This window comes from Pseudopipra pipra, chromosome 2, assembly GCF_036250125.1.
Source record: "Pseudopipra pipra isolate bDixPip1 chromosome 2, bDixPip1.hap1, whole genome shotgun sequence".
NCBI lineage: Eukaryota > Metazoa > Chordata > Aves > Passeriformes > Pipridae > Pseudopipra > Pseudopipra pipra.
In genome coordinates this window covers 29022880-29167058 of record NC_087550.1, presented here as the reverse complement: position 1 = coordinate 29167058, position 144179 = coordinate 29022880, and the positions used below count along the sequence as shown (strand labels likewise).

At 41.5% G+C, this 144179-nt stretch overlaps 4 protein-coding genes across 5 annotated transcripts; 2 read left to right on the top strand and 2 right to left on the bottom strand.

Moving 5' to 3' along the window:
- Nucleotides 1-7280: 7280 nt before the first annotated feature.
- LOC135409348 (trypsin I-P1-like) lies at nucleotides 7281-10747 on the bottom strand. Its single transcript, XM_064644738.1, has 5 exons — nucleotides 10544-10747; nucleotides 9699-9867; nucleotides 8839-9092; nucleotides 7949-8085; nucleotides 7281-7538 (listed from the first exon to the last, which is right to left on the bottom strand). Exons 1-5 carry the CDS (start codon nucleotides 10581-10583, stop codon nucleotides 7389-7391), a joined length of 750 nt encoding a protein of 249 aa, XP_064500808.1. The 5' UTR covers nucleotides 10584-10747; the 3' UTR covers nucleotides 7281-7388.
- Nucleotides 10748-15659: 4912 nt separating this feature from the next.
- On the top strand, nucleotides 15660-43759 carry LOC135409351 (M1-specific T cell receptor beta chain-like). The gene is made up of 7 exons (XM_064644742.1): nucleotides 15660-16031; nucleotides 16478-16772; nucleotides 34195-34244; nucleotides 38525-38860; nucleotides 39266-39283; nucleotides 40370-40476; nucleotides 42206-43759. Exons 1-7 carry the CDS (start codon nucleotides 15896-15898, stop codon nucleotides 42230-42232), a joined length of 969 nt encoding a protein of 322 aa, XP_064500812.1. The 5' UTR covers nucleotides 15660-15895; the 3' UTR covers nucleotides 42233-43759.
- LOC135409350 (trypsin I-P1-like) lies at nucleotides 18208-21645 on the bottom strand. The gene is made up of 5 exons (XM_064644741.1): nucleotides 21460-21645; nucleotides 20626-20794; nucleotides 19766-20019; nucleotides 18876-19012; nucleotides 18208-18465 (listed from the first exon to the last, which is right to left on the bottom strand). The coding sequence occupies exons 1-5, from the start codon at nucleotides 21497-21499 to the stop codon at nucleotides 18316-18318; spliced, it is 750 nt and encodes a 249-aa protein (XP_064500811.1). The 5' UTR covers nucleotides 21500-21645; the 3' UTR covers nucleotides 18208-18315.
- A 26928-nt stretch (nucleotides 43760-70687) lies between the features above and the next one.
- On the top strand, nucleotides 70688-140796 carry LOC135409347 (ephrin type-B receptor 5). 2 transcript variants are annotated; one of them, XM_064644737.1, is made up of 17 exons: nucleotides 70688-70996; nucleotides 89784-90002; nucleotides 100257-100321; nucleotides 103018-103714; nucleotides 116134-116289; nucleotides 118384-118722; nucleotides 129454-129578; nucleotides 130639-130801; nucleotides 131608-131722; nucleotides 134457-134512; nucleotides 134628-134747; nucleotides 135139-135386; nucleotides 136309-136524; nucleotides 137317-137466; nucleotides 137615-137808; nucleotides 139046-139201; nucleotides 140255-140796. In XM_064644737.1, exons 2-17 carry the CDS (start codon nucleotides 89909-89911, stop codon nucleotides 140361-140363), a joined length of 3003 nt encoding a protein of 1000 aa, XP_064500807.1. In that variant the 5' UTR covers nucleotides 70688-70996; nucleotides 89784-89908; the 3' UTR covers nucleotides 140364-140796. The 2 variants fall into 2 exon arrangements, with proteins under 2 accessions (XP_064500807.1, XP_064500806.1); XM_064644736.1 differs by lacking the exon at nucleotides 70688-70996 and adding an exon at nucleotides 71068-71473.
- Nucleotides 140797-144179: the final 3383 nt, after the last annotated feature.

The window sequence follows — 144179 nt, the reverse complement described above, 5'->3', positions numbered from 1 at the left end:
CTGTCCTGGAAAAGCTCCCTTCCAGCTTCTTGTGCATCTCCTGGCTGGCAGAGCAGGAGAAAATGCAAAGTCCTTGATTTAGGGTAAGCACTGCTCAGCAACAACTAAAACTCTGTTATCAACATTATTCTCATCCTGAATCTAAAACACAGCACCATATCACAGTCTCCCCCTGTTGATCCTGTCTCCTGCTTAGCACTTGCATACAATTTTCCTCATGACTTTCAATGAACTTTCTTCTTCGCAGGAACACTGAGTTGGGTGACACAGAGAAGGCTAGTGCCTTCTCCTTCCCAGCATTATGAACAGAAGTACCACCAGGAATCCTAGTCCATTTCACTTGAGTCTCCTTCCCTGTCCTCAGGTAGAGCTCCAGGCACAGGAAGGAGGAGGAGGAGGAGGGAAAGGTGTTGCCAGCAGGGCTTGTCATAGTGAAGACCTCTGTCATTTATTCCCTGTGTTCCTTTCACCCTTGCCAGTCTCCCAGACGTTCCTCCCTGTGCTCGTCAGGCTCTCCAGCTATCCTTTGCAGATTTCCCCCCATGCAGGAAAGGCCACAGGGAGGTTTTTCAGAGCAGAAACACCTGAGGGCACAGGGGAGAGGATGCCAGCGGCCTGGATCTCGTCAGCTGGTGAGCAGAGCAGCAGAGAAGTGTCACTGGCAGAGCAAGAGTGAAGGAAATGTCACTGTACAGCTGCTTTCATTGGCTGTATCCCAGTGGCACCCTCCACACCTCACTGAAGGACAAGCTCAGTCCTGCCAGGAAAGCAAACCACCCTGGACACCTGGATTCACAGGGCAGAGGGGGAATGACACAGATGGTCTCAGTCCTTGAGCAGTCCTCAAATTTGCCCGATGAAGTGTGCTCCCATCACACAGCTGGGTGGGAAGAGGGGCGGTGGGGCAGGAACTGAACCAGCCATGTCTGGGGAGGACAGGAAAAACTAATGGGAAAATTCTAGGGACCAGTGGGTGTCCTTTATACCTCATTCTTTCATCACTCAAGGCCTTCAGAAGGAGAAGGGAGCTCTCAGCATTCCTCTGCCTTGCACACTCAGACTGCCAGGCAACCTCAGCATAGTTCTGTTCATACAACCCCCTTCTTGCCTCTCCACCACCCCCACCACCCCCACCGCCCAGCCCACTGCATCACTGAAGGGTTTACGCTTCCCTGTGATGCTTTGCGTCGTTCCTCAGTGTTCCCAGCCAGCCAATCCTTTCTCACCTTTCTTGTCCTGCCCCACCCCAATATGTCTCATCCTCACTCAGTGCTACTCTTCACATATCTCTGCACAGCTACAGAAGGCAGGTTGCTGACAGGAGAGGGGCTTTTCCCCTATGGTTTCCTGCTGTTTCTTTGTGGCCATGATGGCCCCTGTGGGTAAGTGAACTCAACTCACTTCTGAGCACCTGCATCAATCCCACTGCTGCTCTCCCAGCTGGGTACTCAGTTGCTGGCAGTGTTTCATTCCACAAAGTGTTGCGGATGAGCAATGAACGAGATGGGAAGGAATCCTCAAATCTCCTGCAATGGCAGTCTATTTTTAATTTTTTGTGCAGTCCCCTTTTTTTTGGACACAAATTTCCCAGGAATGTGTCTTGCCTATTGGAGAGAGATTGGGAAGTCACTTGCTGATCTTAGGAGCTGTTCCAGGCCTTGTGCTGCTCCCTAGTTCCTTCTCACCCTCTTCTCTACCAACTCACAGTGCCTAGTTCACATTTTTCCATTTTTTCCTTCTCCTAATGCTACTCCTTTACCTATCCAGTGTTGGCTCTGGAACAGTCCGCAGACACGGTGATACAAGAAGGCCACCCTGTGACTCTGAGATGTTCTAAGAAGAAAGACTCCAGCACAACTATGTACTGGTACATGCTGCCTTCACGGAAGGACTCCAGGCTGACCCCAGTGGCTTCTGCAGTGCAAGGTGGTAATCCAGCTATTGAGAAGGATCTTGAGAGCCATTTCAAGGCCAGTAAGATACAAGGAGACAGTATGACCCTCTTGATAGAGCATGCCTTTCTCAATGATTCTGGCATCTATTACTGTGCGGAGAGTGAAACACAGTGGCTAGGCTGATGAGGCAGCTGAGCACAAACCTCTCCCTGCACAAACAGGACCTGCTTTCCTCCTTCTGGGTGCTGCACAAGCAGGGAGATTGCTTCCAAGTCTTTACCTCCTCTGCTTCCTAGCCTTCCCTTCTTCCTCTTCTCAGATGCTGAGAGTTTATTCTCACTTTCAAACAAAAAGGATGCTTGCGTGAGAAGTTCCTGGTGCACCTTCAGATAAAGGCAAGGCCAGGCCAGGCAGGTGTCAAAGTAGCCAGTTCCAAGTGGGAGCTGCCCACATGCTCCTCTGTTGCAACAACTGCTCTCTGGTTGTTATGTAGCCAAGGTTTGTGGTTTGTGTGCAGCACAGCACAGGCCTGGGCCTACTCCCATTAACTGTTATGTGCATCACTAACTCCTCCATGTACAGTGCTCTCTGGGTCAGGATCAATGCCTTCCACCCCTTGATCCACACACCGTTTACCTTTCCCAAAGACTGTCTTAGCAAGCTGTGCAGCTAACTGAAATTTTCCAACAGGACAGAGTGTTCTATTCATCCATGACTTGGATGAACAGGTGGAGAGTCTCCTCATCAAGTTGGTTGATGACACAAAGCTGGGAGAAGTGGCTGAGACACTGGAGTGCTGTGCAGCCCTTCAGAAGGACCTTGACAAGTTGGAGAGATGGGCAGGGAGGAACCATCTGAAACTGAACAAAGGCAAATGCAGGGTCCTGCACCTGGGGACAAATAACTCCAAGTTACTTCCCAGTACAGCCTGAGGGCCGATGTGCTGGAAAGCAGCTCTGTGGAGAAGGACCTAGGGGTCCTGGTGGACAACAAGCTGTCCATGAGGCAGCAGTGTGTCCTCGTGGCCAAGCAGGCCAATGGTATCCTGGGGTGAATGAGGAAGTGCATTGCCAGCAGGTTGAGGGAGGTGATCCTGCCCCTCTCCTCAGCCCTGATGAGGCACATCTGGAGGGCTGTGTCCAGTTCTGGGCTCCTCAGTACAAGGGAGACATGGAGCTCCTGGAGCAGGTCCAGTGGAGGGATCTGAAGACAATTAAAGGGCTGGAGCCTGTCTCTCATGAGGAAAGGCTCGGGAAACTGGGCCAGACTGCCCTCAAGTAGAGTAGAGGCAACTGAGAGAGGACCTCCTCCAGAGATATAAGTATCTGAAGGGAGGGTGTCAAGAGGATGGAGTCAGGCTCTTCTCTGTGGTGCTGAGTGATAGGATGAGAGGCAATGGGTGGAAACTGATGCCCTGGAAGTTCCACCTGACCACGAGGAAGAACTTCTTTGTTGTGAGGGTGACCGAGCACTACAACCGGTTGCCCAAAGAGTTTGTGGAGTCTCCCTCCCTGGAGATATTCAGGAACCACCTGGACAAAATCCGGTTCAACGTGCTCCGAGGAAGACCCTGCCTGAGCAGGGAGGGTGGGACCTGATTCACCCACTGTGGTCCTTCCCAACCTTACCCATTCTGTGATTCTGTGATCCTTTCTGTCATACATAACATGCACCAGTGTGCGGCACAGGCCAGCAGCAGGCATTCCAGAAGGTTCCCACACTGCAGATTCCCATGCTAACATACAGGCTTCTTGAGACCTAAATACAAGGCCCAACAGAGCAGACATGTCTGTTTGAGATCCCTAACTCCTTGAATACCATGTGCTCTGCAAGGCTCCCTATGCTCTGCCCTGTCACCTGCACTCCTCAGGGAATCCCATGGGAAATGGAGTCCCTTTCCACGTACAAAGCCAGTCGAGTCTCCTCTCAACTGAAGTGCTGGGGGTGTTGCAAGGGTGTGCGGTTCCTTCCGGCTGCCTGCATAATGTAGCCCACCCCCTTTGTTCTTTTCTCCCTTTCTTTCTTTGGAGGAATCTGGGATCTTTCCTAAATCTTCTGTAGGCAGCTGGTGGAAATGAATGCAATGGGACATACTTAGACCTGCAACAGTGGGGTTGGGAGCTGGAGGCATTGCTGGTCCCTTCAGCTGAAAGGGCACAGGGGAACTTCTTCACTGAAAAGTCCATGAAAAACTTACACTGCCCAGCATTGCTGGCCGGCAGCACAGCATGGATATGCAGAGTCTCGGTCAGACCTCTGTACACCAACCCAGTGTACACAAACTATCAGCCTCTCTTCCTGCTGGCAGTGATTTCCCACTGCCTTGGGATGGTGAACAAGGCTCTGTGTCAAGAAGAAGACATTATTTTCTCCAGCTTTGTCCGTTCTTGTCCTGTTGGATAAGGAGTGCAGGAGAGCATCAATTCTTCTCTGGCATGGAGAAGGAAAGACTGTACCAGCATATCCCCTGGGGCACACCCTTCTCTTCAGAAATCTCTCTGGGGTGCAGTCTCTCAAGAGGTAGTCCCAGGGCAGAGCCAAAGACAGCATTTTCTCTCCTGGAGATCCCCCTTTGGAGTAAGAGAAGAACAGTTAAAGAACTACTCTCTGTCATGCAACAACAGACACCAGGATGACAGGTCAGCACTTTTTCCATACCTGGGCAACATGTCAGGCCTGACTGGGATCAGCAAAGATTCCACTCTGCAGCTTGCCGGCTTGGGAGTCTGTGTGTCTGAGCGTGTCTAGAGAGGAGAAAAGCTGTGGGCACAGACACAAACATGCATTCCTGAGGTCCCTTTCTCTTCCCTTCATTTGGTGCCTCTTTGTGCATCCCTGTGCCATGACCACACTCAGGCTGCCACACAGCCCCATCATGCTCCTGTGATAACACTTAACTCCACCTACTCATGCGCACACACACACACACACACACACACACACAGAGCAGGAAGTCAGTGGAGCAGAGTACATGCACCTCAGGACTGCGTGCAGGTGTCATTCCCACTGTTCCCAGGCAGACAACTGCCTTCTCACACTTCTGACTCCCTCCCACTCCCCTGCCCACCCACAAACACATGTATCTCTTCCTCTCAGCCTTTCCTCTGTACACAGCTCTGTGTCTGTGCTGTCACCAGGGGCAGGTTGCTGGAAGGAGGTGGCCTTTTTCAATGGATTTCCACTGGTTCCTTGTGGCCATCCTGGCTCCTCTGGGTAAGTGAGCTTCCCTTCCTCTTGAACATCTGCACTGGAGCCACTGCTGCTGCTTCAGCGGTGTGCCCAGTTGCTGGCAGTGTCCTTTCACCAAGGTGTCCAGGGGGAGGATGGACAATGAACAAGGCGAACTTTTCCTCTACCTCCTAAATCGGAAAACTCTGTAGGCCCACAAATTTGGTTTTTTCTGTCCCATTTTAATGCTTCAACTGAGAGTCCTGAAGCCATTATTTTTCAAAACAGATTTACATTTGGTTTTGAAACGGGTTTGTTTGATTGTTAGTTTGTTTTCTCCTATGTGTCTTTCTCAGAGAAACAGGACACTGTCTCACAGCTTTCTTACACCCAGATGCCATTGCATCCCATGACATTCTTCAAGGATGTATTTTTGTGTCCTCTTCAAGGCATTTCACTTCCCACATTTCTTCCCTTCTCTTTCCAGGTGGGGCTGTTCAGCAATCACCAGATACTGTCATCCAAGTGGGAGACCCTGTGATTCTGAACTGCTCCGGAATGTTGAGTGGAGTCAGTTCCATGTACTGGTACAAGTTGCCCACAGGGAAGGATGCCTCTCTGCAGTTGGTTGTATACTCAGTGGAAGGTAGCAAAGCAGATATTGAGAAGGAATTCTTAAATCACATCCAGAGTAATGGGACTAAGAACAAACGTTTATCTATGAAGATAGATCATGCCCTACTCAATGACTCAGGCACATATTTCTGTGCTGAAAAAGATTCACAGTGACTCAAAAGCTGGAGCAGCATAGCACAAACCTTTGCGTGCAAACAGGGATCTGGCATTAGTGCACAGGGAGCCCTGTATTTGACAGTAACCCATTTTCTTCACTTGCCATCCAGCTCTTTAGGAAAAGATTGGTATTGTCTCTCTGTCTTCCATGAGGTCTCTAACTTCTTTCCTCTTCCTTCCCATCTCTGAATCACTTTTTGACTCTCCTTTCTTCTTGTATTCCCTGCCTCACCTTATTTCTCTGTCATTCACAGACTGCTTCTCATGCTTTTCCCTGAATGTGTTTCTGTCTGTCCTGCCAACCTTTCTTCTCTGTCTTCTCACACCTGTTCCCCTCCTATTTCCTTCATCCTCATCCATTTCTTCTTCTTTTCAGTCTACTACACAAATTCCTGGGGAAGCACAATGTGGAAGAGTTCACACAGCCTTTTCCTTCCCCCCAGCTGGAAGGACAAGGCCGACTTGTCCCCTGGTCCCACTGGTCTCCAGGGAATGCGCACGTTGCTGTGAACCAGGGTCCCCAAGTCATACCACAACCCTGTGACCTGAACACTCTGATGTATGTGATGTAGGCCAAGTCTTCACAGTGTGTGGGGACAGAGCATGGGACTGTAGGGAAAGAGCCCCAGGCTGCAGCAGAAACTCATGGCTAGCATCACTCCCTGAGCCTTTCTTCCTGCCCTCCTGCAGTCTTCCTTTCCGGTCTTGCTTTTAGCTTTCCTTCTTTCCTAGATTTCTGCCTTTTTTCCTTCTTTCTCCCCTGCCTTTTTCCTTGCCTTCCTCCTTTTCTGGCATGTCTTCTGCCTTCCCTCCTGACCTTAACTCCCTCCCTCTTGCTGCTTTCCTGCCTTCCCTCCTCACTTCCCATCTTCCTCTCTCCTGAACTTCTTTCCTTCTTGTGATGTGGGATGGCAAGGCCTCGTTCTGGGGCTCTGCAAGCACAGAATGAGACAACCCAATCAGTCTCCTGGCAAGGACCAGCTCTTCCACATGGGAGATCCAAAGTCTCTGCTTCAATGCCCTGCCTCCTGCTGACCTCCTCACAAAACACCACTCTCTTCCCTCTCCCATTCCTCCCTGCCCTGGTATAAGCAGGCTCAAAGAAAGGATGCCATGCTGCAGCTCGTTGGGTTTTCAGTGGAAGGAAGGAAAAAGGCAGAGTTGGAGGATGAATTTCAGAATGACTTCAAGAGCTGTGGGACTATGGGCTCTTCCTTTTCTTTTTCAAAAGGACAGAAAAGATGTTCTGCTCCAGAAATGCCTACAAGTAACTGACTAAGCTTAAAGATGTGTCTGCAAAGTGTTCCAAGATGCTACCACTTGAGAGGCACTACAACTATTAACTACTTTGCCCAGAGTGACGTTCACTGCCTCTGTCCTCCTTATTGCAGCCGAGGGAAGTTCCCAGAGAAACAGTGCACAAAGTAGGGGTGCCTGAAAGTCTTTATTAATTTTTCATGGTGTTTGTTTGTCCAGACCCAAAAGAGAGGAAAGGATGATGAGAAAAATCAGGTCACATTGAGTGAGAGGGTCTCAGTTGGCGGCTATAGTGGATTGGATCCAGGAGACGTAATTGCAAACCTTGGTGTAAACTCCAGGGTAGCCTTTCTGGGCACATCCAATGCCCCAGGAAACAATGCCCTGGAGCTCTCCATTGCAGACCACGGGACCGCCGGAATCTCCCTGTGCACACAAAGGATATGGATAGTCAGCCAATGGCATCAGCCTGAGCAATGAGCCAGAGATCCGTGAAATCCCTGACATTTAAGGAACCTCTGTCAGGCTTACTCTAGACAGAAATTCTGCAAAGGTAGAAGGTAGTTCTACATTTCTGATGAGCACTCTCCCCCTGATGCTAGCATGCCTGACTTGAGCTCCAAGGGCACCACAGCTAAGGATGAAGAAGCTGCCTGGTTTTGCTGGATGTCGTCCTTGTCAGATGCTTAGGATATGTGTGCCCTAAACCTCTGCTGTCATTCAAAAATTCAGATGTGCCAGGGCAGGGAGTAGAGCTGATTGTGTGACATGAAGGCCTCTTTGTCTGGGAAAAGGCAGGAGAGAAGCAAATGGGACAGGAGAGGCAGAGGATTTACCTGGCAGGAATCTTTTCCTCCCTCCAGGAATCCTACACACATCATGTTGCTTGTAATCTGACCAGGGTAGGCGTTCTGGCAGTCAGTGGCAGACAGCACCGGAGCCTGCAGGCACTGCAGCTCATCTGGATAGTTACCTACAAGAAAACAAGGAGAGATGGTTGATGACATTGCTGAGTTCCTTTCATGGCCCAGAGAAGTTCTTTTTTAACAGGCAAGTAGTCACTGGACATCCTATTCCAGCAGTTGTCCCTCTTCATCTGAACAGTAACCCCAGCATGGATTCCTTCTGTTTAGATGGAACAGACTCTACCCATGGGCCCACCATTCTACACTGCAGCCACCTTAATTTCTCTGGTACCTAGAAAATCATCAGCTGGCAAGTGTGGAGCCACTCCTGTGGCACATATGCTGGAAGCCGGCTAAGTCTCAGGACGACAATCCTCTCCTCTGGTGCAGGTTTAGATGTCATCAGTGGATTAGATATCAGTCACTATCCACCAGTGGAAGAGAGAGAAGGTGTCTAGGAGGAATTGTCCTTGTTCTCAGAGAACTGACAACTCTGTTGACAATCGTTACGTTGCTAGTGCTTGGCATGGCACAGCTGAGAGCACCGGGCCACAAAATTAATGGCTCTGTGAACATGCTGGTAAACAGTGCATGGGTGGCTTCAGTGATCCCGTGTTCATAGCACAGAATGAGAGGAAGGACCTTGCAAAGGCTTGCATCACTGCATTCAAACAGTTACTGTCCTTCCCTGACCCATCACTCCAAAAGCCCTGTTGCACAGCACTTCTCTGTGCTTTACCTGCCCTGTTTGGAATTAATGGTGAGGTCTTTGAGAGTCTGGCAGGCTCCCAGGGGGCTGCACATTCCCACAGAGTACTCACTGCCACTGCTGAGTGTGTTGCCCCAGCCGGAGATCAGGCAAGTGGTGCCGGCGGCCACACAGCTGGTGGGCAGAGGAACCGTTTGGATAGCCTTGCTGAGCTGGGCTGGGGTGGCAAGCTTGATGAGCATGATGTCATTGTTCAGGGTATAGGCACTGTAGCCAGAGTGGCGGATGACTTTAGCCGAGTTAACAAACTGCTGTGTTGATTCTGTCAGGGCCAGGTTAGTTTTCCCAAGCTGCACTTGGATGCGACTGCAAAAAAGAGAAGGCACGGCATGTACTTTTCTGCTACCCTTGTACAACTTAAGAGAAACCTCTCTGTCACTTGATGCCCTTGCTTCAACATCGCTGCCCCAGTAGCTCTTTTGGGTGGGTTCTCTTTCTTGTCCTGCATAAGCCGAGGGAATCCACACTGAGATCTTTACCCACTCCCAGTAGGGGTGGTGGATTTCTGTAGGGTTATGTAGAGATGGCAGTGGAATATATTGCAGTGATTTATAGAAACATTCTGGAAAAAGGCAAACCGCCATCAACCGGACCTCATTCCTCTTCCTGTTCTGCAGTGACCCTGCTTTAGCTGGATTCATGGAATGGACAAGAAATCATAGCCCATAACTTGTTTCTCGATTATTCCATTGTCATTTCAGAAAGTGCTCTGCGTTGACAGAAACATTTGCAGAAGGAAAAAACCCTTTTGGGTGCCTCAGCCCACCTTCCTGAATGAGCCACCCATCCCTTGGCTGTCTCAGGTCAGAACAGAGCCACTTCCCTATTTGTATCTCATAACTCTGAATTCCTGCTAGAAGTGAGCTGGAAGACAGAAGTCAGCTGGAGAAGAACGTAAATTTTTCCACTCACTATTTGTAGCAGTGAGCAGCTGACAGGACCCACTGGCTGCTGATGAGGGAACCTCCACAGAAGTGATATCCGGAATTCAGGGACACCTGATAGGGAACAGAGTTCTCTGCACAGGTGTAGCCTCCCACGATCTTGTCGTCATCATCCTCAGCGATGGTGGGGAAGGCAACTGGGAGATAAGAAGTGCCACATGTCAACACCTGGCCTAAGGTACCTTGTGCACCCCACTTGGAGGTTGCGCTTCTATAAAACTCAGGGTAGCAGTGGTGAGCAAGTGCAATGGACATTCACTTGTGGCACCCTCCAATAAGGTGATCAGGCTTAGTCTGGTGTCTCCCAAGTCCACAACTAAAGCATGTCCAGCTACTCCCTGAGTGAACAGAAGAACATAGAAATTTGCTTGATGGATCGGAGGAAAGGTGTGTCTTCCCCAGGATCCTGTCTGCAGAAATGGTCAAGAGTGGACTGAACACAAAAGTACAAAACAAGTCCGCGGCGCCATTTCCTTGGAGCAAGCGCCCACCTAGAGTCTAAAATTTTACAGCTGCTTTAGGGCTTCCTGGGCCAGAACTGTTATCTGTGTGTTTCTTAAGAGAGAGGGAGTCTTTTCCTTGAGCTATGGACACATTCCTGTGTTGCTGGGTCAGGAACTCCTATGAAGGTGTTCATTCCTCATGTTTTGACACAAGCAATTGCGAACAGAAGACAGAAGTTGCAGGACTCTGCCTTGAAACTTCTGCAAGTTGAAACGAGGTGTGGCTTTCCCACAACAGGCTACCTTGCCATTTTGCTCAGAAATCAGCTTCCTTTTACATTACAGAAATAGAAGTAAAAAATATACTCACCAGCCGCCCCAACAAAGGCGAGAAACAGCAGGCACTTCATGGTCTTGATTCAGCCTCAAGCCCAGACAGGCTGACTGGAAGCAGGAGCTGCTAGAAATACATTTTTGGATATGGCCTTATCTCTAGTCCAAGGTTTTCTCCAGACAAAAAGTACACAGTGGAAAATTTGAAGATCCAAACGTGGGCATTAACAGGCCCTAGTAGAAAGTACAAATAATATATCTGTTAATCATAAACCTCTCTTAAGACAGAGAGCTATTTTAAGTCATTCCAGAGGGCAGCCTTCAATTTAAAAATACAGTTTGGCTTTGGCAGATGCCTAGTTGTTTGTCTGCCTCATTCTTAAACTCAGCACCTGTTGAGAAGAAGTCTCAAACCCCTTTGAAATTCCTCTATGCTGATGATGTCTTTCTTAGAAACGCATGTTTTCACCAGAAGCTGAATTTTGTAGGTAGTGGACAGAAAGATACAATGCATTTATTTGGGGAGATGGGGGAAAGCCAACAAACCACTGGTTAACTCTGTTAAGTTTGTCCCTTTCCTTGAATAGTGTCTGTGTGTTTTGCCATATAGAAAACAGTGATTTCCTAAATAAAATTCCTCACAAGTAATTTCCAAAGGGAGTATGACGAAAACTATTTTGTGTCGTCCACCCCTTCCCAAGTTATATACTTCAAATGTGGGAATGCTTACCTTTCCTAATTTCTTGCTCCTAATCTCTAAGAAAATACCTGCCAAAGCACCAAGGCCTGCTTTTTATTCATCTTTGGAATGTTCTACAGAGACTCATTTTTGCCACAGAAGAATTTCAGGATAATGCTGATGTTTACAAATGTAGTGTATATGAAAAAGAATACTGGGAACACAAGTAGCAAGTTTTTCTGAAATCCTTCTTGGGAAGGTGGAGGATTTCTGTCATGATGCAAAGTTTGCTAAAGCTTAATGCATTTGATGAAAAATCCTTTTCATTTTCCAGACAGCTGCCAACTTCATCATGTTAGCTCCTGAAAGACATGGAAAACTCTCATGAGACATTAAAAAGAAGCCATATTTTTCGAGATGCTTGAATAGCAGGAGAGACTACATAGGAATACTCTTTCTATTCCATCCCATTCCATGATCCATGTTTTGAGAGCCCTGGAGGACTGACACCCAAAGTGGCACTGTCCAGATGAAGTTTTCCTTTAGGCTGATGCACATGTCCAAGGCCAGCAACTTCTCCAAGGGGCTGCATGGATTTTGTTGACCTTTAAACTGGTGTCACTGCCTAGCTTTCTTAGAAGCATGTTTTATTTTGGGAAAGAAGTAAGGATTAGAAGCTTTCTGTGGTAAAGCAAAAGGTCCATAATAGCCCTATTTGTGGAAAGATTACCAAAGCTATCCAATGCCATCATAGCTAAGCAGAACAAGAAGAATTTCTAGTCTACAAGAATGTATAATCTGATCTCCCTGTGGATTTATAATTTCTTTATCCTAAATATGCCACTGGCATTAAGACGGGCTGTAATCAGATACACTGTTAAACATTCCATATTGTATGATTTTATAGGGTCTTTGAAAGAATACACTCAAGGTTGTACATCTGCTGCTGCAAACAAATCTCGGTTCATGCAGTGATGCTGCCACAGAAAGCTGGTGGCTTCAGGGGCACAGGAAGGAGGAGGATTGGTGAATTGAGGGCAGCTGTACTAAGTTATCAATGGACAAGCAATGGTAGTTTGCATTTCTAGAACTCTATCTTCCTACTTCAAGTATTTCAGTCAGCTGTGTCAACACTGGACTCAGATAAAGGAAAACCATTTGCCCAGGCTGATGAAAGATCCCGGGAAAGAGAAACCTGGTGAGACCATGGTCTGACAGAGATAAAGCTTCCTGTGAACAGAAATCAGAGGAGCTTCTGAGGTTAGTCCTTTTACATCTCGCAGAGCTTGGTCATGAGGACACCATTGCTTCTCTCTTCTCAAGTTTCTCGTGTGTAGGAGCAGCTGCTACATTCTCCAAAGCTCTCCACATCTGAGCAAACCTGCTCTTGCAGCCTCTTGTTGTATTCTTTCTTCAAGTGTTCCTCTTTCACCTATGGCCTCTAATGCTTTTCTTCTAATTCTATCCATGCCAGAAACATGGATTCTAGAGAGAATCCATGTCCTAGAGAGAAAGAAGACACAGCACATGACAGTGGCCTGAGGAGCAAGGGGAAGAATGGTTTGTTTGTGTCTGTTTCTCTCCAAGAATCAGGGAGAAACATGCAAAGCTTGGGGGTTGGGGCTGGTTCAAAACACTTCCTCCTCTTTTAGGGAAGCTGTGAAGTCCTTCCCACAGGTTTTTGTGGGAAAGGTTGCAAAAGATTTACATGGCCTCAAAAAGAGCAGGGACACATTTGTGGAAGAAAAATTCATGGAGGGCTATGACATCTGATCTGATCTCTCTCATCCTCAGGAATGACTTGGTGCTGGACAGTTCCCTGCTACTGTAGCCCAGTAAGAGACCAAAGATTATCATAGATCTCTCTGGACTGTCACCCGTCTGCCAGTGTGTCACTCATGACCCAGAGAAGGACAGGCAGAGTTGCTTAAGCCCTGCATAAGTTTGGAGAGTTACCCAAATGCATCCCTTCATTTTCTGGAGCATAAAAGGTCTCCTGGGAGCATCTCGGCCCCTTTTGGGCAGGATGGGAGGGTCTAATCTGATAAAGGTGTGTGTTAGAAGATGGGTTTATCTCACAGTGTTGTTGGGTAGTTCAGGCAGAGATGGAAGTAGGGACAGCACTTAATGATGGAACACTTGCCCTAGTGGTTCCAAGTTCTGGAAGGGGTTTTCTTGGGGTGTAAAATACCTGTATTTCCTGGGCAACATAAAGGGTCCTCAGAGCACTGTTTTCCATTGCCTCCTCCATCACCTCCTCCAACACTTCCTCTTTCTCTGCTTCTGCTGTGTTCTTCCACAACCTTTTTCTTTTACCTTCTCTTTCTCTTCTTTTTCTTCTCTGCCATCATTTGCCACCCCCTCCTGTCCCCTCCTCTGTCACCTTCACTTATTCTGCAACCTTCTTCCTCCTCTTCCATCACCCTCTTCTGACACTTCCTTCTGCTGCCTTATTCCACCACATTCTCGATTGCCTCCTCCCCTCTTCTTCCTCCACCATCTTCCTTTGCATTCTTTTGAAGTCTTATTCTGCTGCCACCTCTTCTTCCACTGCCTCCTTCCTCTACCCTCTTCTGCATCTTTCTTCTGTCAACTTCTCCATTGCCTTCTCCCTCTCTTCTTCCACCACATTCATCTGCCACATTCTTCTGTTGCTTTCTATGCATTTTCCTCCTTTTCCTCCTCCAATGCCTTCTTTCACCACCTCCTCCATCACCTCCTTCATTTCTGCTGCCACATTTTTGACCACCTTCTTCTACCACCTTCTTCCATCACCTCTGTCACCTCTGCCTTTTCTTTTCACCACCTTCTTCCATCTTCTCCTCCTTCTCTTCTTACACCACTTTCTTCCACCATCTCTTTTATCACCTCTGTCATTGCCTTCTCCATCCCCTCACTTTCTCTTCTTCCAATTCATTCTGCTGCTGCCTTATTCCATCACCCCCCCTTTCTCGTTTTCTGCCACTTTCTACCACCACCTCCTCTATCACTTCCTCCGTTGCCTCCTCTTTCTCTTTTTCACCTGCCTTCTTCCACCACTCTGTCACTTATTCATTCTTTTCTTCCACAGCCTTCTTCCACCACCCTTCTGCCACCTTCTTCCATTGCCTCCTCCTTCTTCTGTCACTTTCTCCATAGCCTCCTTTTCTTCTTTCACCACCTTCTTCCACCACCTTCTTTTGCACCTTCCTTATTCCCTTCTTCTACCACTCCTTCTCTTCTTCTGCCACTTTCCTCTGTCACCTCCATCATGGTCTCCTCCTTTTCTTCCACCTCCTTCTTCCAGTGTTGTCTTCTGTCACTTCTTCACATTCTCCATTACCTCCTCCTTCTCTAATGCCAGCACCTTCTTCCGTTGCCTTCTTTCACCGACTCAGTCACCTCCTCCTTTTCTTCCTCTGTCCTACACCTCTGCTGCCTTCTTCCTTCCCATCCATTCCATGATCCATGTTTTGAGAGCCCTGGAGGACTGACACCCAAAGTGGCACTGTCCAGATGGAAGTTTTCCTTTAGGCTAAAGCACATGTCCAAGGCCATCAACTTCTCCAAGGGGCTGCATGGATTTTGTTGGTATCACTGCCCAGCTTTCTTAGAAGCATGTTTTATCCTGTGAAAGAAGTAAGGAATAGAACATTCCTGTGAAAATGGGAAAGGTCCATAATAGGACTAAGCATGGCAAAAATTACCAAAGCAATCCAGTGCCATCATAACTAAGCAGAACAGGAAGAATTTCTAGTCTACAAGAGTGTGTTATTTGAGCCCTCTGTGGATTTATAATTCCTTTGTCCAAAACATGCCATTGGCATTGAGACAGACCAATAGTTTCAGGCAATATTGTAGGATGACTCAGAGGTCATCCCACAAACAAAGTGTCTTAAAGCAGCCCTTCAGGCCTTGGTCCTAGTGGGATGTGGAGAAGAGCAGGATATAGGTGAAACTCATGGGTTGAGATATAAACATCATCATCATCACAACAACAACAATAAAAACAACAACAATAATAATAGTAACAACAGTAATGAAAGGGAAAATGGAGAGAGGAATAATACTCAACAAACCCAAGTGACACACAATACAGTCATTCACTACACACTGACCAATACCCAGCCTGGCCCTGAGCAGCAATCGGTGTCTTCTGGCCAACTCTCTACAGTTTATATACTGAGCATGATGGTTTGCAGTGTGAAATATCCTTTTGGCCAGTTTGGGTCCGCTGTCCTGGAAAAGCTCCCTTCCAGCTTCTTGTGCATCTCCTGGCTGGCAGAGCAGGAGAAAATGCAAAGTCCTTGATTTAGGGTAAGCACTGCTCAGCAACAACTAAAACTCTGTTATCAACAATATTCTCATCCTGAATCTAAAACACAGCACCATATCACAGTCTCCCCCTGTTGATCCTGTCTCCTGCTTAGCACATGCATACAATTTGCCCTTTCTCTTCCCTTCATTTGGTGCCTCTTTGTGCATCCCTGTGCCATGACCACACTCAGGCTGCCACACAGCCCCATCATGCTCCTGTGATAACACTTAACTCCACCTACTCATGCACACACACACACACACACACACACACACACACAGAGCAGGAAGTCAGTGGAGCAGAGTACATGCACCTCAGGACTGCGTGCAGGTGTCATTCCCACTGTTCCCAGGCAGACAACTGCCTTCTCACACTTCTGACTCCCTCCCACTCCCCTGCCCACCCACAAACACATGTATCTCTTCCTCTCAACCTTTCCTCTGTACACAGCTCTGTGTCTGTGCTGCCACCAGGGACAGGTTGCTGGAAGGAGGTGGCCTTTTTCAATGGATTTCCACTGGTTCCTTGTGGCCATCCTGGCTCCTCTGGGTAAGTGAGCTTCCCTTCCTCTTGAACATCTGCACTGGAGCCACTGCTGCTGCTTCAGCGGTGTGCCCAGTTGCTGGCAGTGTCCTTTCACCAAGGTGTCCAGGGGGAAGATGGGCAATGAACAAGGTGAACTTTTCCTCTACCTCTTAAATTGGAAAACTTTGTCGGCCCACAAATTTGTTTTTTTCTGTCCCATTTTAATGCTTCAACTGAGAGTCCTGAAGCCATTTTTTTTCTAAACAGATTTACATTTGGTTTTGAAGCTGGTTTGTTTGATTGTTAGTTTGTTTGTTTTCCCCTATGTGTCTTTTTCAGAGAAACAGGACACTGTCCCGCAGCTTTCTTACACCCAGATGCCACTGCATCCTATGACATACTTCAGGGATGTATTTTTGTGTCCTCTTCAAGGCATTTCACTTCCCACATTTCTTCCCTTCTCTTTCCAGGTGGGGCTGTTCAGCAATCACCAGATACAGTCATCCAAGTGGGAGACCCTGTGATTCTGAACTGCTCCGGAACGTTGAGTGGAGTCAGTTACCTGTACTGGTACAAGTTGCCCACAGGGAAGGATGCCTCTCTGCAGTTGGTTGTGTACTCAGTGGAAGGTGGCAAGGCAGATATTGAGAAGGAATTCTTAAATCACATCCAGAGTAATGGGACTAAGAACAAACGTTTATCTATGAAGATAGATCATGCCCTACTCAATGACTCAGGCACATATTTCTGTGCTGAACAAGATTCACAGTGACTCAAAAGCTGCAGCAACATAGCACAAACCTTTGCGTGCAAACAGGGATCTGGCATTAGTGCACAGGGAGCCCTGTATTTGACAGTAACCCATTTTCTTCACTTGCCATCCAGCTCTTTAGGAAAGGAGTGGTATTGTCTCTCTGTCTTCCATGAGGTCTCTAACTTCTTTCCTCTTCCTTCCCATCTCTGAATCACTTTTTGACTCTCCTTTCTTCTTGTATTCCCTGCCTCACCTTATTTCTCTGTCATTCACAGACTGCTTCTCATGCTTTTCCCTGAATGTGTTTCTGTCTGTCCTGCCAACCTTTCTTCTCTGTCTTCTCACACCTGTTCCCCTCCTATTCCCTTCATCCTCATCCATTTCTTCTTCTTTTCAGTCTGCTACACAAATTTCTGGGGAAGCACAATGTGGAAGAGTTCACACAGCCTTTTCCTTCCCCCCAACTGGAAGGACAAGGCCAACTGGTCCCCTGGTCCCACTGGTCTCCAGGGAATGCGCACGTTGCTGTGAACCAGGGTCCCCAAGTCACACCACAACCCTGTGACCTGAACACTCTGATGTATGTGATGTAGGCCAAGTCTTCACAGTGTGTGGGGACAGAGCATGGGACTGTAGGGAAAGAGCCCCAGGCTGCAGCAGAAACTCATGGCTAGCATCACTCCCTGAGCCTTTCTTCCTGTCCTCCTGCAGTCTTCCTTTCCTGTCTTGCTTTTAGCTTTCCTTCTTTCCTAGATTTCTGCCTTTTTTCCTTCTTTCTCCCCTGCCTTTTTCCTTGCCTTCCTCCTTTTCTGGCATGTCTTCTGCCTTCCCTCCTGACCTTAACTCCCTCCCTCTTGCTGCTTTCCTGCCTTCCCTCCTCACTTCCCATCTTCCTCTCTCCTGAACTTCTTTCCTTCTTGTGATGTGGGATGGCAAGGCCTCGTTCTGGGGCTCTGCAAGCACAGAATGAGACAACCCAATCAGTCTCCTGGCAAGGACCAGCTCTTCCACATGGGAGATCCAAAGTCTCTGCTTCAATGCCCTGCCTCCTGCTGACCTCCTCACAAAACACCACCCTCTTCCCTCTCCCATTCCTCCCTGCCCTGGTATAAGCAGGCTCAAAGAAAGGATGCCATGCTGCAGCTCGTTGGGTTTTCAGTGGAAGGAGGGAAAAAGGCAGAGTTGGAGGATGAATTTCAGCATGACTTCAAGAGCTGTGGGACTATGGGCTCTTCCTTTTCTTTTTCAAAAGGACAGAAAAGATGTTCTGCTCCAGAAATGCCTACAAGTAACTGACTAAGCTTAAAGATGTGTCTGCAAAGTGTTCCAAGATGCTACCACTTGAGAGGCACTACAACTATTAACTACTTTGCCCAGAGTGACGTTCACTGCCTCTGTCCTCCTTATTGCAGCCGAGGGAAGTTCCCACAGAAACAGTGCACAAAGTAGGGGTGCCTGAAAGTCTTTATTAATTTTTCATGGTGTTTGTTTGTCCAGACCCAAAAGAGAGGAAAGGATGATGAGAAAAATCAGGTCACATTGAGTGAGAGGGTCTCAGTTGGCGGCTATAGTGGATTGGATCCAGGAGACGTAATTGCAAACCTTGGTGTAAACTCCGGGGTAGCCTTTCTGGGCACATCCAATGCCCCAGGAAACAATGCCCTGGAGCTCTCCGTTGCAGACCACGGGACCGCCGGAATCTCCCTGTGCACACAAAGGATATGGATAGTCAGCCAATGGCATCAGCCTGAGCAATGAGCCAGAGATCCGTGAAATCCCTGACATTTAAGGAACCTCTGTCAGGCTTACTCTAGACAGAAATTCTGCAAAGGTAGAAGGTAGTTCTACATTTCTGATGAGCACTCTCCCCCTGATGCTAGCATGCCTGACTTGAGCTCCAAGGGCACCACAGCTAAGGATGAAGAAGCTGCCTGGTTTTGCTGGATGTCGTCCTTGTCAGATGCTTAGGATATGTGTGCCCTAAACCTCTGCTGTCATTCAAAAATTCAGATGTGCCAGGGCAGGGAGTAGAGCTGATTGTGTGACATGAAGGCCTCTTTGTCTGGGAAAAGGCAGGAGAGAAGCAAATGGGACAGGAGAGGCAGAGGATTTACCTGGCAGGAATCTTTTCCTCCCTCCAGGAATCCTACACACATCATGTTGCTTGTAATCTGACCAGGGTAGGCGTTCTGGCAGTCAGTGGCAGACAGCACCGGAGCCTGCAGGCACTGCAGCTCATCTGGATAGTTACCTACAAGAAAACAAGGAGAGATGGTTGATGACATTGCTGAGTTCCTTTCATGGCCCAGAGAAGTTCTTTTTTAACAGGTAAGTAGTCACTGGACATCCTATTCCAGCAGTTGTCCCTCTTCATCTGAACAGTAACCACAGCATGGATTCTTTCTGTTTAGATGGAACAGACTCTACCCATGGGCCCACCATTCTACACTGCAGCCACCATAATTTCTCTGGTACCTAGAAAATCATCAGCTGGCAAGTGTGGAGCCACTCTTGTGGCACATATGCTGGAAGCAGGCTAAGTCTCAGGACGACAATCCTCTCCTCTGGTGCAGGTTTAGATGTCATCAGTGGATTAGATATCAGTCACTATCCACCAGTGGAAGAGAGAGAAGGTGTCTAGGAGGAATTGCCCTTGTTCTCAGAGAACTGACAACTCTGTTGACAATCGTTACGTTGCTAGTGCTTGGCACAGCACAGCTGAGAGCACCGGGCCACAAAATTAATGGCTCTGTGAACATGCTGGTAAACAGTGCATGGGTGGCTTCAGTGATCCCGTGTTCATAGCACAGAATGAGAGGAAGGACCTTGCAAAGGCTTGCATCACTGCATTCAAACAGTTACTGTCCTTCCCTGACCCATCACTCCAAAAGCCCTGTTGCACAGCACTTCTCTGTGCTTCACCTGCCCTGTTTGGAATTAATGGTGAGGTCTTTGAGAGTGTCGCAGGCCCCCAGGGGGCTGCACATTCCCACAGAGTACTCACTGCCACTGCTGAGTGTGTTGCCCCAGCCGGAGATCAGGCAAGTGGTGCCGGCGGCCACACAGCTGGTGGGCAGAGGAACCGTTTGGATAGCCTTGCTGAGCTGGGCTGGGGTGGCAAGCTTGATGAGCATGATGTCATTGTTCAGGGTATAGGCGCTGTAGCCAGAGTGGCGGATGACTTTAGCCGAGTTAACAAACTGCTGTGTTGATTCTGTCAGGGCCAGGTTAGTTTTCCCAAGCTGCACTTGGATGCGACTGCAAAAAAGAGAAGGCACGGCATGTACTTTTCTGCTACCCTTGTACAGCTTAAGAGAAACCTCTCTGTCACTTGATGCCCTTGCTTCAACATCGCTGCCCCAGTAGCTCTATTGGGTGGGTTCTGTTTCTTGTCCTGCATAAGCCGAGGGAATCCACACTGAGATCTTTACCCACTCCCAGTAGGGGTGGTGGATTTCTGTAGGGTTATGTATAGATGGCAGTGGAATATATTGCAGTGATTTATAGAAACATTCTGGAAAAAGGCAAACCGCCATCAGCCGGACCTCATTCCTCTTCCTGTTCTGCAGTGACCCTGCTCTAGCTGGATTCATGGAATGGACCAGAAATCATAGCCCATAACTTGTTTCTCGATTATTCCATTGTCATTTCAGAAAGTGCTCTGCGTTGACAGAAACATTTGCAGAAGGAAAAAACCCTTTTGGGTGCCTCAGCCCACCTTCCTGAATGAGCCACCCATCCCTTGGCTGTCTCAGGTCAGAACAGAGCCACTTCCCTATTTGTATCTCATAACTCTGAATTCCTGCTAGAAGTGAGCTGGAAGACAGAAGTCAGTTGGAGAAGAACGTAAATTTTTCCACTCACTATTTGTAGCAGTGAGCAGCTGACAGGACCCACTGGCTGCTGATGAGGGAACCTCCACAGAAGTGATATCCGGAATTCAGGGACACCTGATAGGGAACAGAGTTCTCTGCACAGGTGTAGCCTCCCACGATCTTGTCATCATCATCCTCAGCGATGGTGGGGAAGGCAACTGGGAGATAAGAAGTGCCACATGTCAACACCTGGCCTAAGGTACCTTGTGCACCCCACTTGGAGGTTGCGCTAAGGGTAGCAGTGGTGAGCAAGTGCAATGGACATTCACTTGTGGCACCCTCTGATAAGGTGATCAGACTTAGTCTGGTGTCTCCCAAGTCCACAACAAAAGCATGTCCAGCTACTCCCTGAGTGAACAGAAGAACATAGAAATTTGCTTGATGGATCGGAGGAAAGGTGTGTCTTCCCCGGGATCCTGTCTGCAGAAATGGTCAAGAGTGGACTGAACACAAAAGTACAAAACAAGTCCGCGGCGCCATTTCCTTGGAGCAAGCACCCACCTAGAGTCTAAAATTTTACAGCTGCTTTAGGGCTTCCTGGGCCAGAACTGTTATCTGTGTGTTTCTTAAGAGAGAGGGAGTCTTTTTCTTGAGCTATGGACACATTCCTGTGTTGCTGGGTCAGGAACCCCTATGAAGGTGTTCATTCCCCATGTTTTGACACAAGCAATTGCGAACAGAAGACAGAAGTTGCAGGACTCTGCCTTGAAACTTCTACAAGTTGAAACGAGGTGTGGCTTTCCCACAACAGGCTACCTTGCCATTTTGCTCAGAAATCAGCTTCCTTTTACATTACAGAAATAGAAGTAAAAAATATACTCACCAGCCGCCCCAACAAAGGCGAGAAACAGCAGGCACTTCATGGTCTTGATTCAACCTCAAGCCCAGACAGGTTGACTGGAAGCAGGAGCCGCTAGAAATACATTTTTGGATATGGCCTTATCTCTAGTCCAAGGTTTTCTCCAGACAAAAAGTACACAGTGGAAAATTTGAAGATCCAAACGTGGGCATTAACAGGCCCTAGTAGAAAGTACAAATAATATATCTGTTAATCATAAATCTCTCTTAAGACAGAGAGCTATTTTAAGTTATTCCAGAGGGCAGCCTTCAATTTAAAAATACAGTTTGGCTTTGGCAGATGCCTAGTTGTTTGTCTGCCTCATTCTTAAACTCAGCACCTGTTGAGAAGAAGTCTCAAACCCCTTTGAGATTCCTCTGTGCTGATGATGTCTTTCTTAGAAATGCATGTTTAGACCAGAAGCTGAATTTTGTAGGTAGTGGACAGAAAGATACAATGCATTTATTTGGGGAGATGGGGGAAAGCCAACAAACCACTGGTTAACTCTGTTAAGTTTGTCCCTTTCCTTGAATAGTGTCTGTGTGTTTTGCCATATAGAAAACAGTGATTTCCTAAATAAAATTCCTCACAAGTAATTTCCAAAGGGAGTATGATGAAAACTATTTTGTGTCGTCCATCAATTCCCCAATTAAATACTTCAAATATGGGAATGCTCACCTTTCCTAATTTCTCGCTCCTAATCGCTAAGAAAATACCTGCCAAAGCACCAAGGCCTGCTTTTTATTCATCTTTGGAATGTTCTACAGAGACTCATTTTTGCCACAGAAGAATTTCAGGATAATGCTGATGTTTACAAATGTAGTGTATATGAAAAAGAATACTGGGAACACAAGTAGTGAGCTCTTCTGAAATCCTTCTTGGGAAGGTGGAGGATTTCTGTCATGATGCAAAGTTTGCTAAAGCTTAATGCATTTGGTGAAAAATCCTTTTCATTTTCCAGGCAGCTGCCAACTTCATCATGTTAGCTCCTAAAATACGTGGGATACTCTCAAGAGACATTAAACAGAAACTGGATTTTTTGAGATGCTTGAATAGCAGGAGAGACTACTACTACTCCATTCCATGATCCATGTTTTGAGAGCCCTGGAGGACTGACACCCAAAGTGGCACTGTCCAGATGAAGTTTTCCTTTAGGCTAAAGCACATGTCCAAGGCCAGCAACTTCTCCAAGGGGCTGCATGGATTTTGTTGACCTTTAAACTGGTGTCACTGCCTAGCTTTCTTAGAAGCATGTTTTATTTTGGGAAAGAAGCAAGGATTAGAAGCTTTCCGTGGTAAAGCAAAAGGTCCATATTAGCCCTATTTGTGGAAAGATTACCAAAGCTATCCAATGCCATCATAGCTAAGCAGAACAAGAAGAATTTCTAGTCTACAAGAATGTATAATCTAATCTCCCTGTGGATTTATAATTTCTTTTTCCAAAACATGCCACTGGCATTAAGACAGGCTGTAATCAGATACACTGCTGAACATTCCATGGTCCTATTGTAAGTTTTTTATAGGGTCTTTGAAAGAATACACTCAAGGCTGTACATCTGCTGCTGCAAACGAATCTCTCGGTTCATGCAGTGATGCTGCCACAGAAAGCTGGTGTCTTCAGGGGCAGAGGAAGGAGGAGGATTGGTGAATTGAGGGCAGCTCAGTACTAGGTATTATCAATGGACAAGCAACAGCAGTTTACATTTCTAGAACTCTGTCTTCCTACTTCAAGTATTTCAATCAGCTGTGTCAACGCTGGACTCAGATAAAGGAAATCCATTTGCCCAGGCTGATGAAAGATCCCGGGAAAGAGAAACCTGGTGAGACCATGGTCTGACAGAGATAAAGCTTCCTGTGAACAGAAATCAGAGGAGCTTCTGAGGTTAGTCCTTTTACATCTCGCAGAGCTTGGTGATGGAGGCACCATTGGTTCTCTCTCTTCCCAAATGTCCTGTGCCTGTGAGGTGCTTCTGGAAAAGCACACCTGAGACCTAGGAACACCAGCTTCTCAGAAGCTGGGGGACAGGAGAGTGGTGAAGCTCTGTGCATCTTCTAGTCTTTGCATCTGTAATTGATATTCAGAGAAAGGCTGCTGGCTTACAATGTTCCTATGCAGGAGTCTTCCAAGTGGGTAGCATGCACCCCTGGGCGTGAGCAAGATGATGCACTGAAGCATGGGAAGGGTGCATTAGAACTGTAGTGTTATATGTATATAATTATCAACTACGAAATATACATGTACTGGAGGTGCTTGTTTAAAAATATTTTACTGATGGGGTGCACAATGAAACGTGTTTGGAGACCACTGTTCTACTACTTTCAACAAATACCTACAGATACCTTAAATTTGGTTTCTTACATTCTGCTGTAACAGTGTCCAACAGTGTCTATTTCTGCATCGCCTTCATGTCATCACTAATTTCTTCGCTACCCTGCAGTAATTCTGGTTTTTACTAATTTTTGGGGCTGTGAAGAAGGAAAGTTATGACTTCTTTCAGAGTGTCTAAGCTCACAACTAGGAAAGGGTACTAGATGACTGTGGCCAAAGGCACTGAGGGAACATCAAAGTAAGAAGAGAGCATGGTGCTGGGAAGAAGGTAGGAAAATCATAAGAACAGGGTTCTCCACCTGGAGCCAAATGTGGACATAAAGCATCCACCTCTGAGGCAGGAAACAGACTGTGTCCCAGGAATTTTCAGCAAATGGCTGGATCAGAAAGGAAGGGTCCTGAAAGGACATAGCAGATGGGGGAGATGAGATTTGAAAGTATTTCTTAAATCCATTTTACCCAGCACATGATCTGTAAGAGAGCAGCATGAAGAACCTTCCCTGAATGGTCTGCGTACCCCAAGCTTGTGTGAACTGGGCCACTATTGGGCAATTTTACCATCTCCAAACCTAGAAGCTGCCTCTTTGCTGTAAGAATGCAGGATGGAAAGTTTGGGAAACAAAAAGGAAGGCAAAGAAGAACCAGGAAAAGTGTAAAGGTGATGAGGTGAAAAGTCAGAAGGTCTGAAAAACTTGGGAAGAAGTTTAGAAGTGGTAACCAGCAAAGCTGACACAGTGAAATAGAATGGATGAGGAAGAGGAACTTGCACCAAGCAAGCAGACACAGCTGCTTCCATTAGAAATGGAATTAGAATGGATTGGTTGGGGATGAGAGGTGGGAAAGGAGCAGCATGGGTCTGGCTGGGCAAGGGATCTGTGATGACAAGCCTGAAGAGGAAGGATTTCTCTCAGAATTGTCTGCAAAGAGTTGGCCCTGGAGAAACTTTCTGTACTGGTAGAGGCTACTGAAAGAAATTGGCCTGAGATGCCTTAAATCCACTATGACTAAAGAGACATCTGATGCTCATAGTCACCATTGACCCAGATATAGTCCTAGTCCTGGCCATAAGCACTAAGCCAATATGTATCTCTGAAAATGGGTTGCCAGTGCCTTCTTTGTATTGCAACAGGCATTTTTCTCTTATCATTTGGAACAGGAGAGCCAGCCTTTGCTTGATGGTCCGTTCCATGACACTAGTTTCCAAATCCAGCACAGATCCCTGCTAAGCCAGTACTTACTGTTTCCAGTTTATATTAAACACCCTTCAGTAGAAATCTTTTCCTTGTTCCTTTGGTTCTCTTCCATGCAGTCAGGGTACCTCTGCCCTTTCCTCGTTGTCACATCTCTTCTATGATCTCTTTTTCCATTAAGGAGGAGATGAGGTTCACTGGTAGGCTGGGCTGAATATGGTGGCCTGAGAGGAGGCTGCCATGGCTCCATGTCCCCTGGCCCAGCCAGTAGCAAGGCTGAGAATATATCCTGAGTAGACACACATATATACAAAGCATATACATGTACACAAAACCAAATACACAGATCAACAGAGATGCACTCACCCCACCCACAAACAGAATCAGCACTAATCACCTTATCTTTCATCCCCCTCTGGCTGGGGTGTATAGTGGGAAATAAGGATTCTAGGTAAGGATTCAGTAGCAAGAAATAGATGTATATGTATGTACAATGTGCAAATTTTCTGTAGGTTTCCATATTTGGACATTGAGTCCAGTAGATGCCCCTGGATCCCAGTCACCACATGTGCCAGCACCCGGACCCGTGAGCCCCCAAGTCCTGCAGTTGCTGGTATGCACATGCACACACAAACCTCCCATACAGCCCCCTCTCCAGGAGATGCCTGGGACTCCCCTGCTCCACCTGCCACTGCTCTTGCCATTAGAGACATACACCTGGAACTCAGGTCACCTCACTCACTTTACAGATTGTCTGGCTTTGTGTTCACTAGTGATCATGCACTCACACACTGTCCCTCACCCCTGCTGCCAGCATGATGAACAAATGGTACCTCTTACTGGTCGGTGGCCCTAATCCAGCTTCTGGTGCTTAAGTTCTCTCACTCTGGTCTCTCCACTGTGGTAATAGACAGTCCCACCCTCAAGTAAATACTTAGAAATGGGACTTAATAAGACATGGACATGCTGAGCTAAGCAGGTACAAAGCATAGCCAGACAAGCATATTCACCAGCATCCTGCTTACCTGCGTGACCCCTTTCCCTGCATTTGTTCTTCCTCAAATACAGTAGTTCTGCGTCTTACTTGGGAAGTCTGAACATACTTGCCTTTATCTTGGTACATTTTGTTTTCCCTTGTTTCTTCTTTAATCTTAAAAGAAAATAGATTGAAAGAATTAAATGTTTGGAAATGAAAAAAAAAAAGGGCTGTAAATCTTGCTGCTCTTCAGAAAGCAGCAACATGTTAGGCAATTCCAGAGACACACACTAGAGGTCCTGAGTTGTATCCTCCAAATACTTTCTTTTTTTGGAGAGTCTGCAATCATCTGTTGTTTCCTGAGACAAAAAAAGTTATTCTAAGTAAAAATCTTCATCTGCTAACTGATGTACTGACTCTGAAAACAGCATAAACATTAAAAGAAAAATGTAAAAGATATGGCAGGTAATTAAAAACAAATCTATATGGTCTACAATTCCTTGAAAAATCACTGAAACTGTAATATATCCAGCACAGGGCTCAGTCTCACTGGAGAACAGGTAATTTATCCTGAGAAAACCCACAGTGGCAAGAACTGGCAAGGACTGCACAGGAGCAATGGTCGAACCCCTACTTCACAGATGCTAAGTGTCCGTGATACTGGAGATCATACAAAACTTTCATACATGACATAAAATGTATTTTCTTTCCCATCTGGGAAGAACTATAGCTTCTTGGGCAATTTCTGTTAACACCTTAAAAAAGCAGGATTAAAAAAGTGAGACAGGGAACATTCACTACCAAATTTTTGAGATTCACACTGCTCTGAATCCTCGTGTGATGCTAGGAACTCGACCTTAGGCCCCGAAAAAGTACAGTACTGCCAGGATCACAGGCAGAACATGCCTCTTCTACAATTAAATAGAGGTAAAGGGAAGATATAAATCTCTCTAGAGTTTCAGGCAAGTATGAGAGGGGGGATATCAATAAAGTGCGAAGGATTACTAAAGATCATTGGAATTAAATCTGTGTGTAAAACACTGATTTCTTGTGAAAAGACTAAAGTAAAACTCAAGAGTCACATGAATACTTAGTTTTGCTTTTAATAATTTACTAAAGAAAGTATGAAAGTTGGACAGTCCTTTCTCTCTTCTCTGCCCAAGGTTGACAGAAAAATCAGAGGAAGGGGAGGGGTATCAGTCTCTCTCTCTTAACTCTAGGCTCACAGTGAGCAGGAACACTTTGTCCTGGGACAGCTGAAGGGCCATGCTGACTGTTTTGGTTGCTCTTTTACCTGGTAAGAGACCACAGATCCACCTGCAGCACAGCTCTCATCCAGGCCATGCCGGGCTGTTGTTAGGTAAAGGACCCTTCTAGTTACCATCTGTACTCCTACTCCTCAGTTTGTCTTTTTCTCTCTCACTAATACAGGTGTTGTGATCGGATACATCATCATTGCACAGCGGCCAGAAGAAATCTTTCAGAGAGTTGGAGACACTGTGAACATCTCCTGCAACCAGAAAAACAGTGACCTTGCCTTTATGTTCTGGTACCAGCAGCCTCCAAGAAATGGTCTGAAGTTAATAGTCAGTACTACTTCATTGAGGGAGAAATTTTATGAGGATGGTTATAGTGAGGCCAAATTTGAGATAAGCAGAAAGTATACTTACACTGTGATGACAATCAAGAATGTGACATCCAAGGATGTAGCCACGTATTTCTGTGCTGCGAGTGATCACACGGTACAGAGAGAAGGTTGAGCACTAAGATAAAATCCCCACCCTGACTGAGAGAGAGATGAAGTCTCTGAAAAATGTGAGGCAGTTAGGAGAGGGGCAGAGGAAGAGCAGAAAAAAAGACAAGGAAGATGTTGGAGAAATAGACCCAGAACACTTTGGAGGGGAGAGAGACAAAGCAGTGCAGTAACCTTTAGCTTCAAAGACAAAAAGCCTTCAGAAATACAAACCTATAGATCAACATTAAGAATTGAGGCACTGCTGATGTGGTTAGTGAAAGGCGGCATGTATTTCTTAAAATTAGTGCTGCAGTAGCACACTCATGTTCTGAGCCAATAGTTCCTCACAGATACCGCCATAGCACAAAGGAAAGAGTACAAAGGAGATGGAGGATTCAAAGTTCTTCCACATACTGATGATGCACACAAAACTGAGGTACCCAAACAGAAATTGATTGATGTGGGAGGAGAGCCAAGCCCCTAATTATGGACATCGGAGGATGTCAGCGGTGCCAGTGGGGGAAAATGTACCCAGGGGACCAAGCATACCTCCCATTGTGGAAGGGACAGCCCTTTGGCATCTTTAAAAGCAACAGTGTGCACTGCAGCATTTTATTCACCTGCTTCACAAACTGCTTAAGTGCAGGATCCCTCCCTTCCTTGCATACAGTTCTGAGCTGGACCAAGGCATCTGTTCATGGCAAAACCTCACTGGCAGAGAAAAGAAACCACAGAAAGCTGCCATCACGTGGTGCTCGTCTTGAGAGGAACAGCTGAAGGCAGAAATTTCCTCCCATTGTGCTTCTCTCTCCATTGCTTGCAGAGACAAACTTTTGATGAACTAGTTGCTCTTCTGTAATGGACCTGGGAAAACTGAAGGCAGGGTTTTATTACAGTTCTCTTACCTGTCACTCTCTGTCCATGCTCCTATTTTTATTGCATAACCTGGAACTTACCTCTTCTTCAAAGGGAGGGAAATGGCACATGAAAGAACAAAAGGTATTTTTAAGGAAGTATGGCTATACACTTATGTGCTTTAGGTTTCTGTTTTTAGGCTGTGGCTTTGACATCTGCATACCATTGATGAAAACCCAATTGTCTCATAGGCTCCTGTGGAGGGCATTGCATATCAAGCATTTAATTAAAACAGATAGCAAGTGTACTGTGCTGCTCATTGATATGGCAAAGCTGGGTATGCTGAAGTGAAACACACTGCATGATTATAGAAAAAAAAAAAAAAAGAGATGATAAGAGCTGGTGAAAGCAAGGGGCTAGAACCAGATCTGAGCACGTCCTGTAAAAGAGCCTCATGCTCCATTTCACCAGCACTGCTAGGAGACTTTTGTACTGCCGGGATGGATCTCTCAATTTCATGCCAGGATCCTAGACTCCTGATCAACCATGCTACAGAAATGTTACTTTGCTTCCAGGCTCTCCTCTGAAAGCAAGTAACCTGTTCTGGGCCAAGAAAATCCAGACCCATGACAGAAACTCATGCTCGTTGTAGTCTCACCCTACACACAGAGGAGGCTCTGAAGAGGTTAAATCTAGTTGCATGCCAGACTTACTCCAGTCCTCCAAAAACATTTCTGAAAGCCTCAGCTTCATATACCACCCCGTGCACACCCTTGTAGTCAATATTCTTCTGACTTCAGGAGCTGCTCAGCAAACGTAACACACAGTTCCTTGCTCCCAGGGAGCACTTGTCCGCTCCTCAGAGCACCCTCAGATCCATGATCTCCTCACTGTTCATATCAGGCTGCAGACATACAGCAAAAAAGCACTGAGAACACATTGTCTTTCACATAGCAGAGACAAACTGAGCTCCTTATCCTCTTCAGCCTCTGATCTTTTTGTAGAGATCATCTTTACACAAGTATGAAACATATTCACACTATTGCTGTCTGAAATTATTACTAGTGATTAAAATGCCCTGTGAAAGTTTTTTGGAAAATAGTTCATGCTGGAATCACGAAGGAATATAAACACTATGGTGGTGACTTTGGGTGATTTTTCTTTTAGATCCTTTTTTAAAATACTCTTTTACTAAACTACCAGTTCCTGAAAACCATGTTATAGTCTTAGCTCAGACCTTTTTCATAAGCACTGCAAACCAACTTTTTCAACTCTGGTAATGTAACAAAGGAAGGATCCCTTTCTCAACTCTTGAGCACTTTTAATTTAGCATGGCAAATGCAGTTTTAAGGCCTTGGCATAACAAATTTATCAGTGACCTTCAACATACAGCAGTTTAATGAGCTGCCTATTGACTGATCACAGCTGTGCAACTTCCAGGCAGTAGCAGAAAACCACAAAGATCTCTGTGTTCATTGCTATCTTGAAGTTCTGCGGTCACAGTTCCCTCTTCCAGCTCTAAGGTACAATTTGCTCCTATGCAGTACTTTTGTCAGCTTGAAATGGCTCTGCACAAAAAGCAACTATTCTAATAAGTTTCTTGTGAAACAGCTACTTTCCTCCTCATCCCACTCTCTGTAATCATATTTATTCAGATTATTAATTTCAGAAATTATTATTATTTATTTCAGTGCAAACATGCCCTGAAAAAAGGGCATTGCTTAACTTTAGGGGTTTGTGGTCAAAAGCCCTGATTGTTTATGAAAATCTTCCTAGTGTCTCTAGAAGAAATCTGTAAATCTCCTGTAGTCTCTGTAGTAGGGGCTGCTTCTTTGTAGCTGCTGCTTCTGTAAACTCTAAAGAACTGAAGACTGGTGTAAGTGATGCAATCACTGTGTTCTTGTGAAATTCTCCCAGTAAAATGAAAAATTGTTAGAAAGTATCTCCCTAGATGTCTCTTTCTTACATATTCTTGTCTTTCCTTGTCTGAAGCCTTACGCAGCATGGCCCACGAGCCTCTTATGAAAGACATGGAAATGAAAATCAAGGAACTGTCTTTCCTTTCTTTCCTCACTCTCACTCATTTGAATTCATGGCCTGGAAGGCCTTTGCTTTTGGAAGGTTACAGAGGAACATTAAAGTGGGACAAGGCTGGTCTCTGCTGGCATGTCTTGGAAATTGCCTAATGAACATGACCTGAGGAGCTGTTAGCACCACATACTCCTTCAAAACTAATAGACAGGTGATTTCCTTCTTTTTAAATCACGGACACATATGAGATAGAGTCTGTTAGTGACAGTGAGGACACTAATGGAGCAGTAGACTGGACATGAAGACAGAATGGGTTTAGACCCTGAATAAATAGTGTTGAGATGAGAGGCAGACTAAGAGCGAGGCAGGCAAATAATATCCCACTATTAGAGTTATTATTTAAGCAGTGACAGACAAATACAATCCTAAATATATTTTTTTAAAGAATTCAACATAAACAGACAAATACCTTTGTCACTTCCATAATTAGTGACTTAAGTACCCATTTTCCTGTGATAGAAGAGAGAATAACCTAGGGGCATTCCAAGATGACTAGTCCAATACCTTGCCTTCCATAGTCCTATGTCTTGGTCCTAAATGTTTCAGCTTAGTCTATGTTTTTTGTTCCTTTCCCTGGGACGCTGACAACTGTTCCCAGCTGAACAGGCTGTATCAGAAATTACGGGTTTTTCTGTGATATCTGAAAAGATCAGAAAATAATTTGTGATTTTCCTAGTAGAATAATCTTGTTTTGAATTATTGTGTCCTGTAAATAGGCTTTACAGTCTATTTTTTTGTATCAGAGAGACTCAAGTGAAGCTATTAAAGAGCAATATGAACAACGTTTACTACAACTATGTGTTAACGTTTTGTGTGAGAAGATTGGGCCATTTCTGTGTTAGGGAGGGAGACAAAAGTAGCCGGTTAACTGTCACCATCAGTTCCCACACCCTTCAGACAGTCTGCAAAATTAAGGCTCACTCTTACACCCAGACGAAGCCTTTTCAGAGGAAGAATCACAGGCCCTGGGAGAAGCTCGTGCTTCTGCTTCCTGTATAAGGGCAATTAGAGGAACACAAGTTTAAGAGCTCAGCATCCTAGTTCTCTCCCTTTCAGAGCAGCTGTGACAAGTGCAGCACAGGCCACAGAGGATGCTCTCAATCAAGACCAGGCTACAAACAAAAACACCAACCTCTAGTAAGCAAACCACTCTCATTGCAGAGCAGTTATTGTGGGTCTGAAGTCTCTTTGTCCCCCTGGGGCAAGAAGAGAGCAAGAGTGGAAAGGAAAGCAGCATGAACATTGTCATGATGTTACCAAGTGAAAAATAACTGCATTTAAAACAAATCAATAAAAGAAAATAAAGTATTACCTTTTTGACTATAAGAAAAAAGTTGGGATTTTAAATTTAGGGATAAAGGATACACTAAGAGGTAATGGGACTATCACACGGAAACAGCAGTGGCAAAGGAAGGATATGGCCTGTGGTTCTGTCATGGTTTAACCCCAGCCAGCAACTAAGCACCACACAGCTGGTTGCTCACTCCCCCACCATCAGGACCAGGAAGAGAATTGGAAAAGTAGAAGTAAAAAATTCGTGGTTTGAGATAAAGCGAGTTTAATAGGTAAAGCAAAAGCCGTGCACACAAGGAAAACAAAAGAAGGCATTCATTCATCACTTCCCATGGTCAAGGAGGTGTTCAGTCATTCCCAGGACAGCAGGACTCCGCCATGCATAACCATGACTTGGGACAACAAAGGCCATCACTCCAATCATCCCCCTCTTCCTTCTTATTCTTCCCCCACCTCACTTTATATACTCAGCATGACACCCTATGATATGGAATATCCCTTGGATCAGCTGGAGTCAGCTGTCCCCACTGTCTCTCCTCCCAGCTTCCCATGCACTCCCAGCCTCCTTGACAGAGTGGCAATATAAGAAGCAGAAAAGGACTTGAATTTTGTGTTTGCACTGCTCAGCAACAACAAAAACATTTCCATCTTATCAACAGTGCTTCTGGCACAAATCCAAAGCACAACCCCGCACTAGCCACCATGAAAAAATTTAACTCCACCTCAGTTAAAACCAGCACTAGTTCTTATGGCAATCTTTCATGGTGACTGATTGACAAAAATGAGAGGGCGGAGTCATGGGTGGGATTGTTTTTGTACGAGGTTGTATCGTTGTGGGGACAGGGGTACACGATGATACATTCCCCAGGAGGCCTTTACAAAAACCTATATGCGCATAAGCCTTGTGGAAGAGCGTGTTGAGGCAGCAGCAGAGAATTCTGCAGCAGAGCGGGCATGTTCTGCCTTGGTTTTTCTTGACAGACCTAGTATGCTAGGACTTTCATCATGTGAGAACTGAGCCTGCCCTCTCTGGGAAGCAAGCTAAGAAATTCTGAGATATTGAAATAATTTTCAGCAAGCCAAATTGACTGCAGGTGCACCTAAAGCTTTTCAGAGTATGCAAAGCAGAAATTAGTACTTTTTTCTGATACGCCAATGTTTGCAATAGATGACAAAATGGTTCTTTATTAATGTGATGCAAGTGCTAGAAAAGGAATTCTGTCATGTAGCAGAGACACTATATGAAGCGTATTGGAGTTTTCTCTCTTAAATAAGCCTCCAGTGTCCACTGACTGATTCATGCCTGTGAGAACAAAGGTTTTCTCTAATCCTTCTCCACACTGTCTCACATCAGTTCTTCCTAAAGGGTATCAAGGGTTTGTCTGAGACCAGTCAACTGATTATTCTGGACTCTCTTTCTGTGGATTATTTTAACATATGAGAAAATTGAATGGGATCCTGAAAGTCTATTCAAGATGATTGACCTGTCATGGAAGGAAAAACAAATGTATTTGCTTTAGCTCAGTACCAAAGGCAAACCACCTACATTTGACTATGAAAACCACAAAACAAGTATTATTTGATTATTAACTCCACAAGGCACAGAAAGGAAGCCTTCACAATGCTCAGAGCACAAAATGGAGAGTGAGGGAGCTCTGGTTGTAGAGGAATTCTGTTTCTAGTCAATGACAACCTTTGGGTACGTCTGCATGTTTTTGAGATCTGCAAAATGAGAATAGCAGGTAATATCAATGGCGTAACATGGAGATCTGAGAAAGGTTGCAAAAATAACTTGAGATGAAATGTAGACAATAAGTATCAAAAAACTCTGGCAAATGCTTTTATGAATGCTACAGATTATACAGTAGAATTCAAGATGGTTTTCTGTCAAACCCCTTCAGACAGAAATTGAGTGACCTTTGGGATTTCAAATAAAGTAATGATTAACTATAAGCTTCTGCTTATAGTGAGTCAACTGCAGTGCATCCCTTTTCTTAGCTTATGATACAGCGCTTTGTCACTGTGAATAATAATAAGTTGTTTTTCGGCGATGGCACAAAACTTACAGTAATAGGTAAGAAATTTTTGTTTTCTCTTTCAATTTCTTAATTTTCCGTCAAATCCCTTCATCCAGAGATTGAGTAACCTTTGGAATTCCAAATACACTCATGATCGCTTAAGTTTCTGCTTGTAGTAACTCAGCTGCAGTGCTTCCCTTTTCTTAGCTTACGATACAACAGTTTGTCACTGTGAATTACGGTAATATGATTTTTGGCGATGGCACGAAACTTACAGTAATAGGTAAGAAATTTTTGTTTTCTCTTTCAATTCACTTCTCTTTAGAGAACTTCATCATTGTTCTCCCTTTCATTATTAAACTGGTGTGCTCCTTATGTGCTGGTAAACCAGTTTACTTTGGAGAAGAGACTAAGTTTAGTACTCTAGGTAAGGACACAAGTTTCATTTTGGATAACTAAATTAACGCGTGTCAGTGAATAAAAAGCTGTCCATATAAAGAATTAGGATAAGGAAGGGGTTAAAAAATGCGTGATTATCATAAAAAAATTGCCTTAATAAATCGACATATGCAAAAATCCTTATTTCCCCAAAAGTATAACTATTATCTGTAATGCTAGTTCTCCTGGGGCTACAGATGACTAAGGAAAAGTCAGTGAAAAGCTATCTGTCTGTCTAGAAAGAACTGGCTTACAGTTACACTTTGAACAGTTCTAGAAAACAAAATCAAGACTATACAAGTTTAAATTACTTTGGATCTTTTCAGGGTAAACTAAAGCATGTGTTATCTCAGCTAACCATGAAAAACAAATGTTCTAACATTTTTGGTTGATAAAACAGAAGGCACAAATAAATACTTGACTTTATAATAAGCAATACTAAGAGCTCTCTGCAGCTGTTTAATTCCTTGTTGTCATAGAAAGTAACTCTCCACAGCACAGCAAGTTTCTTTCCCCTAAACAGGCTCATCAGGGTGGTGATAAAAGATCATTAAGGACAATGGTCTTTCTTTTTCAGAATAGATGATAAACAGCCACTGAAAACCACAGAAACAGAATATATGTTTCATTTCAAATAGAAGGAGCTCTCAGGGAATGTTTCTTTCTGGGCCACATTTATGGATTTGGATTTTCCAATCCAGAGGAAAACAAGGTTACTTCTAAGACTGATAGCTGATGGTGATCTCTTCTTCTCATTGTACTGCTCCTGGAGACTTTTGTACCACATTGTGCCACTACGGAATAAATTGATTACAAGTGATAAAAATCAGTTTCTATAGGAAAAAACTCAGTGATCAGATCATTTTTCAAAATCCAATGTGTATCTGAGGTGCCTGAACTGATGAAAATGAATACACCTATCCCTCATTGATCATAGACAATTATGCGGCTAACTTGAAAAATCATCACTAAGAGAACAGAAAGAATAAAAGCAGAGACTTCTTTCCTGGGAAGGAGAAAGGGAGGCGTGTTTAGGATCTGCTACAATTGGGAGAGTGGACCAGGATCCTGTGCTATACATTAAAAGTATTTTGCAAGTGAAAAAAAAGGCATTTATTTTACAAATGAAGGGTATTCATGATGTTGAAAAAAAATGAGGAAATTAAGGAAATGAGGCTGTTTAGTTGAGAATAAGTAAATTATTCTTTTTGCATATGGAAAATATTTTTTAATATTACACCTAGATAAAGGGATAAATATCCTCTAAAGAAATGGTGAAAGCGTCAACAACCGATTCACCGAAGCCCAAAGCTAAAGGACTCTGGATGCAGTATTTCTGATATTGACCTCAGCTGGTTAAACTCTCAGATGTGGTGGTGTTCCCTTACAGACCTTTGTTTTTAGGGACCATAGATTGCTGTACTTTGTGTTTCTTCTTTTGCTGGTACCACATGAGGGGAGGATTAGTCCGCAGGTTTGACTAAGAGGACTGAGAGTAGGGGAGAGGTTTTTCTGCAGCCACAAAACAGTGTGAATAATGAAAGACTGTACTTTGGCAGTGGGACAAAACTCACAGTCATAGGTAAGTCAGAAGTCAGATCTCTGTGATATGTGTGATACTGGTTTAGGGTACAAGAACACTCTTAATTAAAAGCAGAATAATGATCTATAATAATTTTTCATACGGCCATGAGAACAGGATTAATGCTTTATTGATTGCTTCTTAAAATGAGATACACTATTATGGATGTGTAGGATTTGCAGGCAAATTTTTGAGATCTTTGTGTCTGTAGCCTTTGTCTTTCATTTCTGGGAGCATCAAAGGAAAAAATAATTCTGTTTCCTGCCATTCTCCAAGAAAACATTAGAGAGGTTGAGAATGAAAAATGCTTCTTCGATCTGCAGGTTTTTGCAGTTCATCTATGTAACAATCCAAAGCAATGCTTCAGAGGTAGAGTTCGGATTCTCCTGTGTGCTGAATTAGGCAGGAAAAGAGTAACATTGCTGGCACTTTGCTTGCCTCTCCATAGATGGTTGGCAGGCTGCCTAACATTGCTTTGGGACATATCAAGGCATTTTGGAATCACAGGGCAAAGTAACCTTTCCCGTCTGATAGCAAACTGTAGAAATACACGCTGGTACCTGTTCCTTTAAACAGTACCATTTTAAGGAACTAGGTGTCTGACAGGAAAAGCATAACGGCACTGAGAGTTACAGCCTGATTGTGTGCAGCCGTGTAACTGGGCTACTTACCTTTGGAGCTGGCACTGTGCTCAGAGTTATAGGTAAGTAGCTGTGATTAACCCAAATACTCAATGTGGAGGACACTTGAAAATTTCCCTTGTATTAATGATATGCAGCATATACACAGATGATTTTAAAATGAGAGTAGGAGTGAAAGAGAACAAGGAATTATGAAACTGACCTTGCCATGATGGGAATGGAGGAACTGCAGTGCTTTTTCTCTTAGGTGGATGAAAACTGTGTGACTGGGAATGCATGAGTTTTATGCATGGAAGTGATTAAGCTTTGTGCCAGTGTCTACCATGAACAGTGTGGAAGATGAGAACACAATGGGCTGTTGATAACACTTTTTTCTGGTTGCCTTTGTTCTTGCTTTTATGAGTCCCCTTATTCCATGTAAAACATGCTCATTTTCTGGCTTTCTTTGTCTTTCCAGTAGTTTTATCATTCTTTCTCTCTGCCTTTTTCACCTACTTTCCTCTTTGTCTTTTATTGGTCTGTTCAATCTCTCTTATTTTTTCTTTTATGTCCTCCTGTTGTTTCCATCTCTTCACTCATTAGCCATGTAGGCTATAAGTCAATGAACTTGTCGGAGATACTTTTAGGATAGGAAGAAAAGTTATAAAGCCAAGTGCTAAATGGGGGCAATAAAAGTGATCAACCTCACATCCACTGAAAGCAAAGCAGAGCAGTGCCAAATCTTCTACGGAATTATCTCTGTTAATATCTAGGTACAATTAAGGCTAACATTTGAAAGCAAATACTGGTACTTAGGAGTCAAGATCTATGAAGATATAAATTTCTACTAATTCTGCTAACTCTCTTACTCTACAAAGGAGAGAATGACCAGGAAGGACATCTAAAATTTAGGGTGCCTTCACACTGAAAGAACAGCAATAGTTTTCTCTTTGGCTCCATAGTTCTCTCTGCCTTTCTGTTTCCACAAGCATTCTGCAGACCTGTTGGGTTTATCATACTAGATGAGTAAAAAAGGCACTCTACTCAGTATATGGGGGAAAAAATGGCTTTTAGCATCAGTGACTAGCTTCTGAGTAACTTCTCATTGCTGCCTTGTACATCCTTTTGACTAAAATCTGTTCCCATTAGCCTTACATGTAGGTATTAAACACTATAGGACGGGAGACAACTTTTGGTTTGTAGTGTATAGAATCTGGCATCATTTTGTGAAGATGTGTAGTCTAGGATGAGGGCTTCTCATACCTAGGATAACCTAAACAAAAAATTTCATGAAGAGATATTTATTAGTCTTAAAATAGGATGACAAGTTAAGACCCAAAGCAAAACTTGTCCCAGGCTGATTCATATTACCTACCTCAAACGTTCACTTCAGACAGTGAGAAAGATTAGCTCTTTCCTTTCAAGTCACCTCTTAGATAGGGGGTCCAAGTAGGGTACCACATGACAGTATAATTCTGAACACTGCAATGACCATCATGTCTTAACTACACCTTCAGGAATGTAGCTCAGTCCCTTGAAGATGCTTGTACCTTAGAACAGACTCCCTTATCTATTAATACAATACTACAAATACAGGCCTTACACCATAACTGGGTACTCTTCTGCCCACCTCTTTGCTCAGCTTCTTTCCAACTCTCTTATTCTTCTGATAGAGGTAATACTAGAAATTCAAATACTCATGCATTTCTGTAGCCAGACCTTTTATATTTCTGTGTATTAAAGGAAAACAAATGTTTTCAGTTTCCTGGTGTCCAATATCTAATAGATATTAGTTCTCTGATAGACAGTTGTTAAAGGGCCAGGTATATCAGGAGTAACATAACACAAACACAGTACAATTTTAAGGAGTTTCTGATTGAATAGAGTAATGGAGGCTCTGGGCCATATTGCTTTCTGTTTCAGAGAAGAATAAGGAAATCATACCTCCATCTGTGGCAATCTTTTCCCCATCAAAGCAGGAAATCCAACAGAAGAACAAGGCCACACTGGTGTGCCTGGCCTCTGGTTTCTACCCTGACCACCTGACTCTGGTCTGGATGGTAAATGATGTTAAAAGGACAAAAGGAGTGGGGACAGACGAATTCTCCACACAGAATGGGAGTACCTACTCGCTGACCAGCCGACTGAGGATCCCAGCCTGGGAATGGTTCAACCCTTTCAATCATTTTGAGTGTGTTGCCAATTTTTTTCAGAATGGAAAAGAGGAATCCATACACAAAGTTATCTCTGGTGATGCTGGTGAGTAAAAAATGTGTATCGCCATGCTGTACAAACTAGAAATCACAAATCAAAAGTGTGTGTGCTATGATATGAAACACATCTATGTAAAACTTCTATCCAGGGTGTTGTTATGGCAAAATATATATCTAAATATGTAGGTATTAGCATATGTCTCTTCATATTCCTGGGCCTCTCTATCTACATTAGCATTATATATTTATAGTTTCTTCAACTTTTCACTGAGAAATCTCTGTAGTATAGTAAAACATATAGCATAATAAAATATATATTATAGTATAATGAATTTATTGAACTAATGAATTATAATGAATTAGGCAGTATTTTGTAAACTAAAACTTCTAAAATTTATGGTCTGTTTGATTTGAAAAGAAACATGACTTTCAGTTTATTTTTGTCTTTCAGGTTGTGCAGTTACAGAAGGTATGTGTGTCTTCTTACAGGCAAATATCTGTACGTATTTGAATTACAGTTTTACTGACACTAAGTACAAGGTGTGTAAGATTTCTACCACATGAATAGCTTCTGCTTTCTCATCTAAGTGATTTGTATGTTAGATTTAAAAAAAAAAAAAAAAAGAAAAAAGGAAGAAAAGACTTTGAGAAGGTTGTTTGTGCATACTGTATGTAGTGATGGTGTTGAGTTTTAACTCTTCCTTATGGTTCCCTTTTGAAAACACAGGAGAAATACTGGAACCTTCCTGTACAGTGTAATTTGCTCTTTATTATCTCCTCCTGTCCTTAACACTGCTTTCTGTTGGGAAGATTCTTGCTCAGTCATGAAAGAAATGATTCCTACTTATCCAAGCAATTATGACATGAAGATTGAGAATCCAAAATTCTGAATATTTCCTATATAAGATTCTACATACTTCTGATGGCAAGTCACATCCCCCTCCAAACTGGAGTTATATAGAGACGATATCCAGATTACAGATTACATTTCTTTCCTTTATGTATACGTATTTACTCACTCCTGTTTTTCACTAACTTCTTAATGTTTCAGGAATCTTAAGGCTGAACCAACATTGAGGTGGTATCTCAATACTACTGCAACTCCTTAAGAGCAAAAAATCTACAAGAATAAACTGCTAGATACCATGTTGTTCTGGGCTGTGTAAAACTCTCCTGATATGTCAGCAGCACTCATAAGGCCATTGACAGTAATGAGAGAAAAAAATCTGTATCTTGTGATTTGGCTTATTTTGTGTTCCTAAGAGGGAATTCAGATGAACAGCCTGGTTTTTCAGTAGGAGTGGCAACACAGTACATTCTTAGCATAAAGCCAATCTCTGTTCTTTCCTCGGTTTGCTTTCTCTTTTGGTTCTTTGGATCACTATGTTCTTTCCCATCACCTGCTATCTGGTGTCAACAGAAACATTCATTTGGCTCTAGTTCCGTTATGTCACTTAGCTAAAGATTTCAAGGGTTCATATTTGATTAAAACTACATTAGATCTAGTATCTCGTGATGATGACAATTCAATACATAAATGATGTTTTCTTTGCAGACTCGTACTTGCGGTATGGAAATTCTGTGAAGCTCACTTACCTCATTCTCTGTGGCAAAGCCTTGATCTATGCAGTTTTGGTGAGCAGTCTGTTGTGGAGAACCAAGGTAAGCTAGTGTGCCACTTGAAGGCTGAGCTTACTCACTAGTCAAGGATCAGTGGATGCAGGCTGGATCTATCCTCAGACCTATGGTTTTTCTGCATGTGATCTGCCAGGCTCTGTGCAGTCTAGTTTGAAAAATCACGAGAGATAAGTTTTCTATTCCTGTTTTTCCAGAACTCAGATAAAATCAATGCTATCTAGCAGAGAAATTCCTTCTCAAAATACTCTTTAAACACATGAAAAAGATGAGACTTAAGGAAAAATTCTGTAGAAAGTAGAGAAGGGAAATATGAGATATATCATACTTTTCTGTAACCATTAAAAAGGGACTTATGCCTGCAGTGAAAATAACAAGCAGGTTTTTTTAAGTGATACAGAGGATAAATCTGAACAAATATTTACAAAAATTTACAAATAATTATGGGATAAATCTGAACAAATGGGAGAAGATGAACTAACTGCCAGAAAATACTTTTTATTAGTAAGTTTCTCATATGACTGAAAGATGTATCCGGTAAGAGCAGGGGAAGCCTCAGCACTTGTCCCTTTAAAAGCAGGACAGGAAGATGTATTTGAAAAGTGACCTGGCAGAGTTGAGGGCAAGTATGAACACAATCTCAATTATATTTTTGGACCTTTTCCAAGGATACCAGAGGGAGTGGATGTGTATTTTACTGGATCACAGTCATAGAATCACAGGATGGTTTAGACCAGAAAGAACCTTTAAAGATCATCTAGTTCCAACCCCCCTGCCGTGGACAGCAACATCCGTCCCTAGACCAGATTTTTTTAAAGCCCTGTCCAACCTAGCCTTGAACCTAGCCTTTCTGGGCAACCTGTCCCACTGTCTCACCATCCTTACGATAACAAATTTCATCCTTTAATCTAAAGCTACCTTGTACCTGTTTAAAATCAGTGCCTCTTGTCCTGTCACTGGAGGCCTTGGTAAAACGTCTCTGTTATTCTTAAAAATCCTCTTGTATACTGAAAGACCTCAAGAAGGTCTCCCCAGAGGTTTCTCTTCTCCCTTCTGAAGATGGGGTTGTTCTCTCAGTCTGTCTTCATACAAGCCCTCTGACAATTTTTTGTGACACTCCTCTGGATCTGCTTTAACATGTCCAGAGATGGACACAGTACTCCAGGTGGGGTCAGTGGGGTCATGTGAGAGCAGAGCAAAGGGGCAGAATCACTTCCCTTGACCTGCTGGCCAGACTGGGCTTTTGATGTATCCCAGGATATGGTTGGCTGTTCGGACTGCGAGTACGCACAGCGGGGTGACATACAATTTTTCATCCACCAGTATCCCAAATTCCTTTACCACAGGGCTGCTCTCAAGCCATTCATCCTCCAGTTTGTACTGATCCTGGCGGCTGCAGGGTTCACATGGGCCCACTCTTTAAGTCTGTCCAGGTCCCTCTGGATGACAACTCTGATTCCCTCAAGCATATCAACTTCCACTCAGCTTGGTGTCATCTGTGAACTTGCTCAGGGTGCACTCGATCCCGATATCAATGACACATTGATGAAGGTATTAAATGGTGTTGGTCCCAGTACAGGCCCTTGAGGGAAACCATTCATTACTGGTTACCACTTGGACGTTGAACCATTGATGGTAACTCTCTGGGCATGGTCATCCAACCAACTCCTATATTTGTCTCTTTTGCTCGGTGGTTGTTGTTGTTGTTGTTATAATTTTTTTAAAATATTTTTTATTCTGTTTTGTTTTCAATTAGGTAGGTGGCAAGTTGTATAAAGAATGAATGAAGACCCCTCTTCATCACGTCAGCAGAAACACAAGTTATACCCTCTACCTTTCCATAGCAAAGGATCTATGCTTCTAAGAACTTCTAAATATTTTTTGATGATTCTTTGTCCCAGTCTTGTTCTCCACTTTGTTGTACTCACTGCTGGATTTTTCCTGTGCTTCCATATCATATATTATCATATTGTATTGTCTCATATGTTTAAAACTAGCACCTTCTTAATGCTCAGAGGCTGAGAACTCAGATCCTTGATTTAGGAATAAATTTTTATCTTCTTTTCCATTGAAAAAACATGAGTTGTTGTTTTTTAATTTGATCTTTTGTAGTAATAATGTCCTACCACACAACTTTCAGTGATGAGTGGTGTCATAAGGAACTCATATTAAAGCTCATTCACTGACAATCTTTATAGGAATAATTTATCTGTTATGGGAACAGAAGACGACTCATCCAGTACTTAGACTGTGTGCCAACAACTGGAGCAAGGCTGCAGGCTTTAGAGGCTTGCACACTCCAGTGGTTAATTTCTAGCCAAAACAGATGCATAAGGAAACAGAACTTTAGCCAGAAGAAAAGTGACACCCTCTCAGGAGAGGCATGGTAGCTGCTTTCTCTCTTGCCGTGTTCTTACTTGAGATTAGCTTGGTGATGGCACCACACTCATTGTGTTAGTGAAGAAAAATTTTGTGAATAGATTAAAGGTTGCCTGACAGTTAATGTGTTTGTTTCAAAAGGATCTGATGACAGGTTTGAGAAGAAGGTGACATATCTTTTTTAATGTCATTAAGGGAAAAAAAGTTATATCTAAGTGGTAGAGGATAGATGGGTATAATCCTATAAAATGGAGTTATTTTTCCTGCTCTGTACTTGTAACTCCTTTAATCTCCTCTAACCACTTCAAAACAAGAGAAAATACTATATTGAAAAATGATTACAGAAATTATTTATGTAGTCTTATGGCTATTTCAAACAAAATGGAGAACTGTTTCCTGAAAATACTTTTTTCAAAAATGTGTTTATGGGTCTCACATTCACAAGATGTGGACAACCTGGTCTAGTGGAAGGTGTCCCTGTCCATGGCAGGGGGTTTGGAACTAGGTGATCTTTAAGGTCCCTTCCAAACCAAACAATTCCGTGATTTTATGATTCTATGAAACACTTTTTGTTATCCTCAACCAAACAATTTAATTGTGCCTCAATAATTCACAAAAAGTCTTAGCATTTGCTTCACTATTAAGAAGGAAATTTGAGTTGATTTCTCCATTACACAAACTAAGCACAGAGAAATAATCTTGGCCATTTGGACACCTATCGGTAAGCTTTTACAAATTTAGGCAGTAATTTTTATCTGTGCTTACACAGAACCACTGCAATTTGGAGGAGAAACCAAGCTGACTATTACGATTAATAAAATGTTATTTACCAAGTATGTTTGAAATAAAACAAAGGAAGCCCAGAAACAATTTTCCTTTCAGTTATTTCTTTTTATAGTTATATTTTCTATTTTGGTCAAGTCATGTTTAAGTTCCTCTGTGTATCAGTGAGAGAGATGATCAGTTGATGATCAGTCTTCCAGTTGCAATTGTTTTCATAAATATTTCTTGCCATGTTTACCCTGAACATTGTAAAATACCAGGTCATTTTTGCTTTTGAAAGATTCGAGAAAATAGACAACAATACAGAAGAAGGGAAAAAAACCAAAGAGAAACACAGACATGTTCTAGGGAAGCCCCTAAAAGAACAAATAAGGTGTTTTGATTCTTGGAGCAAAAACCATAAGCTAACTTGCAGATCAAGGCACTAACACTATTCCGGAATAGAAAGATAGACTAAGGGACAAATTAAGCCTCTAATTATGTATTTTAGGAGGAGAAGAAGGGTTGGTGACAAGGAACTGCTGTCTGAAATCAAAACAAGGGACTAATATACTTAGGAAATAGCATTTGAAAAAAAAGGATGAAGCATATAATCTAGAGTGAAGGAAGAAAAAAAGATTGGTGAGCAATTTCAGTGCCAAGTGGGGCATGGAATAGGGGAACATTATCTGTTGGCACGAGTCAGTATTCCAGGGTCCTGTGAACAGAAAATAAACAACTCCATACTCCTCGCATTTGGTGAATTCCCATGCCCAAAGTTTCTTAGATCACAGAAGATGGGAAGGTGATGAGAGAGGGAACCAAGGAGTTAATGGAGGCTTCTTCATCCTTGACTCTTCAAAACCTTAACTGTTACAACAGATATACACTATTATTTTCTTATTGTTTCTCTCTCAAATTCAGACAACAGACCGCAGTGACTACTCTGAGTAATAAGCAAAGGCTGACAGCAAAGCTGAGTGCATCTCAGCTTTTCTTGCACCTTCCTTGACAAACATTTTTGTTAGCAATGCCAATGAGCTTCCTGTGGGAACCAGCCTTTTCATATCTGAAACAACATCTCACATGAAATGTATACAGTAGAAAATTTTTCTGGTGGCTATGATAAACCTTTAAAAGCACTTGAAAATATCCCTAGTTTTGTGTCCTTCCTCACTTGAGGCAAGCAGAACATTAATTATGGGAGAGGAGAAAACAGAGTTTGTGAGTTAGACACCCGATTGTTACATGCATTACAGGAAGGAATGTCCATGGGTAAGGGATTTACCATTAGGTGATTCCAATTCTGCAGAATTAAGTAAGGAGTGAGGGCATATGTCAGGCTATGTGATTATACTTCAGTCTGCTGGACTGCAAAAAGGTAGGATATATGACAACTTGCCTAAAAAAAGAAAAGTCATTGTCTGCGATGTTTAGCAGTCAATGTTTTGCTAAATCCTATGCCTACAAGCAATATTTGTAGGGTCATGGCAAAGAGGATGCTTAATGTCAAAACAGATTAAATGAAAAGTTATTTTTTTTAAGCTTGAAAGAAAGGAAAGTAATGAAAGTGAAGGACTGCAAGGGAAGGATAAACAGGATCTTCCCAGTGGTCCTAGTATTTCAACACAGTAGACATTACTTAAGTGAAGTAGCATACTACATCTCCAGGGGCTCAGCTCTTTTCAGGGGTGGGGAGTATTTCAGGAGTGGCTATTCTGGGTATGGTAGATTAGGAAATAGAAAGATTGAACAAGCTTTTCAGGCAAATTTCATATGAAGGTCAGCAGTAATAACATATTTTGAATAAGGAACAAGTCTCACTGTTCTAGGTAAGGAAAAAAAAGGAGAAGTCAGCAGAGCTTCACTAAGAAGGCTAAAGATGACACTTCAGGAAAGACAGGTTAAGAAATAAGGAGACAGAAAGGACTGTGAAGAAGGTGACAAATTCACCAATTACTGAATTTGCTCTATGAATAGGACATTTTAGTGTTAAAAATAACAGATTAATAAAACTGTGAAGAAAGCTAGCAAGCAGGCAACCTTAATGGAATAAACTGAAGGGAATGAGAAGGTTGAGACAAGACCAAAGAAGAAGAGACCTCAAGTCAGATAAGTGCATTCTGGAAGAATACATGCCACTTCTACAATGAAGAACTCCCAGAGACTGTGCTCAGTCTACTGGCTGTCCTCCAGAAGAAATGAACTGTGTGACTGGCCAAGTCTTTGCTTATGGAATGAGCTAATCATTATGATTCCCTCCTATTTTTGCAGTCTATCTCCCACTGTTCTATCCAAATTGAATGTATGTCCATGAAAGGAAAAGGCAGAAGGACTAGGAAGGATGTAAAATGTATTCATGAGGAACTGCCAAAAGGTGTGGAGGCTGGAGGGAAAGAAAATAAAGAGTGGGTTCAAATGAAAGAGACTGGATATTGCAGTATGTATAATGATTCCTAAAAATTGTGAGGATATTGATGTCAAACTACAGCACCAGACACTAAAATGCTTTACTACTAACAGAAAAATGAGGGCTGCTTTTATGCTATCATTTGGCTATTATTCTGAAAAAAAAAAAAAATTGATGATTCAACATGATTATCACTGAACATTAACCCAGGATAGGTGTGAGTAGTTTTGATAATACCCTGTGAGGCTGTCCTGTGCCTATGTCCAGTATTTTGGAGAAGAAAGAAAAGTAACAGTTCTCAGCAAGTGGGACTCATGAGAAGGCTATGCAAGGGGCACATTTCAGAGAGTGTGGCAAAGATAAACAAAGAGAAGTCTTTGGATTCAGATTATGAGTTCTTTTCCCAAGATGCCTTATTATTCATGTTCTATGAAGTTAGAACAGACTAGAGCACAGCAGAATGCAATATTAAAAAATAATTCCATCTAAGTCTGGAACACATTAAGATGAATATAATTTCTAAGGACATTTGGTGGAAATGGCTGCATTGATCAAACCTGTCAAAAACACACAGATCAATCTTGACCTCACACATAGATTTGCATAGTGGTTATGGCAGAATTTGGTCAAAGTGAATGAAGGACAAACTTCAGGAATGGTGTTTTGGAGCAGACAAGCTACATTTTGAAGGAGTGACACAACTAAACAGTTCTATGTAGGAAAAAAATATGGCAAATAGCAGAGACTTCCTTTACGATTCTGTAATAAAGAAATATTCCTACACTGAATTCATATCTGTCAGTCCCTGGAAATTGAGACCAAGCACAGGAATCCAATCTTGTTCTTCTCCAAGCTTGCTATAAGCCATGTAATTCTCATTCCCACACACACCCTCTATTACACAAATGATTGTGCAAACAGAGCACTTTAAAAGAGGGGCTGATACACATCTGGGCTTAAATAATATCTTCTTTTTTTTTTTTCTTCTATTTTTTTTTTTTGGACTGCAGTATCTTCAATAGAAATTCAAACCCTTCATGTTTTCCCCTCTTGACAGGGAGTTTGTTTGTCTACATATACACCTGTGTATGCAAAGAGAGATATGACTTTTGTATATGTGCCTCAATGTGTCCTGTGTTTGTTTTTGCTGGCAGGCACTGCTGTTTTCCTAAACAGATGTAGGAATAATGCAGACCAAGGTAGAGGAGTGCTTGGGGAGCTTTGGAAGCAGAATATCTGAGAATGCAATAGAAAGGCAGAAGGAGTAGGAGGCATAAAGTAGGGAGCCTGAATGGAGTTTTGGTCTAGTATAGAGTCAGCAGCAGGGGAAAATGTCTCTGAAGGCCTCAACAGAAAATGGTACCTCGGAATGAGAGCAAGTTATGTGCCAAAATGTGTTTGAAAATATCTCTTTAAGGGAACAGCAGTTGAATCTTAGCAAAACAGGATGCGGTTTGACATTTACTCAAAAAAAACCCATTTCGATAACACATCAGCCTCCCTTACCACAACACCACCCCAGCCTCTCAGGATCAGGCACAGGATGTGGCTTTCTGTTCACCATTTTACGGTTGGACAGAAACAGTGACACATAAGGGGCCTTATGAAAGCTGTTGGTTTTTTTGTCTCAAGTTATCACATAGTCTTCTTGTTACTCAAGTCTGCAGATGGGGTCCTGTATGTGCAGCTGCTTTTCTGTTGTGCAACATACAAAAAACTTGAAGATTTGTGGGTTTGGGGGAGGTGCTGATCTACTTTTACAAATTAAAAAAACCCTCACGCTTTTTCTAGGCATATCAAATCAGCAAAGCAAGATAATCATAAATTTGTAGAAAAATTTTGATGGGAGGGGACTTCTGGAGGCCTCTTCAATCCAAATTCCTGTTCAAAACAGGGCTAAATCCAGTGCTAGATCATGTTGCTCGGAGCTCTATCCGGGTAATCTCTGAATATCTTCAAGGACAGAGATTTGACAAGGTCTCCTAGAAACCTATTCCAGTGCTGAAACATCATCAAGACAAAGTGTTTTTTGTTATGCCTCATCTGAGTTTATCTTGCTGCAGCTTGTTTCCACTTGCTTCCACTATTCCCCTCTAAGACTCCAAACTCTGTTTGGAGTCATGCAATTAGTCATATTTTAGCCTCCTTCTCTCCATGATGAACAAAATTTATTCCATCAACCTCTCTTCTTATGTTTCTGCTCCAGTTCCCTGATCATCTTAGTGATTGACCCTCTGCTGGGCTCCAAAATTTTTGATATCTCTGTTGTACTGGGGCAGGGACGTATATGGACAGTAGAGGTAGTATTACAAATACAGTCTCAAAAGTGCTTCAACATGCTAACTGCATTCTTGCTAACACAACCAAACATACAATTACCTTTCACTGCTGAAAGGATTTACTGCTTATTCATGTTCAATTGCTTTTCTGTGAAGTTGCCCTCTAGTCAGTCAGTTGATATTTAAAGGGCTCAAATAAAGGTTCTTCCACCTTTTCTCCAGGGATGTGCCTCTAATCCGATAATTCCCTTCCCAATGAAGAAATGCTGCACAATAATTACAAGTTGAAAATTTCCCTTGAAGGTCAGTATGGTTTTTCTTCGTATGTCATAATACTCCTTTGCTCTACAACATTTACAATATAATTTGACATAATTCAGATTGATAAGAATAATGTTATTGTGGATGCTGTGTGGGAATGTTCCCATTTTACACCTTTTATTTAAACCTTTCCAAAACTGGAAACACATCATTATACTTCTTTATTTCAGAACTAGCAAATTATGCAGGTAACTTTTATACATCACAAGAACCTTGCTTAGTGCTTTTTTGGTTTAGGACAATTTAGAAAAATTTGTTATATTGTCATCAGGGAGAGCTTACACCAAAGAGTACCTCAGGCTATGACTACTCCTACTGCATCAATGACACTACCTGAGAGAACGCTGGTGATGGAAAGTCTTTTTGTAAGGCTTTTTGTGTGAGACACAAGACTCTTCATGGCAAGCCAGAAGTAATCAATCAGGATGAGATTATGTAGTAAATAAAAAATTCATTCTAAGTTGCTTACTACTTTGACCATCTCCCTTTCCACTTTATATCCTGCATATACATATAACTTTTCAGGACTGCGTTAGTGCACTTGCAGGCCATGGAAATGGCTCCTCTTTGGTGACTTCAATCCAATCTGTTGCATATTAGTTCTGTTTAGCTTCTATTCTTGCACCATCTTTTGTTCAGGCTCCTTCTCATCACTGCTGACAATGGTAATTCTACAGTTTTGTTGTGATTAGGCTAACGTTTCCAAGCACAGTGAAAAACTTTATGGTTTTCACTACTTGATAATCTTCAGGAAGAAATGAGAGTGTCCATAGAAGTCACTATCTACAAAGTATTTCAGACTTATATATATGAAGTAATTGTTCTGTGTCAGGTAAGAAAACAGCTTAGGGGAGGATAATTTGTGGCTGTGTAGATTGCAGTTTCTATTTCCTTTATTTTATGTCTGTATTTGATTAACCAATTTTACTGATTGTCCTGATGAGATTGGGGATAAATGGCTGATCAGAGGAGTTCAGCAATTAGCCTACACTATATGTACCTATTCTACCCAAGTCTTATTTCTACCTATTCTTGTTCCAACTTCTTGGCAACACATTGTTTGTGAATAGGTTATTAGCCTACACACCCTTTTCCTGTGCTGAGAGTGGAGGGAAAGTTCTGAAAGGAGAGAGGTTTATGTAAAGAGAGTAAGTGACTTTGAAGTGTTGTGTCCAAACTGCTGGCGCAGAAATAGACGGCTGAATTGTTCATCTTCACAGATAAAATATCCAAACTGAAATCTGCAAGGTTTGGCCGGTTAGCTTGGAATCCTTCGGGAATGTCACCGTCTTTTTTATCATTTGCACCAAAGGAATAATAGATCAATTGCAGCCCCTTCCCTGGCTGCTGCATATACCAGAACATACTGTTGTGATTATCATTTTGACTGCATTTCAGAGTAGTTTTCTCATCTTCTCTCACCACAAGACTTGAGGTTTGGGTGATTTTAGCTCCTATAAGAAAGAGCAAAACAAAAAAACAGTAAAACAAGTAAGCTACATTATCCTAGCAGCAGAGCAGGTATGGCTCTACCAGTTCCTTACTTGCTCCAAAGAAGTACATGGCCACACACCAAGCAGTCCACATCCTCATTTCTGCCTTGGTAGTCAGTGAACCTACCCCTGTAAGGGACTTATATAGGTCTGTTTCACGTGCTTCTCTTAAACCAATAGCAGAGATCTCTGTAACAGCTACATCTGTGCTGAAAACAAGCTCCTTCCTGCAAGAAATTTCAAGCAAACACTTGTTTGTGCAGGTGTTGACAACACACAGAAAGTTTCAAACTGACTCAGCGGGAAGATTTTCTTATTCTATCAGACAGGATATTGTCATATATGGCAACAGTCTTTTTATTTACCACTCTGTGTTTTATTTTAGCTTTTGATATTTTGTTTCCAGAATAAACCAAAAAATGTTTAGTGCAATCAAATAAAGTACTTTTATTTTTGCGCTGGTTACTGATGAAATTTTTCTTCCTGGAAAAATACAATACATATGCTCAGACCTTAATTATTTTTCTTCCTTTTCTGCCTGTTAGAACAAGCATGCATGATATTATTTTTGGAATTTATATGGGAACCTGTTGTAGCCTTAGCATAAAGCAAAAGTGAAGGAAATTTGGGTTATTCCTGAAGCAAATATCTAGCGACCTTTTGTCCACTGGTTGTCTGGCAGTACCTGTATTAATTATAAATGCATTTTCCAGGATCCAGAGTGATACCACTGATTCTGGCACAATCTTTTAACCTATGTTAAGAAGACTCATCACTGTCCTAGCACGATATTTTGAATGCACAGTGGGAACTGACAGAGTTGTCATATTTGCCATCTATGGTTTTGAAATGTGGGCCCATGGACCAATGCTAATATTAAGCAACCTCAGGTCTGTGCTACTGAAACTATCCTTTCTTATTTAAGTGAAAGGATACCATCTGGTGGAATGAGTGGGTGTTTACGGTGATCCTTAGGGGCTATATTTTCCACAGTTCTTTATTTTTGCGCTGGCAGAACTTCATGGAAAAGGAACTGGAACTATTGTACCAGAGATACATATGTCTGTCATGAAACTGGAGACTGTGAAATGCTGAATTCAATGTATTGACTCAGAAGTACACAGATTCTTTATCTGTAGGAGAAAGATCTCAGAGCTGGTATTGAGAATGGGATTTCACGAAGCCAGCATAATGCTGGTGAGGAGGGGAACTAGTGTGTGAAGTAGTGATGAAGTACCTAACTAAACACGCTGTAAAAGTTGCCCTAAGATACAGGTAAATGGGTTGGAAGGAGAAATCCCTTTTCACAGAGAACATATAGAGTTTTCCTCTGGGTTTATGTGGGACAGTGTGCAGAGAAGGGGTTTACAGCAATATCACAGGTAAAATGTTCAAGGACAATATCTAGATTCAAATCACATATTTTTGTTTTTTCAAGAGGGGATCTGAATCCAGACAAACCAACTCTGTAGTGCACTGTGTTGTAGGGTATCACCAAGAGATTAATGATTACTGTTTTTCTACTCTATAAAAAGTATAAATTTATAGCTTAGACTTTTCACGTGGAACAGATTCCGTGTCTGATCAATAAATATTTAAATATTTAATACAAAGAGAAAAAATTTCAAGTGGAAAATCTCATTCACAACATCCTTTTACACACCAGTGGTTAAGTCAAGCTCAAAGGAAGCAAGGGGAGGAATAAAACCTAGTCCAGTTAGGTATATTAGTTTGAGGATTACTAAGTGCGGGGAGTTGGAGGGAGAGACCTCATCACCTAATCCTGACAGTGAGCTTGTTTGGAGAGGGTTTGGTCTTCCTAATGAAGTTGCAAAAATAAAGCATCAAAATGTCTTACTGTCACTCTGAGTGCAACATGACCTGGGCAATCATCAGCTCAACGCTGTGATAGACTTACTTTCTTCTCAGTGGGAATGAATGTCGGGGTCGTGGGCTTTGTGGCTTTGGCATCCACGAACACAAAAAAACTAAAGTGAGAGTATATAAATCAAATGCTTTGAAAAAATGCAGCCCTACTGTCGGTAGAACCAGACCACTAAATGCTGCTGCATCCCAACAGGTTATGGACTAGCAAGTTCAGATATTGTATGCCCTACGTACCAAGGATACATATGAACTCATTTGTAGTCATGTCCCATAGCTGCACAATTCTCAACAAATGCCAGGATTGTCCTTTTAGCTAGTCATTTTTTGATTTTTGTGTGACTCTGAAATTGCAAGGTGTGGGAAAAACGTATTAGTAGCAATGTTAATATTTACAAGAATGAAACATGATGAGAATTGGTCCAGTAAATACAAATACATCCTTCAGGAAAAAAATACAATATTACACATACAATTACAAAAATTTACAAAAAATATAACTTTCTTTTTTCCAGAAAAAAATTGTTTGAATCTCCTAACTATTACCCTGTGAGGAAAAAAGCCAAGATAAAATGTAGAAGACACACCTTTTTTTTCCTATATATGTCAAATTTGTTTAAAAATTAGTGTTACATTTGCCATCTTCCCATCATGGGTATCAAGAACATTTTACATGAGAAAATACACACTCCTGTCTGTAAGCCAGCTGTTTCAGACTTGTGCTGTCACAGTATTTTTATTTGAAAGAGCTCTGATAATGGCATTTAATATCATTTGCATGTTCCATAACCTCCTTTCTGGTCAATTCAGTTTCAGACAACTCTTCTAGTGAGGATAAGTTACATAATGAAGGATTTCAGAGGGTTTCAGCATGGATTTCATCTGTTTCATAACATCAAGAGATGTTGCAAAATTATTTATCTCATAAATCAGGAATTTCTTAGCACACTTCATTGGTAGAATTTTGAATGCTACTATTATTTAGGGCTGCGTTATAGGTTTGCTTTCAGGAGATCCCTTGATGGTGTCTCTGTTTCAGAACCTTATGCGTTTCTTGCTCAATGAGAGTACTGGAAGTTTCAGCACAGCACAAGACTGTTGCCATCACAGTAACGCTACTGGCAATGTAGATTTGGTACTATCCCCCTCCTACTCAGGCCTAGAATTTCAATCTCATTTTTTCTGGATGGCTTCTTTTTTTCATTTGAACCTGTTCTAAATTCTTACTGCAGATACAACAAAATTAGGGGATGGGCTGTATATCCCAAGAAACATCCATTGGTGGGGGTGGAAGGGAAAGAAACTGGCCTACTGACTGAAACTTAATCTATTCAGCCACTCACACTCCAGAGTAAAGGAGATTATTTTTTCTTTGTTGCAGGACCTGCATGTGCTTGATCGTACTGAAGGCTCCTGGCACAGTAATGCATCCCTATGGGGTTTTTTCTGATAAAGTGGTTTTATGCTCAGTGTAAACTTCCACTTCTTTTGTTGCCTGCACTAAAACATGTTGTCTGGACTCACCGAACTGGTTGTTGGAACCAGAATATGCAATATTGTCTCTGTGCTCCTCCTGGTGGAGAATCAGAGAATTTACCTGTAAAAGAAAAGAAGAAAAGGAAAGGGGGGGGGGGGGGGAGGGAGGGAGAGGAAAGGTTTTCTCATGCATAGCAGATCATTTCTGCTCATGTATTTAGTGAATATCATGATAAAAAGAAGAAGCAATAGCTACCCAGGTATCTTTCTTTCCTTCAACATCACTGATATCAGATAATTGGCCTTCCTCCAGGTAGGTAAAATCTACAAATTAGTTAAATCAAGCACTGTTTCAGACTTTCTATCTCCCCCTGCCATTTGTGATATCCTTATACTTATCCCTGTTGTGCTCTGTAATTCCCATATAACACTCTTGCAGATTACTTCCATTTTCCCCTTTTCTCATCTTACTTTTTCTCTTCTCACTCAATTAAAATTCATCATTTCTAAACATGTTTTCTCTGCCTATACACAGTCCTTTTGCATTTGGGCCTGCCAAACCTCTCAGCTGTGGTAAGGCTGTAGTTTTGTTGGTCTCCAGATAACGAAGCAACCATTTAAAATTTCCATTATCAGATCTTTGGATTACTACTTTTTGTCATCTTGTAAGTGTTTAAGAACACAAGAAACTCTCAGACTTCCCCACCCACTCAACTGGTCTGATGAACTACACAACCTCATCCTACAAATCCTACCCTCTGTTATTTCAAACACACAGAATGAGAGGTATTACACTTATAGCCTCCTTCAGTTCGGCAACCAAAACTAGAATACACCATGTTCTCCGATTCATCCAGGTTTAGTCTTTCGTATCACACTACTTAGAAGCCCTGAAATCCTGTCCTGCAGGACAGATGACTCCTCGGGCAGCTGATCTCAACTCCTATTACATTTTAATGCCTTCCATTTTAACTACCAGCATCAAGAATGTTGCAGGCCTATTCATCCTTTGGTTCTGCTAAAAGACCAGCTTGTGTCTGCTTTAAAAAGGAGAACCAGTGGGAGAACGGACACCATTAGGATTCAGATGGTACAAGAGAAAGGTTGGCATAAAGATAAGTCCTCTTGTCTATCAACAATGCAACTACTTGGGTGAGAGAAAAGACAAAACTGGAAATAGCAGACAGGAGACAGATGTATTGCCTCATTCAGAAGACAGCTAGATGGAGGCTTAAATAAACAGAATAGAAAGTCAAGGAAAGAATGTTTAGTCAACTTGCAATGCTACAGAGTGCAATCCAGCAAGTGTATCTGCTTTCCCTTCACCTAAGCAATGCTTAACATTCAAACTATTGATTTTGAGTAAATTTGCTGTCACTGAAGTCAATAAAAGACTTTGCAGAGGAAGCAAAAGCTATAGATCTCTAAATTCTCATGTAAGTGAAGAAGCATGCTTTATAGCACAGCTGCAAAGAAAACCTAAAGGATGCTGTCTGCCACTCATTCTTGGGAAGAAGATACTGCTCATTAAGTATTTGACAGTTTACCAAAGAACTAAGGAAAGAAGACAAGTCAGCAAAACCTTAAAACCAGTCTGAAACTGTATTTTATCACATGGTGATAAAAGTATTTAAGAGCAGAGTTTGCTTTCTGGCACCTCTGTACAAAATCTCACATATGATCACCAGAGGAAATTAATTTCTTTGCTCCCAGTCTTACCCATATGATAAAAAAAAATAATTAAACACAAAGTATTTGACTTTGCAAACACTATACAAGTAACATATAGTCAGGCAGTGAATAAAGTGAGGGTCACACACTGGCAGGACTAAGGAACACAGCTTGCATTCTATGAGGCTAGCAGGACTGTATGGGAGAAGGAAGAAATCTTTTTGTCTGATGATACTACAAGATAGAGGTATAAACCAACAATATTTGAAGTAGTTTTAATTAACAGATAAAACTATTTATTTGGTATGCACACTCAGACTGTGGTCGAGAAAGAATACAACTATTTCTATGTCTGTCACAACTATCCATTTTTGCACCGTTCAGATTATTCCAATAATGTTATTACATATGGGCTGAAATGGACTAGAAGCTGCAGTTAAACATGGAGGGGAAAGTTGGCTGAATCTGACATTAATAACTTCTTTTGCAGTTTGATGAGCATAATCTGTTTATCAGGCCACTTTTGCTGTGCAACAATGTACACAAACTCTATTATATTTCATAATTCTTATCACACTCTAAGAAAAGAACTCATGCAGTTAGTCACACTCACTTGAAAACACTTCTACTCTGGCAAAGAAGAAGGGAACCATAAATAAGAGTTGAGTCCATAAACACCCTTATTTATGGTGATGTTTGATATTCTGTTGGTAATTGGAGTACTTCTAGCAAGAAAAAAAATCTCACAAGCTAAAGCACAAATAAACTTTATTTCTCCATTTGAAAACTTGAGTATCTTGACTTTTTCATAGAGAAAGATAAAGTATTTTAAATAAATGTTAATAAACTTCCATCATTAAGATATATGTGGGCTTCTCCATTGCTTTAACACTATTGACTATTACAAATATACTTGAATCCACAGAACAATCTTTATTACATTTTTACAAGCTTTTGAAACTGTTTAGTGAAGCTAAAAAAGAGTTTCGGGAGCAGTGTGTTTATAGGAATGAACTTATATTGATGTACATGCAAAATGTGACAACACAATTTTCTCTCAATCCAACTCCATGAAATAAAGCTGGCAACAAATATATGTCAAATTGACAAATAATATAAAAGACTTAAAATCAATGAATGTCTTATTTCTGCAGTTGCATAAGATGATTTATGAACAGCTAGGCTGAATTCCTGTCAACAGTAGGATTAAAAGAGGTTTTCCTATTCATATTATTCACTATAGTTAAACTTGTATCAAGATAATCTAAAAGAAAGCAGGAAACAAAGTTTTTTCTACATGAAAATCTTCAACATTCTTCTGTCCTTAAAACAAGTCCTTATGTATCATTTACCCTTTTGTTTTCCTTGACATTAGGGAAGATATCAAGAAAAGATGACATCAAGATGTCTAGCAAAGAATGCACATGGAGCAGCATTAGGATACACTCCATGTTTTGAGGAGCTATCAAACCATATGCCTTGTCATGGTCCATTTGGATCTCCCAAATTTACAGGATAAAATACCCTGTGATTTAAACTTTATTTCATGAGCTTATTAAGACATACGACCAACAGGACGAACAGGGGCTCAATCCCCTTTTGCCTAGACTAGTCTATCACATGAATTCACTTATTCACCATTCAAATCATAAGGTTTAATAACTTAGAACTCAAAATCATTAATTTGTGCACTTACAAGCAAAAAAATCCCCACATGCTTAATGTTGTAAAAACTAATATTACAACAAATATTAGTAATGTAGCCAATGGCGAGAGTGTTCATCCTTCCTCTTCCATCATAGTGTTGACATCCCCTGTATCAAACTGGGAAGCATGAAAGTCTCAGCAATCCATCTGCTGTTGTATCTGCTTTTTGCATAAGCTGGTGTTTTTACATCTTCCAGCTTGGAAGTTTGGTCTACACCATTTTCAACAGTCAGCAGATTCTGAAGAAACTGCCAGACAAAGAAGATGGCTGCAGGAGCCAGCAATCTGCAGGTGACAGTGGCTGCATAATGGCCCTTTACCTCTTTCTGGGCACCTGTCCTACCTGTGTAGTGTTCTCACACTGATGTAATGGCATTGCTCCCAGCACACCTGAGGCCTTAGCATGAGCTGTGTTAGCCAAAACACTGCATAAATATAAGCAGGATGAGTCTAAAGAAATTGCCCCTCCCACACATAATTAAGCTGACTGTGAGCTGATTCTATTTCCCCTTCCCCTAGGGCATGAACACACTTGATGGCTCACCTTTTTGTGGATTTCTCACTGATCAGCATTCCTTAGACTGAGGTGGATGAACCACATTCCATACACTCTGAAAATGCAGATCTTAAAGAACGCTCTCAAGGAGGAGAAGGCAGTTTTATATTTTCCAGTGAATCCCATTTTTATATGTAAAATAAGAATGAAAAAATGAACAAAAATTATCAGAGATATTGATAAAAGTCAATAAAAAGCCTTTTGATTAACTTAGAATTTCATTGGAACTTGGGAGTAATTGTACTCGTGATCTGAAATACAACTGTCCAAGAAGACTTTAGTAATGAGGGATTCTTTTTCAATTCAGCTTCCAGGACTAACAAAAGGTAAATAGCCTGTATTTATCAAGAAGCAATCTGAGGCCCTTACCATCAGCAAGCGTAGGAAGTGCCAGGTAGCTTTGTTCAGCATGAAGCTCCAGGCACCAGTAACACAACTCTTGTGTCATTACTGGTAAAACTCCCTGTGCTCACTGTGAGCTGACTGTTCTGACAACTACCCATGACATGTTTATGCAGGATACCTGCACTATCTGGAGCAGCACAAACTGCCAGAGCTGGGAAGGCTTCCTCATGGGCTAACTGCTAGTTCATAAAAGCATTTCCACTTTAGCTTTCCAAGAAGCTGGACTGATGATCGCTGGAGATGAAAAATGAAACATGGAAGCTAGTGGAAGTTCTGAGAGTGCACATCTGAAAGAAGGAAGGAGAAAAAAAAAGACACACCTCTTGGTCCTGCCAGCTCCATTCTGTTCTTACATTCAACAGCTGTAAGGAGGAACAACAACAACAACCATGTCAGTATTTTCCTGTCCTGCAACAGCACTGATGTCAGCAAGAGCTATCAGGGACTTTGAAGCCAGACATTCGATCTGTCGCCTTGATTTTATTTTTCCCTACAAAACCTTTCTTTTTCCAATCTCCATTAACTCGTTCCTTTGGATTTGTTATTTGGACATGCTGTGGCTCTTACTTTCCCTCCTTTAACTTATTTCTGGTCCTCCCTCTTCAATTATCTTTTCAACTTCCGGGAAAATCAGAAATTAATACCTTTTTTATTAAATTTTTTTCAGCATTCAGATTCCACAGAATCATTTTACCAGAAAATTACTGAAAAACTGGGTATCAAATTAGTCACATTTTCCTGGAGTATTCCTTTTATGAGTTATGTTCCATCTTCAAGAGAAGAGATAAATCTACATTAAACATTAATTTTTCACATTAATTTCTGTTCTTCTTTACATGTGAACTTGAATATCTGATGCCGATACCCTGAACTGACTAGGCAGTCAGTTCTTTAACAGTCAGTCAAGAGCCTCTTTGCATGTGGCAACTACCTCTCCTCTTAAATGGTTTGCTCAAAACAATTATTGATTTGGTCTTGCTCAGGCAGTAACTCAAAGTCCAGGAAAATGAAGAGTTTCATCAGTTCATTAAAATGCATTTCATATCAAGGGAATGACAGAAAGTCAGTAGATAGAAATACTAGACTATCATAGACTCCTTTTAAGGTAGGCAGTTGGACACAGTCTGTGTTTTAGGATAAATGGGAATGAGAGAAAAAATGGATTTGTAGAAAGTAAAAGAAAGATAATTTGGGAATAAGGCCTGTCCCTAGGGCACTGAGGTGGAAGACAAGACATTAGGCTGGTTTATTGACGGTAAAAAAGCAAACCCATGTTACTGTGAACAAAATAGATTTACTTTCTTTACAGGCCATGGTCTAAAAACTGATCCTCAAAAACAGTCTTTCATTTATCTGAAGTTGCAGCCTTTTCTTGAAGGGTTTTTTTTCTCTGAGCCAGAGAATACTTAGTCAAGGATGCAAACTGTTGCAGTGACAGATAGAAATCTTTCAGCCACATCCATGTTTATCTTGTTGAATGTGAAACCAGAAAGCACCTCCTTGAAAGTAGGCTACATTAGCTGCTTTAGGAGGAGTGTCCTCTGGCTCATCTGCATTTTGTGCCCAGACAAGCTGTTTGCTATGTCTTCCTCTCTGAGCAGGCGCAAAATCAACTGTAAGGATGCAACAACTGTACCATATATTTTGCATGCAAAAATCATATTTACTTTTTTATTTGGATGACCTGTCCGATCTTAATCTGAAGCACAGCAACAAGTTCATAATTTTTGCTTCCTTTTCTGCAGCTCTTTATTGTTCACTTGACTGTACCTTGTCAAAACTCTTACTCCTTTTATGCAGGAAGTGAGCTGCAGTGCATGGTTCTGTATCAGCAGCATTACAGTTTCCATCTTTGCTTTGTTGAGTCATAACAAGAAATTTAAGCATAGTATATTTTTTAATAAATTAATGGCATTTTAAAAAGTAAAGGAAATATGAAACCTGCATTAAAGTTAAGATTATAGCCATGCCAATTTTTCCTTCTGCCTGGCACTTTGGAACCTATTGAAGATGTGCAGGTGAGATCTAATAACACATGGTACTCAGAAGCCTGACTGACTCTCACTGATAGACCTTGTAGAAGTAGTTCCATGACATTTTCTATAAAACCTACTGTATTTTTAGGATGACATCTCCCCACTCTTGTCTGTACCAGGACTGAATTATGGTCTTTGCAATGCTAACAGGATGTGAGAAAAATATCTGCATTTTGCCAAAGTAGCATAGCCTTGTGTCAGTGACAAAGACCTCAAGCTGGCCTTTAAGATGCTCCCAAAAACCTTCATGCATCAATACAGTGGTCACTAAGTAGGAGACAAAGTGTTTAGATCGCCCAACAGGTGACTGTCAATAATGAGGACAGATAATTTGTAAATATGGTCCATAGAAGACCACTAGAGTTTTTTCTGCTTTTTCTAACAACAAATGGAAAGCGGGATCTGCAGAGCAGAGGTGCAGCTGAGCCATCTTACCAACAACAAAGGTAAAGACCTGCCCACAACATAGCTTAGACAGGGAATGTGTGTCTACATTTCAGCTTGAATACAGTTCCTGGGGCAATGGGCAGAAACTGCATTGTTGGAGGGTGCAGGTGAGGTTGTCCAGGACAATTAAGGCTTATTGGTGCATGAGGACCCTGACTGTTTTGGCTGAAAGAATAGAGTTCAACACGCATCACAGAGGAAATCATAGACAAATAATAATAAAAAAAAGACTTAAAAACTAACTTAATTTTCCACAATGCAGCATCACACTGTGTCACTAGGATAAGGCTGACTTTAAACAGAGAGCTTCAAGACAATTTCTGTGGCAAAGAAAAGCCCATCAGAGTAGTAGTTAATGATTAATCACAGTCACTTAGAATTCATGAGTATCCCTGCCATGCTGGAAATAAGGTAGGTAGTTTCAAAATTCTCTCTCTGAGTTCAGTACCCTGTACTGTGCAGTGCTAGTGAACACCCATAAACAAAGAGGGTTAGTACTTTTCCAAGCTTTGGGGTTTTTTTCCTATGGAATTTCTAAAATTTTTATACACAATGCTTTTATATCTCTGGTTCTGGTAAAGGGCACTCGTGAGACATGAACTGGAGGTCAGTGGGGGCCGATCCCATGCGTTCAGCTTGTGCTGGGATGCTTGGATGTCAGGCAGCGTGTTCTGTGCCAACAGTACCAACTCTGCCCACCGGGTGGCACTGTCGGCCACGGAAACACAAAGTGGAGTCTCCCGGTCCCAAGGCGCAGTTTCGGAAAGTTACTTCTAAATTGCAATCTTTGTGTGATTTTACACCCATAGCGACCTAGCATTCCATGTTTTCTTGAAAGAACTAGAGAAATACTAGAACCCTCCACATCGTACCTTTAGCCTCTGAACCCCTGTGTGTAGACTTCGGTGCAGTACTCACAAACACCTCCACTAGCTCTATTCTCCTGAGGTCTGGTTTGAAGTTACACTCCCTTCTCCATGTTCTTCTTCCTTTCTTTTTCATATCTTTTTCAAAAATCTTAGTCCCCTCTCTTTACCTCCTGGATTCTAATCCATGCAAATTGGGGGATGAGAGGCTGAAGAGCCCTGTGGCAAGGGATATGGGGGTTTAAGTTCATGGCAAGTTGAATATGAGTCAGCAGTGCCCTGGCAGCCAGGAGGGCTGACTGTGTCCTGGAGGGCATCAGGCAAAGCATCACCAGCTGATTGAGGGAGGTGACTGTTCTGCTCTGCTCTGCACTGGTGTGGCCTCACTTTGAGTCTTGTATGCAGTTTAGGGCACCGCGATGTAAGAGGAACATCACATTATTAGAACATGTCAAGAAGAGGGTGACTAAGATGATGAAAGGTCTCCAAAGCAAGAGGTCACTCAGTTTGTTCAGCTTAAAAAATGAGGTGAATAGAATGAGAGGTGCTGATGTCTCACTGATGACCAGTGGTAGGAACACAAGGAAAGTATAGAATCATTAAGGATGGAAAAGACCTTTAAGATCATCGAATCCAACCATAAAGCCAACACCGCCAAGTCCACCACTAAACCATGTCCCTAATTGCCACAATTACAGATCTTTAAAATGCCTCCAGGAAAGGTGACTCAATCACTTCACTGGGCAGCCTGTTCCAATGCTTGATAACCCTTTTGGTGAACAAATCTTTCCTAATTCCCAATCTAAACCGCCCATGACAAAACTTGAGGCTGCTTCCTCTCGTTTTGTGATAACGAGTGATAACTTGTTGCCTGAGAGAAAAGACTGACCTCCACCTGGCTACAGCCTCCTTTCAGGTAGTTGTAGAAAGTGATAAGGTCTCCTCTGAGCCTCCTTTTCTCCAGTCTAAACAACCCCAGCTCCCTCAGCCACTCTTCATACCACTTGTGCTCCAGACCCTTCACCAGTTTTGTTGCCCTTCTCTGGACGTGCTCCAGCACCTCAATGTCTTTCTTGTAGTGAGGGGCCCAAAACTAGACACAGGACTCGAGGCACAGCCTCAGCAGTGTGGAGGGGAGGGGAATGATCAGCGCCCTGGATCTACTGGCAAAACTATTTTTGATATGAGCCAGGATGCCACTGACCTTCTTGACCACCTGGGCACATTGCCAGCTCATGTTCAGCTGGCTGCTGACTGATACTCCCAGGCTCTTTTATGCTGGGCCATGTTGCTCTGTCCTAAGCCTGTAATGGTGCATGTTGTGATCCAAGTGCAGGACCTGCCACTTGGCCTTGTTGAACCATTGATCCAGTTTGTTCAGATCCCTCTGCAGAGCCTTCCTGCCCTCCAGCAGATCAACAGTCCCACTCAGCTTGGTATTGGCTGCATTCTTACTGAGGATACATTAGATCCCCTTGTCTAGATCATCAGTAAAGGTATTAAACAGGACTGGCCCCAATACTGAGCTCTGTGGAACCCCACTAGTGACTGACCACTAGCTGGATTTAGCTCCATTCACCACCACTCTCTCCAGCCACATTTTAATACACCTATCCCAAGCCATAAGCAGCCAGTTTTTCCAGGACAATGCTGTGGGAAATGGTGTCAAGGCTTTACTAAATCCAGGTGGAAGGTAAAATCCACAGCCTTTCCCTCATCCACTGGGCAGGTCACCATGTCATGGAAAGAGAACAGGTTGGTCAAGCAAGACCTGCCTTTCATGAACCCCTCCTGGCTGGGCCTGTGTGGGAGAACACATAGATTACGAGTCCTGGAAAGAACGCCTTTAGGAGCAGATTCATCACAATGGCGGCTCTCCGGGATCAGACGGAGTGGAAAGACACAATTACTTGCATTTTTATTGTACTGTTCTCCCCTGAATTCTGTAATTCCCTTTACCCATGCGGTCTCCCTGCACAGCGCCGTATCGCCTTCCCTCTCCAAACCAGTCCCCGCCCCTGCACAAGCATTATTGATTGTCTCATCCATCTCTCCCCAATCCCTGGCTTGTTATCGGACTTTGGTCCTCCTGTATCCCCCACTGGCTAGCAGAGTCCTCAAGCCACTCCCTTTCCCCCGAACCTTTACCCAGTCACATTCCTCTTTCTAAACCCTTACCCGGAGTTCTTAAAAGCCCGCGAGAGTTCGAATAAATTACTTTTTGTCACTGGAATCCAGAGAGGACATCTCGTGGTTCTTTCCTCCTGGCAAAAAGGGGGTTTGCGCCACAGAACACTGTCTCTGAGAAGCAGTGAGCGAGGAGTCACAAGCAATCAGCCTCTGTTAGGCCTGATCCCCTGATTGCCCTGCACTTGCCATGTGATGGCACTCAGGATGACCTGCTCCGTGACCTTCTCTGGCATGCAGGTCAGGCTGACAGGTCTGTAGTTCCCTGGATCTTCCTTCTGTCCCTTCTTGTGAATGGGTATCAGATTTGTCAACCTTCAGTCACCTGGGACCTCCCTGGTGAGTCACTGGAACAGGAAGGGATGTGGTTTTGGCACCAAGGTTGGAGTTCAAGGAGCACTTGGTGATATGGTTTAGTTTTAGGTAGTCCTGTGAGGAGCAGAGAGTTGGACTCAATGACCCTTATGGGTCCCTTCCAACGTCAAGATACTCTGTGATTCTATAATTCTGTGATTCAGGGTGATAAGCAAGAGAGCTGAGGTGATTATAATGGATCACTCCTCTACATGATGAACAGAAGAAGCAGTTTGTTGCTACTGTTACCTTCAAAGTAATTACTCACCTTCTGCAGGAGTCCTGCCTCATGCATAGGGGTTTTACTCTTTTCCTGTTAGACTGTGGCTAAACCTGTGTGATTTCACACATCCACACCCTCAGTGTTTTCCATATTTATGGAACAATGACATGTCAACCATATCTGAAGGCATTTTCAGGTTTAGCTTTATTTTCCTTCATAGTTTCTTATGGATTTTCTTACTTTCTTTTTTCAGCTTTATTTTTGGTAGGAAAAGAACAGTTTAATGCACAGACTTCAAGAGCAAGTGGTAATGAAAACACATCCCTGTTATGGGATACTCAGTTTTAAAGGCCTATACTCTGGGGACTGGTACATGTCCACTTAAAACGTATCAACTAGGTTGCTGCTGAAAGGGGTGGCCTTAACTGTCCCTCTCCAACCTGCACACATTTTGCCTTCCCATCCATCTTCTAGCTGTAGTGTTTATTCAGCCCCATAAAGTCTCCTACATGTACTCAAAAATTTTACATATAATTTTTGATGAATTAGTTTTCAGACAGATCAATTCCTTGATCCAGATCACTGCACAAATCTTTGCTGGTAGTACAAGGAAAGTGACGAGGAAATACAGCTCAGGGCAGAGAAAAAAGAGTGTAAGGTTTTCTATCTCTGTAAAGGCTCATATTCTCTTGGAGTTGAAATGTCTGTGGGATAACAGCCTTAGTAGCAAGTTCCCATTTTGCAGTACAGTGCTTTTGAACTGTTTTCTACAAATATGTTGCTACCACCGGATTCCTGAGCATGCCAGTTTGTGCATGGGAGACGGAATGAGTGATGGGAGAAATTAATTTTCCTGTTGAGATGTTTCCATATCTCACAAGTGATTAAGCATTCTCTGGGGAAGAAACTGGCACCCAGGCAACAGATTGGGACCCAGGAACTGCCAAAGTACAGACCGGTTCTGTTCACGAAACACTTCTGCTAGCAGCTTTATGTATCTAGCCATTCATTTCCTTCTCTGAAGAACTCCTGAAATAATTAAGCTAAATGGGGTTTCAGGCGAAACAAAATTGTTTTAACACTTCCCACATTCTTTTTCTCTCAGAAAGAAAATAAATCATTTTATTCCGAACTAAATTTGTAGTTCTCCTTCCCTACTCATTTTTCAGCCAAGAGCTAAACGGCAACGGCAGTCTTTTATATAACCCCTTGCTGTGAGTTTGAGCAGGCTGAGAGACCTTACTGGCAGACTTGGACATAGGGTGGCGCAAGTTGCCCAGTTTGAAAAAGACCGTGGGTACCTTACGTTCTCCTATAAAACCTCGGTTCCAATCCTTTCAGCTTCCTGAGGATGTTTAGCCTTCACCCCTCTGCCTTTCAAGGCCAGTAACTTAATGTCCTTATTTTTCTATTGGGCTTCCAAGAAAAAGTTCCATGTTATGTGACCTTTTCAGCAGGGCAATTTTGCTTAAATCCCAGGACACTTAGGAAATGCAACTTCCCTTTCCATCTACGTAACTGTTTGTCCATTTTTTTTTTCCACTAGAGCATAAGCTCTGTAAAAGCAGAGCTTTTTGAAATCTTATGCAGCTTCCTAGAGTCATTCTTCAGATGAGCAACAGTCACCTGAATCTAGCACAGATCTGATTTAAGTGTGGAATACTTTGAAACATTCCCATAGAAGCAACAAAACAGTGGGATAATTGCAACTTATTTTCACCTCCCTTCCAAGTTAAACAGACAATACCGAAAAAAAATACAGTGGTACTTTGCCAGTGCTATTCCAACAGGAGTTTGAAGTTCCTGGTTTTCACGAGCAGAAATTAGAAATGTCATGCTTGGTCAAGAACTATGGTTGCAGCACACCTTCAGTGGAAGTGAGTGAAGCTTGGAACATGGATCAACATGGATCAGCAGATAGACAGGGCGCTTGATAGAAGAGAGGATTTTGCAACACATACAAGTTCACAACTTCATTACCTTTATAAGAGATATACCTATACATTCATACTTTCTAGGGAGTTCAGGGGACTTTAGTAACAACATACACAAGACAAATACACATCTCTCTCACTGCACATTTCTGTTCCTGAGCCATGGCTGTAGGGCTCATGAATTTTATTTTTTCCCCCTTTGGCAGCTTCAGAAACCCTGTAATGTCTCATGTCCCAGTAAGCTACAAATTAATTTACTATGTCTGGGCATTCAGGTGAAAACCTAGTAGACAGTATTGAACTTACACAGCTGGATTGCAGGTCTGCATGGAATTGACTAAATAGTGTCCAGTCCCAGCATGGAACTAGGCTTGTTGTAAACCCAGTCATGGATTCCTAGGCAGCTACTTATCTTATTAAATTTCCCCAAATCCTGGTCCACAGCCAAAATGACTGTTTTTCCTCCTGGATGTTAGCATCATGAACACTGGCTCTCAATCTGTGTGATGAGTGTGTTAAAATGCTTGGGTTACATAGGGAGACTGCTAGAAAATGGATAGATAAAAAAACATTTAGATTGTAGCTCCAGTAAACCGGCACAAGTCTAGCTCTTTCTTCACCTTTGAGATTGTTGCAAAAATTTGCAACTGGCCCGTGCCAACTGAGGAGAGAGGTTAGGATGCAAAGCATAAAATTACAAGGGTAAATATTAATTCATGTGCATGAGGTGTCTCAGCCAAATTGGGCCAACCCGAATGTGGTTTTACACACAATTCTTATACCCTTCAAACATTCAGGTACTACATGATTTGACTAATCACTAACACGCACACTACTGATTATTAATCACAGTAAATCTCTGCAAACCATCTACATTTTTTGCAGAATTCTTAATGCTTATCTATTGATGCAGACATCCCTGATGTCAGTCTTGTTATAGTTACTTACCTATGATGCCAGGTGATGCTGGGAAGGTTTCGAAGATGTGGTCTAGGACAGTGGTGTTGTGTTGGTTGTCCACAGGTATTCTTTATCCTTCATGGACAAAGCAAGCTTCCAAGAAGCAAAGTCCTTATTTCCAGGACTAGGCCACCCTTTAGTTTCTTTTACTTAAGCAGGAACAATACTAATGTCTTCAGTAAAATTTCAGAACTTTATGACAATACAGTGTATAATGTGAAATAATACATATTTACAAAATAAATACACTGTCATATTATAAAGACTGGTTGATATATAATAGTCAAGGAAGGTAATTTTCATAACAACTGATACACATACTTAATTAAAATAATAATTAAAAATACGAGGGAATGCATAGTTATCCAATGAAGATAGGGTTTTTTCCCCTTTCTGGTTTAGATTTATTTCCATTAAAGCTCAGGAAACAAAGCTCTAAGCAGGGGTGAATACTAATGGTTGCCAAGCACCAGTGTGGAGACTGTAAGGGTCTGGTTTTTCACACTCTATTTTGGGCTGCCCCTCATTCCTTTTGCAACTCTGTGCTTCCCCAAATTATATTCAGTTATTTCTTATGAATTTTACATAAGCTTATCCTCTTTCTCTGCTGGTCTTTCTTAGGGAGAAAATAATTTTTTACTTCACCAAACACATCACGAAACAAAAAAATTCCATAAGATATGGTATCCAGAGGATATTACAAGGTTTTAATTTACTGATGTATGATCATTTTCCAGAAATCTGTAAAGGAAAATATGCTATTTCAGACAGTTGCAGTGATAAATCTGCCCTTGAAAAAAATCTTCTTGAAGATTTTATCCGCTGAATAGTTCTGTTTCAAAACTGCTTGTCAAACATGTCCTCTCATGTATAAATAGTACCCTTCTTATTCTTTCCTCTGCCTGCTATTCTATTTGCTGTTGCCAGCTCCTCCCTTTCTTCTCCACATCCCTTTCTTTCCTTGTCTGTCTTTTATAGTCACTCTGTAGCTTTCTTTCTCTACCTCTGTCTCCCACCTCTCTCACTCTTACCCTCCTTTTACTCTCTTTTTCCTTTGAAACTCTATTCCCCCTGTCTTAACCCAACCCCTCCCTTTTATCCTCCTCAGCTATTCTCTCATGGGTGGTTTTCTTCTCTTTGGTTTGTGTGGTCTGCCCTGCACATTCCAATTCTTTTCTCTTCAAGACCTAACATGTTTCACACAGTGAAGAGAGTATTTAAGAAATGAATTATGCTTTGCTGTCCTGACCATCTTTTTAATAACTGCACCTTCTTCTTTTCTTCAAATATTGCAAGATCTGTTTGTGTGTCTGGATATTTGAAACTCAATATTTCGTGGAATCACGTGTCTATAAAATGAATGTATGTCTATGTAATTTGGAGTATACGATTGTCTATATCAGTGGTCTCCAAAGTTTTTTCACCCCTCTTGTTAAAAGGCTTTAGCATACATCCCCTATATACATATGTTTACTTATTTATAAATTGTATACCACTGAAGTTCTAATATTTTCCTCCTGCACCCCAAGGGGTTGTCTTGCATACCCCTTGGGGTGCATGCACCCCGCTTTGGAGATCACAGCTCTATATCATGCAGCCACACTGTTGCATGAGGAATGCTGGGTTTGTCACATTAAAGATTGTCCTGAGAACGTGATCTACCCATGGTAGTTTTGGATTGAGAGCTTTTGCTTCTCTGTTTCTGTCATGTGGCTGTGATTCTTTTCATATTGAGAGGGATGAGTTTTTCTGGTAGGGTGTAATAATCTGCCCAGCAGAGGGAGATTTCAGAAACTGAAAACTTTTTTTAAATATATAAATGCCGAAGCATTGCACAATCCTGCCACATTGAAGAAAGAACATTTAAACACTGCCATAAAATTAATCCCTTGTAAAAAATTGACTGTCAGCTCGCTTTTCACCAGGTGAGGTTTTAAACACTGTTTGGACGTTGCATGTGCACACGTGCACAGGAACTTTTCCCAGACTTCCCTATTCAGTGTAGCAGTTTGCTCATGCTTGGCTTTCATTCCACAAGAAGGGGGAGGAGGAGGTTTTGGGGGGAATATTCCGTTACCATAAAGGGGAGGAAGTGTTTCTGCAGCTATTGAACAAAGCAGCTTGTTAACCTCTTTCCCGACCCCAGTGCAATGGTACAGTCCCACTGCTCCTTTCTAGGGGCCAGATGCTCCTCATAGTACAAAAACGAGGAAGAAAGGAAAACATGTGCAAAAATTTACTACCCTACTGAGTAAGGACCAGATTCCAAGAGAAGCTGAATACCTGCAGTTTCTCCTGAAGAAAATTTGGTTTAGAATCAGATGGGAGAAAGGGGGGGAGGGAAGTTGGAAGGAAAGAAGTCTGTTGTAATTGGTGTCTAGAAACCCCCACAGAGAGGATTAAGAAAGAAACTATGCTGTCTGGGAAGACGTAGGTATTTGTGTTATTCTGCATATATACAGAACTGCTAGAGAAGTCTGTGCTGTATGGAAACTAGCCCTAGCTTTTTGAATGCTGAGATGTGCCACTATCTGCTGACGGTACTTCTTTTAAGCAGAACTTTATATATTTTACCATGCAGTGGGGTGTCTAATGTGCTTTGTCATTTTGTATGTGTACCAGTGTCCTATGTGGAAGGGAATCACAGTCACTTTCTATGGTATATAATGTGAAGCTCGTACCTCAAACCAAAGGAAGTCACTTTGTCAGCAGAAGCCCAAAACTCTGCTCTGTGTTATCAAGTTATTTGTGAATTGTAAGGCACTGAGTTTTGATATATTTTTCATTCAGTCCTTAATGCACACTGTGCTTACACTGTAGCTCACTGCACCCTTCCTCATTTTCTGTCACTTACCTGTGTAACTCAGTGAATGGTAGGTACATGCAGAGGCTGTTGAGGCATGCCTCATCCTCTAGCATTTCTCTGTGTTCAGCCCAGTGACATTTGCAGAATGAGAATGGAGAGATCCAGAAATATGCTTCCAGTCCTTTGTTTCTACACTGCAAGCTGAGGTTCTCCTTTGGGAGAATTCTCCTTTGGGAGAATTGGTTGATTCATCCTAATGATTGAGGTTTGTTAGTACCTAGAATCAAACAAGCACCTAGCCTCTCTGACATTTCACAGAATCACAAAATGGATAAGATTGGTGAGGTCATCACTGCCTAAGTAGGGTTATCCTAGAGCACATTGCACAGGGTTCTGTCCAGATGGTTATGGAATATCTCCAATGAGGGAGACTCTATAAACTTTCTGGGCAACCTGTTCCAGTGTGCAGTCACCCGCACAGCAAAGAAGTTCTTCCTCACATTCAGGAGGAAGTTCCTGTGCATCAGTTTCTGCTTGTTGCCTCATGTCCTATTGCTTGGCACCACCGTGAAGAGCCTGGCTCATTCCTCTTAATACCCTCTCTGCAGATACTTATAGACATTGATAAGGTCCCCTCTCTCAGACAACTCTTCTAGGTGCTAAACAGGCCCATCTTCCTCAGCCTTTCCTCTGCTGGACTCACACCAGCAGCCCCTTGTCTCTCTCTTGTTTTGAGGAGCCCAGAACTGGACAAAGCACTCCAGATGCGCCTCACTGGGGCTGAGTAGAGGGAGAGCATTTGGAGGTAGAACACAAGTAAGCACATACGCTTTAACTTGAGGCGGGGTTGCCGCGAACAGCAGGAGACGCTACATAGTAACATGAACTTCAACAGTGTCAAGACAGACTGGCCAAGGATCAGTCCTGTACGGCCAATCTGTCCCTCCTGACCTGAACCTGGCAGGGGCAGGGGCGGGGGCCGGGGCTTGGTCACAGGCTGGGGCAGGCGCAATTGCAGGAACGCTCGAGATCCCCAGAGGGCGCCCGGCCGCAACCTTGATGCTGCGGCGAGGGAAGACCCACTTGGAAAACCCCCCTCTGGAAGAGACCGGGTGGGGGAGCGGGAGGGAGCCCGAGCAGCACAGCCCGGCATCGCGGAGGGAACCCGGTGCCGCCCAGGGGCCCGCCCAGCCGAGCGGCTGCGAGGGGCGGGCGGCGGAGGGGAGGCAGCCTGAGGCGGCGGGGGACGAGGGAGCCGACGGGGCTGTGCGGGAGAGAGGATGGCGATGGCCGCGGAAGTGACAGGAGTGGCTGGAGCCGCCCCGGAGCGCGGGGTCTCGCAGCGCCCCCACCCCCTTTTGCCGTCGCTGGGCCTCTGCGAAGGAAAGCAGGTCGGGGGGGCGGAGAGAGAATGGAGGAGGGGCACGGCGAAGAGGGGAGGGAGGCAGGGGGGAGAGAAAGAGAGAGAGGGAGAGAGAGAGAGAGAGGAGCCCGGAGAAAGGGACGAGGCATATCCTGGGAAGAGAGAGGAAGAGAGACTCCTGCAGGAGGGAGATCCTGGGCGGGGAGAGGACGTTCCCGGAGAAGGGCTTGGAGAGTAGCGCAAGTATCGGGACTGCTGGCGAGCATCCGACTTGTTGAAAGGCATCGACCGAGAGCCAGAGGCTGTGCTTGGGGCCGGGGGACAAAGCGGCGGAGCTTGCGCTGGCCCGTCGGGATGGTGCAACTCGCGCGATGAAAAATGGTCTTTGTCCAACTTTTCTGATGCCGGGAGGCCGGTCGGCACGGCTCTATCGGGAAGGGCTCCTGCGAAAACTGCTCGAGTAATGCTGGGAAGTGAAAGGGGTGTTGCTGGAGTCCTGCACAAGGTACCGTGGCGGACGATCGGGCCGGCGGGGACGGGCATTGTGAGCCCGACCGGAGCGGGCCGTGGTCGCGGGTACACTCTCCTGTCTCTGCCATCCGAGGGAGGGGCAGACACAGAACAAACGAGTACTACTTCGAGAGGGATTAAAACTCCTCAGATTGTGTGGGTTTTTTTCTCCTCTTCTGGTGTATGCTGTTGAAAGGCTGCGTTACTGTGACCCTCCCCCAAGCGCACCTCTGCTGTCAGGTGCCGTCTGTGGGCACGGAGAGGACAGATGTGGGGAATCGGGTCGGCTTCTCTGCTCACGGAAATTACTATCACACGCAGACACGTTCCACAGATGCATGGTGCTTTTGGTGTGCTCCCATGCCCGTTGTTTCCCTCTCCCTCTAGCTCTCCGAAGAGCCATAAGGAATTGCTGCCTTTGAAGTCTCTGAAGTAGGGCTGGATGGATGCTGGTGTAGGTTCCCGATTCTCATGGAACGATTCGTGGAAGGTTGTGTGGCCTTGTCTGTGGGTAGGGTTGTTCAGTGCTCTTTTGGGGGACAGATGGCTGTATGAGTGCTTGTGGCAGAGAAAAACCATGTTAACCTATTTTTCAAGGAGATGATGCAAGTTACTACTACTCAAGCTAAATAAATCTGTGAATGTGGGAGGGGCTGTTGTGATGGGTAATTTTAAATTTGCCTTTTGTGGATCTACTGAGATGATTTCACTTACTCTGAAATTTCTCTTGCAATTACACTCACTCGGTTGGGAAGAAGGGTGAATATCACCTGCCTCTCCTACAAGTTCTAAAAGTCAGAGTAAAGACGTGGAAGCAAATGTCCCAAGGGTCATCCATCACTATCAGAGTACCAAGTTATGCAGTTTCATGAGGAATGAGAGTGAGAGGGCAAATGGAAACAACAAAGTCAAGCAGAGTTGCTGCCACCAGATGCATCTGATACAGAAACACATTTGCAACTTCAGTTGGGATGGAGAGAGGCTCCCTTTTTCCTTGTTATGTAGGTTCTAATCACAAACATGAAACTGGATGTGGGTGCACTTCTTGTTTAGTCACAGCTGATCCACCTGCCCTAAGACATTAATACAAGATTTATTGACTATTTTTAGTTATTTTTTTTATTCCCAGTTTGAAATAATTCCAGTGCTGAGGTTCCTTTGGGAGAAGGAAAGGAAAAGATAATCCACAATCTAATAATCCTTTTCCATTGATGTTACCCCATCTCAGTGCTGAAAGAAAATACTGTCTGTTTCTGTCTAGAAGTTCATTCCATAAATTCAACACCTTGCCACTACTTCAGTTTATTTTGCTAGTGTTTTGTCAGGCTTCAGATAACTGCATGTAATTGCATCCTTTCCTTTCCTTTCCTTTCCTGCCTTTTCCATGTATGTTGTCTTAGCCTAAATTTTTTTTTCCTGTCTTCTGAGTTCCCTCCTATTTGACTTTCTTGCACTTACACTGAGCTGCTCAGAATTGTTTACATGGCCATGTATTTTGAAAGACCATTACTGTGGGATGTTGGAGATTGTATGAACTAGGATTGTATCTCTCTGTAATTTAACCACAGAAACCCTGCAGAAGGGCATGTCTTCTTGCATTGTTCTGAGGTTCTCAGCTCTTCCAAGCTGTTATCTGTGGCAAGAACAGCTTGGGTTATAGAGACTTTTTGGAGAGGATTGGGGGAGCAATGCCTCCTGTCTTTTTTTTTTGCCCAAGGCTGTTACTCTCTTCTCCTTCCGTATTTTACTTGCGAGCTGACCAATGACACAGTGTAAATCCTTTTTTGGGGGAAGGGAGGTGGTGGCTCCAAGGAGACAGCTGCTTATTCTTCAGTACGCTCCCATAGGCTTCCAGCAGATGTGTCCGACAAGGGAGCTGATCCCTCAGTCCATTGAGAATTGTCTTCTTTATGCCTGTACAAATTCACATCCCTCTTTGTGCCCTTTGATATTGTATTTGCCATATGCAGAGAATCATGTAAGAGATAAGTATAATTTCTCACCCCTTATCTTATGTGCCTCCATTAAGATAAAATGGTTTTGTGGTCAACTCTCCTTCCCTGGATACCTGCACTCTTACAAAATTTATGCATGCTTTTCCTCTGGCTTCAGGAATGCCCCCCTTTATAGATCCACTCTCCCTAAAACCTTCTTTCCTTGTGTTTCATTCATTATCCCTCAGCAGTGCAGAGGTTATCCTAAAGTCCCTACTTTTGGAGCACATTTAAGGTTGCAAAGTTTATTTTTAATTCTCATTTCTGTGGCCACATTGCACATGTTTACTGCACACGCAAACAGTAGAATATGGAAGAAGTACCAAGTGGTGTGTATGGTCAAGTTAGAGCTTTATAGTGCGGTTTAGCCACCAAAAGAAAAGGTCAGTATCCCCCAAAAAGGGTGCTATCATGAAAATGTGTTTATTAAGAATGTTCCAGATTGGCTGTTCTTGGTCATAAACATGTAATTCTTTTTTTCCAGAAGCTAAAAGACTAATTTCTGTGAAAAGCTGATTAAAACTTTATGGGGAAACTGATGAACCTCTTATAAATATTGTAATTATTTTGTCTTTTTTTCTTAAACCTGCTTTAATATTATATTAGTGTTATATCTTACTGTTTAAAAAAATAAAAAATTATGTTTTGTTAGAGAGTTTTGTATCATCTTAAAGCAATAGAGTTAAAGCATTTCTTCCAGCTACTGACTCCACACATTCAGTGGTTTTCCAACTCTTTGCAACTTTAATAATTTAGCTTCTGTGTGTTAAGTCTTGGGCTGAGCATGACTTGGGCCAAACATCCCTCTTCTCCCCATATTTGCTCTTTTTGGCAACCATGCGGTGTCATAGACTTCTGCGGTGTGCACAAGTTTAACATTATTATTCTGTAAATAATTCTGTAGATGTTGCACAGCAACAAACTAGCTCTCTGTCTCCAGTGTTGTCTGTGTTGTGTAAACAGACCCCCAAAAGGATAAAAACTCCTTAATTACTCCTGTCATCCACAGCACTCTAACATGTGACCAGCAAATCTGAGTAAGAAAATTCCATTTCATGTTGTCACTCTTTTCACCTTTGATTTATACAAGGAGCTTCAAACTTAACAAAGAAGAACTACACTAGTACTTTGTTCTTAGAGGCATGTTGTGCTTTCAAGAAATATTCCTCTGCCACCAGGAGTAGAATTTTATTTGAAGTGTACTGTTAACATATGTTGTATTCAAAAGAAATTAAGAAGTGCATTCTTTATGGAGGTACTGACCCACTGAAGGCACTGTATTGCCTCTTAAAAAGTCACTGTGGAGCAGGCTGATGCTTCTGTCACAGAAGTCCTACTTGAAGATTGTTCTTGAGACCACTTCTGAAAAAAGCTCTTCTAGTCACTGGTTTCAATTTTTCATGCCTTCAGAGGCCCCTGTGCATTCTGCTACTCAGGCTTGCTTGTCAAGAAATTTTTTGTTCAAATGTTTCACATGCACACCCCCACTCCCATATGCACGTGTGCATGCGCATGCTCATATGTGCACACAGCAATGGGTAAAGAGGAGAAAAAAAGTGCTGTCCTGGAAAGAGAGAAGATGCTGGATACAATAAGAACACAGCCTATCCCATTTGAAAACTATAGCCTTACATATAAAGGCTGAGTCCTTAAGGTCTTGATTCACCTTAGGATGGAAATTCCCGCCAGCCCAGACCTGCATATTGAAACATATATGACTTCATTTTCAGAGAGGCTTTTTTTTTCTGTCTACTTAAGCTTGCCAAGTAAATGATTCCTCTGCTGATTCTGCAGTTTCCAAGTGCAGTTTTTTGCTCTGTGCCATGTCTCTGGAAAATATCCAGTGTGTCTAAATCATGTAATTAAACCCTAGAAGCTGGAGACTGAGGACTACTGACTCTTTGTAACATTTCTGTTTTAGCATACTGATGTTTCTCCAAGTTACTGTAAAGCTTTCAAAGCTCCCTAGATGTCCTGATCTCTCTCCCACTTACTGCAAAACACTCACATGATATGAATCTGTTTGGCCCAGCTGACCACTTCAGAGGCAGTGTGTAGGATACAGACGCCTGTGTGGAGGCCTTTAGCATCAGGCTTACCACAGGTTCTCTCAGATCCTCAGGATGTCTACAAATGGAAGCAAAGTTCCTTGGCAGAACTCTCTTATCTTCGTAACTATTCTTTAAAAAGAGAGTGGGATGTCAGAAGAGGGACAGTATTGTGGAGATTTCTGGGCAGGTTTTGAATAATTTCAATTTGGAAATTGAAATTGGACTGTTTATAAAACTGTTTGAATTTCCAAATGTTAAGTTTCACTCACAGCTAGGATCAATTTGATTCCAGTACACAGAATCTGGAATGCTTTCTGCACCAGGAAGATGTTTGAAATTATTCCTGCTTGGGTTTGAGCCAGGAAGAAGCTGCTGGAAGCACAGCTGGATTGGGATGTTTGCCTGCAGTTGTCTCCCAGATGGTCTCTTCCCTTGCTAATGTCAGTAGGCTTTCAGCTGGTGCCAGCAGCAAGAGAATGTGAATATGTACTGACATTTTCACTTTTCAGTGAGTTTGCTAATCCCGGGTGGTGCATGAGTTCTTCATAAGGGGGGTACCATACCAGCAGTTACCGCTGCCATCACTATGGTATCAGGAGTGGAAGAGTTCTGTTGAGGAATGTTCATTTTATTACGAATGCAGAGAGGATCTTAGTGGCCTTCTCCTCTTCCAGTATCTAGGCATGATAGAAATACATAAAGGAGCAGTACAAGATGATTTGAGAACAAATTCTGCTGACTTGACTATAAGTCAGTGGTCTCTTAAAATCTAGGAGAGAGATAGATTCTTGACAGAGGGAATTTTCTTAGTTTGCATGTGCCTTGGTGGTGTGTTCTGCTGGGACACGTATGTGGAGTCAGGTGCTAAAGAGTAATTAGTTTTCATTTTGAGCCTTACTGTAGCTACCTTCTTGCTCAGGGCCCCTGGCTGAGTACCAGAAACACATTTAGTGAAATAACGTAAGAGGAATGATGCATGATTTGTGCTCCTTGTTTTAGTCAAAAGTCCTCTTAACTCTGACTGGAAGAATTGTGTTGACAGTTGTGTGTTTCTCATGGATAATTTTACCAGTCTGGAATTAGAAGGGACTCTAGGTGGTCTCAGGAAGCTGCAGGTTCTTGCAAGCACTAAGCACTGACTTTGGGTAGAAGATGGAGGGCCATGAAGGGAGGGCCATCCCAGGGGAAGCCAAGAAGAAGGCTGGAGCACTTGTTCTCTGAAGACAGCCTGAGAAAGCTCAGATTGTTCAGATGGAGAAGAGAAGGCTCTGGAGAGACATTATTGTGGCCTTCCAGTACCTAAAAGAGATACAAGGGAGCTGGAGAGGGACTTTTGACCAGGATATGTAAGGCTTTAAACTGAAGGAGGATAGGTTTGGGTTAGATATTAGGAATAAATTCTTTACTCAGAGAGTGGTGAGGCACTGGAACAGCTTGCCTGGAGAAGCTGTGGATGCCCCATCCCTGGAAGTGTTTAAGGCGAGGCTGGATGGGGCTTTCAGCAACCTGGTCCAGTGGAAGGTGTCTCTGCCCATGGGAGGGGGGTTGGAACTAGATGATCTTTAAGGTCTCTTTCAACCCAAACCATTCCATGATTCTATGATTCTATGAAATCAAATTAGTAAATAAATCACTGTTAACTGAAGAGAATAACTTAAAAATTGTTTCCTGAGTAGATTCTTTTGATTATGCCTAATGAATTACCCCCAAAAGAGTGTGTGTGATGACAGAGTGTAAGGAAAGCAAATATGACTTTGGAAACAGATTAAAAATAAAAATGTTCAATTCTTTAAAATAATTACACTAAAATAAGTCTTATTCTGTCTGATAAATTAACACCTACTGGACAACCATAATTGAAATGGTTATAAAAGACTTGTTGGTTTGTTATACCTGTCTTGCTTCTCTTAGCTGGTGGTCTGTACCAGCCCACTGTGTCTAACAGCGTTATAAAGAGTTATGTGTATAGAACTCAGAGTTGGAAAGGGTAACTTGCCCTAAAAGCTCAGAAAGTTATTTTAAAATGGTGATGATTCTTTTGAAAACAGCTTAGTTCCCCACCCTCCAGATCATAGCAGGTCAGCCTGGTGTTTTCTACTGTATTTTCTTTAGTGTCTCTGAACCTGTGGTGTTGAAATTGGACAATCCCTGATGTAAATGCACATAGTCTATTTGTATTTGATTGTGTGAACTTCTCTGTCACAGTGCTGATGAGCTGGGAGCTCAGTGAAGACCAACAGAAGTGATCAGGAGACTATGTGGAATTTTTAAAATGCTATTAAAAAGAACTAATGTAATGATGACTGAAAAGGGATTGCTCTGGAGTGGTTATAGTACTTGGGAGACTATTGACAGGATCCTAGACAACACAGCTGAAGTAAAAGGGATGGTTCAAGTTGCCCAAAGTAGATAATTTCATGTTCAGTATTAGGGTATGTTTTCTTCCAGCAAAGGTCCAAGTAGATTGTAGAAAGTTATGGAAGTCCTATTGCTGATGTCATTAAAAAAAATCACTAGGAAAGCCTAAAGAAATATACAGACAAAAATCCTACAGTTGACTGGGACTGTAGGCCAGATGTTGTCTAGATAAAGATATCTACCCCACTCTTCATTTCTATTATTACAGTCTCACCAGCAAGTGGGAGAAGGAGTGTCTTCCTGACAGAAAATACATCTTGGATCTGCTGTGTTACAACCAAGACTGGTTGGTGTCCAAAGAAAGGAAGTGGTGTATTGTATTCGCTCCGTTTTAAATGTAATCCTTTGGTTTTGAGGTTGGACATGGTTGTAACAAGAACAGTGAGCCCCAGCATCCACACTGAAGTATAAATAAGCCTTTGAGACACAGAGAAGGCAGGATGAACTCTGAGATTTATGTGTTATTGCTTTCATCTCTGTCACGAAAAATAATACAAACATGCGTTAGAAAGAGATGCTATGAGCCTGAAATATCTTTCTACTATAACCTGCTTGGCCTTCCCATTTCCTCTTAAGACTATTTCTGTTCTGCTGAAGTATTAGTGGTACATAATGTTCCCATTTCCTGAGGGTGGAAACATCGAACTGGAAATGCAGGATGGAGGAGGAGGGAAGGACCTGAGAATGAAATTGGCTGCTCTTCAGGCTCTGCCAGTGGCGAGTTCAAATTTTTGGTGGGGCTCTAACCTGCTTTTGCTACACATGGGCTCCTTGTGATGCTTCACTGAACTCAGGTAATTGTTCCAAACAGTCATTCCTGTTCAGGTCATCTCTTGCTTCTTTGCAACCTCAATCTCACTTCTTTTCTTCAAGCTACCATTTCTGCTTTGTTTCTCTCTCGATTGTCTTGTAGACAAGAGCCAATTTTGGGCAACCCAATTTCGAAAACCAAAATGAGAACCTGGTCTAAGCATTGAACTAGCATGAATCATTAAATAAATATCTAGACGTTGTTGACAAAATTTAAAAGAAACTTAGTGTTGAAGACCAAGTGAGATGTTTCTGAAGTTCAACAGGACCCTTGTAGTGTCTGTTCTTGTTGCTCAGTTCAATCCTTTTAACAATGAGACCATGGTAGGATGAGGAGAAGCAACTAAGTATTATGGATTTGGAGACTGGAACTGAAGAGAGCAAAACTGAAGAAACCGTCTATTTTCTCAAAGTTTTTCCAAAATTAGTTTTAAGTCTCATAGTCCCTTTCTCTGTGTTCTTACTGTACCTTGAGAGATTGCTGCCAAGGTACCTCCCTAGTTGCTTGTTACTGCACAGTTCAGTAATGCCTCCTGCAAAAATGGTTGTAGACAGACCGCAGTTAGTGTTGGTGTACAGCTCTGGGGAGTTCTGACTGGGGCAGTGTAGGATTATTTTGTAGTGTTTCAGAGCCTGATGGGAGCAGGAGACTCAAACTAATAGTAGAACAGACAGAATTCCCGTCTAGGCAAACCGTGGTTATATAGAGATGAAAACTGTGTGGTAGAACTCTTCTCTGAGCCATTTTCTCTCTCCTTCACAGCTTCCTAGTTTTGTGCATGCATTTCCACATCAAACGTTCTAATTTATGTGTTGGAGCTAGGGCTTGTGTATTGTATAGCCTGTTGGTGCAGTTAGTAAAACGTAAGGGGATCAGCTTGACTGAAGATAGTTTTTTATTCCCACTTCCATTCAGGGAATATGTTATGTTATAGGCCTCTGTTAGGGCAACCTTATGAACTCAAAACCTGACATTTGCAATTTTGTGAGGGTGTGACTGAATGGAGGCTACCTAGTAAACAACTGCATGCAGTGGGACTGAGAAGGAGGTTTGGACAGCAAGATAAAGGCAGTTCACAAGCCAGTAAAGTGATTATGCTTCGGCACTTTTCTGCCTTGTTGTTTTACAAAGAAGCAGTCTTGCTTCTCTTAACAGGTATAAAAGCAATGATGAGAAATAATGCTACTAATTAAATAGTTCTAAAAGTAGCCTCTATCTGCAAATGCATGAAGCCAACAATTTGTGAACCAAGCTCTATGACAGCCCAAGGCTGTGAAACTGATTAAAATGGAAAAAGGTAGTTTTAATTAACCCTTAAATTATGAAGCACATTCTCTGAAAACCCAAGTTGCCTCATTGAAGCCAGAAAGGAGGTTAATAAAAAGAGCTGCACTTAAATTAAGATGCTTTAATATTATTAGTTCTTTCAGTAATCTGTTTTGAAATGATGGTTTCTCTCATGGAATGAAAGGCAATTTCAAAATGCTGGGAATTCCCATGGAAGAGGAACATTATCTTTGAACTGGCTGTCATTGCTGCCACTATCTCCCCATACACAACATAGCCTTGGATACTGTTAATGCAAAGAGATTTGCTAAATATTTCTTACTGTAAAACCCTTATGAAGGAAAAAGCAGAGAAGAGGACAGTAAGCATATTTTTACAAAAAATGAAGATTCTTTACTGCAGCTGAAGAAAATATTAATCCTTACTAAAGGACTTTGCAAATTGGTCCACAAAGAACAGTTTAAGAAAACTATTTTTGATTTGTTGGGGTTTTTTTTCCCTTCATTGTGTCTTTTAAATGTTTGTGCATAGATCTTGGTTCATATATTTCTAGACATGCCATGTAAGGCTGCATTCTTAATTTAAAATGGGAAACAGAATTAGTATAAAACACTCCTTTTCTTAGGCTTATACATATCTTAGTTTTGCAAGCCCCTCTTACTTTTCCCCTGCTCAACCCTGCAGGCCCATGATTTCTTTTCCAGCATCCTGACAGTGCCTTAAAGGCTCTTTTGCAGCTCTGTGTTTGGTTTGTCTGTGCAGATTTGCAGATGCAATAGCAGACTTGTTCAGCAAATGTCAAGGTTATTTGTCTGATTTGTGGCGTTGCTTGTCTGGCCATTGCAAACACTGTGCTTGAGTTCTTTATCACTTTCCATCCATCTGCAATCAGAACTTGGTATATAATAACTTAAATTTCACTTGAAAAAGAAGCACTATCAGCATTGCTGTGTAGATGAGAATATGATTTTAGGGACATACTCTTTACGTCACTGTCATGGTTTAACCCCAGCTGGCAACTAAGTACTGCACAGCTGCTTGCTTGCTCCCCACCCCCCAGCACGATGGGGAAGAGAATTGGAAAAAGGTAAAACCCATGGATTTAGATAAAAACGTTAAGAACCGTTTAATAATTAGAATAAAATAATAACAGTAATAATGGTGATGATGAAGAAGAGAAGGAGAGGGAGAGAGAGGCATAAAATCCAAGAAAAAGAAGTGATGTACAATACGCTCACCACCCGCTGACCAATGCCCAACCTGTCCCTGAGCAGTGATCAGTGGCTCTCAGCCAACTCTCCCCTGTTTATACACTGAACATGACGTTCCATGGTATGGAATATCCCTTTGGCCAGTTCGGATCAGCTGTCCTGGCCATGCTCCCTCCCAGTTTCTTGTGCATCTCCCCGCTGGCAGAGCATGGGAAATTGAAAAGTTCTTGATTTAGAGTAAGCTCTACTTAGCAACAACTAAAATATCTGTGTTATTAACAGTATTCTCATACTGAATCCAAAACACAGCTCTGTGCCAGCTACTAAGAAGAAATTTAACTCTATCCCAGCTGAAACCGGGACAGTCACACATTCTTTGTTTAAAAACTGTTTGTGAAAGTTTCATTTCCTTTCCCTTTTTTAATGTCAAAATAGTATGCATCTTTTTCCTTGTTGTTTTCAAACTTGTTCTGTCATAAAAGTTGAAATTTGAAGTGTTTGTTTAAACTTAGTTATTGCCAGTTATACCAGAAAAGGAAATATCATTTTTCAAAGGATTTTTACTACCACAGATTATTTTTAGCTAGAAGTTAATAATGTGGTGATCTTCAGATACTTAAGTCTAGTACCGTAATCATAAAATCCTGTGCTTAGAATGCAACATTTTACACAGTGCTTGAGAAAGGTTTGCTGCTGTGCCCTAGAGCTTGTGAATTGCGTATTTTTTTTATCTCTGAAGCCTTATGTCGTCCTTTTTTCTTTCGTACAAAGGTAAGTCATACTTGACGTTGAAAACATCATGTTTATTTCCACATAGATGAAAGTGCATTGCAAGGATCTGTGCACAGTTATACTGAGAGAAGTAAGTGCATTGCAAGGATCTGTGCACAGTTATACTGAGAGAAGTATCCTGAGAAATTAGAGTAAAATTGGTAACAGCTCAGTGAAACTCTACCCAGCAGGTACAGTTGTCATCTTCTCTTTCAATCAAAGAAGAGAAATGTGATGGACAGCTGCTAATTCTTTTCCTCCCTCTTCTTTGTGTAGTCTCCTTTATTTACTGTATGGAAATAAAAAGGGAGCGATTTCTGTATCACTCCAATTCCTGTTATTTTTTAGGAGAGTTTCTGTCAGGAAAATGATGGATGACAAACACAACAATTAGTTTCTTGACATATTTTATTCTTTAATGTTATTAATATTCTAGAGCTGGAATTTTGCTTCTAGGTGTTAATGTTAGAAACTTGAGTATAATGACCAGTGTTTCTTTGAAAAGTACACAACTCTCTATATAAATTGTCAATGAAGTGAAATCTTGTGAGTTGGGAAGAGATTTTATTCAGGAACTTAGTTGTACTTAATATACATATAATTTAAGTACCTAATAGATGGAAGGAAGATTCTGTATCTTTAATTTGAATATTTTTTCTAATTGCTATAATTTCAGGAGATCAGTGTCCATCTTTGTTGGGCATAGCAGAAACATAATGTGAAGTCATTGAGAGAGTCTATGGAAACACAGGGCAGCTGTGAATGAATTTTGGTTAGGAAGAAAGACTAGAGTCACAAGCAATGCTGCGAGCCTACTCCAGCCAAGTATGTGTTGTGGCAGAGAAATGAGATTTGAGGGAAAGCATGGTAGTTATCTAAAGAAATGCAAATGTGGCCACCTGTGTGAGTTGGAAGGCAGCACGGAGGCTCAGAATCTCCCCAGATACCTTTAGGCTGCACCTAGGGAGTCATCTGGAGGGAGCTGTTCAGCTGTCCATAGCTCCCTTTTTTTAATTAGTGCAGGTCTTAGTTACCTACTGAATATGATTCAGCTCAGTCCACTGACTGTAGAGGTCATTTGAGTGATTATGCTTCTAATTTGGGCTCCCTATTTGAGCCTCAAGGGTTTAATAAAAATTCATGAAAAGAAGTGTCTCTTACTTCCCTTTAAGAGGGAACTTTCCCTATGGAAGTTCTTAATTTGGATCCCACTAGGAAATGTATAATCAGAGCATGGAAGATCAGCTTCAAGCCTCCTGGTGTTTCCATGGTAAACAAGGAAATAAATGCTTTTCTTTGGAGAATATTCAAAATTACCCTTTGGATTGTCATTGTAAACTTAAGAAATCCCAAAAGACACAACTCTATTTAGATAATCTGTAGGAAGCAAATGATCAAGCCAGCTAGAGGAAATATTTTATGAAGTACACTGTTGAAGAAGAATTTCTTTAAGCTTGGTTATATATTTCACCTTGAGCCTTTCTCTCAAAATTACGTTAATAAACTGAACAGACCATAAAAAATCCACAAGGCTTTGTTACCAATTCTACTTTCCTCTCAGATATTTTTAAAGTATTTTGCAGTAATTAAAAATAATCTCAAATAGTAACATAAAATAAAAGGATATACAGCAACTATCAAGATGATTTATTTATTTAATTGAACATTTCTCTGTGCTGCTATATATGTCCCAGTGATAGATTTTTTGAAGAAAACACATTAACTTCATAATATTAAATCCCAGAGCAATAAATTATGTGTTGCTCTCTCCCCATTCATTTCCTGTTTGGGCTGTAGAAAGATTTCTGTGAATAGCAGTTATTGTAATTATTGTCTAAGGAAGAAGGTAGGCAGTATTATGTAATGCTCAAAGTGTTGGACAGGCATTGAATGACAGCTTTTCACAACAGCATTGTGAGATTTAGCCTCCTGAGATGTGTGACCATAGCTGCAAGGGTATCTCAGTGGCAAAGGAGCAATTATAGTGGGAGAACACTGGGGGCAATAAAGGAGGGGGGAAAACCTCTTCCTTGATGTATAACACTGTCGTGGTTCCCTATTTATCATGAATGAGAAGTATTAATTCCACTTTCTATACACAGATTCAATGTGATGAATCTGTGTGCAGCACAAATCAATTGGAATAGTAGTTTATTGACTCTCCCAGATGTTGTGCTCATTTATCTTCTTAATGCTTCTTACTCAGAGATAATATTAAGCTAATATGAGTCACAATGGAAAGTGCGCAAGAGGAGGGAAGACTGTGCTTGCAAAGGTACAGCATTTTCTCTGCCCCGAAGTATTTTTGAGGTGCATTGTATGAAGAAGTATGACAAATATGGGGGAAATATGTGGAATCAAATGTCGCAGAGGGAAGTTGTACCCATATAATGATTTCTACTGTGAGATAAGCTTAGAGGAGTCAGTTAACAATGAATGAGGAAGAAGCATTGTTCAGTGGGAGGAAACAAGATGATTTGGAAAAGATCTTGGGACAGTTAAGAAGAATTGAAAGCTTAAAAAAAATTGGCATTGTTACTACTTCAACTTCTATTAGTAGAACAATTTTAAATACATAAAAATACTTTGTTGCATGAGGATATATATATTTCCGAATCTGTTGCAAGTTCAAAACAGGGATTGGATAATTTCCTAAAGAGATACTAATGGGCATGTATTGAGGGATATTTTCTAGTAACCCTTGTTTTATATTTGTGAATACTGGAGAAATAGTAGGGGGAGTGGATCACGTAGAGGCCAGGCTTGCAAGCCATCTCCATGTAGCTCTTCCTGGCACTGGTGGCACAGAGAAAACTTGGGTTAGGTGGACATTGGTCTGCTTCATTGTTAGCTTGTTTTTTGAAATGTAGTTTGCACTAAAGCGTGCAGAATTTTTATTCGCTTGACTGCACATTCAAAAACACAAGTGTTCTTCCAATAAGGAAGGCTGTCAGGAACTCTTGATTAAGAACTGACAATTTTTACATTGTGTTGACATGTCCATTGTTTCCATTTGCCTCCATGCCTCCTGGGAATAAAGTATTTGAACCAATATTAGAGTTGGGATTTTTACAAAGTAGTTCAGGATGGAGCATCCTCTCTGCAGTGGATCGATCTTCTATCAGCTTTTAAGAAACAGAATATTTGAACTGCCCGTAGGTCTTCTGTAGAGATTAGGGCTATGGTACTGATAGTTCTTCTTGATGCCTCTGGTTTGCTCTAATTTCACAAAACTCAAAGAAACAGCTACATTTCATTAATGGAGAAGAAGAATCTGTCAGGCCCTTGTATTTTCTCAAGAGGCTTGTGCAGTGCCTGAACAATCCAAGCTTTTTTCTTAATCCTAAAGGTATGCCTGAATTCCTCTTGCAGAAGCCAGACCAGGTGCATGGTTCAGATGCATGTTTAATGCTATTTGATGTCAGGTTCTGCACGGGGTATCTGTCAGAGGGGAATAGGGTCAATGTGCATTACTTTCTCATCTGTGACTACATATTGTCTGCATACTAAGCTAGAACATGCTTCAGTGAAGGTGTCTCTAAGGATTTATGGATAGAATCAAAAGGATTAGAAAACAAGGTGTTTTCTTTAAAGCTTAGGTCCAGCAGAACAGAATTAACACAGTTTATATAGTTGTGACTGTCCTTGATCAGTCTCAGAGTGCCATGCAAGCCCAGAAGAAAAAAAAATCTGTCCATTTTAAGGAGACCCATCTTAGGTTTGTCACGTGTATGACCACCTCCGTCGAGACTCAAGACACGTACCATTGGGGTACTCTAAAATAAATGACTACACAAACCTAGAAGCAAATTCGATACCTTTCTAATAAAAGTACATGTACTGATATAAGAGACTTTTGAATTAACGCTGACCTGTTTAAGCAACACTGGTGCCCATGGCTCTTCAGGTGCTTGAACTTTGAGGGAACCCTTTATTTGCATAAGGAAACTGCCTCAGAGATACTGACTGCGTTAAATACTTTGCCAGAGTTTCGATATAGCATGGGCACACAGCAGCCCCCTTTGTGAGAGAAATCCCACAAGCTCAGAACTGTAATAATATCAATTGGTTTATTACATATGGGAGCACTATTGCTATCTGTTTGTAGCACTGAGCATCATTTGCCTGGAGATTGTACTAAAGTGTTCCCACTTCAAGACTGAGTTCAGAAAAAGTGAGAAATTACAGCATAGGTTCTGTCTGGCAAGAAGAAACAGACCTTAAACAATGCCAGTTAAGCCAGGCATATTATGTTTCACATTCGAGGCTTTCCAGCTGAAATCATTTGTGTTTGCCGTTTTGGGTATAAGAAGCTTTGAGATGCTAGGCAAGAGCTGTTGAAATAAACAATGGAATAGAGCAAGGGAGATTCTGACTGTATATAAGGGAGAAAAAAATCCCCCATGAAAAAAATAATAACAAGAAAAATTCAGTTTAGTGCTGGTACAGATGCCTAAAGAGACTGAGGAATCTCCATCCTTGGCAATGTTCAAAACTCATCTTGACAAGCTTCCCAAAGAACTCTTCTTCTCTCTGGTTGTTCCACTAAGAAACCGATATTCTTGAAAATACTGATAATGATTGTATTCATCTCTCTTATTGGGATCTTGAACATAAATTTTGGTAATCGAGGTACAGTGGCACAGAGATAGTGCCGAAGTAGACAGCCATGATAGCACTGGTGAATAATGTAAGCAGATAACCTGGAGACTTCCATCTTCCATCTCTTGGAGCTTGGTACTAAAGCAAAAGTGACTCGTTTTTTCTGACTGCTTGGGATCTTCACAGTTTTATAGAGCTGAATCATTAAAAGACATTGGGATCCTCAGGAGCTGTGATGCTTTTCAGATGTTTTAGGATTTTCAGGACTTCCAAGGAGATTGAGATAATTCCACTACCTAAGGAAATATATGCCTAAAAGTGGTTTAGAATCCTTTATGGAAGAGTTAGCATAAGAGGATTGACAGATGGTACGTGACCAGCAAGTTCATGTAGTTGGAAGAGAGAGAGGATGAGAAGGGGTATTTAAGGAAGTTTTTTTAAGAATCCTGTTGTGACAAGCTGTATTACTTTGCAGTTGGATTTGGGGGAGAATGGGGAATAGTGGATTCCATAGCAAGAAGAAGTAATCTCTCTGAAAGCAGTTTTGGAAAAAGTAAATAGCTGAGAAGGCCATGAAAAGGTGCTTGTGTGGACAAGAGAAGAGGGTGGTTTAAAAGTTGAGATGGTTTGAGGTTTCTGTTTACGTAGTTTGGTGTAGGGAAGAAATAGTAGGAGAACTGAAGAATGAAAGATGAGCGTCTTTGGGTGTAGTCAGATTCTATACACATCAAGTGCTAGGGGGAAGGGCAGGGCAGTGGTTAGCAATTTAGGGGCTTGGTACTCTTTAATTCAGAGAGGCTAGTGCTTCCCTCCTACTCTCCCTTAAATGCTTCCATAATGTTGTCTCTCTCCTTCGTTGTGGAGTAAGCATTTTTCATTGAGGTGTGGAAGAGGCAGAATAAAATAAATAAAAAAAAAAAAAAGGAAAGAAAAAAAAAAGGCAAACTCACCTATTTTTAACTACTAAATCATAACCAGCTTTTTCATTTAGCTACAATTTATTTCAGGGAAAAATAAATTCCAGTCTAATCCGGACAATGGCTGTATGATTCCTCATGAAGAGCCACGTAACTTTGCTGGGATACAGAGTTGACCAGAGTAACCCAAACAGATGTTGTAAGAGAGAGATGCAGGTCAGGAGGGAAGCAGAAAAATCGGTTTCCTTGAAGCCAGAAATTGTGTCTGTTTTTGTGTACAAGGGATTTTTTTTTAGTTATATCTGTGGTAATTTCAATACTTTTGCCTGAAATTCAGCAGCCAGAGCATATTTGGGTTCTGTCTTCTGCTCTGCCACTCATTATTTATGTGACATGAGAAAATCTGGGTTGTGAGCCGTCTTCAAACCTTCTGTAAATGAATGCAGTCCCACTGACTGAAATCAAGGTTGTGTTCAGTTTATTTGACCTCTGTTTCTGCATTTATTTGCCTTCAAAGTGAACGTTTAAAAGTCCCCATCTCTCAGGATTTTACTGGCCTAATAAAAAAGCTTTTAGATATTATAATGTTACAGATTGACTGGCAGTACAAATGGTGAGTATTTATGTCTCCATATAGAATAGTCATGCAGGCTTGGTTCTGGTGTACCCAGTCTTGATTTTTTGTGGCTCAGGCAACAGTCTTCAGCCCTGTTCCAGGAGAACACTGCTATGTGCTTGGATAGTTCTTTCTGTAAAGAAGTGCCTTCTGATCATTCAGCCTGAAATTTTCTCCTTTTTACAGTTACATGCAGTGGTGTTTTTCTTCTGTGATACATCGTGGTGCATGCATTAACTAATATGCAGTACCTGTATATTATACTATCTTCATTATTCCTCTGTTATACTTAAGTGATTTTATTTTTCTCTTTTATTATAAGTCATGAATCAAACGTTTTGCTTCCTGCTGAGGTTTCTTTAGTTTCCTTACATTTTAGTAATGCCCAGAGTTCAACTGTATTTGGTGTTCTAGGTTCTTATTGGAGGCTGTGTAAGAGAGAACTATTCCATCCTGTTCAGTAATTTCTCCCCTTCTCCAGGAAAGCAAATCAAATTGCACTCTGCTGCCTTTTTGCATGCTCCCCAGGCTGCTTTTTCCTCTGCTAATGCCAAACTTGCTCAAATCCCACATTGCAAGGTTTTCAGATAATTGCACTGAGGCTGCCCCTTTTAATTACAACTCTTCCCTCTGCTGTTTCAGCCAAGTTATTGAGCCATTTCTCTATATTGCCTGAGACATTTTTCTTTCTCCTTAGCTACGCTTCACTGTCTCACTGAAGACATTGAAATATTTTCAATGCTCTGCGCAAAGAGCACCTGAAGAAACAAAACATACTGGCTTTTTGCATGCAACCTACATATTATTGTGATATTTCTCTGGTGGGCTGAGAATTGGTCAGATGGAGCCAAAATTACCTTACTTAGCAAAATTATTGTGCTGGATTGATCTCATGCAATGCTAGATTAGGCCACATGCTGCTCCTTTTCTGAGATAAGCCTGCGTGTCAGATTCATAATGGTGGTGGTAGAGTTTTGTTTCCATTTTTTTCCCACTTAAGATGGTAAACTTGGACTTTTTCTGCTTTTTCTGGCTGTAACAGTCTCCCTGTTTGACCTTAAATATCACAATGTTCGCTTCCTCATGTACAACATATCAGTGGGAAAAATACTGTCCAGCTTCAGTAATGTGCAGTCGTATGCTTAAAGGGACAAATACCTACATCTGATACACAGTTACAAGTGTGTCAGCCATGCGGATTTGTGTTGGCAAAAACTCTCCTGTCATAGCTACTGCCCTGCAGAGTCCTGAAAAGGCAAAATGAGACAGAATTTGAAAAACATGCAGGGGAAATGGAATGCACGCCTTCTAAGATACATTGCTGGAGATGTGAAGGGTCAGAACTTAAGCAGGAGCACAGCCTATACTGTGGTACAGATTAACACTGATGTGGGAACCCACTCTCACTGATGCCGTGAATGTCTCAAAATCTGTACGGGCAGTGTGCAGAACACCTGCGACTGACTGTAGTCTTGAGGGCCGGGTTCATGGTAAATGCTGAGTCTGTGCTACTCTGTTTCACTTGTATCTTGGAAGTATTAAGTGATAGAGTGGATGTATAAAAACTGTCAGTTTTGTATTATTGTGGCCTGATTTCTGTTTCCATCTTCTGTTTTTCCTTAAACAGTATTTCTGTGTGAAGGCCTCTGTGCTTTGATTTGGGAAGATATTAAAACACTCCAAGAAATCTCTGACCGTTTCAAGGGAGTGGTGTGTGTTTGTTAAAGATGGTGGTATTCACAGAGAATCTTCATGGATTCTAATGGTGACATCAGTGCAAGAAGAGTGGCGGGAATGGGTTGGATCTGGATGGTCTGCTGCTTTCATCTAGTCACCTCACTAGAAGGTAAGAACAGGTGCTATATATTGCAACAACTTAATGAAGTTTTCTGTAGAGATTAAAAAAAAGAATAAATAAGAAAAGTGTGCTCTCCAGTATACTTATCCTAGTGCAGATGAGCATTGAGGACATGTCTTTCTGTTTGATGGTTGATGACTATCTCTTGAGATGTAAAAGTTTTAGTATTGTTTCTAGTGGGAGAGGCAAACCCTCTTATGAAAGACCATTAATGAACATCACTATTGGCTGTCTCAGAAATGACGGCTTCAAAGAATAATTTTTTTTCTCAGGAAATAAGCTCCTTGTTTATGCTTTGCATATATTTGATTCTTGTGTTCCTGTTCTTGCACTGTGTTTGTTTTGTGAAACAATCTCTGAATGTTTAAGCTGTTCTAGAAGGCAGCATACAGTGGGCTGAAATCAAGTCTTTTTCTCGCATTTAAACAACTTGCCTCAAATAATAGATATGGAGAGAATGCTTTACATTAATAAGAAAAGGCAGTTCACATTCAGCCAGTAGAGGAGAGGAGGGAGAGAGCAGTGAAGGCAGTGTAGGGAAAAGGTGGGCAGAAAAGGAAGGCCAAGAAAACGCTAGAAGAAAGAATAGATGGTAGGAGGGAGGGCGATGAGAGCAGGAGGTAAGATGAGAGCTGTGGAAGAGACTTAGAGAAGGGCAGAGGTATTGTAAACAGTCCTCTTGTTTGTTCCAAGAAATATCCTTGCAGCTACATGTGCTCAATGAACTGTACTGCTTTGTGATGAATGTTCATCTCTTGCATTTCTAAAAGCCTCTGAAAAAGGAGAGGAGGAATCAAAGGAAGACAAGGAAAGACCTAGAGGATAGGAAAAGAGAATAGTGTGAGGTCTAATAAAAAGAGGAAAGCTTGTTAAAGCATCCCTTCTCTTAATAGGAGGGGAGTGGAGTGGGGGAGGAGTTTAGAGACAAAATAATTGATGTAAGATTACAATACAAATTCTTAAATCTCTGAAATTCTGTTAATTACTGATTTTAAAATTATCTTACAAAGTACTGTGTAATTCCTTGTATAACTGGTAAAGGAACTGAGATAGAAAACGGGGAGAAAATGTTAATTCTCTCTGCAAATATGAAGCAACTCAGTGATGCCTGTAGGAACTGACATTTTTTGAATTCTGTACTCACTCCTGTAAGTTTGTAGAGATAAGAGAGTTGAGAAAGCACCATGTGATACAGCTTCACAGATCACATAGTTGAATTGCTTGGATTGAAATACGACAGTAAAATTTAAAATTTTGCCTATGGAGATGAAGTAGTAAAGATTCCCATAAGCTGATTTTTAACTCTCAATTCAGAGTCAGGGGAGTCAGCACCTTCATTGTGACCGTGCTGCATGGTCCTAGGTTTGCACTCCAAAGCTGATTTGCATCTCAGAGGTAAGTATTTTTGTTGTGGTCAAAAGTCATACAAAAATTATGCAGTAGGGGAGGAAAGTCTGATGATAACTATGTAGAAAGCTTTGCTTTAGTACTGGATTGTCCATAAGGAAGAAAAAAAGCCCATGGCTGATTTGTTGACTCATTATTATATAGAGTAGAAACCTGAACTTCAGGTTTCAGATTTTGGTTGAAAAATATAGGGAATATCCAGTGTGGTCTTTAGTTTTTGTAATGTTTGTTAGAAGTTTTAGATGGTGTCTAAAATATGTCTCACCTCTAACTGAAGAAAATTGAGTGGGAAAATCAGTCAAGGCAATTTTTCTTCCAAGTGTTTCTCAGGCATTTGAGTTAGATTTCACAGTCCGAATGTAAATCACTTTTTTTCCTCAAACTAAGCTTTGTTTGAAATTTTATAAACCTTGCTATAAATAATTAAGAAAAGAAGGAGAAGCTGTAGAGAGGGGAAGAGAAGTAGTCAAAGCATTCAAGCCATCTTTATATGCAGTATGAAAAGAGCAAATACTTTTTATGCAGAATACTTTTGATAAATGGAAGGCAGCATGCTTTTACAGGACCTAGTTGAAGTTCAGACTCCTTCATGACTCAGAAGTAAAGAAATTCTTGTAAGCAACTGAAGATATTTTTGTTGTTGTTGTTGGTTTTAATGCATAAAAAGGAATCATTAGGCTGAATTTATTTGATACAGCCCTAGTATTTGGACACACTGATTTCAACAGGAATGAGCATGTCTGTGCAAAGTTTTCCAGACATGATTTTCACAGTAGAAAAAAAACCTGCATGGGAAACATGAAGGAAAACTGCTTTGCAAACAGAAGACATTTGTAAACTTGTTATTTTAGCTTTATAAAATGAAACAAGATTGCATGAAAGTTTTCATTAAGATTACATTTCCCAATGTTTATGGCTCTGCAAAAGTTTTTGAGGATTTAGTTTGGAGAGCATAATTTTTGAGCTACATGCTGGGTGAAGTAATGTATTTTTCCCTTTTCTCAAAGACACTTACACAGAAATTTTATTTCTTTGAAAATCTATATATGTATGTAATTACAATTTATCACTTAACATTTAAGTTAACATTTTAGGTTAACTTTTCTGATTGTAAAAGTTAGTGAAGCACAGAATTTAAGAATGCCTGATAGGCTGCAGTCAAGACAGGTGAGAGCTAGTGATAACTTGCTAATGAAATAGCTCTTACTAGGGCGCTGAGATGAATTTTATGTGGAATATTGGTTTTGCTTTGAATGAGTTATAAATGTTTACAGCTATAAACACAAGCAGAGTTCATTTTGCAGAACTCATTAAATATGTTCCAAAGGAATGATGTGTTCTGCATGTAAGTGACTGCATTTATTTTACAAGCTCTCCAGCCTGCAGAATGGCTGGACAACTTTTCTAACTATCTTCCAGAAGTGCAAGATAGAGAGAGAAAAATTATTCTGCCTTGGTAGAACCTCTTTGCATTGAAAGTGTCTCCTTGGCAAAAGGGAACATGAAAGAAAAAGTTAGTGAGGTCAGACATTCTTATTTCATTTTTTCCCCTGTCTTTTCTATTAACTGGTTGTCATCTTGGGCTGTTGAAAATAATGTATTGATTGCTTAAATTGGCTTGCCTTTGAAGTGGAGGAAAACTATACTTTCCTCGAAAGGAATTTTCAGAGAAAAAAATACATTTGTCTTTTGTTTTATTGTATACAGTTTAGTATATACAAAAAAGGGTTTAAATTAGTGTTAATTTACTTTGGCTACTTGTGATTCACATGAGTTATTAAAATCCTAGCAAACGTTTTCTTCCAAGTTCTTTCCTGGCACTCACCTGCGTGCCAAAATCTTTGCTGCATGCTTGGAAAGCCCAGGGCTTTCCCAGAGGAATATCCTGTTGTAGACATGCAGAAGGTGAAGGAGACTTGATTGGATGTGCAGCTTGTTTGTAAGCGGGAAACAGACAGGGGGTTATCCTTTTGGTCGGTCTCAGCAGCTGTGTTTGATTTGTTTTCTTCCAGAGTAGATTCCTGTGTGTTCCCTGTGCTAGGACATCCACATTCCCAGGCATGTACTATAGTCCTGTGATGAATCTATTCCCAAACTGCAGGCTAGCCCTTGCTGCTCAGAGGCCAGTAGGACAGTAGAGACTATTCATGCTGCAACTAACACTGTTTATATTCAAAGCTAATTAAACCTTCAAGGAGAAAGAATAGCATTCTTGTAGTGTAGGGTATCTGGGACTTAAAATATATGCTTCAGTGAAACTTTGGAAGACATAAACTCACTTTTTAATGTCTATGCAAAAAAGTAAGCTGGAAAACATAGATAAACACCAGAAGTCACACTGTCATCAGAAGTAGCCAGTTTGATGGCAGTGGCAGTTGGATCCAATTTCTAGACTCAGTAGTGGGTGTTTGCAGAATGAACATCTTAAGCTGCAGAAGAATACACATTATATTTTATCACTAGAAAAGTTGTAGATAGTAATTTAATTTGATTTCATATGCAAAGGTGAAACTTTTTTTTTTTAAATTTCCCGATGTCTGCGTTTTCTGACATCAGTAGATGAAGTAGCACAACATGCTAGTCCTGGCAGTTTCCTTAGAGCTTTATCAAAGAAAAGGGCAGGTAAAGAGAAAAATACACAGTCATTCATAAAGCTTAAAATCTGTGTTACAAAAAGCTGTGTATTTCCATATCCTAGACCATTTGGCTGTGATTTCTCTCTTTCACAGATGGCACATAACTCCTGGTTGGGGTGTGAGAATTCCTTCTTTCAGATGACAACTTTGATGTTCTGATAGTATCAGCATTTTGCTCTGACACAGCAAGTAGTTAAATAATATATACTTCATGGAACTTACTAAACACATGTCCCGTTGACTCCAAATAACTTTTTTAAAATTAATTGTATAGGAGTGCAGAAGTAATACAAGATCATTGATTGCAGAATTATTTCAAAATATAGATTTATCCAAGAAAAAATTAAAATTCCTTTGTCTCATATAGATTGGGTTTGTATGTATTCTCTTATATTAGGAGACATATTTTATAACCTGTAACTTGTTTTTTTGTGTTAAGTCATAGCTTGACTTTAAAAAAGATAGTTTTTGTTAAAAAATAATATCAATCTTTGGGTAGTTCATGAACAAGTAGGATTTTTTTACTATTTTTGTTTGTTTTTTTACTTATTTCATCAACTAATTTTTGAAAAATAGAATAGTTGTTACAGTTGCATATGTCACTGGCCATTTATTTTACTTCACCACAATAGCTGTTTAGTTTTGGAAGAAATTCTAGTGTATTTAAGGCTTCCCAAAGGTTTGACTGTATTCTGTCTCCAGGTGATAGAACCCCATGCATAAAAATATTTGTTCAGTTGAGTGATAAAAGGCTCCTGATAAAAGAGTCCTCTCCACATGCTCAAAGGAGCACAGAGGAACAATGAAAGGCAGGGGAACCTGAATAATCTAATAGAGAAATAAGCACTGTGACCCAGCTTCTCCTAGGGCTATCACAGGAGTGTGATCAGCCCATGGAGTGGGAATGGAAAGCATTAAATTAAGTCAATGGAAGTGCTCTCTGGAACACCGTGGAGATTGAAGGCGGTTACTGCCAGCAGGGCAGTAGCATTGTATTTATTAGGAGAAGTAAGGAAGAGCATTTAGGGCTTCTACAAAACTTATTGTGGGTTGTTTAGGAGAGGAATCATAGATGGGGAAAGGGAAGGATCAAGGTGGTTTTGGGGAGGATTATGTGTGTGAAAGTAGACATAAGGGGCCACTTGTGTAAACAGTCTGCAGCTGTATGTGTGTACATGGACGTTTATGTACCAGCAACTGGAGTTGAACCACAGATTGTAGTTAGTGCTACCAGAAGCTGGAGAGCCTGGAATGGATGAAAATCAAGTGCTAGGAACTGAGGTTGGACCACAGATGAGCTTTTGTTAATCTGCAATCTCTATATCAAGCCAGACTAGCTTGTTAGTAGAGTAAGTGGGTTGAGAAGCCAGGGAAAGACCAGAGAGTCTAGAAGATGAATGAAACACTCGTTTGTATGTGCACATCTCTGTGAGTGAGACAGATGGAGGGGGCTGTCTACTGAGGGAATCAGGAGGTCCAGGTCACCATAAATTCTGGAGGTTCTTTGAGAGTCCTGTCTATATATTGTGTATATCAGTGCAACTGGAGACAGGATGATCCAAAGGCCAGCTCCTGGGTAGGCTGAGTGTCTAAGACCAATTAATGGAGAGATTCATAGTATGTGTGCCTGTGCATGTGTTTGTACGTGTAAGTAGCGTTCTCTGGAGTGGGGCAGCACTACAGCAACTGGCTGCAGACCTTGGAGGCTCACAAGTCCAAGTGTTGCCAACCCAGGAGAACAAGAATCCAGGTCTAGCTACTGGATAGGCTGCATGCTTAAAACCAGTTAGTAGAGGATCCACAGCATACCTCTGTGTGTGTGTGTGAAGGGATGTATCAGTGAGTGAGACTGTCTGAATACTAGCAAAAGGAGTAGGGCTGCAAGCTTCAGGTGTCAGCATACATAGAGACCGCAGATCCAGAGGTCAGCTTCTGAAGGCTAAATGTTTAAGGCTAGTTATTGCGTGGATCTGTATTGTATAGAAATGCATATATATTTCCCACTAACAGACCTTCATCCTGACCACCCAGAAAGGGGAGCAGGATGAGGCCATTGGTGGTGCTGTTTCTATTTGCATGACTGGTGAGTGTTTCTGTCTGCCTGTGTTAATCTTTGTGGCTGGCCATTTGCATGTGTGCAGTGTCTGCATGTGTTTGTGTGTGTGCCTGTAGGGAATACACACTCAACCTTGCTATTGGTTGTACCCAGAGACATGAAGCTGCAGCAGCCTTGCTTATGTGAGGTTACTGGGTTTGACAACCCCTAACAATATTTTTTCACAAGCCCAGAGAATGCTTTCTCTTTCCAGCCTTCTTAGAGAGCATTCACAGTCTTCCTACTTGTTCATGTTCAAGGCATGGTCATAGAAGGCAGAATAAGCTCAGTAGTGTTTCAGTTCTTTTCAAGAAGTCTGCTAGAGCTTTGCTGCTTGGGGCATTCAGCTTCAGAGCAGAGTGAACTCTCTGAATGTTACCTTTTACTCTACTGCCCTTCGCCTTATCCAGCGATGTACATGTACATTTGGATATATACAGAATTCAACTGGACAAGGTTTTGAGCAACCTACTGTAATTTAACCTGGACTTGAGCAGCGTGTTGATAACGATGACCTCTGGTACCTCCCTTCCAACTTGTTTCATTCTGTAATTTGTGGTGTTGTCATTCTTTGCACCAGATTCTCATCCCACAAGTGAAGAGATTCTTTTGCTGTCTTCTCAGGATCAACTTTCTTGTCAGTGGCTATAGTTTGGGCAGGCTTGGGTTGTATAATTCGCTCTTGCACCACTGCACTGTTAAGACACTGAGGAGAAGTATTCTTCAATTTAGAAAGCCTTCATGAAGGTTGTCTAAGGGTCAATGATCTTTGGGTGAATTGTCATCCTCTCACATCAGGAGAACATTTTGCCTGTAACACAAGCACTAAATAGTCTTGCTTGAAGGTGCAGGCTATCCAAAATCTTTAAATCATTAAAATGCCTATTTTGAACATTGTGATCTGTAATAGCAATTTCCACACTCTGCCCAGTTGATCTTGATATTGACATTATAGTATAATGTGGCCCAAGAGATTGGTTTGTGGTGTAAGTATAGACTAGTACTAGGTTAAGTATTGGGGATTTTTATTTCACTCTTTCTGGCCTGCAAGAACAAAGGATACTTAAATGAGAGTTTAACTAGTTTAAAATTTTGTTTTACAGAGACTGTAATGAACCCATTTGACTCTTCTATAAAAGATGATCTTTTTCTTTTTAGTTTAGGGAAGAGAAATACAGGAGAATCTCTCATCAGTTATTCTTCTCTTCTTTGAACTAAAATAACTCATAATATGAAATTGGAATATCATCCTTCAAAACTGAAATTAAAGCAGAAGTCAAAAAAGAATTGTCATCATTTCATGTGTTTAAAAGCCTCCAGTTTGCTCAGATATCTTGTTTATTCCTCATTTTTAATGTAGAATGTAATATTGTTCCATCGATACTCTGAGATGACCTCAATCAGTGTTGCCTCTAGCAGTATCAAGGACTGGACTAAGCCTAGGTCTAACCTGATCTTGCAAGATCCTTGATTTTGAGCGAGATAGAAAGGGTGAAAGCCATTTTTTTTCCAAATTGGCAAATTCAACCGAACAGATCATTTATATCTACGCTGAAGAGTAGCAGAATACTGAACACACTGAGGATCTGAAATGCTGCATCAGTCATCTGTACTAGTAAAGTGGCAGATTGAAGGCTTGTACCTGTACACATTCATAGTGTTAAATTATTAGCACATCCATGTGTTTGGCCCATGCCAATTAATCTTATCATAAACAGTATCTACACGTAAGTCAGAAGGTAGAGTGGACCTGTGCCTGTTGTCCTCAGAATTAGAGAGCAGTTTAACAGCTTGTTAGATTTGTGAGTGTGCCTGCAGCTAGTGTGGCTGGGGATCTGATTCAAGGCATGGAGCCAGTAGGAGAGGGAGAAAGAGAAGAAAAATAGCGAGGGACATTGGACTGCAGGTTGTGAAATGAGATTTATGCACACAAAGTTCTTGTGTACTTTTCTTATTTTCCTAATGCTTTCTGACTTAAAATATTCACTGTGAGAGGGACGGTTCTGTCTGCTTCAGGCTTCCTGTTTCTGTTTACTTGTGAAATACTTCTGTGCTTGATAAATATTACCTTGATCACTGGTGAGAAGCTATCTGGAGAATATGCTTGACATGGCAAGCAGTCTGCTGAGCAAGTCTTCTCTATTTTCTTTCTTCTTCTTTCCTTTCTCACTTTTTATCTGACTTTCTGTGCCCTGATTAACTTTTCTCTATTTTATTTTCTTCTAGTTTCCTTGGGGCAGAGGCATTATACTTTGGTAAATGGGAGACTCAGACCTGATTAGAAAAAAAACTTCTTTCTGTGTTGAAAAATTACCTTGTATATTATTTCAGCATATCAAGGCAATGTCTGGGAACCCAGTGGCAAAGTAATGACATGATGCAGTGCAACCCCTATGCCAGACTGTGCAGTTGAGACCGTAATGGGCGTGGGGGAATGCCAAGTTCCTCTGCTGCCAGGACAGCCTAGGGAAGCCTGTGCCTCAGGGAGGCATAGGCCTTTTGCAGAGGTTCTGCTGCTCAGAGTAACCATCTGAGCCAAGTTACCCTTGAGTACTGAGCTGCTCAGCATTTCTCGAGGTCTGTTAGACAATTTTAATGAGGTTGTGCTTAACCAGTAAGCTCCTTCCAGTTTTCGCAAGCCTGCCCAGGTATTTTACACTGCTTTTGAATCAAGGAATCAGCTCTTCAGGAAGGTCTAAGAATATAAGGTCTCCTGTAGGAATATAGGGAACATAGTTCAGGGACACTGATGAAGACTGAGGTCTGCATAAACTTGCTCACTTGATCATGTCTGCTTTAGGATGAGTCTAGTCTTTCCTTTCTGATGATTAATGTGGAATGAATCCCCAGGTGCATTGGTATGGATAGTGACATCAGCAGTCCACAAATTGGAAATAAAAACCATTGAGAATCTCTCTCCTGCATAAAACATGGAACAGTCATATCTATAAACTTTTAGAAGGGGAATAGGAACAATGAATCCTATTTGTAAATTAGCTGGCTGTTGCTGTTGGGTTCTGGGTTGGCTTTTTTGATCTGTTTTGTAAGGTTTTGCTTTTTTAAAGCAACAAAATGGAAATAGGAAGTCAAAATAAACAAATAAAACTTTTCAGAATTAAAGAAAAAGCAGCTGATTTATACAGTGTTTATCAACACATATAAGTATCTATTCAAGGGAGTCTTGTTCTTCTTCTGTGTCCTCACTATAAATGTAGACAGTATAGTGCACATGCTTCCATACTAGTAACTTCCAGGGTAGTCTCAGACCTTGACATAGTAATTTGGGGAATGATACATGTATAGTTTGCACTGTTACAATTTCTTCTGTATTTCTTTGTACACAAATAGAGAATAACAAGTCCAAGAGCAGTCAAGGCTAGTATCTGCCTCCAGTAGTAGATTCAATTACAATGGAAATGCAGACCACTTGTGGGAATAAACTTGGCCTGTGAAGCTCTGCATGTACCCTACTCCTGAGCAGGATAATGCAACAGACTTTTTAATACTAATTTTTCTGATAAAACTGGGACTCCTACACAGGCTTGCAATGTAATGCCCAGATCCAGAACAAAGTGAATCCATTACAGGATCAACTGGGTCGTCATCCCAAACTCCAAAAGAAATTTTGTTCCAGAACTGGAAACAAACGTGTCTTGACCTTGTGTCCACATTTACACCTGCGAATGAAACAGGCAACCCTAGTCCTAAGGAGACCGGCATGCATTCATGTAACTCATCTCTCTGTCCCACCTTTCCCTTTCCAAAAAGAGAGTGGCCTTGTGTATACTGCTCATTATGATGATTCTGCTCCATGCTGTCAGTGTGCTTACACTTTGCCTGGGAAAGTCTGGTCAGAACATTGCCAAGCAACTTGCTAATCATGACTTAGCATGATTATGTGCCCAGTGCCTCTACCCCCATCTTGGCCCATCTTAATTTACTAATATGAACATAACTGTCATATTTAATCTCAAAACATTAATGTATATTTTTGGTGTATGGAAACCCTCTACAAGACAATCTTGTGAGGAACAGATAAGATTTTAGTCTGACTTGTAATAGCACAAAATACTCTTTTTATTTAATTTTTTTAAATATAAACAGAAATACTTCTGGATACAACTCAAGAGACCTCAGAGATTGGCTGGACCACACACCCTTCTGATGGGGTAAGCATTTCCCTTGTCCTCTTCTTGACTGTGGTTCTGCTGGGAAGACATGCATGCATCTGATGAAGAAAGGGAAACTAGAAGCAATGAGACTTTGTTCATGGATTTTGTACATATGAACAATTTGAACACAATGTGTTGTGCAAAGCCAGATGGTTAAGAGAGGAGGATACTGAAGGGGATACTATTGTCACCTCCTTACTGTCTGCCTTCCACTATCCTAATGTAAATAATTATCCCTCTGTACTGATAGAATAGAATAGAATATTTCAGTTGGAAGGTACCTACAACAATCACCTAGTCCAGCTGCCTGACCACTTCAGGGCTGATCAAAAGTTAAAGCATGTTGTTACGAGCATCGTCAAATGCTGACAGGCTTGGAGTATTGACCGCCTCCCTAGGGAGCCTGTTTCAGTGTCTGACCACCCTCTCGGTAAAGAAATGTTTCCTAATGTCAATTCTAAATCTCCCCTAAGGCAGCTTTGAACCATTCCCATGCGTCCTATCACTGGACTCCAGGGAGAAGGGGTCAGCTCCTCCCTCTCCATTTGCCCTCCTCAGGAAGCTGCAGATGGCAAGGGGATTGCCACTCAGCCTCCTTTTTTACAAGCTAGACAAACCCAGAACCCTCAGCTACTCACCACAGCATATGCCTTTCAGCCCATCCACCAGCTTTTTTTGCCCTCCTCTGGACTCATTTCAGGACCTTCACACCCCTCAGAAATGGTGGGGCTCAGAACTGCACCCAGCACTCCGTGTGAGACCACACCAATGCTGAGCACAGTGGGATAATCCCCTCTTCTGACCAGCTGGTGATGCCATGTTTGATGCTCCCCAGGATGTGGTTTGCCCTCGGGGCTGCCCGGGCACACACTGCTGACTCACATTGAGCTGATGCCACCAGCACCCCCAGGGTGCTCTGCAGGGTGCTCTCCAGCCACTCCTCTCCCACTTTATACTTGTGTGCAGAGTTACTCCATCCCAGGTGCAGCATCTGGCATTTGTTCTTGTTAAGTTTCATGCCGTGGATGACTGCCTAATGCTCTAATCTATCCAGATCCCTCTGCAAGCTCTTTTGTCCCCCCAGAGAGTTAACAGCACTTGCCAGGTTAGTCTTGACAGTAAACTTGGTAATGGTGCGTTCAACTCCTGCATCCAGGTCATCGATAAATACCTTGCACAGAACTGGCTCTAGAATTGAGTCCAAGGAACACTGTGGCAGATCTAGGAGTTGGACTCTATGATTCTTGTGGGTCCCTTCCAACTCAGATTCCATAATTCATACTGTGTGCATTGATGTACAAACATTTCAGTTGCGCTCCTGAGCCCTCCATGCTCCCGGGAGCAGCATACATATTTCCACTAGCACTGCTATCCCCAGGCTATGCCATGCCAACTCTTGGTTTACCTCCAGCTCTCCTGTTGATATGCCCTTCCTTCATCAATTCTAGATAAAATCTCTCTCAATCAGTCTGTCCAGTTTATGAGCAAAGATACCTTTCACCTGTTGGGACAGTGGATCCTGTCAGGTCCCAGCATACCTTGTGTCTCAAAGGTTCCTCAATGGTTACAAAACCAAGCATTTTGGCAGAAGCACCAGTCCTGAAGCCAGGTATTGATATCTTGGGATCACTTGTTTCTTCCAAAGTGTCTCACTGTTACTAAGAGGATTGGGAAAAACACTACCTGTGCTCCTGAATTTTTTTGCATTCTTCCCAAGGCCCTAAAATCTCTGTTGATCAACTTTGTACTTTTTGTTGGGACATTACTAGTACCCATGTGAAAAAGCAGGAGTGGATAATAGTCTGAAGGCTGTACTAAGCTCTTCCATCATCTAGTGACAGCCCTAAACTAGGCCCCAGGGAGGCAGTAAACTTGCCTAAAAAGATGTTCTGATCTGCAAATGGGTGCTTCTGTTTCACACAGGACAGTGTCACTAATGACCACAACTTGCCAATTTTTCTTTTTGATACAGTTTGTTGGTCAGATCTTCACGAGAATGCTTGACCGGGTCCCTTCTCTTCTATCTCACTGTGCGCTTCCTCTGTCATACTCAGGACCTTGTACCTATTATATAAAGCTAGTTAAGAGGGTAAGGAGGGGTTTCTCTTACAGCTTTGTACAGTAACCCGCTTTCAGTACAGTAACCCCTCCCTATCCTTCCTTTGTGCCTTCCTCCTGGCACAAAACAGATCTGGGCCTGCCCCTGTAGTGGTCATGCAGAATGGCTTGTGTGCATAGGAGATGTCAGAGGATAGCTCCAACTGTGGTAAAGCTGGGTAGAAGGGACTTCTACTTCAATGTGCTTTCCAAAGAACAGTGTCTTGTTACTCTGTCTCATTTGCTTGTGTTGTGCATCTTGTCTCTGGAGATAAGACATGGGGAAATAGGAGGGAAGAAAGTGACTCTCATTTTAAGATTCTGAATGCCATGTGACAAGTTTGTATTAATTATGTTTTCTGTCATAACAGTTCTTACTTCAAAACTTTGACCACTCTTCTTTACAGGGTCATGCTTTGTCCTGTGTAGAGTGCTGTGCTGCACATGGCATCAGCAGACTCAAGTCTTGTCATAGACAAGACTGGCAAGGAGAAGGAAGACAAAGACCTGTCCCGTATTTTTGATGCAGTTGAACACTGAATCTTGGTTTTTTTTACAGTTTCTTTTCTCTATTCTTTCCCTTATTTCCATTGTAGTGGGATGAGGTAAGCGTCCTGGATGACAAGAAGCGCCTGATCCGGACCTTTCAAGTCTGTAATGTGGCTGAACCAGGTCAGAACAACTGGTTGCGTACTCACTTCATAGAGCGACGTGGAGCCCACCGAGTCCATGTCCGCCTCCGTTTCTCAGTGAGAGACTGTGCCAGCATGCGCACTGTGGCCTCTTCTTGCAAGGAGACTTTCACACTCTACTATCACCAGTCGGAGGCTGACATAGCCTCTCAGGACCTGCCAGAGTGGCGTGAGGGCCCCTGGACCAAAGTGGATACTATTGCAGCTGATGAAAGCTTTTCCCAGGTGGACAGCACTGGGAAGGTGGTAAAGATGAATGTTAAAGTACGTAGCTTTGGACCACTTACCAAGCACGGCTTCTACCTGGCCTTCCAGGACTCAGGAGCCTGCATGTCCCTGGTGGCAGTGCAAGTCTTTTTCTACAAGTGCCCAGCTGTGGTGAAAGGATTTGCCTCCTTTCCTGAAACGTTTGCAGGAGGGGAGAGGACCTCGCTGGTGGAGTCCCCAGGGACGTGTGTGCCAAATGCTGAAGAGACAAGCACGACTGGGTCTTCAAGTGTTCGGTTGCACTGCAATGGAGAAGGGGAGTGGATGGTGGCCATTGGACGATGTACCTGCAAGGCTGGCTACCAGCCTGTTGATGATGAACGAGCTTGCCAAGGTGAGAGAACCTTTTTTCCACCCTTTAGGCAGCCCCTTTTTTGTTGGTTCTCTGTATCAGCAGTATTTGATACTAGCGAAAAGTTCACAGAGCTAGGAGGCTAAACCATTTCTTACAGTGAACGCCTACTAGCAGTCTCTTCTGACACTTTTAGCACCTCAAACTGGAGCTGGAGGGGTTTAGGAGTGGTATTCTTCAATTTAGTGCTCTGGCTAAAACCATGCTGCCTCTTGCTCCCAGTCTCCCTCAGACTGAAAGCACAAAAGGCAAAGATCACAGTTTGAGGTTAGAGCAATTTACTGGAAACACCAATGAGATAAGAAAATGAACAGTAACAGCAACAATATTAATAAAAAAAGGTATAAGACAAAGAAATTATTTACATGGAAAGTCCATGACAATATACAAATACCAATCAGCTTTTCTCTGCCACATTTTCTGCAGACCAGAAAGAACACCCTTCTCCTCAGAAGAGGGAGTCCTGTCCCACTGCCCCCGGCAATGACCCTACGTGGTACAGAATAACATCTGGGTCCTGGTCATGCCCCCTCATCCACACCCCCTCCCAGCTACTGCAGAAATTACCTTGTCCTGACTAAAGCTGGGACACCACTTCTTGGTGATAACAACATGGTTGGAAACTCCACTCAGGCCTTAGTTCAAGCTGCCACAAGAGGCAGCCTGTTAGACTACTTATACAGAATTACCAGGAGTTGTCACTAGCCAGACCTACCAAAACTCCACTTCTTTACCAAGAGGCAACAGTGTTAGAAGAAACATGCCACATGGAGCAGAGCTGAGCTCAGAGCTAATACACTCTACTGTCCTAGCTAGTTTTGGCCCTTTTGCTAGTACTGTTGGAACTAGGAATTAAAAAAAAAAAAAAAAGGAAATGGCAGCAGCCTGGTCATGGGACAGGAAACATGTAGCAGGGCTGACCTGACAAGAAAAAATAGTCATAATGGTATTATCATTACCAGTAATGTACTCTCTGCCCAAGGTCCCATGGTATTTTCTGTGTTTGTTGGAGGAAATAGAATAAATTATGTATTACCCAGAAGTGATACTGGGCCAAAATCTGGCCAAGCCTGAACAACCAGTCTAATGTCATGACTGTATTCCTATCTCAAGCTTAAGACTGTCCATTAGAGGAAACTGCTTATGTTGGTTATGTAATTTTTTGTAGAACATTCCTCTCATGCTTCCTTTGTTTTAATATGCATCTACTCAAAATCTCTCAGCAATATAAAGTGTTGCTGCACCACCCTTACTAATCTAAAAAATAAATGTAATGTGGAAACAAGTTTTGGCTGCAGACACAATTTTAAAGTTGGATTATAATTTATTCCCATAAGAGTTCGAGTCAAACATTAGGTGTACAAATATCCTGGTTAACACCAAGTGTAAATGCAACAGTGCAAATGGTTGTCAATATGATACTTTACATTCGTGCTTCATGAAGTGATTTGGGTCATGTAAAATAGCTTTATTAAAATACAGGTCATTGTTGCTGGAGACTTATAAAGCAATTAAAATTGGTAAGTGCTTTTCATTTGTTTAAACTTTGAGAATAATTAAAATGTGTGTCCCTTTTTATCCTGCTCATCCTGAAAGAAATGTTACTACATTCCTATGGTGCTGCTCCTGAGACGGTAAGCTCAGGCGGACATAGAGCAGCTCTGTATGGCACTAGTTCTGCTGTCTGCATCAGTAACATGACTAGTTCACAGTTTAGATAAACTGCCAGTCAATAATTTAGTATCAGATAGTAGTCTTAAGCACTCAAAAAATAACGGAATTAGGCTTGGTAGATAAAATTTTAAAAAATCTATCTTCTATTTTTCATACCATTCAGTGAAAGCTGATACTCCCTTGCAGCCTCATTATCATAAAAGCTGGAGAAAGATGAAAATGATAAACACTATAAGGAATAACTGAAACAATGGCAGTCTATCAAGCTACAAAACTCCATTCCCATCAATTACTTCCTAAGATTCCATGAGCAGCTTAGAGCAGCTAAAGACAACCAAATAATGAATCTTAATGTTAGAGGGTATTTTTTTTTCTGCTCATGTTTCCTGTTAACTCCTCTGGCTCAATCAGTGTTTGTTCCTGATCTCTTCTCCTGCTAACAATATGTTGCTGTCCTGTCTGAATGGAGCCACATTCAGTTCATGTAATTTGTCCCCTTGCTTGGTGTTTCTTTGTGTGGAGTCCTTCCCAGCACTTCCCCTCTATATGTATGTTCTCCCTTCCTAAGAACAGAAGTATGCCATGATACAGAGCTGCTACAGTGTTGTAGATGAAATACAGAACAAAAGCAATAGCCCAAGGGCAGATTTCTGCTGATGATACCGCAGGGAGCTCTTCTTAATAAGACTGAAGAATCAACCAAGGATAGGAAGGAGAAGCAAGTTTCCTTCTTACACTTTAGTAGAAGAGTGTGTGGGCATTGCCTTCCCCCTCACCATATGCAAGCCTGTGGAGTCCTTCCCGGACCAGCTGTTACCTCTTTATTTAGAACAAAGAATCTGCCAAGAGCCATTCTGAGGAGAAAGATAGAAAGCCCTTGTTTTTTCCCCCTGCCCCCTATCATAAGTTAAGATACTTTCTTTTATTAGTTTTATGAGACTGCCTGCTGTATTTTACTATATGGCAAATTTCTCCAACTAGATAGAAAAGAAGAGCGAACCAACAATCTTTAGTAAGCCCTCTGGGTGATGTGGGATGTGCTCTGTGTGGGATTCACTTTTGACCTTATCTGAGCGGTCTTCTCATGCTGAACGGTCAGAAAGGAGAAGGGCAGTTTGAAGAGGAAAAAAAAGAAGGTTGGGACCTAATCTCCTTTTCTTTGGGTAGATGTATACACACAGGCAACCTTGCCTGGCACGGTTTTCTGCATCTTGTGTTTTTCCTCATAGAAGGCTGGAAGCAGAATGTTCTGTGTGATTAGGCTATCCTAGACTACTGGTTCCCAAAATTCTGGACTGATTGGCTGTTCTCCCAAGCCTTCTCTCCGATTCACATACTCGTTACTGAAAACAGTTGTTCCCGAATCCATCCCCACAAACAATTAAATAATGTGTTTCTTGGTATACACTGCCTGCTGCTTATCATTACTGTTAAAAGTCATATAGGATTTAAGTTACCACATGCTTTTGAAAATAATATTTAGAATTCATGACTGAGACATTTTAAAAATACTTCAGAAATTGCAGTGTGGACAAAAAGGAGAAGAGAAATGACTGCTAGATAAAGTGCTAAGCTGACTTCTGAATGAAGAAGGACAGAGCTCAAGACATAGCTGAGCTGATTGGCCATATGTTTGGCACCTCTGTACAAATATATTTAACAGGAGACAGAAAACAGCAGCCAGAGAGAGGAGGAGGGAACAAGTTTGGAGTGGAAAGAGTTAAGTTGAGCTTGGGACAGGGAGGAGGAAAGGTGTTGTTTTAATGTTTGTTTTTGTTTTCTCATTATCCAAATCTATGTTAATCAGCAATAAATTAAATTAAATTTCCCCGAGCCAAGTCTGTTTTGCCTGTGATAGTAATTGGTAAACAAACTCCATGTCTTTTTAACTTCTTTACCTCTGCCCACCATCTTTCTAATCCAATTTTCTCCCTATGTCTGGCTGAGGTGGAGGAGTGAGAGAGGTTAGCCATCCACATGCCTGCTTCTTCTCTCTTCTTTCCCTAAGGGTATTAAGCAAGCAAAAGGTCTGCCTGTCATCTCTAGTAGCTGTAAGGATTCCGTAAAATTGCCCATGTCCTATGGCTGTATGTAGTCCCTTCTGGTTGCAGAAGGAATCACATCTCTATTACCGATAACTACGGGAGCTAGCAACTGTGCACACAGCTGTTTGACTTCTCATTTGGGAAGAGTATTTCATGTTTATTTTTTTATTATTGAAAGATGCCCTTTCTGACCAGCCTGGATAAACTTTTTTCAGTGTACAAGGCTAAGAAAATGTTAAGATTTATGTTAAAGCAAAAGCTTCAGTAGTCTGGTAAAAATATGCACATACTATTAGCAAAGAAAAAAGCACAATAAGCTTTTCTCAAATTTTAATCACTTAAAAGATGCTTCCTTTAAAACCACAGCATAATTTACATTGCAGGGACCTGTGGAACTGATCTTCTCCAACCCCTGCTCAAAGCAGGACCAAACTGGGTTATGTCACTCAAGGCCTATTCTAATCTAGTTTTCATTATTCCTAAAGATCAAGATTACACAATGTCCCTGGGCAACTGTTCCAGTGTTTGACAACACCTGTGGTGAAATTACTTTTTCCTATGTAGAAGGAGATTTTAGTAAGATGTAATAAGAGGTTATTACAGCTTGTGTGTATCTCATGTTCTACCACCTTGTGCCTACCCCTTTTTCATATCCTCCCATTAGGTGGCTGATGCCAGCTGTAAGTTCCCACCCCACAGCCTACTCTTCTTCAAAATGAAAAAAACCAGTGTGTTAGCCTCTCCTGAGTAAGAGCTTTAATTTCAAGGTAAACTCACAGTTGACAATAGTGTTTGGTGCCTTGAGCTAGATTACCTTTTTCTTTTTTCCTTTTTTTTTTCCTCTTCCATATTGCTCCTTTCATCAGTTTTTCTGCTACATACACATACATTTTGGTGCTTTTCAAGTACTTTGCTGCTTTTCTTGTATCAAGTGCTTGCTCTAGACTCGTATTTCATCCTTACCCTGCCCAAATCTTTCCTCTCTTGTTTTTGCCTTTTTTTTGCTTCACGCAACCCATTCCCTGGCAGTCCTCCCATATATAATTAGCTAGTAATTGCTTTAGCTCTGCCTCTTTTAACTAAAAAATCCCTTACTCAACTGATCTCCTATCAACAGTTCAGCAGGAAAGGGTTCTTAGTCACTTCATTTATTTTATCTCAGTTGATTTGATGCTTTCTTTTACAACTCAAAATCCACACTTTTCTCTCCTTATGTGCCTTTTATTTTCCACTGTCTCTTCCCCACCCAAACAGCTGTAGCAACAATGAAATATATCAACCCAGGGCGCTATTGCTTCACCATGACTTGCTTCTACTTCTGTCTGATCCCATCTCTCTCAGAATAGGACACAAGATACACAGTAACAGCCTGGCCCAGTGGGAATTTGCTTCCTATCACCATGAGCTGGTCAGAGATTTATTTCTGGGTGAGGGAAAAAAGCAGTGTTTTATCTAAAAAATACTTAATGTTTTCTTTTCTGGTGTGTCTTCTGCATGCTAATTATGCTGTCTGTCTTGCTTTATGACAGATGTAATGTCTAAATGTCTACATCATATTTCTACACTATTATCAGTTACTAACTCCTTTCCATCATCCTGCCCTCTGAGTGCCAAACTCCATCCCTTGTTTGGAGTCATTCTCATTTGAGGCCCTCTGTAGCTCTGCACATCCAATTTTCCCTAGGCCGCAAATTCAGCTATGTCCATTCATCCTTCCCACTTTGACTCCAATGCCAGCTTTGACACTCTTCATTTTCAATACTCTCACATCTAGTATTTATTCTTGCTGCCCCACAGTACACCTGGGAGCACAACTCCCATATAAGAAACAGATCACTTGTCTCAGTAAAGAAGAGAGCAATTTTATGCTTTTCTAAATGTCTTCCTGTGTCCCACCTCAGTTCCAAATCATATCTGTGTACAAAAAGTCAGTTTCATCTTTATGACATTCCCTAAAACCACTACTAGGAATACATAAAGCTCTGTTGAAGTTCCCAATTGCTCTTCTTGGTCCTTCTCCCCTTGCTGCATTTTGTTTAGTTCTCAGAATATTTCCTCTCCAACCTTACTGTCCAAGTGAGCTTTCCAATGCATTTTTCTCTTTCTTAACCTCTTTGTCTTTTGGTCTGTCCTCTCCTGATTTTCATTTTCTTTACTCCTCTTCCCCCATGCCACTCTGTGATTCCAGCACTTTTCTCTGCTGGTTTTGATATTTGTTATAGAAGTCTGTCAGAAACTGCTCCTCTGGCCTCCCGGGTGGAACTTGTCTCCAGTGAGCAGTCAGGCAAACACAGGCAACGCAGGGGCGAGTGTTGTAACTGAGGAAAACTGGGTCAATGTCTGAGATGAGCTGTGCCCAGCTGAACTACTGTGGCATTCTGACACTGTGCCAAGATATGAAAAACAACTGAGACAAGCTGAAGGAAAAGCGCTTGCGCACTCTGAACTCTGCCTTCTCCGTTCATAGTAGCCTTGACTTGATGGGAAGTGGCAGCTTGCTCTGCCCCCTGAGGTGCTAGCTCTGCAACCCTCTGTCCTTGCATTGGATATTGTGAATCAATGAAAGCTAGATCTGTGTTTTCTTGGAAAGTCCTGGTGCCTGGGGGGTGATAAGTCGTACTATCGCTGATGACAAGGCCTTCAGTGGCTTGGCTGGTGTTGGTGTTTTGTGTGAAGTTGTTCTGCAAGCACACAGTGGAGGTGTTTCAGGAGAAGCTGCTCTTGTTCAGGCTTTCTCTGGGTCTTTCTCCTGAAGTGGTAATGTTCACTAAGGCAAAACATGCGAGTTCTAGTGATGGTGGACTTGCTTCAGCTTGGATATTTGCTGTAACTATCTCCAGTGAGCACAACAGTCATCTGCAGATGTTGTAAGACCAGAGCAAGTGGCCCTGATGCCATGATCTGCGGTAAGAAGGGAATGTAAGGTAAGATCCTTCAGAAACAAATGAGAGATGGATTCTATCTGTGTGTGTAAAGACGGCCCTAGGCTCACTGTGGCTGCTTGAATAAAGGGAAGTGGCTTTTGCCTATTTAAATTGCCAGAGAATTTTTTTCTCTTTCCTCCTGACTTGACCTGACTATTTATAGTGACTGGACTGAGGCAATGCCAGGAAAAACTCCATGTCATGGGAACAATTACTATTGCTATCTGTGGGTTAAGGTCCTGAGTGCTGTGAGCTAGCCTATCTTAGACAATTTTGAAAAGAGATAAAGGTACTCATGAATGTAAGCATGTCTGTGACTGGATGCAGAGGCAGGGTTTAGATGGAAGCAGAAAGTTTGTGATAGCTGCAGTGCCTGCTCTTGGAGGCCATTCTTGAGCTTCTTTTAGCTGGAGGCCAGTTATAGTGTCTACTGTATTCAGTCCAGCCTTTTTGGCCAAAACTGCAGTTGTAAAGTATAAGTAACAACAAATTTTAAGTCATAGTATTTTTTTATAGCTATATATTCATTAGGAAGGTGAGAGAGATGTGAATCATATTTAATTACTGTAAATCAGCTTTGCTTGCAATATGCTGTATGATTTCATTTTGCTGTTTTTCTTCTGGAAATAGAAATACCCAGGGGCAGAACGAGAGTTTCAAAGCATGATCATTTCTCTCTATCTGCCATCCCTCCTGGAAATAACAGCGTGAGATTATAGGTTTATGTAGTAATTATTTTTTCACTAGACAATAAAAAAATAGTCACTGTGGAGAGATCTTTTCCTCCTAAATTGCTCAGTATTCCGCTCCATAGTTCTTCAGCTGCCATTTCTGCAATGCGAGTGGAACCAGGAAGGGGAATCCTTTTTCTTATTGCTTTTTTTTTTACACTTTTCTCTATCTTGTTCAAAGTCTTTTCTCAGATTCCTCCCTCAGAGGGAACCTGACAATCCTATTCTCATTTCACTTCTGAACATCTGAAATGAGATGTAGCCTAGTGTCAAGAACTTTCCATTCATTATTCCCTGTCCACCTACAATCACAAATGTGGTGAATGATCTGGCAGTGAGGCAGCCAAGACCACAGGGTTCTATCCACACATTTTAATTTGCATATGTTTAAGGAAAATCACAGAATAGCTGAACTTGGAAGAGATCTCTAGAGCACACCTTAACCCCTCCCTGCCCAAGCAGAGTCACCTCTAGCAGGTTGCCCAGGAATAGATCCAGGCTAATTTTGAATTTCCCCAAGAAGGGAGACTGTACAACCCCTCTGGGTAACCTGCTCCAGTGCTCAGTCACCCTCATGGTAAAAAGTGTTTCCATGTGTTCAGAGAGACATGCATCTGAATTATATAGTTTGTGTAAATATTTAGTCACCTGATCTGGTATGAGGAAGAAGGTCTTCCTTGCTTCAGCCTTCCCCCAGGTCTGCCGGACCTGATGTTCCTAAAGGTCAGTCTTGCTGGTAAAGACTGATGTGAAGAAGATATCCTGTGTCACCAGGACCCCCATGCCACCCAGCAGTAGGCTCACATTTTCTCTGGTCTTCCTTTAGCCACTTCTGTACCTAGAGAAACCCTTCTTGCTTTTAACCTCGGTGGCCAGATGTGATTCCGGGTAGGCTTTGACTTTCCTGGCCATATGTCTGCATGTTTGGGCAGTGCCTCTCTGTTCTTCCCAGGCTACCTGTCCATGCTTCCATGCTTCTGTATCCTTCCTTTTTTGTGTTTGAGTTTAGCTAGGAACTCCTTGTTCAAACATGCAGGCCTCCTGGCGTTTTTTGCCTGAATCCCTGCTTGTTGGGATGATTTGCTTTTGCACGTGGAAGAGTTAACCCATGCATATGAACTAGCTTTTTTGGACCCACTCTTTCCTCATAGACCTTCTGGGACTCCTCCAGATCATCAAGGGATGATCATCTGCTCTCCCAGAGTTCAACATGTTAAGCTCACTTTTTGCTTTGCTCACTGACCTCAGGATCTTGAACTCCACCATCTCATGGTCAGTGAAGACCAGACTGCCTTCAGCCTTCACATCAGCGATGAGCCCTTCCTTGTTTGTGAGCATAAGGTCCAGGGAGCACCTCTCATTGCCTCCTCTATTCCTTGGGTCAGGAAGTAGTTGCTGATGTGTTCCAAAACTTCCTGGATCACTTATGCCCTGCTGTGTTCCTCCTCCAGCAGATATTAGGGTGGTTGAAGTCCCCCTTGAGGATCAATGCCTCTGAATGGGAGGCTAATTCCAGCTGTCAGCTCTCAGCTCCATTCAGTTTTTCACAAATAAGCATCTAAAGCCCTCTGAGACATGCTGGTGTAGCCAAGACATCAATCTTCTCCAGACTACCAGATAAGACATTACTAAAATTTGTGGAGTTTTGGTGAAACAGTTACAGTGAAGTTTTATTTGTTCAGTTTACTGAGCTGTAGTGGAGTACTTACTATAGAAGAGCCTATGTGTCTGCTTCACACTCTGCTGAAGTTGAATACAGGACAAGGGAGTGTTGGGTGTGGAGACATTGGAAATGTGTACATTGTCTGATACTTTGCTCTAAATGGTACCTGTATCACCAAATCACTTCAGAAACAGGCCAGGTTCCTTCTTAAATGTGGTTAGGCCTTTTTTTTTTCCTTCTTTTTTGTCTGCTGCTCATACTGGAAGTTTTTCTCAGAAGCCTGCCACTGTAGTTCCTGTATTGTTCTTGTAACCTGTAATTTACTGTAAAGTCACCTGTTTTCAGGTTTTCATATCTCTTCAGCATAAATAAACAATTCTTCATTCACTGACTTTTACAGTTCCAGAACTTCATTCAAAAATAGATGCTGCCTCAATGAGTAAGAGAGCTCATAGGTAGCAAGAAATCACCTAAGTGTGACAGCACACTGGGCAGTTCTAGGGAGACAGCAATAACATACCTTTGCATATAGTTCAGGCATATAATGTCAAGCACAGTGCATGGACGATGAAATTAGATTTTGTGAAGCAAATAAGAAAGAACAGATGTAGGTGTTTGATCTCTAGTATTTGTTATACATACCTATTCCAAAGTGCTGTCTCTATAGTAGTGTACTGTGTCAGTGATATGAGGATATACTCATATCATGAGGATAACATTGTTATCCATTAGCTGACACCATATCCCTGTTGTATTCTTTCTCTGCGTGTTGCTTGGTTGGTTTTTATAAGCAGCTTTTGAATGCTTATGGCCACTTGGAGTGACTGCCCATAGCATTGATGAAATCTTGCACAGCCTTTTAAGCAACAGACTTGTTCTACCTTATATAAACTGGCTTTCTTTACCAAGATAGTAGTGCTACATGTTTGTTCCTTTGCGTAAAACCTACAACATTGCACTTTTGCTTACTATCTTTCTCTAATTCATCAATAGTGAGCCATCCCTGCAGACCTCATCCCTGCAGACCTCATCCCTGCATACCCAGGCTCAAGAGCAAGTTGCTGGTAGACTTCAAAGAACTGTGTAAAAATAAATATTTGTTTATTTCTAACACAATGTGTTTATTCTTAAATAAATTCTATTTACTAAATACCAGACAAATTCACGGCTTTGCTGGCTTTTCATATGATTTGCAATTGGGCTAAATATGAATCTACCTGAATTCTCTTAGCACTGCCCTTGTAGAGTAAATGTGGTTTTGCACTGCAGGGGTAAGATCCATGTCCTCTACAGATTTCCTTCTAGCATCACATAGATGACAGATATTACCATTACCTATTCATTTTTACTACTGTGACTAGCAGCAAGGTTGTTGTCCCACTTGATATCAGTCTGTAGTACTGAATGAAAGGAAAGAAACCTTCTACAGTGTCTACCTTGACAAGTGGAATGAATGTGCCATTAGTTCTAAGCCTTGACAAAATCTTGAGAAGGAGTTCAATGCAAGAAAAAACAGATGAGATAAAATTACTTGTAAGAAAAAAAATTCACATTCAGTTCAGCATTCTCAAATTTGAAATAAATAAAGATCCCTGAAAGTGGTAAATTTTGGTTGAATGATGCTGCAGTGAGTTGAATGAGAACTTCCAATTCATAATACTCATAGTTTCAGTACAGGTGCATTTGCCAATTAGTGTGAAAAATTATATTCTATCTTCGTGGCTGTTAGCAGAGTCTTAAACTGAGGGAAAGGGGTATAATTCATAAAATGGACAACATCTTACTTATTTTTTTTGTTTATCGGAACATATGGACATATCTTTCCATATAAGAATTATTTGATTTTCTGCAGGATACAGGCCTGAAGGCAAAGGCAGTTGCTCTTTTCTTACCATCATGCATCATATGAAAAAATTCCAGTCTCTTCTTCCCTTTTCCTTTCCATATAGCAATGCATCACACACTGAATTTTGTCAGTTTTTGAGTGCTGGGAAGAACCAGTGTTCTCCTATTTAATAGCTATCATTCAGAGTTATTGAAGTCCCTTTTACGGTCTGACCTGTTTCAGGACTTAATACTCTTATCACTGTACATATGGAGGTTGCTCTGCAGCCAAGAAGAATTTTGAGAGAGAAGATGAAATAATATGCTGAAGAAGAGGTATAAAGCTGATGGGACTCCACAGATGTTATGGGCTGTTATGTCTGGACTGTGCCTGTAACTGTAAAGGGAATTGAACACTGTGATCCTAATTTCATATAACACCTGTATACAATATTCTCTTACATGTTTCTTTTTTTTCAGATAATTTTTTGCTATCCACAATCCTTGGGAATATTCTGCTTCTGGTAACCACTAGAGCAGTTTGCTCTCTTGAGGGTGTCCTTTGTGTGTTTTGACATCAAATGCTCAGCTGAGGTCTATCTGAAAGTGTCCCATTCCTTGTAAATGCTCTTTATTGTGAAGTTAACTAACCAAATGTCAGTCTGCAAATGAACTTTCACCTAGCTTATTAGTCCATAAAATCTAAAAAAGCTGGATCTATTTATAGATCTATGTATAGATCTATTTATAGAAAATCAACTTTAGAAAACTTGCATAAAACCTAGATAAAAATGGTAAAAACTGTATCCTAGCACATCAGTGTAAGCTCCCAGCATCTCCTATTAGGTAATTCAGCGTAGCATCTTTGCCAAACCTAGAGTGTACCATACTCCCATATTGTTATGTTATTATTTTTATATTTTCTTTCTCTGTAGGATGGATTTCCATCCTTGTTTCAGCTTGTTGCATATACATGTTTCTATGCATTTGCAGTTAAAATTTGACTAATTAAGATGCTTTTATCCATTACTGGGAAGTTTTCAGACCTACAGGAAAACAGTAGGACTGCCAATCTTAGTGTCTGCCCTTTGTTTTGATGTAAAATCCGCCATGGTAGTGTATATTAGTTTAAGCAATTATTATAGGTGTGTTGGGTGGGGGAAAGTGGGTGTGGGTAATACATGTAACTGTATGGTATTTCCAGACAATCACATGACTGTGCTCTTTGGCTTCTCCAATTTTAAAGGTCTTTGAATGAGTAATGAGAAGACAATTATTTCAGATGGCCAAAGCTGTCTCTGGACTGGATCTCTTTCATCTGCCAGTGAATCAATTCAAGCACTTATATGGAATAAACTGGTCTGAAATTGCAACTTGAATAATACGTGCTCCCTAAAGCATCAAAAACAGTAGTAGCTACTCCACGTAATGACTTCTACCTGCAGAAGCAGCACAAGTTAAATGTAATAAGATTGCAATGTTTCTGAAATCTGAATTAATGATTCTCCTGCTTTTGTCTCTCTCATTTTCCTCCTCTTAGCCTGTCCACTTGGTTTCTTTAAAGTGTCTGTGGGAGATGACCCCTGCCATCTATGCCCTGCCCACAGCCACGCTCCACAGCCAGGTTCCCGTGAATGTGTGTGTCAGAACCGCTATTATCGATCTGCTTCAGACAATTCTGATGCTCCCTGCACTGGTAAGTATTTGGACAAAGTATTTGAAAGCAAGAAGGGCAGTTAGTGAGAGAGGATGTGCCCAGATGATTCAGGGGAGTTGCAATTCACCTCTCCTCAAGACCTCTGGAATAATCCAAAACTTCTCATTGCTCCTGCAGTTTACTACAGGGTATATCCACTCACTGCGTGTAGATGACAAAGCAGAAGTGTTCGTACATGCTTTTTACAATGCTGATACATTGGTGAAACTGTGTTTTGAGAATACTGGAGTGTTGCAATACTAGATTTCAGAAATTAAAAAATGTCAAATTGTAGATGACTCATGTAGTCTTAAATAAGTCCATTGCAAGTATGCATAAGGTACAGCTTTTCATGAGAAAATGGCATACTAATTTCTCATGAAATGCTAAACTTATTTCATACACGAGGTATTCATTGAAGGAGTTAACCAATATTTTCTTCCCTGTATCATTCAAAGTGTGAAGACCATATTAACTGCACAAAATTCAAATTCTGTGAATTTTATTTATAGAAATATAGATTGTTTTTCCATTAGCTTCTCAGTGGTTCTCATCAATTATGACATTTTTCAGTCATTTATTAATAGGTCAAGAAAGAATAAGTAAATGCAGAAAATTAAATAAAGGTACCTATCAGCACTCAAAAATATAGCTTAAATAATGTATCAAGCATCACCCTTGAACTTTGTAGAAGTGACAGGGAAATACTGTATGGCTCTAAAGTTAAATACTCAGAAATTAGGAAATGTGATTGTGGGGTTTTTTCTGTAATCCCTTGCTTCCTGTACTGCACAGAATGCACCTTCAGCAGCCAGCATCAAGCAGTCTGCAATTCGCAGGGATTATTTTTTCCTGGGCAGTTGTCTATCCTTTGGATTGACTATGGTAAGAATGCTCAGGGGAAACTAGTGCATGATCATGCAATTAAATACTATACCACAGTGCAAATGTTGAGTGGGCCCAGTTAAGATCAAAAAAGAAAACATAATTCTGACATTTCTTGATGTACAAATACTTCATCTTTCAGTAATACATTATGTGACAGTCTTTTGTGTGCAATTTTCCAACATAATTTGATTTTTAACAACATGGGAAATATAGCTATTGGAAATACTCAAATGCTCCAGCAATGAACTAAATTGCAGCCAGAGAGATCCCCCCCAAAGACCTCATCCACTTGTACTAATAGAGGATGACATCCTTTACATTGTTCAGTGTTAGACAGGGCAAATGTTTTGCTTTTTCATCAATATTTCTTGACTACAGAGTAGTGGTGAGAAGGAGGATTCTTGGATTTCATTACAGCCTTCAGAGGGAAATGTTCTGTAAATAATGTTTTCCTTGCCCCTCCCTGTCACCGAGCCTCTGTGTCCCTACCCTTCCCCTCTTGCTTTGTGTCTACACCCAGGTTTAGCAGTGCAATAATGCTGCCTATTTTACCTCTCTGGACTTTTCACATTTTAGCTGCAGTGTTCTGTCCCATTGTCATCCGCATACCTTCTTCTGACTCTCTGCATTTTCCTTCTTCTCTTCACTGTGATTGCAGGAGAAGTGTTGGATGCACAGAATGGGCAGTTTTTCAGCTGTTAGAGTTTACCCTCATTGCCATTGAGGAATCTGGCTGGCATCAGGAATAATCCCAGGGAAACTGTTGTCCAGTTCCTGTAATAGATGGAACAGGCTAATTGAAGTCTGAGAGAGTTCAGAGATATTAGGTGCCAAAGGAGAGAATTCAAGATCTCAGTAGAGATATATATTTACTAAACTTGTGTAAAATATCAAAGGATTTACATTTCCCTAAACAATGTTCTTTTAGGGAAATGAAAAAGTCACACCCTTGAAACAAAGACTCTTGTTTATAATTTTATTTCTCTAAAATGTGATCATAAAGTTGTTCCTTTGTTTATGTGTGTGCTTGATGTAGCAAAGAATATGTTTTTCTTAGCCCTGTTCAAAGAAACAACTAGAGAAGAGTAAGAATGAGAATAAAAAGCGTCTTGTTCTTCTGTTCTTTTCCCCTTGCTTTGTCTTCTCCCCTCCCCCACCTCTTTCCCATTCCTTCACGGGGTTTTGATCTTTCATTCTTTCTTCTAGGCATCCCCTCTGCTCCTCGTGACCTTAGCTATGAAATTGTTGGCTCCAACGTGCTCCTGACCTGGCGCCTCCCGAGGGACCTGGGTGGCCGCAAGGATGTTTTCTTCAATGTCATCTGCAAAGTGTGCCCAGCAGGGTCCTCAGGGCCGTGCGTGCGCTGTGGGGACAGCGTTCAGTTTGAACCGCGCCAAGTGGGCCTGACAGAAAGCCGCGTGCAAGTCTCCAACCTCCTGGCCCGTGTGCAGTACACCTTTGAGATCCAGGCTGTCAACTTGGTGACTGAATTGAGTTCAGAAGCACCTCACTATGCCACCATCAATGTTAGCACCAGCCAGTCAGGTGAGGAGACCCCTGTGTCTAAGTCCCAAAATTTCTACTTCTGCCTCTCACTTGCTTTGCTTTGTCTTTTTACTTGTGTGTTTTACCCTTTTTTATTGTGCTCTGCTAGCTTCACAATTTCATTTCTACCCTTCTCATTCCTTCCTTCTCTCAATGGGCTTTCCATTCTTCCCTCTTGGCAGAAAAATGAGTATAGCAGCTGATGTGATTATTGAGGAAAAAGCTGCCTTGGAGAAGAAGCCAATGGGAGATGTAACTCTGTACATCAGACAAAGAATGTTGTTTGATTGTGCAGGAGAAGGGATACTGCCACGGTTTGACAAGGATTTTGTGAGCATCAGCTTGCCAGAGCAGGTGTTAGTGAGCATTTCTTCATTTCTCTTCATCTTCTCTCTCCTACTCTTCTCCATTTCATCTTCTTATTCTTCAGTCAGACTTTCTAGCATTTTTCACCTGTTCACATTTCTTTTTTGTCTTTGTGTTTTGAGGTACTCTAGTTTTCCATTCTCTCTTGTTTCTGTATACCACCTTTCATTCTCCTCATTTCAGTCATACTCTACTGCACTTTAAAAAGAAGTATTGATTGTTTCATCAAATCCATCCACCTTTGCCTTTCTGCATATCAAAATAAGGAGGTGGAAAATCAATAAGCACTGTCTAAAGATGAAGGTACAGTTAAAATTTACAGAGAAGTGCTGTATGACAAGAAAGAATGTATACAATGATATTTTCTCATCACCTAAATGTACACGTTCCTGGGATGGCATGTGTTAATACTGTGTGGTCTGGTGGGTCATAAAAGGATCTGAAAACTACAGTTTTACAATACCTAGAGAACCATTAAATGGAGTTTTGACAAAAAATCCAGAAGCAGAATCACCATTCCTGTTTTATTGAATTGCTCTGTGCTCTTCTGCATTGCATGTATTTTTTTTCTCCCTTGTTCTTGCCTTTTCAACTTTCCTGTTCTGATACGTGGTCTTGGAATACTATTCTCCTGTTAATAAGAAACTTTTTTTTGTTTTGCTTTTTGCATGGTAGAAATATCAAAATGTGTTGTACAGTTATATTCAAAGATGTTGTGATCCTTGTAACTAGGAACTAAACCATGGGGATGACTAAACCAAGCTACTAATGACTTGTGTGGGCAGTCAGAGTCTGTAAATACCATCTACAGGGACTGGAGCTGGAGAGAGCTACATATGTACAGGCATAGAGTTCTGCTAAATGTCAACATTAAGTGACTGGGCATATGTTGTTTTTTACAGGAATGTATAAGCTAATATGGAGAGGAATTGTACACAGCTTGTTTAAGAGGATATAATGAGGAGTAATGTGATGAGGAGGAGAAAGAGGGGGAACATTTTGAACTGAGTGACAGAAAATGTCTGCAAACATTTAGAGTTGTGTAAATGTTAAACTGAAACAAATCCCAAATGAGATTCCAGAGTGTCATGTGGAAACCCCTGCAAAACAAGGGTTTTGATAAATCTCAAGAAAAGTGCTGTGATACCAGATATGGCATCATGATCTTGGTTAAATCACATCTTATCATTTCTGCTTCCATGATATAGAAAGAAAGGGAATATATATACACCCCAAGTAATTTCCTACTGTTTGGGGATGCCAGGGGATTGACAACATCTGTTTCTTCCCTTTGAAGTGTTACCTGACACAGAGTAGCAGAGCATCTATAGGATGCCTGGTCCCCTTAAGAGGCTGGCTGCAAGTGGGTGATCAGTTTTTGTTTACAGTAAAATGTGGCTGGGTAATTTGTATGGTAATTCCAGGCAGTTCCTTTGGCTTTTCCTGGAGACAGGTGGGTGTTCTATTAACATCCTACAGAATTCTCTTTCTTCATACTTCTCATCTCAACCGTCTTCATCTATATCAGAGATAATTTAATTGAGCATCTACTTCCTTCTCCTTCCTGGAATCACCAAACCTATGCTCTTCTTTTTCTTCTGTTTGATTTTTCTGACCACTCCTATTCCTCCAGTTATCTCTTGGTGTCTCTGGGTGTCTTGGGTATGTGGGTGTTTCTCTCTAAGTTTCCTCTCTTTTGTGCTGAAGCAGTTTCAAGGGAGACCAACTTTCTTAAACAGCCATGTGTACTGAGTGGCTTCTTTTTTGTGTTTGGTTGCAGGGTTTTTTTCCTTCCTCTTTCTCAGGATTGTTAGGAGTGAGCTTGAGATGAGCTGCCCTTGATTTGTGGTGACAGCTCATACTAACAAGGCCCTGCTTCCTCCATCACGTGGACTGTCTCAACCATACCCCTTCCTTTTGATCCCTTCAGCAGCTTTTCACTTTAGCAATGCTTGTGGTTGTTGTGTTATTATAACAATTATTATTATTCCTATTATTGTTATATAAGCAGAGATGGAAATTTCAGGACCTTACATGCAGAAAGAAACCAAAAAGGTACAGCAAAGCATGAAGGGTATCAAAAAAAGCAAACTGGAGAAAGATATGGTTTCAGAATAAAGGGCCATAGCAAAAATTTTCTCTCTGTTGAATTAAAGATGATGAAAAAAAGACCCTCCAATCCTTGCAGTTTCTGAATATTCTGCTTACTCATACATCAGTCAGAGTTCTCTTGCTTCTTCCATTGCTGATCCAAGAAATATACCTGCCCCCCTACAGGTATCTTAGGCAATATTCTGTGCTGGAACATCTATACTTTTTCTTTTCTCATGGTACCTATTCACGCTTCATCTTTGTCTCCAAAACTGTTCGTCTAAGAGTTTTTTACCCCTCAGAGTCTTCAGGCCCTTCTTCAAAGTGCGATGGGATCTTTTGGTTACACAATCACATTTTCTGTGGCAGACTGAATATGGTGTTCCTATTCTTCAGTGACTATGTGTCTGAAATCAGAATAAGAAAGGCTGGCACTGAAAAATGTCCTTTACTATAATAAGACAACCTTAACCTGAAACCTGTTTGGATAGTAATAAGAAAACCTGTTTGGACATGCAAGTATGATCTACTAATTACCAGAAGAACTGTAAGGAGATGAGACAAGAGACAGGAATTGCTTTCAGCTCAGGTTTGAAGTGCTGAGGGTGAATACCTGAAGAAGTGTCAGGATATGTAGAAAAATGTTGGAAGGATGTTCTAAATAGCAGGAACTACATGAGGAAAGGCTATTATGTCATTCTAATGAAGTTACACTTCTTCACAGGTGGGAACCTGACACAAAGAATGCAAAGAACTTAAACTCCAACCATATTATTAAAAAAAACCCCTGACTACAATTTTATTCATTATTCTAATATCTTCAAGTGTACTTATCAGGGTAAACAAATATCTGTTCTAATGTCTCAGGACAGAAGTCAGGATTTCATTTAAAGGACTGTAAAGAAACTTTCTCTGTGCACAGCTTTAACTATCTGTCCATTTTTTTTCTTGCTCCTTGCACTGAAGCATGTAGTAATGTCTGTTGCCAGAGACATGCTACTGAACTTATTCATTCAGGCAGTTGTTACATTACTAGAAAGAAGAGGAAAAGAGAAAGACAGCAGAGACTCAAATGTTGGAGCAAATCAATACAGACTTTTAAAAGCAAGTGGACTGCTTTTTAACTGAATCGAGACATTATGAGAGCTAATGGAGGTGTGTGAGGGTAAAGGTTGTTTGACCAGGTTGCCTTGTACCTGTGAAAAGAAATGTAGCAGCCTTTTGCATCAGTTGGAATCAGAGCAGTGGGACCTGGCAATACCAAAAATCTTAGCACTGCAGAAATGAGTGCTAGACAGTCTGAATGTTTGTGTAAGAGGCTGAATGGGGACAAGGACAGTTATGAGTAGTGCCAGGAAATTTAAGAGGACCTGAAAGAAGATTTTCAGGTGGCATGGAATGAGAAGAGGAAAGGAATTTTATGCCAAGTGTGATTATGAGATTATGAAGGGAAGTGGATGAATTACTGGAAGATGTTTGCTTTTCCAAAGAGAGCCAAAGGAATATAGTAGACTTAGTTGGCAAGAGCAGAGACACAGGCAAGGTATTTTCTTGTTCAAAACAAGAAAGGAATAAGAAGAGAGCTGTCAAAACACGTACTGTGTTTTGCCAGGCTAAAACCAGCAGGTAAAGCAAGTGGAATGTAAGTGCTCATTGTCCTCTGAACGAACTACATTGTTCTTCAAAGTAATAAGCTATTTGCTTAGTTATGATATAATTGCCAACCCTCAGCATTCACCAAAGGTCCCTAAGAATTTAACTTTTTCATCTTCTGTTCACATAGAACAACAAAAATACTCTTTTAAGGTTTAATTTCCCCCTTAGTGACATTAATGACATTTGTCAACTTAGCCATCTTCAGCAGATTTGCCCATCTATGACTGGGAATTAATAACAATTTCTGTGGTCACTTCACAAAAAGAGGCTATTCCAGTTTCTCTCTTTACTATGCCTGATCTCTGCAGCATGAGCAGAGAAAAAATGTGCTTGTTTTCACAATTCAGGTATTAGCCACTGTTTTAATGAAGACAGAAACCTTTTGAGCAAGAATAAATAGAAGGTACAAAGTAAAACATGGCACCTTTTGTCCTAAAGGATTTTTTCCCTCTTTATTAAATATGAGTGGAATGCATACATAAAAAGTATTAACAATAGAGATAAGAGAAGTGAAAGTAACTAATTAGCCCTTCTAAAGCACTCTTCCTCCATAGGAAGTAAAGTACAAGGTTACGACAGAAGACAATCCAAGATACTTTTAAAGTATTTTCAGGTATTTAGAGAAAGGGTCAGAGTTAAAATGAAATGTGTACAAAAGACATAGGACATTTTCAAAATAAAGATAAGATAATAAACACATAAAGAAGGGAGTTTCCATGTTGTATTCAGATTGATCTTCCTTGAAGATGATATGTGGGAAGCTGTGTGGAACAAAGCTAGGATCTTCATGTCATTTGCTTAGAATATGAGGAAAATAGGATACCTGAAGTGGTAACAAAGGAGAAACAAGAATGTGAAAGTGGTAGATTTGGGGCTACTGTTAGAGAATATAGAGGCATATTAGAGAACATTAGAGGCATAGCTGAGGTTGATCAAACTGTGTACTTGCAGAAGATTATGGGGTGAGAAGGAAGGGGAAGAAGACGCATAACTACCTGGAAAGAATCAGAAAATGGACAAGCTTGGAAGAGACCTCTGGAGAACATATTCTGCAACCCCTCTGCTTATCAGGGTCACCTCAAGCAAATTGCCCATGACCACATCCAGAACACTTTTGAAATATCACCAAGGTTGGAGAGTCAACAACTCTGGTTTGCCTGATCCATTGCTCTGTCACTTCCTTCCACTGGTCTGGGATCAGTTGTTCAGGAAGTTTTCAATTAACCTCACTGTCTGCTCATCCAGCCCACACTTCATCAAGTTTGGGTTATCTGTAAGGACACCATGGGAGACAGTTCTTAAAGCCCATACTGTGTTCTCCATGAGGATATCATGGGAAACAGTGTGGAAGGCCTTCCTGATATCAAGAAAGTCACTATCCACTGCTCTCCCCTCCTCTACCAAGCCAGAAATTTCATCCTAGAAGGTTGATCAAGCCTGAGTTTCCCTCTGAGAATCTATGCTGGCTGCTCACAATTACTTTCTTGTCCTTTGTGTGCCCAGAAAGGTATCCAGGATTAGTTGTTCCATCTTCCCAGGGGTGAAGGTAAGGATTAGCTGCCTCCTTCTTCCCTTTGTTGAGAAGAGGAATGACATTTGTTTTCCATTAGTCCTCAGGCGCCTGTCACAGTCACCATGATGATTCAGAGATTATCAAGAGTGGCCTCAAAATGACATCAGCCAGCTCCCCGATGGATGTATCTGACCAGGACCCATGAAATTATATAGTCTGTGTAAATATTTAGTCACCTGATCTGGTATGAGGAAGAAGGTCTTCCTTGCTTCAGCCTTCCCCCAGGTCTGCCGGACCTGGTGTTCCTAAAGGCCAGTTTTGCTGGTAAAGACTGATGTGAAGAAGATATCCTGTGTCACCAGGACCCCCGTGCCACCCAGCAGTAGGCCCACATTTTCTCTGGTCTTCCTTTAGCCACTTCTGTACTTAGAGAAACCCTTCTTGCTTTTGACCTCGGTAGCCAGATGTGATTCCAGGTAGGCTTTGGCTTTCCTGGCTGTGTGTCCACATGTTTGGACGGTGCCTCTCTGTTCTTCCCAGGCTACCTGTCCATGCTTCCACCTTCTGTATCCTTCCTTTTTTGTGTTTGAGTTTAGCTAGGAACTCCTTGTTCAAACATGCAGGCCTCCTGGCATTTTTTGCCTAAATTCCTGCTTGTTGGGATGATTTGCTTTTGCACGTGGAAGAGTTAACCCATGCATATGAACTAGCTTTTTTGGACCCACTCTTTCCTCCCGGACCTTATGCTGTGGGACTTCTCTATGCAGGGGTCACATCTGCTCTCCTGAAGTATCTGCATGGAATATGGACTGAATGACATGCCAGAGGTGTTCGTCGTCTACTGAGAATGGCACTTGGCTGTGCTCTGCATGAGTAGGGATCTCCATGTACTGTTACAAGAGTCTGCACTTCCTTCACCTTCCTTCCTTACCTACTCTGTTGATTGAGATAAGACTTTTAGTCTTGCAGGCATGTGTTGCTGGTCTAAGCAGGTACCACAGCCAAGGACATCACCTTTATTAGAAAACAGCTGAAACTTGTCAAACATTAGTAACTCAGGGAATGTAGCATTTTCAAGGTACTCAAACTATCTTAAATCCACTATATCCACTGATACCAGGAAAAAATTTGTCCCACAATGTAGAAGAGTTGCAACTGACAACTCACAGAATAAAGAACCTGGGAGTTTAATTTAAGTGGTGTTTGGAGTGCTTTACAGCTTTAACTAGATCTATATGTGCAAGAAATTTCCATACATTTGCTATTTTATAAATAGTATACAAAAAGCATTGCTTTTTCAGTCTTAATTAGAGGTCTGATCTCACAGCATGTTTTTTCGTCTCAGTAAATAGGATAGGAGAATAGAATAGAATAGAATAGAATAGAATAGAATAGAATAGAATAGAATAGAATAGAATAGAATAGAATAGAATAGAATAGAATAGAATAGAATAGAATAGAATAGAATAGAATAGAATAGAATAGAATAGAATAGAATAGAATAGTTGGAAGTCACCTACAATGATCATTTAATACAACTGCCCACACTGGATTGAATCAGGCCCTGTGATTTCAGCTGTCATTAGACAGGGACCTAACATGTCAATGTGTATAAACTCCATGTGAAAAGAACAAAATGAATAAAAGTGACAAATCGACATAGAGCTGGACACATTTATGTACACAAAACAAAGCTTTGAAAGCAAGGTTATGTTACAAACATTTTTATAGTTGGCATGCATACAAGGAAAATACTCATCTAGCACTTCTGTGGCAGCACAGGTAGGGTAGTTTGAATGTCTATAGATATAAAGCCTTGAAATTTGTATTTCTTATTGTATTAACACCGGGACAGTAACTTTATAATACACTTCTGACAGGAAATAGGTACTTAGTCCACCAACAATTGCATTCACATCTCACATCACCTTAGTATTAATATTCACATCACGTTAGTATAAAATTTTTCAATGGAGAAATCTTGATATCTCTTTTACTTGAAGTGATGGGAGAGCTCCCTGGCCAGTGTTTTGTAATTTTTGTCCTTAAAAGGGAGGCACACATATCAAAATCTGAACTCTGTCTCAGAGAAGCAGATTAAAGACAACCTGCCTTGCCTTGATTCATATCTGATTTTATTTCTGAGAATTTTTACTGGCTTTTTCCTTAAGTGGTGTCTGCTTATTAGGTACATATCACTGAAATTAGTATTTTTTAATACAACAGACTACATTATCCTGGTCATCCCCACCACCAACATCTGATTACCCTGAGTGATGGACATACCTATATAGCAAGATGATTCTAGAAGGCTGTGGCACATGGTCAAAAGATACACTTGTGTGATTTTTTGTTATGTTTCCCAGTATGTCTAGTTCAACTAGTTATAACCTGCTTATGCATGCTGCCTGTCTGAGGGGAGTGCCATTTAGCATCATTGCTCTGTTGCGGATTTTACTGTGCCTAAATGTACTATGCGCAGTGCCAGCTTGAGTCTCTTTACTGCTGGCAAAAGATAGCCTGTTGATGGGTAGCTGAAAATTCATAGCACGTATTCGTGTCAGAATGGATATGTTTTTTGCTAAAATGCAGGTCAAATGTTGCTAGTTGACTTTGATTATTTCTTCCAGGTAGGGGAAAAATTGGGGATCAGGAAGGAATGATAAGGATGGGAAGAATTAACTGTTGGAGGGCGTAAGGAGAGGAATTGAGGGGAGATTTAACTCTGCTCAATCTGCAAAATCGTCATCCAAAACTAGAAGGAAGTGGGCTCTTCCCTGACAGCGTAGCTGTGTATTTACATTTGCTCCTCTGCTGGTGTGTGCTTTATGTTAAGGGAGTTAAACTTTCTGTAACATTAAAATGTAGCAGAATCTGTCTTGATCGAGTGTTAACTGAGCAGTTACCTCAGGTGAACTAGTTGTGCAGTCTTGTTTGAAACACAAGCAATGGTAAAAAAATAAAAGGAGTAAGGAGAAGAGAAAGCATTTTATTGTTTATACTCTTACATTTTTGTTTCATTTACATTTTTAAATTAGTTCCCACTTGCCTGAGCTGCTTGAAGAACACCTGAATTATGTTTTTCTGAATAATTTTATCTTGTTATTAAAAACATTTCTTTTATCTTTCTCACAATTAATGAGGGAAGAAAATGCTTTTCTGCAGGTTTTGCTCATTTTCCAAATGTCTCTGCTTCATTCCTCACATCAAGGAAGTTTATGGGTTTTGTTTTGTAAAACCAGTGGAGTTAGGTGGCAGCTTTTCATTGGTATTCTTTTTCTGGAAAATTTAAACATTGCTGAAAATGTTGCATCCATTAGGAAAATGAGGATTCCCTAGCTGCTCTGGTTGAGATTTCTTGGCAACATGACCTTTTTGCTTTCAGAGAGAAAGCAAAACTTGAGAAGAGCTTTGTGGACAGACAGCTGACAGGCTGAAAGATTCTCTTAAAATTATCCTGGAATTTTTGCTTGAAAAACTCTTCCTAAGATGCAACTCACATTCTTTTAGCTTTTGCATGAAACTGGGGAGTATGCATGTGTGTGCACGTGGATTCATGGATGGTTTTGGTAGAAGTGAAATTCCATTCTCCAGGAAGCTTCACATGCAAGTGGCTTTAACAGGCATTCATCTCTCTTCCTACTCTGAGGACATTTTTTTGAAGAGCTAACTACTTAGGAGAGGACCTGCCATTAAATAGGTGTTCTGAACCTCTGGTGTCTTCAAAACATGTGAGTGGTGCCTCTAAGAAGATAAAAAAATGAAAAGTAAAACTACTCCAGGTAGTCCCTTGTATTGTTTCTCATTGTAATCTAATCTTGGTTCCATGAACAGTATTTGAAATTGTTACTCATATTATCTTCAAGATAGAATTGTGTTTCCTGCCTACTGATTTAAGGAGTTCCAGGTTAGAGAGAATTAATGGCAATTACACAACTCTCAAAGTCTTGAACTGAACTTGAGACTTTGAGAATAACGAATCAAAAGTTTTCTAAAATTGGTAGACAAAAGTTCTTGTTTGCTTTCTGATTCAGATTCATGCTTTTGAATCCCTCATTTATGTTTGTTATGTCCAGACCCTTGCTTTCTACATAAAGGGAAGTTGACATTTTCCCCCAGTAATTAATATCGTTCCTTGGCTGTAAGTGCTTAATATCGTAATGTAGTCAAGGGAGCTAACAACTTTATCTAGGTAGTATTCCAGGCTGGCGTGTTTACCAAAAGAAAGAACGCTGGCAAACTATTTAAGAACAGACAGAAAAAACTGTATGTGACGTTTCTACACATGCACACTTAACAGTGACCTTTAGGTGGTGGTCTCAGGCAGCAGTGATAGTTAGAAGCCCATTCAGACTGGACTTCTGTATTCCTATGCCCCTCAGAAGAACTGAGAGTCTCAAATACAGTAAAAGTTTTGACATCTAGGCAACAGTCCTGACAGAGATTGGTCTGAGATCCAGGAGCTGGTCTGAACACAAGGCTGCATACCAGGCTATGAAAATGAAGTGCTTTCATTCTCTGGGGTCTGCAACTGAACTGAGGCATGCTCCAAAGTCTGTTCCTTAATGTGGCAGTGGTCTCATCTGCCTCTGTCTTCTGTTTTGCAGCAATGATCTGATAGTGAAAAGCCTCTGTTGCTCCAGTAGACCATACTTGATTTTTTCCCCCAGGCAAAGAATCTGGGGGAGAAGCAGAAGGGAGGTAGTGTGCTCTGCTTCTGCTCTGACCACTATCACATTCTTTGTCCAAGTGTGATCTTAAAACAAGGCAATGGCACTGAACATCTTCTCAGCTCGATGTAAAAATTGCGAGTTTGAAGATTACGTTCCATCTACAATACAGATAATTTAGCTCCTGTGCATGATCAGTTGGATGTGGATTTCTTCATTTTCTTTCTGTCCGTGTTGTCAATGACTGTATCTCCCAGCAGAGTAGTATTGTGCCAGATTTCTTCTGGTTATTCTACAAAGCACTTCATAATGCAAATTATGGGAAATTAAAGGAAAAGCTGACCTAACTTATTAACTCATCATAATGAATATTCAATCATAGTTCACTGTTAAGCTTGTCCCTTTGCAATCTCTCCTTTCTCTCTTTTATTTCAGTCCCCTCTGCAGTCCCTATGATGCATCAGGTGAGTCGTACTACCAATAGCATCACACTGTCATGGCCTCAGCCAGACCAGCCCAATGGAGTAATCCTGGATTACCAGCTACGCTACTTTGATAAGGTGAGTAGAAAGTGATACCGTGCTGATTGTTCTATAGAGAACAGAGAAATCTTCTGTCTGGGAGATGCACCCCTGGATCAGAATGAACAAGGTGGAGGAAAGAACAGAGGAGGAAAGAACAAACTGTAGCAGAATTATTACCAGAAGTAATACATGCTTCATCTGACATCAGTCCATATGCATTTCCCAACTTGGAAACATCTATGGACATTCCAAATTAAAACCAATAGAAGACACTTGCTTAAGCTTAAAAGCTGTGGCTAACAATAAGTTTAGCACCAGCTGACACAGGTAACAGCAGAAGGAACTCAATTTTCTAAATGTGTTTATTGGAATTGGACTGACTGCAAAAGTCTGTCATGTTTGTGAGGGAAGTCTTGTGTCCCCATTTATGCCTGGGCAGATGTCTCTAAGAAAATTTTTGGGGAGGAATGCACTTTTTCATTCACTAAGTGGTAAATACCAGTTACCTCTTTGTATGCTGGAATTGCAGGGTGGCAAATACAGAGTTGTCCTCCATTCACATGTTTTGTGACTCCTAATCTGTCTGATTTGAGGGGAAGAGGTATGTGGGGCTATTCAGACAAGCTCCCATTCCATATTCTTGATCTTTCACATAAATATTTTTGCAGGATTGTGCGGGGCTACTGTTTTTCTAGTGGTAAAAGTGACTGCTATTTGTGATGTCTAGCATCTTCCTGGATACAGCATTACACATGTTCTTACTCTGGATTCTCCTAGGAGAATACATGAGTTTGGAGTTTGTAGAAAGCAAATCACAGGACCAGATAGTTTTCTCTCTCACTCTCGTTTAGATTGAAAGTCTTTAGCAGAACCTAGGGAGTCTTTAGCAGAAGCCCAGGCCTAAGGGAATGAAAAGCAGCAGTGAGGAATGAGTAGTGTGTGGGAAAGTAAGGTCTGGAATAGCAGCTGTGGTTGGGAGGCTCTGTAACAGGTTCAGAGAATATTGGGCTGATGTGGAAACTATCATGACTTGATGAGGAGAGCGAGCAGCGAGGGCAGAAGTTTCACATTCTTTTTTGGTCACTGACATTCACAGGCAGAAGATGAGGATAATTCATTCACCTTAACTAGTGAAACCAACATGGCCACCATATCAAGTCTGAGCCCAGGCAAGATCTATGCCTTCCAAGTACGAGCTAGAACAGCAGTGGGCTATGGCCCATACAGTGGGAAGATGTATTTCCAGACTTCAACGGGAGGTAAGTGCTACCATTTTGTAGTCAGATCTGTATATGATCATCTGTCACTTGTGTGTGTCCCTGAGTGTATTAGCTTATCCTCTGGAGGACTGCTACCAGACACTCCTGCTCAACTTGTATTTCTGTATATCTTAATTTGCATATGCAGATTTGTTCACTCAAAGAAGCTTCATGCTATCAGAGTGTATTGTTTACACTACTGCCATGCTCCCCAGTCCTGTTCCTTGTTGCCTCTGTACCTCTGACCAGCAGGAGCAGAGTATGTCAGTAGAACTCTCTATAGGGAGATGTTGCAGTACGTAGCACTATACACTGCTGTAGTTTGACTTCCAGCTGGACATCTTACATGTGACACGGGATGTCTCGTGAGACATCTTACAGCTGAAAGCTCTGTGGAAGTCTTAAAGACAGGTGGGGCATAGGACACAAAGATAGATGGGGCATAGGCATATATGAGGAAGCTTGCTTTCCAGCAGTATGGAATCAGTTTGTATGGATCGAAGGTATTCATATATGTCATCTGCAAGCTAAATTGATAGGGGACAGTGGGATCAAAGCCCAGGTGTAGAGCTAGCCTATACTTAAGTGGCTAGTTAGGTGTCAGTGGACCAGGGGATGGAAAAGTGGACTCAGGAGCACTGGTTTTTCAGAAGTAGGAAGGAAGGCACTGGAGAAGCACAGTGACTGGGAACCAAAGGGCTGGTAGGGATGGAATTACGGGTGAGACCCAGCTGAGTAGAAGGGAAACTCTGACAATTCCTGTCCTCTGCATCTGTGTGTGTGTATGCATATGTCTTCCGTTCTAGGGGAACGTTCGGAGATGGTGCAGGACCGACTGCCGCTTATCGTGGGGTCAGCACTTGGTGGTCTAGCCTTCTTGGTAATTGCTGCCATTGCCATCCTTGCCATCATCTTCAAGAGGTGAATTCCTTGACCTGCTCATGTGCACTTCAGACAGTGGAACTTTCCTACCCCTGCAACATAACCCCGTCCCAAGGGAAACAGCCTGATCTACATTTATCCAGATGTCCTTGAGATGCCATTTTGTAATTAAGGAAAGATCTGCCCCATTATTCCTATCTGAGAAACCTCTCTTTGGTAAACCACTCACATACTCAGCTGATATTTGGCTAGTTAGCAATATGAACACAAGGAAAGTATTTTAAAACTGGTGCTCAAAAGGTATTTAAATGTATCACTGTAAAGAAGGGACTGTAAATTGCATTTTAGGCAAGCAAGTGGAGAATGAAACAATGTAGTGGAGAAGGAGTGGTGGAATAAGTATTCAGATCTAGTTTTTTAGAGGGTGTTAAATGTCCTGTCACCAAGAACCAAGGGCTCATTTGCTGAGGAGTAAAATCTATACAACCCCTATGGTTCCATGGAACACTAACTCATAAAATATAGGTTAAAGAAAACAGACACCACTTTCCATTTTGGAAAGAATAAAGGGCATATAAGTAATTGTAGAGATAATCGGTTATAGCAAAAATAGAAGGACAAATTTTAAAGAGAAAAAAGTAAGGGTTGCTGCTTTCGTAGAGATACAAAAGTAAACAATGGGGGGTTTGTTATTTGAAGAAAAGAAACAGTCATTACCTGCTCCTTGAATTTACTGAGGTTTGAACTTAATCCCCTAGATTGTCAGTAATGGATTCTGTATCTTTGCTCTACTGTGCCTCTTCACAAGAGGGACTTTTTAGCTTTTTCTACTGACCTAAAAAATGTATAAACTACTTAACTTTAGAAATTGACATCTAGTTTTAATGATTTCATTTTTGTTGTCTTCCCTTTTCCGCATTTGTTTTCTCCTTCTGTGTATATTCTCTTTTAATATTTTTCTTTCCAGAAAGAAAAAAATTATAAAATATTGTTATAATTGAATTGTTGCCTCCTTTTGTAGCTTTGAACTGTTAAAAATATCAATTCTTGTTACAGCTGGAAATGTGATATTTTGTGCACAACTCAATAAAGCATATATTTTTCTAAAAAAAAATAAACTAAACCCAGAATAAGTTAATACTACCAAAACTGTGTTGGGGAAAGACATTAATGGGTATCTGTAAATATACGTATAAGGAAATATCATAAAAAATTGATCCATTTATACTTAAAGGATAATGTACAGTTAATAGACAATTGTTCAGAAGAAGCAGAGATACCAAATTTCTATTTTAAATTTGTCCTCTATAAGAAAAGTAAGTTTGAAGATGCAGGAAATGAGGAACACCACTTGAAATGAGTAGTTCTTTAAAAAGTTGAACATATGTCGAGTCAAATGCTATAACTTTAGCTTGTTTTTATAAAGTGTTGATACACATTTTTCAGGCAATATGCAATGTGAAACACCTATTTTAGCTAATTATTTTGGGGTTTTTTAAGATGGAAAACCATTAATATGTTAGATAATCCATAAAAAAACATTAAAGTAGACCTGACTTTCAGGTGCAACAGCAGAGTTAGAGCTCTTAGGTGTGTGCCCCCAGTAAAGCCAGTTTCTTTGCACGACAGAACAGAATTTGAAGGTAGAATTGTCTGTGTTTTTGAAATTTTAGCAGAATTTTAAGAGATAAGCCTGACAAGTAAGAATAATACAGTTATCTGTTAGAATGACAGAATTAGCTATGTTCATAAGGAAACATTTCATGATACTCTGTGTTCAGATGCTAGTTGAATCGGCAGCTAAAAGGTCTTATGCTGAAACAGCAAAACATATGGTTTGACACAAATCCATGCATACAGCAGAGATACTGCAGGATAACACAGAGTTTGATTTACAGTCTCATCTAATTAATATGATGATTATAAACTAGCATGAATTGTAGATTTTTGAGGAAAAAATGAATGCTGTTGGGAACAAAGAAAGTGGCTTGAAATTGGAAAATATATTTAGAGCAAACAAAGAATAAGATGAAACTTAAAAAATAATTAGATCATGTGGGAAAAAATGCTTGAATTGCACACATTTAAAGGGAGAATGAAATCTGAGAAATGCCTGTGTTGAGAAGGACCTATACTTACTGGAAATTAGTTGCATATATGCAATAAAGATTACAGTAATAAAGACAATACCTGTTTTGATCTGCACATGCAAAAATAACATCATGGTACAGATTTCTGTCCCTCTGGCTCTTTGTTGTTGTGTTTGGGTGCCATACTTATGAAAAGAATAGCCAACGTAAATACTGTTGAGTCCAGGAGGAAAAACAATTGGGGGAAATCTATACAAATTAAGTATTAGAGTAAATGGCTCTTAGAATGTTTTCAAAGAAATTAAAAGGCATCACAGGAGATGGCTTAGATTACTATCAAAAAGAATCATTTGTTGTAATTTGATGAAATTAAAATGCAAATTTAGCCTGAATAGAAAGAAAATTTCCAAGACAGTGATGTTAAACTGTAATATTTTTTTTCAGGATAGTGATGGAGGCCCTCTCATTTGTCATATCTAAAGTGGGGATGCAAACAATGGTGTAAAAACTACCACATAGAAAACAAGCATGTACTGGTTACCTGGAGATGGACAGGATCTTAACACCCATCTTGTACCCCTAAATTCAAGGGTTCTCTGAGCCTTGCATTGAGAAGCCTACCCCGACCTCCTGTGAGAGACTCTTGTGTGTGTTTTGACTTTACTTTCCTTTATGTCCTGCAGTAAAAGGCGAGAGACTCCATACACAGACCGCCTGCAGCAGTATATCGGTGCACGAGGTAAGTGGTTTTGAGCAACAGAAGGCAAGGGCCTGTCTCTTTTCAGGAATCATTAACACCTATATGTCTCAGGGTTTTATTCTAGTGATGTTTTGGGCTGTCTCCTCCGCTGCAGGACTTGGAGTGAAGTATTATATTGATCCTTCAACCTATGAAGATCCCAATGAAGCTATTCGAGAATTTGCCAAGGAGATTGATGTGTCCCTCATCAAGATTGAGGAGGTCATTGGATCAGGTAGTGTGAGAATCTCCAGATTTTAAAGTGCCTTCTTGTTCACCTTGAGACCTGGCACACTACGGGGCTGAAATGGACCCATGGATCCATGGTATATCAAGTGTGTCAGGATTGCTAACCTTCATTTTTACCAAAATTCATCTTAACCTACTTACCCTTAGATGCTGGCTCCAAACCAGGTTTAAAACGCCCTAAAACTGAGAATTCCTCATTTGAACCCTGAATATGTAGTCTCCAATCTTCATCAAGAACTTTACCTTAATCTGAACAGTCCTAATAACCCTATTTCCAAACAGTGCCTGAAGTCATCCACAGTAGAATGCTTTAGTACACCTGACTAAAATTCATTGCTGTTTCCTTACTTGAGGTGTGTTTCTTCCCTTCCTGACAGGAGAGTTTGGAGAGGTGTGCTTTGGGCGCCTAAAACACCCAGGGAAGCGTGAATACACAGTAGCTATTAAGACCTTGAAGTCAGGTTACACAGAGGAACAGCGACGGGAGTTCCTGAGCGAGGCCAGCATCATGGGGCAATTTGAGCATCCCAATGTCATCCACCTGGAGGGTGTGGTCACCAAGAGCCGGCCAGTCATGATTGTCACAGAGTTCATGGAGAATGGATCACTGGATTCCTTCCTCAGGGTACCACAACCAGAGTCTCCCACAGTCGTTATCTCTTCATATTGCTGTGTGCCAGTCTCAGATCTGATAATTTTGCCTGTTCTTCCTTTTCACTCCTATCTCTTTAAGTCCTCAATTGCCCTCTTCAGGTGCAATAGAAATAATAGCAAGTTACCAGAGTAAGTGGTTTTGGGCCATCATGGTGAAAATATTTCAAAAGCTCAACTATCATATAACATTTTTTCAGTATTTTAGACTTCTCAAACTCCTATAATTAATGTAAACAGTACCAAATTGTTTATCTTTGTACAGAGCCTTTCAGTTGCTTATGTGCATGTTCCAGTTTGGCTTTCTAGTAATGTATATAAGACTTTATTCCACAGAATATTTTCAAGTTTCAACATTGTAATGAAGTAATGAATCTTGCAGTTATTTTTAGACTCATTGTTTTCAATGCTTTTTCTAGTAATGAAACAAAAATGCAGGCATTTTTTTGGTATAGGTGCTTCACTTCTCTTTTTTACTGGTTCATACACTAATTCAACCACAAATGCTTTGGCAGGTACACTTTGAAGAGTATGTGAACCCATTGTGTAGAACTGCATAGAGTCCATTGTAAAGGTCTTAGTAAGAGCAGAATTGTCTACTGCCATTCATTTAGTCATCTTAGTGCGACTGGGCATAGGATGCTAAAGGAGAATGTGGCCACAAGAGGAGAATTGCCTTCAGAAAAAGATAACTACTAGTGTCTGATTTAATTTGAGATGGATTACTTTAAGCACTTTCTTATTCGCTGTCCCTGAACCTTCAGATTTTGGCTGAAGTTAAGATTTATGTTCTCTAACTTCATAAATCCACCTTGTTACCTTGCTTTTTGTTAATCTTCCCTGTTGGCTTTGTGTTTTGTGATCTTAAAAGCTTCTGTTTGCCTCCTCACTTGCAGCAGAAGGAGGGACAGTTCAGTGTGTTACAGCTGGTAGGAATGCTACGGGGGATTGCAGCTGGCATGCGCTACCTTTCCGACATGAACTATGTGCATCGTGACCTGGCAGCACGTAACATCTTAGTCAACAGTAACCTGGTATGCAAGGTGTCAGACTTTGGGTTGTCCCGCTTTCTGGAGGACGATGCTTCAAATCCCACCTATACTGGAGGTCTGGTGAGTTACTGCAATGGTGTGAATTAGTCAGCAGTGCTGGCAGCTATAGTTATTTTCTGTGTTCCCCTTTGATTTGGTGTACCCTTTTTAGTCCGTCTTGAGACCATAGAGAACAGTGGAGTAGAGCCTTCTGTCTCTGGGGCGATTTGTTCCAAATCAACAAAAAACAAAGATAGCAATATCTGATTCACTCTGCCAGGTGAAGTCTTGGTGCTGTTCTTTATGGCATGATGGTGAATAGGTCAAACCTCATAGCCTGATGTAGCTGTTATCTTCCCCCATTCATTAGCTTTTTACAGGAAGGATAAAGGACTGAAAGAGAGATTGAAATCCTGTACCACCCCCCTTTGAGGAAAGAGTTCTTTTTTTTCCTACAGAAAAGATAAATGGCCTAAGTATATTTATGGGCTTATAACTAACCATCAAATGAACTTATTGTCTATGAAGTTCTGGCACTTTCTACACATACTACAAAAAGGGTGGGAGTATAATAGGTGGGTTGAAGATGAAGGGGATGCAGAAGAATCAAATGCTGTAAAGCAGAGGTATGAAAATTAATATGGTATTTGTAGCAGAAAGGAGGCATGATTCTCTCTTTTCATTTAGATTTGTCAGTAAAACAAGGTTGAAACCTGGAACATGATTTGAATTTAAACTAACAATGTCTACAAGACAGAATCAACTGGACTGTCACCCCATGCTCAGAGTTGTGTTGTGCTGTTCCACTGATGTCATTTTCACAAATAGTCCTTATCTCACTAATGTTATGGTTGCTTTCTGTCTGCTTTCTAGGGCTGCAAAATCCCTATCCGTTGGACTGCCCCTGAAGCTATCCAATATCGCAAGTTCACCTCCTCCAGTGATGTCTGGAGCTATGGCATTGTAATGTGGGAGGTGATGTCCTATGGTGAAAGACCTTACTGGGACATGTCCAATCAGGATGTAAGTTTTAGAAGTGGTGAGAATGTACATCCACCTCTCTATTCTATATCAGTTCAAGCAGAGAAAAATCATACACACCAAATCACTGAAGGTTTTTTGTCTTTTATTTTCCCAGCCATGATAAAGCCTTGTTCTTCTTTTTCTGCAGGTAATTAATGCCATTGACCAGGACTATCGCCTGCCACCACCCCCAGACTGCCCAACTGTTTTGCACCTGCTGATGCTTGACTGCTGGCAGAAGGAACGGGTTCAGAGACCCAAGTTTGAGCAGATAGTCAGTGCCCTAGATAAAATGATTCGCAAGCCATCTGCCCTGAAAGCCATTGGCACTGGGACCAGCAGGTGAGATAAGGATTAAATGCAAAATAGTAGGACTTGTCTCTTGATAGGCATTATGAGGAACAGAAAACAATAAATCTTTTTTTTTTTTTTTTTCCAACCCTCCCATCTGAGACTGGGAACAAAAAAGAAGAAAAAAAATAAAAAGCAGGTTGGAAGAAATATGTATCCTGATTCATTTAATGGGTGATGAGTCGTGAGTGCTGAATGTGACAGGAGATAAATCTCAGTGAGTTGCACTGAGGATGAATGAGTGAGGGATCTTAGGGAATGAAGGTAGGGGACAAATCTGGGTGCAGTTGTGTAAGATATTCTGTGATCACACAATACTGTGTGACCACAAGAGATGATGAAGGAAAAGAAGACCTTAGCTTATGGAGAGAAGAAATTCTTCAGAAAATAATAATTAGAACTGCAGCTTGCATCCCATATTTTCCCAACTGCATTTTGCGACATGATGGAACAGGGGGCAGGAGGTCAGCAAAGGAGAAATCTCGGCGGAATAAATGGTGCCAAGGTTAGATGACTGCTGGGCTGATGACAAAATTACATCCTGCTGGCCTGGAGGGTTTTTCCCTGTGGTTATAAATCTTGTCTCTGTGGAATGCACTCCACATCTGGGGGAGGGGGAAAGTATCTAGTGATTTCTGGTTTACTAAAAGCAGCAAGTGTTATAGCTTCAGGACAGATTCAGATGATGGGGAAAAGAGCAAATACCATGTGTGAACAGTCATTTCTTTGGCCTTTTACTACTATGCTTTTATCTGATGGGTGTTGGAGCTGAAACAACACACTCATTCTCTCATAGGTTACTGTCTGATCCAAGGAAAGCATTTAGGAGAGGGAGAATTAGTCACAAAGTTGAAAAGGTATATAAGGTCTCATCTTTCTTTCTGAAACCTCATCACTGAAGCTCTTTGCCCAGCTACTAGGCCTAGACCCAGAAAGTGTGGAAAGATTATGGGCAACGAGAAGAGAATGTGCCTGAGCGAGTATGGGCAATGGGAAGGATCAATTTCTTGGGTTGGTTGACTGTTTTTAGGCAGAGAAAGGGACACAGGTAGCCAAGAAACAGCATATCATGGTGGGACTTTATGAATCAGGGCATGAAGAACAAATGCCATTGTTCTTCATTCTGTACTCTTCAGAGGTTGTGTTCTCTTCCTCTCGTATCTTTTACTTTACTAGTGTGGTCAGCTGAAGTTGATAACTTGGGTTTCAGAACCTGCCTCTTTTGCAGACCATCTCAGCCTCTCCTGAGCAACTGTCCTCCAGATTTCCCTTCACTCAGCAATGCCCATGAGTGGTTGGATGCTATCAAGATGGGCCGTTACAAGGAGAATTTTGACCAAGCTGGTCTGATGACGTTTGATGTCATATCACGCATGACTCTAGAGTAAGTAGTGGGACAGAGAGCAAAAGATACCAGACACTGAGTTTTCCATGCAGAAAGTGAAAGCAGTCTGAGAAATGTTCAGTAAGGGCTATGTGGAGAATACATACACGTGAAAAAGGGGAGGGAGGCCAGAGCAAAGTAGCTGCTGTTTCTTACATATTGCTAGGGCCTCTGGGCATCATCCGTACCATGATACATTTGTAGTGTGTTTCTATAAGCACTGGTACTGATCCAATGTGCGTTAGAAAACATATTGTCAGTATTGCAGAGAAACTGTTACATCAGAATGTTCATGACAGCTACCACAGGTAATAACCACTTTTAAGTAGATATGTAGAATCAGCCACACCATCTACTGGACTGAAGTGTTACTTAGAAGACAGGAGCCAGGAAAAGGAACATTCTTGGAATCATAAAATGGTTTGGATTGGAAGGGACCTCTAAAGATTATCTAGTCCAAGACCCTTGCCATGAGCAGGGACATCTTTCATTAGATGATGCTTCTCAGAGCCTTGTCCAACCTGACATTGAATAGTTACAGGGATGGGGCATCCACAACTTCTTCTGGCAACCTGTTTCAGTGTCTCACTACCCTTTCTTGTCTCTCTAAAACTACCCTTTTTCAGTTTAAAACTGTTGTGCCTTGTCCTGTCACTGCAGGGCCTGGTAAAAAGTCTTTCTCCATCTTTCTTGTAAGCCCCCTTTATATATTGACAGGCTGCAAGAAGGTCTTTCTGGAGCCTTCTCTTCCCCTGGCTGAACAACACTAACTCTCCTTTTTTTTCATAGGAGAGGAGTTCCAATCCTCTGATCCTTTTTGTGGCCCACTTCCACTGCTTCTTTTTGTACCTACCACGTTCTGCCAACGCCCCCCTCCACCCACACACATTTGTCAAGCAAAAGCAGAACCCTTGTCAGCTGTTTCTCAGAATATACAGATATACGCACATATATATCCATACACATTGATTTGGATGTACAGCAAAATGGACTGAGACCATTCAGAACAAGCAGCCTATTTTAGCAGTTTCCATGTCTTTTGTTCTTTTGCAGAGATATCCAGCGTATTGGCATCACCCTTGTCGGACACCAAAAGAAGATTCTAAACAGCATCCAGCTCATGCGAGTCCATTTGAATCAACTTGAACCAGTTGAAGTGTGATGTTTACACCATCCTTATTCCACTAGTCTCAAACTCTGGAAAGGTTCTGGGGGAATTCAGAGGGATTTTCACTGTAAGAAAAAATCGTCAGTATGCTACTTGAAGACTTAATGCACCCAGAGTGCACGCTACATGTCCTGTTCCATGAACAAAAACAAAGCCTTGCTATGATTTGAAAGCAGAGCTAAATGACTGGTGACAATTAAATGTGGCTGACATCATACATTGGGAATGGGTTTGGGGTGGGAAGGTTATAATAAAATGGGGCGGAGATGGGATAATAACTTGGACAGATCACAAGCACCTGTTGCCTATTCTCTGCCAACAAAAGGTATCTGACAACTTTACAAAGTCATCAGCAGGCTTTGTCTATGGCCAAGAGCCCAGCAAAGCTACAAAGACATAATAAAGGCAAAAAAAATTAGCATTTTTTTCAGAAGAATGGTCTGAGAGATTATTATTCAGATGGAGCATGAGGCTATCACTTGGTATGCCAGCTCAGTCCAGAACTGAAGTTCCAGCTGGTGCACAATATGTGGTAAGCAATAACATATTACCTGGTAAAGAAGTTGAGAGTAAAGGGTTCAAAATTCAATGCTATTTCACATGCTGTTCTTGGATCTGCTCCATGGTAGAAATTACTGATCTTTTCTGGTTATATGAGGAACAGTCCATCCTTGGTGCTACACAACTCTTATTTATGGGACTGCAACAGAATGGATGAATAAGAATTCGTAGAACCCATCCTGCTGGATCTACAAGTGGAGAGGGAAACAAATAGGTTCTGGTTCTCACAAGCCCATTCTTATGAGGAAAGCTGTGATACTTAGAAATCCTGAATACCCAGAATTTGGATTTTGTTCTCTTCTGACCCCCTTACAGACACTGAAGATTGTGACAAATCCAAAGCCCTTTGCTCTTGAAAAATACTTCTTTTTCTCACCCTGGCCCTTGGGCACAGCTGTTTGAATATTGGTTTTGAAGAAAATGCAGACCCGCGGTAGTGAACTTTAAATAGACAGTTGGAACAAGGAAAGTGAAACTCTTTCACAAGTTTTTGTCTTGTGATCAGGAAATGGTACCAGTCCCACAAGTCACTTCAGTCCTTAAAAATCATTAACAATGTTCTTGAGATCGACTATGTTGTTTGGTAGAGGTACATGAGAGTGACCAGAATGGCAGAGCTTGTATACCTCTTCAGACAGACTTAAGGAAAGATCTGCTTTGAGAAGGGGCAGAGTTTCAGGACTATATCTCTCTGTCTATCCCTATGCAGGAGTAAGAAAACATGAAGCTGAGCTTGAGAGGAAAACTCATACACTTGGGGAAAACTATACACTTGCTACCTCATTAATACATAGGAAGGGAAGTAGAAATGTCCTTGTTAAACAAGACCCCAATGACAGTACCTTTTTTGTGTCTAGAAAGGAAATAACCCTGACTGTTCCAATCTGTGCTCATCTGCTGGCTCACTGTGAACTAGTCATGAACTTACTGTATTTCTCCAGCTGTCAAGGTTAGGATATCACAGCTACTTCAGATACTACTCCTGTACAGATTTAAGGATTCCCCCAGTCAACCCAGCAATTGAAGACTTTCGGTCTAAAGGCATGTTTAATAGTGATTGAAGAGTCCAATAATATGATGGGAGGTGCTCCAGAATAGTTGCTCTAGAATAGCCAACACAGTTCAGGCTCTTTGTTAAGCCGTTAGAGCAACATTATAATTAATTTTTTTTTAGCTGACGAGGGAAAACAGCAGGGCATTCTTTCAAGATATAAAAAAGTCAATACAAAAACAATACAAGGAAACATTAATAAAACATTCATGGCAGTACAAAGAGAGTGTGAAGGTTTAAAAAAAACCCGCACATCAGACTAGAGTCCAACCCTAGAAAATTTCAGTCTGTGCTTTTTAAGGGGTTTCTGTAAACTTGTAATACTCACACATCCAGTCCCATGTATGCTGACTGACTGTCAGCTCCACCCACGGCATCTGAGACAGAACAAGTGTTGTCCTTTTCAGAAAGCATATTGAGCACAAGATGTTGAGGGGAATCTGTGGTCTCTAGCACCTTCCATATATATTCACCAGAGGACAACAGTGCATATATGCATCTTTATATATGAGTGTATTCTAGTTCTATGTGCTATTTGGGGAAACATGGCAGCCTTTCTTTTCCATGCCTTGGGTGGCCAGGATCAGTGGAGAAATTAGCAATCTAGTTCAAATCCTACGGCCTCTTTTCAGCGTGGCGGAAATTTATATGCAGAAAATACACTATGGGAGCCTTGTCTGAACCTTATTCTATTGTCAATGAGGTTTAGTAGCCCCTTGTGGGGAGCTGCAGTGAATTAACCTGCTCACTGGTAGTTCAGGCAGTACAACATTTACTTTAGCATATGAAGTGTATTGCAAAGTTGTTTTCACAGTCAGTGGAAAGGGATTTACTTGCTATACCAAGGAAGGCATGTAGTGATTGGCCGTCATAGATCTCCTCTTCCTCCTCTTCTAAGGCATTTTGAAATCTCCCCATGATAGTTCTAAGTCAAGTGTCAAGGTGTCATGGCTAGAACTGCACAGGGACAGACTTGGCATCACAAAGTGAGTGCAAATGGATAACTCTTTTCTCTAAGTCTCTCCATTCTCTTTATTCCCAGTCTGTTCCTTATTTTCAAGTGCTTATTTTCTTCCATAGCTTGGAATGCAAAGGTTCTAATGTTGTAATGCAACTTGTTTGTCATCATGTCACTCCTCAACTCTCCAAGCATGAAGGAAAGGCAGTCATGGCAAAAGCATTAGAAATATCCTGACCTTACTTTTCTCAATTGTCTGAAAACAGAAATGCTACATTCTGTTTCCACAGTCATCTGGGATGTCGTATAGTATATGAGCACCCTCAACAGGTAGGGATAAGGATCAGGAGGGAAAGGAGGGGGGCTCACCTAGGCACCTGATATCTGTCCTTCACCAGAACAGTGAGAAACAATGCCAAAAAGTCTTACAGAGCCATATTGTTTGCCAGAGGAGTAATGGGAGATTAACAAGTTATTGCCTGCCTTTACTCTGTATGATTTCTATATTATGCAGTGCATAAGAATAATGAGTAAATTAAATGCACAAGGATCAATGCATAGACCTTCTTGAGGGCATTAGGTATTTTTAATGAAAGCTCAGAAGAGTCATACCTGTAGTTAAAAAGAATATATTGCTAAGACTAATAGCTTGAACATCAACTTCTCACTGTCTGGAAACAGGAAGAAACTTCACCTTAAGGCAAGTTGTTTTGTAATTATTCCTGATGAGGTTCCTTGAACCTACCTTTTTAGTGTCAGTTGTTGGAGAGCCTCCCAGACAGATAATTGGATCTACACCAATATGTCAGTTAATGTATTGTGCTGCCAAAGAGCACATCGGGCAAGCAAGTTCCCACCTATGCCGCTTTGGCAGCCAAGTGAAATTCTCAGCCAGGAGCTACATGCCTGTGCACTCCCTGCCTCACTAAGCCGTGGCATGTTTATTCAGAAACAGGCCCTGCTCACCAGAGTGTTCAAAGACAAACATGTAAACTAAGATTTTTGCATCCATGCCTAAAATGATGTTGAGGAAAGGCTCCATGATGGTCTGACTTACAGAGGGATTTCTATGTTCTGAACCTGAGTATCCTCAGTGCACATGCAGGTGAAATGGCTTGCAGACCTGTTTGGGGTTTTTTTGTTTGTTTGTTTGCATTTGTTTTTTTTTTTAATTGAGGGATGTAAACTTAGTACAACACTATATTAAGGCTAATTTAGGGAGCATAAGCTGCTTCGTGGA

Coding starts and splice junctions, on each gene's coding strand:
- LOC135409348 (XM_064644738.1), bottom strand. CDS start 10,583: ATGAAGTGCCTGCTGTTTCTCGCCTTTGTTGGGGCGGCTG. Junction 9,868..10,543: donor CGCCTTTGTTGGGGCGGCTG/GTGAGTATATTT, acceptor CTTATCTCCCAG/TTGCCTTCCCCACCATCGCT. Junction 8,086..8,838: donor CAACACACTCAGCAGTGGCA/GTGAGTACTCTG, acceptor GTTTTCTTGTAG/GTAACTATCCAGATGAGCTG.
- LOC135409351 (XM_064644742.1), top strand. CDS start 15,896: ATGTATCTCTTCCTCTCAACCTTTCCTCTGTACACAGCTCTGTGTCTG. Junction 34,245..38,524: donor CACGAAACTTACAGTAATAG/GTAAGAAATTTT, acceptor TTTCTGTTTCAG/AGAAGAATAAGGAAATCATA. Junction 40,477..42,205: donor GTCTGTTGTGGAGAACCAAG/GTAAGCTAGTGT, acceptor GTTTTCAATTAG/GTAGGTGGCAAGTTGTATAA.
- LOC135409350 (XM_064644741.1), bottom strand. CDS start 21,499: ATGAAGTGCCTGCTGTTTCTCGCCTTTGTTGGGGCGGCTG. Junction 20,795..21,459: donor CGCCTTTGTTGGGGCGGCTG/GTGAGTATATTT, acceptor CTTATCTCCCAG/TTGCCTTCCCCACCATCGCT. Junction 20,020..20,625: donor GCTGCTCACTGCTACAAATA/GTGAGTGGAAAA, acceptor TCTTTTTTGCAG/TCGCATCCAAGTGCAGCTTG.
- LOC135409347 (XM_064644737.1), top strand. CDS start 89,909: ATGGATTCTAATGGTGACATCAGTGCAAGAAGAGTGGCGGGAATGGGT. Junction 103,715..116,133: donor TGATGAACGAGCTTGCCAAG/GTGAGAGAACCT, acceptor TCCTCCTCTTAG/CCTGTCCACTTGGTTTCTTT. Junction 136,525..137,316: donor CCACCTATACTGGAGGTCTG/GTGAGTTACTGC, acceptor TCTGCTTTCTAG/GGCTGCAAAATCCCTATCCG.